This window comes from Pogona vitticeps, chromosome 5 (genome assembly GCF_051106095.1).
Source record: "Pogona vitticeps strain Pit_001003342236 chromosome 5, PviZW2.1, whole genome shotgun sequence".
NCBI classification, from domain to species: Eukaryota; Metazoa; Chordata; class Lepidosauria; order Squamata; family Agamidae; genus Pogona; species Pogona vitticeps.
In genome coordinates this window covers 29,913,157-30,026,795 of record NC_135787.1, presented here as the reverse complement: position 1 = coordinate 30,026,795, position 113,639 = coordinate 29,913,157, and the positions used below count along the sequence as shown (strand labels likewise).

General features: G+C 40.1%; 2 protein-coding genes and 3 long non-coding RNA genes across 5 annotated transcripts; 2 read left to right on the top strand and 3 right to left on the bottom strand.

Annotated features, from left to right (window-relative positions):
• Window positions 1-15,304: 15,304 nt before the first annotated feature.
• LOC140707783 (uncharacterized) lies at window positions 15,305-40,800 on the bottom strand. Its single transcript, XR_012087966.2, has 3 exons — window positions 38,078-40,800; window positions 22,352-22,551; window positions 15,305-21,448 (listed from the first exon to the last, which is right to left on the bottom strand). It is a non-coding gene; the product is annotated as an uncharacterized LOC140707783 (long non-coding RNA).
• A 5,919-nt stretch (window positions 40,801-46,719) lies between these two features.
• Window positions 46,720-57,134, top strand: FABP2 (fatty acid binding protein 2). The gene is made up of 4 exons (XM_020781551.3): window positions 46,720-48,425; window positions 51,007-51,179; window positions 51,321-51,428; window positions 52,037-57,134. Exons 1-4 carry the CDS (start codon window positions 48,359-48,361, stop codon window positions 52,085-52,087), a joined length of 399 nt encoding a protein of 132 aa, XP_020637210.1. The 5' UTR covers window positions 46,720-48,358; the 3' UTR covers window positions 52,088-57,134.
• Window positions 57,135-60,783: 3,649 nt separating this feature from the next.
• Window positions 60,784-68,312, top strand: LOC110072815 (uncharacterized). Its single transcript, XR_002299442.3, has 2 exons — window positions 60,784-60,927; window positions 67,815-68,312. It is a non-coding gene; the product is annotated as an uncharacterized LOC110072815 (long non-coding RNA).
• LOC144583206 (uncharacterized) lies at window positions 61,835-65,193 on the bottom strand. The gene is made up of 2 exons (XR_013536873.1): window positions 64,919-65,193; window positions 61,835-62,727 (listed from the first exon to the last, which is right to left on the bottom strand). It is a non-coding gene; the product is annotated as an uncharacterized LOC144583206 (long non-coding RNA).
• A 1,005-nt stretch (window positions 68,313-69,317) lies between the features above and the next one.
• Window positions 69,318-113,074, bottom strand: USP53 (ubiquitin specific peptidase 53). Its single transcript, XM_020781446.3, has 16 exons — window positions 112,932-113,074; window positions 92,469-93,115; window positions 88,854-88,946; window positions 87,777-87,911; window positions 87,086-87,199; window positions 86,914-86,996; window positions 86,170-86,275; window positions 85,176-85,322; window positions 84,222-84,371; window positions 83,255-83,426; window positions 82,645-82,794; window positions 81,643-81,789; window positions 80,593-81,319; window positions 78,710-78,783; window positions 75,475-75,571; window positions 69,318-73,600 (listed from the first exon to the last, which is right to left on the bottom strand). The coding sequence occupies exons 2-16, from the start codon at window positions 92,610-92,612 to the stop codon at window positions 72,598-72,600; spliced, it is 3,342 nt and encodes a 1,113-aa protein (XP_020637105.3). The 5' UTR covers window positions 92,613-93,115; window positions 112,932-113,074; the 3' UTR covers window positions 69,318-72,597.
• Window positions 113,075-113,639: the final 565 nt, after the last annotated feature.

Here is a 113,639-nt window from a genome sequence, read left to right as displayed (position 1 = left end):
ATTAGGAGGGACATTCCTCATCCTTGGGTGACATCTGAAATCTGTTGCCTCTGCAGCTCCATTTTGGAACATGCTATAAACAGAAGAAACTGGCACGTACTTCTAACCAGGTTTTTTGGAGCTTTAAAGTTTTTTCGGCATTACCCCACCCAGCTCTGTTATGTCCTGCCTGGCGAAGACCACTGCAGGAGTTGAAAGTTACTTTCTGTTTGTGATATTTAGTAGTCTAATAAAGTTATAATCCAACATTGCATTCAGATTCTATTCAAGGACAACACAACTTTCTCCTTTTTTGTTGAAATATTTTCAGGCAATCAGTGTCTGCCTTCACATAGTGGCATTTTGATTGAGGAGCATGTCACGATAAAATTCCCAGGATACTTTGGAGGTAGCCATAATATTTTAACTAGTACACGGTATTGGTCATATAAGTTTATAACAGGGACGTGACATCTCCCTATGTGTCATTTTTCTGTACCTATAAGCCATTTGCTGGCTATCACTGGGCTGCAGGTGTCCCCACTGCTAATCTCTAACCTGAAATTTAGCAAGATGATAACTCCAGAATTGCTATGGGACACATACTCAGAAGCCTCTGTTAGACCAAGAAAAAGAAAATCACATGCAACACCCACATTCTTAGCTAAAGAAATCAAATACATATTTAGATTTATCTGTAAATTGATTCGGCATGGAGAATCAACTCAAAGAGGGACTTCTTATGAATGGATCAAGAACTATTGTAACTGTTCCAAAATTGCAAATAAATCCAATAACACACAATATAATATTGCAATTAATAAATTGTTTTATTTTTCCAGGACACGGGATATTTCCCTTCATTCTGTATGGAATAACATCCTACCAGTCATCAACAAAATTTAGGCATATTTGGATCAGCTATTCATTTTTATTTGTATGTTTATTGGCTAAAAACAGAACTCAACAGATGGGTTCTGTACTCTGTCCTCAAAGTTCTGAAAAATACAAACAAAGCAAGTTGTGGTCCTTACACTGTATGAGAGCTGATATATTTAGTAGATCACTAAAAAAAAAACAAAAAAGAACCAAATGAAAAAGCCACCAAAGGATCAGCAAGCTTTCATAGGTTAGGTCCACTTCTTCAAGCAATATACGAAGATTGCACACACACACACACACACACACACACACACACACACACACCCCACCACCACCACCACCACCACCACCACCACCACCACCACCACCACCACCAAGAAGAGAGCATTAAGCAAGGAGGACTGCAAACTGAAGAAATATCTGGTTACATTCACTCGCAACACTATTTGTTTGGCTTTAACTTGACTCTAACTGGCTTCTCTTGCCTGATGGGTACACACGTTTGACCCCAGCTTTCCTATGGAGGCTGCCACATTTCTGTATTGTCTTTTCCCCAAACACCCAGCGAAAAAAGAACCTCGTGTTTCACAAGCAGGCAATGGGTGGTGGGGAGGTCCATGAAGATTGTTTGGTGGCTCTTTGTTTGAAGAGATGAATAGAACATACCAGCCAAATGTTACCAGGGTCTGCAACCATGAACAGATCCCAAGACTGTTTGCAGCCAGTGTTTTAACTCACATTAAGAAGCAATATCTGGCAGACTTTTGCCATGAACTTTTGGGATTCATATTTATAATTCTTCTGCAAAAAAAGAAGTTGGACTTGACCCACAAAATCTTGTTGATGGTTTGCTTTTTACAGGTTTGAATGATTGAGAAAGACAAAACACAAATGTAGTGTTTCATAACTTGATAAATCTCCTGCTCTAACTCTGTGTTTTGAAACTAATTTTCCATGTTCTTACCCCTCCTAATTTATACAGAAAACAAGCTAAACTTCATGTTTATAAAGTCCTACTTGCAAACAGAATCTCTTGTTACCTCTCAACAACCAATCCTAAAAGAAAGCAGGCTAATCTACACATTACAGGAAGTTGAAAAGCTCATGCCCATGAAATGCAGATGTTTTCAGCACAGGATAATATTAAAGTCAATATAAAACCAGTTGCAATGGGTATAGTGCATCACAAAAAACAAAACAAAAAACCAAAATAAAAATAGCAGCACCAGAATAAAAGTGCTAAAAATAAAACAATAATAATAAAAAGCCTACAACAGTTCGTTAAATGACTGGGAGAATTATATGGCCTTTCCTGGGGCAAAACCAACTTTTAAAAAAGTCATTTGCCCAGGCTCTTCAGAGAGATCATTCCACAGATATGTATGTTATTATAGGGGCATGTTGCCTACAGGTTTATGTGCACCAGCTGAGTTCAGTTGTAAGAGTAACAAAGCATAAAAGCCCAGATTTCCCCTTGGCAAAATTTTCAAAAATATAGCAAAGGTTATCCATTAAGATAACAATGTTATATGCAGCAAGCATAAAAGGAAGATGAAACAGCATCATTGTGTATAATATTACATTTCTCAAAGGTTATATACTGTATTTCTCAAAGCTTAACAAAACAATTCTAGAAGTATGACAGAAAGCATTTTTAAAAATTATCCAGTAAACTTTTTGAGCTTTTATTCCTATTTCATCCTTGCTTCATCTTCCATTTATACATGTCGTGTTCCTTGTATACGTGTTGTACATAACACTGTTACCTTAACCGATAAGCTCTATCATATTTTGATAAGGGTTGAAAACACTGTAAAAGATATCTTCCTTCCAGCTCCCAAAATCCATTCTTGGATATATTTGTGTGTCATTCACCACTAATTTGTATTATTTCATATGAAAAGGAGGAGTGCTAAGATCCACTTTCTCAAAAGCTCTGTTTAGGCATTAAAGAGTCCTGATTTGTCAGCATGCTATGAAGGGAATGTTTAGCCTTCCTGCCCCACTGTCCCTTTGCATCCACATTCACAACATGCCTGAAAAGTAGAGGGCTCCTGCTCACATGGAGAGAGAAAAGGACCCCAGATTTCCAAGGTTCTTGCTTGAGTGCAGAGTCTCCTCATAAGAAGGAATCTGTTCTATTTTGATTTGTCAATGAGCACATATGGGAAGTGAAGACAGTGGGGATGGGGCTAGGTGCTTCTTTGATAGACCAGGATTTTCTAAGGCCTAAATAGTGCTTGTGCACCTCTGTGAAAACACAAGCATCTCCCAGTCTGAAGTCCATCACGCTCAGCCTACCTGTGCCCTCCCACCCCCAGAATTGGAAGAAAGCTGCCATCATGGCCTATGGGAACTTTCCCCCCCATAGTATGGAAACTCGCTTTTTAAAATCAGCTGTTCCTATTGCTCACGATAATGTTTTTAAGCAGTTCGCTGTTGGCATGGCTTATCAGGCAAAATCCAAAGCAACAACACAAAACAAAACAAGAACCACCCTCCCCCCCCCAAAAAAAAAGTCTTTAAGGTGCCACATGTTTTTGTCTCTCTCTCTTTTTTTCCTTTGCTTTGATTTGTTTTGTTTCTTTGGATTTTGTCTGATTTGCTTGGCCAGACTCACATGGCTGCCTCTTCCAAAACTATAATGGTGTTGCTTATTGCTTTTCTATGCATGAAAGGGGGGGTGGAGGATGCTTAGGACTGATAAGAGAATGGCATACAATGTGAAAAAATAGGCTTCTGAAAATGGCCTATAAAAGTACCTAAGTTATTACTACACCAATATTACACTATTCCTACTAGATATGTTCTGAAATGTGATTTTGTTGTGCTCTCTTCATCAAGAAAATGAAGTCATAACAGAGAACTGCATTACTTGAGGGTCAATTCAATGGATAGCGATACCACTTAATTAGAACCTGATAATGATTTTATAAAAATTTGTGCATCAGCAATTAACTGTGCAAACAAACTCCATGTTTAACTCTCAGTAGCAAACCACAAAATGCTGGAGGTGAGAAAGCACTTGGTATGACAAACAGATGTCTTCCAGCACTTAGCACTCACAGCAACATGTATCTGGATCATATGCCTTAAGCCTTAAAGTCCTTAACTTCCAAGCACTGGGTAAGGGGAATTCCAATCATGCCTGAAATACTGGCAAAAGGATATGCCCCCCTCTCCTCTTTAGGTGTTGTTGTTTAGTCGTTTAGTCGTCCGACCCTTCGTGACCCCATGGACCAGAGCATGCCAGGCCCTCCTGTCTTCCATTGCCTCCCGGAGTTGTGTCAAATTCATGTTGGTAGCTTCAATGACACTGTCAAACCATCTCATCCTCTGTCGTCCCCTTCTCCTCTTGCCTTCGCACTTTGCCTTCACCTATCCCTCTAAGTAGTTTTGTTCAAACTTCCCCCACCCTTGTCACTCCTTGTCAAAGTAAAATAATCAGCCACACCTATGTAAATTATAGGACATATCATTTGGGCCTCTGCTTAAACATAACACTCACAGTTGATCACTTGTTTCCAATGGTTGTGGCTGACTTGATTTCTTCCGAGTTAGCCAAAGTAACAGAGCATAACTTTAAAATTTATTATGCTCTAAAACTGCATTCTTTTGGATCTATTTCATTCATCATTTATCTTTCAAGTGCCACTTCATTATTCGACTACCTTTAGTAATTAGTCTGTAAATGCACAATGTTATTTTTGATAGGTGTATGTGTGTATGTGTTTGTGTACACACACACATGCACACACATACACATATATGCCCTTAATTTATAGGGGAAATAAGAATGTAGAAAGATATGATTTTCCAAATTTAAGACCTCAGGAGGGCAGACAGGATTATATTCCTATTCCCTGGAAGAATTCAGAAAATGGATAGCCAGGCAACGGTTCTGATCTGACCTCTGCTTTTTGAATTTCTGTTTTTTACTATCTTAATGGGGCCTAAGTTTCTCTTTTTTATCGGATATACAGTTTACACATGTTCTTTAATGGGATTTGTATCTCTGCTTTTAGTATGTTCTTTTTTGGGACCTATATATTTGTATTTTGTGGATGTACTCTTATCAGCCCTACGTTTATATTTTTAATTTTTACATGGTTTGTATAGATTCAAAGTTTTACAGCAACAATTAATGCAAGTAGCTTGCCTACAGGGTAGATTTGCACAGATTCCATGTCACAGAACACATATCTCAGTTTTAAATGCCTACACAACTAAATTTTGACATCTCAAACACATGTATGGGAGAAGTCTTCTTATCTGATCTATCGATAGTAATAAAGCAATTGCTAAATTGCTTCTGTAGGGGCACTGCTACAGATGTGAAAGGAATTGCAACATGGCTGTATTAGTTCTTACTAATCTAAAAGTGTCCTTCATTGTGGATCTCTAAGCAGCCAGTGTAGTGTTTTTTTCTATATTCTAAGCCCCTATTCTACTTTATACCTAATCCCATTCTGTGCTTAGTCCTGTAGGCATTCTTCAGTCTCAAGAGACTATGGTAATGTGCCTTGGGACAACATCTAGTGTGGCTGAGAAGGCCAATTTGAGAATGACAATCCCTTACACACTGAAGACAAATACAATCTGTCCCCTGTCCAGCTCCCTGGTTTTGCGGGCTTCAGGACTGCTTCTTTGCCTCGGCCTGCTGGACAAGGGTCTCTTCAAATTGGTAGAGGCCATGATGCAATGCCTGCCTCCAGGCAGAACGCTCAGAGGTCAAGGTTTCCCATCTGTTGAGCTCCATTCCTAAGACCTTCAGATACGCTTGCAGATATCCTTGTATTGCAGCTGTGGTCTCCCTCTGGAGTGCTTTCCCTGCACTAATTCTCCATACAGGAGATCTTTTGGAGTCCGACCATCAGCCATTCTCACAACATGCCCGAGCCAACGTAGACGTGGCTGTGTCAGTAATATATACATGCTAAAAATTCCAGCTCATTCTAGGATTACTCTATTTGGAACTTTGTCCTGCCAAGTGACACCAAAATTGTGTTGGAGACAACACATATGTTCAGCTTCCTCTCCTGACATACATAAAGGGTCCAGGACTCACTGCAGTACAGGAGTGTACTCAGGACACAGGCTTTATAGACCTGGATCTTGGTATATGCTGTCAGCTTCTTATTGAGCCATACTCTCTTTGTGAGTCTAGAGAACATGGTAGCTGCTTTGCCAATGCGTTTATCCAGCTCAACATCTGAGATGGTTGAGCCAAGGTACACAAAGTCATGAACAACCTCCGAATCTTGTGTAGAGATGGTAATAGAGGGAGGTGAGTCCATGCCCAGTGGTTCTTAACTTTGGGTTACTCTGGTGTTTTTGGATTGCAACTCCCAGAAACCTTCACCACCAGCTGTGCTGGCTGGAGTTTCTGGGAGTTGCAGTTCAAAAACACCTGAGTAACCCAAGGTTAAGAACCACTGCCCTAGCCCATGACTTGTGTTTTCTTTAGGCTGATTGTTAATCCAAAGTCTTGGTAGGCCTTATTAAAACAATTCATAACAATTAGTCCTGAGGCTTTGTGAAATTTATACTTATCCTAAGTGTGCCTATATGTACTTATTCTTTGTGACTCATGGCCTATGTGTGCTTTTGTACACATATGTCTAAAAGCATAATTTTTAAAAAAAATGGGTCCCAAGCACTACATGCTGGACTCAGAAGCATATGAGGACTGAGTCATAAGAACACAATTAGATACTGAATGCCATTTAGTGAACAGAAAGACAGACCAGGACTCGGGAGAGCTGGGTTTGAATTGCCACTCAGTCACGGAAACTCATGGTGTGTCTCTGTTTGTGTAGAACTGGTAAAACCACTCCTCAAATATCTCACTGAGCTTTAACGTTTTATTAGGGGCCCTATAAGTGAGACATGACTGGGGAGCACATAACACACATAGAGAACAGGAGCAAAGCTCTACAGATACCATGGAGCCCAAAAAGGACAAATAAGTGAGCTTTAGATCCAATCAAGCCTAAACTCTCTCTAGAAGCAAAAATGACTAAACTGAGGCTGTAAACTATTTTGGATATACTGTGGGAAGTTGAGACTTAATGAAAAAGACAAGCATAATGGGCAACCTGGGAGGAGGACAAGAAGTGGAAAATTGCAAATGCGATGCACTGGCTCCCTAAAAGAAGCCACAGTCTTCACTCCACCAAGACCAGAGCAGAGTTGTCAATGATAGTACCTTTTGGAAGCCGTTCATTCATAGGGTCACCAGGATGTTGGTAAGTCTTTGGTACCAAGTCCTAAGTCTGAGTCTGAGTTTTTGATGCCAGGTCCTGAGTCCTAAACCTCAAGTCCAAATCTCTCTTATGAACAAGTTTTTCCCCCCTGAAAGAAAGGGAGGGAGTGGCTGGGTTCTGAGTCACAAGTTGCATCTGAGTCATTGAAAAATAAAACCCAAGTCAAGTGCGAGTTGAGTCACTGATGCGGCTTACATCCGACTTAACAAGGAGTCCCATGACTCAAGTCCCCATCCATGAGGGTCACCATAAATCAGAAATGGTTTGAGACATTTAACAACAACAGTGCAAGATATGTCAGTCAAAAGGGTAAAAAAAAAAAAGAGTAGACTCTGTAGATGGAATCTCTTGTGTATATTTTACAGTTAGCTTAACGATTTGCTAACTTAATTTCAACAGCCAGAAGAAACATGTGTTTGGTTATAACTGTTGAAGGAATCTTGAATGCTGTTCCTGTATTGCGAAGTTACATTCGATAATATGGCAAATGTATCACCTCCAAGTGTAAGTGCTCATATTGTAATTGCAGCAGATGCAGGATCGGGGGAGGGGGGAGGTGCCTGAATCCTCCCCCTTTTTTCCAGCCTCATGTGTATGGAGTGGGCAAATTTAGTTCAAAACCTGGGTAAGGAATCAGTCCAAGTCCCATTCTACTCAACTGTGTCCAATCAAGACCCCAGGTTTTTATACATGATTTAAAAAAAAAAATCTTATACAGCTGGACACTAAATTTCACACAGCCTGAACTCTAAATTTCACACAGCATCTACTTCACCTCTGTTCGTCTTATGTCCCTTCCCTGGTGTGTCCCTCTTCACATTTTTAAAACCTCAGAAATCAGACTTGACAAATGCACTGGGGGATTATAATAACACTGAATAAGGCATCATGTTTGGGCATTGACATCTCTCTGCTTAATGAAGAAGTCCACGGCTTATTCACACAGCTGAACTAGTAACCTTTTCAAGCCACCTTCCAGAAGTGTGAACTCAGATAATATTGGAATTCCACATTTCTGAGCCACAATGGCCCACATGTGCAAAAGCAAGAGGATTATTTAATTCTTATTTTTTTAAAAAAGCAAATAGATACTTCCGAGATACAGATTTCTGCTTTCAGATTTATTCAGAACAGTGGGAATCAGGGTGAAGAATTACAGCTTCTTGATTCAGTAATGAAAAAACACCCCCAATGTGTTGCATCATATAGTAAAGCCAACTTTCAGAACAATTTGAATGGACATTTGATTTCTTGAAGCACAAGTGAAGAACATTGTTTCCTTTCTGTTACCAAATCCAAGCTTCCAAACATTTGTTAGTCACTATTCTCTAAGTTTCTTCCTGATGAATTTTAGGGACTGGTTAATGGTAATGGATTCTGGGAACTGTAGCTCGGCAATACCTGGTGACCCAACTTTAGGAACCATTGCTTCACAGGAAAAAAGTGGGTGACTTCATTTTTTTGCTCCCATACATCTTCATCTCAGTTATCATTTGTATCATCAGCAGCATCTGAAGCATCATCATCTTCATAATCACTATGAGCATCATTAGCATCATCATAATATTGATACTCAGAATAATTACCTGCACCATAATCTTCAGCAACATCATCACTGTTATCATTATTTTCTGCATGTTTGTCTGAGTCAGTCTATATTGTTACCATCTTCACCATCTCTATCACTGTTTCCTTGAGTCAATATAATCTGCATCAACTATGTTACCATCGCCACTGTTTATGCAAAGGTCATAATATTATCCTGACTCATTTTCTGGGTTATCACCATGTTTATCATTGTTGTCATTTTAGTCATCGTCATCGTCATCATCATCGTCGTTGTCATCGTTGTCATTGTCGTCATTGTCATTGTCATCATCATTATCAAATGTATCTGAAAAATCATCTGTGACACTGTTGTCTCCATCACCTACACCAATGTCCACATCACTGTTATATGCTTCCCCATCATCTTCTATAGTGTGCTCATTTAAATAATTATCTGCATCATCACCACTGTTATAATAATTCTCATCTGCATTTGCTTCATGTTCCTGTAGAGCAACAACAGGGGTTAGTTCTTGTAGCGATTACCCTGCTTTGGCTCAGGTAGAAGATTAGTGGCATGTACCAATCAATGAGAGCTGTTTGGAAGAGAAGCCACAGAAACTAGAAGGGAGGGGTGAGTCAGAGTGTAGGGAGTTCAGCGAGAGACAGAGAAGAGAGAAAGAGAGTTTGGAGTTTGAGGCAGAGAGAGTGTTTAAGTAGTGATTAGTCAGAGTGTGACCTGTATTAATTAAGGTAGAAGAGGTTAAAGTAAAATACCGAAGCTTTGTGTAACTTTAAGAATGTGCTTAAGAACTATTCCTAAAACAACTTGTAATCAATAAACCGGTTTCTGTTTAAAAGTTCAGTACTGAATGGACCTCACCCTTTCATAGGAAATATAGATTGATGAAGAGATCAACTGGTGGCAGCATGTTAAAGGGTGTGTTGGGATACCTTCATGAGCTCTGTGTTTGGTGAAACAAGCAGGGGCCCCAGGGAAAACGTCCTGTCATCTTCTGTAGTGTGCTCATTTGAATAATTATCTGCATCATCACCACTGTTATAATAATTCTCATCTGCGTTTGCTTCATGTTCCTGTAGAGCAACAATAGAGGTTAGTTCTACATTCCCATTTTAAGCAGAAACAATGTAGTCCAAAACATCTAGAGCTTTCTGGGGGACCTCGGTCCCCACCTTATTAACTAATTTCATTATGTCAAATTTCATGCTATTTTCTTTGGCTCTAAATCTTCCTCAAAGTCTAAAGTTTAGAGAAATCTCCAGTATCACTGTTGGGCTGCTATTATTAAAATTCAGGGGAGAGCTAAGAGCCCTGTTCCAGCATCATATCAGAGAAGACTCACCATGCATTCAGAGTGAGTGTTCTAGACCTCCCCTCCTCTGTCCCCAGTTTTATTGCCCTGAATTCAAAGTAGGTGATGAGTCTAAACAGGAGAGCCTCCATTATCTGTGGAAGCTCTCCAGTTGAACAGAAGCTCATTTTTTTCCAGGCCTGCAATTCACAAGAAGTCCCATTGGTAGCGGAGATTACCCTGACCCATCAACCTCCATGTGATCAGAGTGACAGGATGTTGATAGAGCACTCTCCCTAAACACGTGGCAAGTCTTCCCCAGTATAAGATCTATGAATAGTGCTTATAGCTCAGTTGTAGAGCATAATATACAGAGCATAATATACAGAGCATTCTGACATTCAGTCTACCACATCTCTAAGGAGAGCTAGGAACTACTTATCTCTCAAATCCTGAAGAGTGGCTGCTGGGACTAAATGCTAACTGGAACAATCAGTCTGCAATACTTGCTATGTTAAAATTTGAAGAGAAAAAACAAAACTGAGAGCAAGAGAAAAGAGGACTACTTAAGCAAATTAATGAAACATCCAGTGGGTTGGATCCAGTCTTAATCATGATTAACATAAACCTACCAATTCAATGACTGAAATTTAATAGAATTTAGAATAAGATTACAATAAAGCTAATGATTTCAAAAATGGAATGAAAAAACACTGTAAAAGAATAGCTGTTAACGTAGGCTAACTGTTCCTTCCTCACCCCACAGGTTTATCAAGCTAATATTGTTAGAATTCTGTGGGATTTACACATACATGGATATGCTAAATTTGGAGAAATCAATTACTAGTCCACATGCAGCTAGTACCAAAAGATCAATGCCTGAAATTTTGCTGTTTTGTGTAGTAAATTGCAGCTAGTGTAGGTCCATTAAGTGGGGATCTGGTGAGACAACTCCTTCATAAATTGATTCAGTTGGTGTATTCTACTTCTGACTTACTACACTAAGCGACAGGATTTTAGCCATTGAATAAGTGACAGTGGAGCCACCAGTCTTATCCACAGTGATGGCCACAAATGCTTACCTCTCCCAGGTGTAAAGAGATGATTTTCTGGAAGAACAAATACAAAGTTGAATCTATATGTGTATCCAAGTGACTTAACTATCCCAAAGTAAGTAGGAATTTCCAAATAGGAATAGATGATTTCCCCCCTTTGTGTTGTAGCTACTAAGTCCACATTAAACCTTTTATGGCCCTTCTCTTGGTTCCACCACCTTCACAAGATAGTTATGAGACGCAGTCTTCTCAGCACCTGCTCCCAGGTTTTGGAATGCACTGCCATGAGAAGCCAGGTTTGCCCCCTCCTTTGTGTCCTTCCATCATCAGACAAAGATCTTCCTCTTCAGAGAGGCTTTTAATCAGTAAGTTGTCTCAGGAATGCTGATTTTGAACTTACAGGTTTTTAAATCTTTTTAATTTTTTAAAACCTTAATATACATTTAATTTTTCAATGTGGTATTTGTATTGTATTTTTAAATCTCTTGTTTTATCTGCTGTGAGATGCCTTGACAAGAAGTTGCCTATGAGAAGAAAAGTGGCATAGAAATCATATAAACATTACAAATATAAATTAAATTGCGGTATTGTATGCTCTTTTGCTTAATACTGTATCTTAATTGTTTATTATTGCATCTTAGTTTCTGTTGCTGATGCTTTTATTGCAAAGTGCCCAGATAGTGGCCTGGGCAGAAGTTGGGTGGGTAAAAATTGAACTGAAAGCAAGCAAGCAAGTATGAAACTCATGGTTTCCATTATCCTGTACAGGGAAATAAAATGGCTAGCCATTATCATTTTCAAAGAGAAACTAAAAGCAACATAAGCACTTTAAGTAGAAAGTGATCGCTTGATGTTCCTGTCTGAATTTCGTATTGGATAAAGTCTTTATGGTGTTCAGTACTGTATAAGATTTGCATAAATTGATACAGCTAATTGAAAAGATGCTGGCCTTGTCTTGGTTTCATACTTCATTAAGCACCTTATTTTGCAACTGAGAAGTGCTCCAGTAACTCATCAATTAGCCACAATTAGCCATGGCAGGTTATGCAGACTTTAACATGAACACCAGAAATAATCCATGAGATGCTGGATAGCTTGGGAGTTCAGTTCCCTACTGCGCCTCTGAGACAAGGGCAGGACTCAGTGATCCCTTCCTGCTCTGCAGTTCTAAGATTAGTAAGAAAACGAGCTTGGTGGTGGACAATATTGGCAATTATAGGCCTGTCACCGAGGTTTCCTTCCTTAACAAGGTTTTAGAGAGGGTGGTGACTCTCTTGGATGAAACCAATAATAAATAAAAAAATTAGATTATCATTATTATAATTATCAGATTAAAGATCGAAACAACAGGTTCCTAGGTAAAGAGTGTTAATGTTACTGCTTCAAAAAAGGATTTATTTATTTATTTATTTATTTATTTATTTAAAATATGCTTGCCCTGTCTTTCCCCTGCAAAAGCCCCAAGACAGCTTATATTAATAAAAAATATAATGAAACTAAAAACAGTAAATATACAAATATAAAAAAAGGATCAAGCCTTACCAGACTTAAAAAAAAACAGTAAACAAAAGCAATACCAAAACGCATTCAAAGCAGTGAGACACAACAAGCCATTTAAAAACTCTATCCAGGCAGCTAGTCACTGAGGGAAAGCTTGCCTGAAGAGAAAGGTCTTCACTTACTTGCAAAAGAACCGCAAAGATGGGGCCAGCCTGGCCTCACCTGGGAGGGAGTTCCAAAGTCTGGGAGCAGCAACAGAGAAGATCCTCTCCAATATCCCCAACAAACCCACCTGTGAAAGTGGTGGGACCTAGAGGAAGGCCTCTCTTGATGATCTTAATACTTGAGCAGGGTCATATAGTGAGACATGGTCCATGAGATATTATAGGTGTCCTACTGATTATCTTCTTTGTTTTCCATTGCAGAAAAATAACAATGAATTATTGCTATTTTGTGTGATGTTCCCCTGTGATTTCTAGCATAAGTAATTATCTCACACGTATTCGAGTAGAATGCTTGTTTGCAGTCCAGGTTCAAAGTTGTCTGGTGTTGAATTGATCATGTGAAGTGATATCTCTTTTTAGAATGTAGTCCAGGCATTAATGGGCATAGTTGGTAGAACTGTGATCTCAATTTAGAAAGAACAGCTTACATAACTAATTTCCAACAAACATAACTGGAACTTGGATTGACTGTTATACCTGGTTTCAGTACTAACACTTTAAAGTAGTCAGATTAAGAACAACAGTCAAAGCAACTAAGGAAAACATGTGCTATTACCACAGATAGTATCACTTTACCACTTGTCCAATTAGCAGTGATACTGACTTGCCAAGCACGGGGAAATGAAGAGTACTGATAGTCTAATTAGTTGCTATTACATAGAGAATTCTTGTGAATTTAAATACAGGTGAAGGAAAAGCAACAATCTGACAACACACAGGAGATAAACCAGAGAATCTGAGGCATGAGATAGGAAAGTTTTTGCAAAATGTTATCTTCACTAGACTTTTCTTAACATTTCAGCTGCCATTAATTGTAATCACTGCTTTGTAACATTTTATTATATTCTTATACTTCTATCCTCTTCTCTTTTATATGCCACCTGGGGAATGTTCTACCCTTTAAGGTGGCACAAAAACAACTGTGAATAAATAAATTGAATAAATAAGTTGTAGGTACCTGTAGAACTGAAATGCATCATGGGAAAGGAAGGGACACAATGATTCTTCCTTTTAGCAACAGAAAGAAGACTTCTATTCTGCTCTCTAGCTTCCATTTCATACCACAGATTACTCCACTTAACACCAAGATAATAAACACAACAGTGGGTTAGATTAAGCTCATATGTTAAGGTTTAACTCACCCCACTGCCTCCAGATATTTCAGGACCCTGTGGAAGTGGAAAAGGAGAGTAATTCTAAACACAAAATGAAAATTGGTAGAGGAGAGGTAACAGACTGAGTGCACGATTTCTTAAGAAAACATCTTTAATTCTCATGTTTATACCTAATATCTTTATCAAACTCTGTGTTTTTAAGCTGGAAGCTTGGTGACATTTTTCCTCACCTATGTTCTTAGTTAATGGAAACTACTGTTAATGGTAACAGACTGAGTGCACGATTTCTTAAGAAAACATCTTTAATTCTCATGTTTATACCTAATATCTTTATCAAACTCTGTGTTTTTAAGCTGGAAGCTTGGTGACATTTTTCCTCACCTATGTTCTTAGTTAATGGAAACTACAAACTTCTAAACTGGACCTTATGATCTGTTATTTTATATGAATAGTGTCTATCCCATTTCTTTTTAATCAGGATTAGCAATTACAAAAGATCCAGGGGGTTAAATATGTTACTTTATATCACTCTATTTTTCCCACTATATCTTTTTTCCACTATAAGACCAGAATGAAGTGCGGTTAATGCACATAGACCAAGATGAACAAAATTTCTGGATGTTGCTGCAACTTCTCCATATGTTTTCTGAGAAATTCACAGCCGGACTTCAGGTTTCACAGAAAGCTATACAAGGAAGGGTCACTAGCTCAGGCAGCAGCAGTGAGATCCAGTCGAAGTACACTACTGTTTCAGCCCATAATTATAAATTATGCCCACATAAATCATATTCAGTCATTATTAAGATACATGCACACCACACCACGAAATGAGAGGAATGCTCTAGACCAGCGATGGCGAACTCATGCACGTGTGCCAAAGCTGGCACACAGAGCCCTCTTTGCGGCACGCAAGCCATAAGTCACACTCCCCTCTGCTGGTGTAATGGTCCAGAGGAGGGGTGCAATTACAACCATTACAGGATTAAAAGAAAGTTAAAACCCAAATAATACATCATTATAATATTTTAAAAGCTTAATTAGGCATAAAAATAAAATTCATAATAAGAACAATATTAAAAACAGAAGTAAAACACAGAATAAAATAAAAGCAAGGATGGAGAAGGCACTGCTAACACACTTCCCTTTTCAGTATACAGACATAAATGATGATTGAAAAACTGTATACAATACATCATATGAAGGAAGTGAGGGCAACCTATGGCATGATGCCCCTCATGTGGGCATCTGCTCTAAAGAAAATTGAAAGTTCATGAGTGACCAATTGCAGCTTATTACTGGGCTCCCATTTAATGTCACCCTTCCTCCTTACCTCTGCATTTAATAGAAATGCTTCCGTTTTCTCTGAAAGAACCTGAAGGCAGAAGAAAACAATAGCCAAGGAGTGCAGCCTCATTGTGTTGAGATGTCTATAACAGGGCACTCTGGTTTAGGAAGACCCTACCGTGATGTTGCTCCATTCTGCATTTCCTATATATACCCAATGGAGAGCATCAAATACTTCCTTCTCTTAGGTTAACCCTCCCTTTCATTTGCTTATTAATGCTCATATTTCATCCCTCTGTTCCCCTCCTCTGCTCTTATCTCTTACCTCCCTTCTTAATCCGCCCCGCCCCCCACGTTCTTGGCATTTATGAAGCCAAGGATACAGTGTGCTATAATCTGTCATTCACTTTTCAGGAAGATCCTTTTTGTGTTCTTATTAATCACATGTGCTTGTTGCTTACAGATTTATCTGAGGTCAGTTGTGACAAGGCAAGACGCCCTGAAACACTCGAAACTAAATTGAATCCTACGAGCTTTCACTGAGAGGTTTTTTTTAAAAACAATTTACAAAATAAGGTGAACAGAATTAAAGCTTTAGCCATAGAGATAATGTGAGTGGGTTTTAGCCCAAGGGGGGTTGTTTCTATCTTGACATCCTTCAGGGCCCTCATAGGCCCATATCATGAACAAATAACAGGCCTAGGTGGATCCCTTGCCTGCTTCGTAGGAGAGAGGCATAATTGAATTTAAGAGGCAAGAAATGGCAGACCGTTGGGAAAATGCAGACAAAGGAAGTTTTCCCCAGTGGAAGAACTGAAAGCAGCAGAGGCAGCAAGCCGGGTGGTGGTAGGAGAGAGGAAGCTGCGGGAGCCAGTGGAGGAGAGATGAAGGGGAGGGCTGGGTGGATATGGCAGTATGGCAGGCAGCTGAGCCCATTGTTTTGTCTGTCTTGTCAATGTCTGAGGACAGTTCCCCTCTCTGGAACACCCTGCCCTATTCTCTCCTTTAAAATTTGGAAAATGAGGAGAGAGAACCACCTGGGACTCAGGAAACGTAGAGGTAGACCAAAGGCAATGTAGACAAGAACTGGGAGAGACCCAAGGACCCAAACTGATTCCCACCCAGCTATGCTGCTGGTACAGACAGAGACAGTTTAAGAGGCTGTGCCAGATAAACCAGCACATTACCAAGGGCAGCTAGTTTTTGTACAAGCCCTCTTTTTGAACCATGTTGGACATTAGGGTTGGTGAGCTTGACCTTCTCCGTTGCCTCTGTAAGAACTTGTATTTGAAGAATTCACCTTCTTTTCCTTGTTGTCACAGTCAAAGAAAGACTGCAGCTGAAATGACAACATTTTTGCAGCAATGTGTATATAGTGTTGTACTGAACATGCTTCTTTGTGGAGCTGTAAGTTGCCTCTGACTTTCCTTGGACAGAATGGATTACACAGTGTCTTCTGTGGTCCTCATCTCCACAGAAGAGATGCACCCCAGATAATAATAAATTAGATTATAGAGAGCTCTATAATCTTTACTCATGTTTGTGTCTGTATATGTGCACAACAGGCAATACTATGCATGTAGACATAGGTACATATTGCACTCAGAGACACTGAATCACATGCATTTCCAATCTGATTTTATCCAAATTCTGAACTTGTTACTGAATTTTGAACTATTTGCAGAATTGCAGACTGATTATCTAGTAATCCTTTTAGCCTTTATTGGGTTTAGGGAGTAATATAATGAGGAAGATATCCCAGTTCTTTTAAGGAGCCACAATACCAATGCTCATTTGGCAGGCAAGGAAATTTGGCAGTTTGAAGTATTTGCAGAAAAAAGTTCAAGGTCCTGTTGAAATCATCCATTAATCTGATGCAATAAGTACAAATGTCTTTGTTGCCAGGTAGGTTCATTTGCCCTGCTTGCAAGTTATGAGATCTGTTGGAAGATAGAGGTGAAGAGGATGTACTGAGCAGAAAGGACAAGAAGTTCAGTGACTTCTATAATACATGAGTCAGTGGCAGGTCTTTGGCATGTTTCCTTTCTCCTGTTTACTGCTATCTATTATTCCTTAAATACAAAATGCTTAAATATAATATATTTGAAATTGTATAAAAATAAAAATAAATACACAGAAATATACCTAATTTCAAAATAAACATATAAGAATTCACAGATGAATAAATCTTACATGTGCCAGAAAATATGACATTTGTGATTCTTGCAATAAGTCAAATATTTCTTTATGCTCTATTTTACTTTGATATTATACAGCTTAACTCATGTATTATTATGAAACTTAAAACAATGAAATTATTGACGTCTACAAAGATGAAGTTTCATTTGCACTGATTTCCATAAAGCAAATTCCCGGGGAGGGTGAGTAGTGAGCAAATTGTTCATAAGCTGAAGTATAATGGGAGAAAGGGTGCAACATTTCTGGAGACTTTGAAGCCAGGGGTGGGGTGAAAGGGACACTTTGCCTCTGGTTATTTAGAACAATCAGAATGTTGCAGAAATATTGAACTGTATGCAATATTTGTGTTGTTATGAAATTTAAACAAATTTTGTTTCCTGCAAAAGTTAGACCTGATGCTCCTGGAGTTCCATACCTATCCTTCACAGATCTGCAATACAAGTTTACAAAGAAATAATTGCATTTTATAAATTTGACACTTATAACTGCTCACTGCAATGAGTGCAAAATTTAAGACTTCTGCACCAGACCAAAGAGAATGTGATACTTTGGGGCTTGATATTAGTTAACTATTATGTACCATGCTGTGACATTCTCTGTATGTACAGATTATGTGCCATCAGGTCACTTTTCACTTCCTATGAATTAATGGGTGAAATCCTGTTGCCAGAAGTTACACCACATAAGGCTGATGACATCATTAATAGGTCTGCTCAGGTCTTCCAAACTCAAGGCCATGGTTAACTAACTGAGTAAATCCATCTCATATTAAAAGAGAAACTAGAAGTCATCTAGCACCTCTAAAACTAACCTTCATTAGCAATCATTTTTTGCCCATAATGTAGTGCCACCTGCATATCTTAAATGATTTCTGTGTTTTCTTTCAAACTTTCCCTTTTCCGTCTGAATCTAATCCATCTTGCTGTAAAAACTGCATAGAAATTGAACAGATAGGGAGACAGAATACCACATTGTCTGACACTTCTACCAACTGGAAGTGGCATTTTGTTTCTCCATATTCTGTCCACACTGTAGTTACTTATCCAGAGTAGAGATTGTGTATCAAGGCAGGTAGACCTTGCAGAACATCTGTTTCATTTTAATTATTCCATTGCTGATCTACACAGTCAAAGACATCATTTTCTAAGAAACTATGCCAAGTAAATCTGTGCAAGCTCAACCCCCCCCCCCAATCAAGAGACAAAAGCATTGCAGCACCTTAGAGACAACCTGCTGTATTTTAATGTGAGCTTTTTTGGATCAAGTCCACTTCCTCAGACATAAGATATCATATTTAAATATGGCATCATGACCTGGTTGGGATAAAGATAATGGACAAAGTAACAGTGGTTTGTTTGTGATGGAATTGGTCCTCAGGATATGAATAATGTCACTTATCAGTTTACAAGGTAACAATAGCATATTTGCAAACTATCCAGAGAGTGGCAGACTATGTGGATCAATGTAGCATTTCACACTTGGTAATGATTTAAGAGCCCTTGATTGATATTCAGTTCTTTTAAAGGGCTCTTCAAGTGTAATTTTGCAATGTTTTCCCCCAAAACTGTGATCTTCAATTAATTCTAAGTCCAGATAAATCTGAAATGTTCTGAAACAAGGGTTTATGCGTTGCCACTTCTTTTGGTTCAGAAGGGCATTGTTGGCACAGGATGGCAGAGAATGGCATAGATTACATTAGCAGAGTAACAAGTAAACAGGTCCTTGATGTTGTATGGGATACTGTTGGGGCCTGCTAGAGAAGATGTGTAGACAGAGCTGTCACCTGGGTTTGTAGCAGTGTTTAGTTCCCATTTCTGTATCAATCTATTGCTTGAGACCAGGGGACTATCTGTGAGCAGCTATGGACCTGCCACCAAGGGCTTGAGAGAGCGAACTATTCTTGTCAAGAATGGGCTGAAGATTCTTTATGATGCCTCTAAGTAGTCTTAGTTGTGACCTGGGTATTTGTCTGTAGTTAGTTTGTTCTTTAGCCATATTGGATGGATAATACAGTCTCAGAAATGCCTTAGATCTTTGAGAATCTACAAAGCACAAATTGATTTTCTTCTTGATGTTTTAGTCCCTTAGATCTACATTTGAATGCAGATTCACATTTTATTGCAAATTCACATTTCTTTTATAATTTTCTTAGTGTTTGATTACATTGTCATACTTTTTAACCTGATAAAAATGTGTCCCTATATGTTTATTGACACTGGGTAATATTTGCAAGTGGAATATATTTTCATTCAGCTATTTTAATGTATCAGGACAAAAAAGCCCTTTATGTTTATCTTATTAACTATAAATCAATTTAAAAATCAGGGTCAGCATGTACAACAGTAGCAGCAAGATTGCTGCATTTAAAACAAATAAAGCTACTCATTAACAGAAGAGTAAAGAAACATTTCTGTGAGAATTCACCTCTCAAACTAATAAAACCACATCCCAGATTCAATATACATCCTGTTTTTACCCCCTTCCTCCTCTCCCTCTCTCCTTTATTCCTTCATCATTGTTTGAATCCTTTATCTACCTGGGCCCAAATTGCCTTTTTTGATGGCCCCTCCTGAGTATAGCACATTATGACAAGGCTTTCCTACCCTTATTCAAGATATCTGGATCTCTCCATCATTCCCCTCTGTGGCTATGCACCTGGCTGAAAAATATGGCCTGGGCTCCTGCCTGCACACCTTTGTTTACTCAAGATTTGTCCTTCTCTCTAGCCCCAGTATGCTCATGTCCTCTAGCAGCATCTCTCCTTTACTAGCTGCCTGCCTGCGAATGCATTTAGGTGCCCCCGTCATCTTAAGATACCCTCCCACTCAGACTATGCTCTCCATAAGCTGCCTTCCTATGCTGGTCATGTGAAGAGGTTTCAGATGTTTAAAATAAATTTGCTGGATTTAGTCTCTTAGAGATCTCGCTGAAGGGCAGACTGTGTGCTGCAGAAGAAATGTACAGGCCTAGTTTGTGACTCAGGCCCTATCCTGAAGGCACCTAGATGTCAGGAACAGGGGGGTCAAAGGGGGGAAAATCAGGAAAGGGGGCAAGAAGATGGCTCAGGTGCAGGCCTGGCACCCATACAGGGCAGTCAACTCCAGTTGCTTGGAAAACAGAATACAAGGACAAATTTCATTGTACTTACAACGCTTCTTTGGTCCTGAACAAATGGGTTAGTATGGAAATGCATGCATAATAGGTTGGCCATTGGCAATGTATTACCCTATGACCCTGGGATGCTCCTTATACAAAGATATGGTGCCCGGAGTTATATGAATCCCTGAATGCAATAGAGAATTGTCCCCAGAGGTGCTGGCCCCAACGCGTTATTCACCAGTGCAGAGTCATCTTCTGGTGAGCAACTAGGGAAGAAGGAACCAGGGCCAGTTATCCAGCTGGCTGGATAGCTCAGTGAGATAGGTATCTGGCCAAGAAGCCAGAATTCGGGATTTTGATTTGGCACGGTTTCTCCCCGGAGAAAAGTCAACCAGTGTAGCCTAGGGCAAACTATATACTGTAGTCCCAAAGTGTCAGAACTGACCTCATGGCACTCAGTTTTTGTCTTTTTGTAAATATTTCCGTGGAGCGATATGAGAATTGGTCAGTAGAGGGAACCAGAGAGTATTTCTCTGTATTTTTCTGACAATGCAATGCATTAACAACAGGTAAAAACAACAGGCAGCACAACAAATTACTTCTGAATGATCATGACAACGTGTCTCCCAAAATCCAATAAAGCCACCCCATGATCTCAGGAAAAAAACACCAAGAATTCGTGTTATATAGAATGAGGCATAATATTCAAGTATTGTGAAATAACAGCAAATAAAGAACCAGATAAATTCCCTTTGCATATCTTTTTGCTATCAGGTTTAATCAGATGATCGGTAGATGCAACTGTTTAATTCAGTGACCATGAAGTATCCCTCATGTACCAAATCACAGAGCAACAACAATGCATAAATAAGCTAAATAAGCATTTGAATTCTGGTAGAGAATATCCCTTTTCTGTTATGAAATCCAGGTTTCCAAGGATTGGTTGGTCATCATTCTCCAAGCATCTTCCTGCTGATCTTCCTGCTAGAAATAAGAAAGTATACATGTCAGGAGATTAAAGGAAGCAGGCATAAGGCATATATACATATACTTTACAGACATAGATTATATAGTGAATTGGCATGTCATAACACTGCTTCTCCCTCCATGGGCAGGATTTAATTGTTTATCCCAAACAGAGAAGGCACAATGAATGAAAGGATCTTGTCAAGTCAACACTTATGTCAGGCTTACATATAAATCTACTCCAACTGGAACTATTTTGCTGTGTGCCAGCAATGTCAGTTGGAGTCCAAATGAGAGGGCCAGGTGGCTGACTTCATGCACTTCCTGGGGGCAAACAAGAGGCAGGGCTAGACGGGCCAAATGTCTGGTCCAGAGGGGCTCTTCTTAGATTTTCCTTTTGCAATGAATGGAACATGGTTGAGATCACTGAGCAGGTTGCTTTGTGGACCTAGATCACACCACTGCAAAAAAATTGTAAGTACTGTATTCGCGAAGGTTTCACGGCTGGGATCTAATGGTTGTTGTGGGTTTTTCGGGCTCTTTGGCTGTGTTCTGAAGGTTGTTCTTCCTAACGTTTTGCCAGTCTCTGTGGCTGGCATCTTCAGAGGACAGCATTCTGTGCTCTGAAGATACCGGCCACTCTGAGCACAGAGTGCTGTCCTCTGAAGATGCCAGCCACAGAGTTTGGCAAAACGTTAGGAAGAACAACCTTCAGAACACGGCCAAAGAGCCTGAAAAACCCACAACAACCAATGTAAATGCTGTCTACGAAGACTAATTTCTTTACAACCAGAATAAAGGATTTTTACAGTAACTTACATGGTCTTGTCCAAAATGTGACCAATTTGGAACTGAAACTGAAACGTCCAACACAATTTTTTTCCCCAAAATCAGAAAACTTCCTGAGAGGTTGAAACTCACCTCAGTGCCCCTCCCTGTTTATCTTCATCTCACTTATCCCTGTGATCATCATCATCATCACCTTCATCATTATCAGTTGCAGCACTGCGATCATCATCATCTTTGCCATCATTTTTATCATTGTTGTCATCATTGTCATTGTCACCACCACCATCATCATCATGATTATGTGGATCATTGTCTACATCTTCTTTACTGTCCTGTAGAAGGAAAGGGCATGTGTGTTACTTGTATGTATGTATAGCCCTATTTAGCAGCCAAATAAAATTAATTTGAAAAGGTAGAGCAGTGAGACAGTTCTGGCCTATCCCAGTCCCTGTCACAGTCTCCATGTGGAGACAGTTTGTTTGAAGTAAGAGGAAAACTCTTGCTACATCTGGAATTTCTCCCCATGACTGGAGACATTGAAAAGCATAAGAGCAGCCCAAGACAGAAGACCATGTCTGCAGTTTCTTGGTGTGCTGTGTATTTCGCGGTGTGCTGTGTATTTCCAGGCTTTGACTGCTTTCTTAAAACTCTTCAAATTCATATGAAGCCCTTTTCTTGTCTTTGTTTACTTCACATGTCCGTTCTGGTCAACATTGATTCATCACTGTTTATTTTTCCTATTAATTTTTACTTCTAATTTTTTATATAATTGGAGTAAATACACAGCAGAGTTGATTTTTTTCAAAGATTTAGCACAAAATTTACTGGTTATTTCAAAAGCCACCTTCAAAAAAGAATAAAATAAAATAATCATTAAATTTATTCAAACAAATGAATGAAATAAAATAATCAGTATGCTCAGGTGAATTGACCCTTCTTGAAACAACAAAAGTATGTCACACTCACTAGTACAGATGGAACATAGCAGAAGATTCACATATGCCCCCAAAGCTGGAAAGCTAGTCATAACTCCAAAGAAATCTTTCAATGGGGCATAGGCAGTAACTAGGACAGTACTGGGAACTACCACTCTGAAGCCTATACACATTCCGACATATAAATAAAAATAGCAAAACTACTTAATCTGTTTCTCAGTTCTTCTTTCTAAATGAATTTAAAGGAGAAACGAGTGACTACTTGGCTTCCAAAGGGGAATTTACAGGATAACAAGGAAGGGCAGGAGAAGTTCCTTGAAACTGTGAGTTCCATTCTTGTAACTGAAACCAGTTCAAGGAAATGTCTCTCTTTCATGGCAAAACAATAAATTAATATGGACAATCATTTTAAAATAAAATCATAAATTCCTGCAAATTACCATCCAAAGTTATCATAATACAAACCTTAGCTAGATTTGCCCTGGAGTTCTCCAGTGCCAGGAGGCAGAAGAAGACCACACAAGCCAGGAACTGCAGCTTCATTGTCTCTGAGTATCTGAATCTTCACAGAAGCTTCTGTGTTGTCAGAAATGTGATTTTGGGCTTTCCAGTTCAGGTGCTCATTCTTATACTAAGTGTAGAGCCATAAAGGCTGAAGAACTTATCAAACTGGTCTATCTTGCATGCCAACCCTGACATTTTTGCCTGTTATCTACATCTAGTCTCCTTCTGAAGCCCCATTGCTTGTAGGGTTTTTCCCATTGTTATCCTTATCTTTTCCAATTATAATGTCTTAAGAAATACTACTTAAAAGAAGAACTCCTGTACATACTGTGACCCACAAGTTTATCTTCTTAAATCTATCTAAGGTTCCGGGTTCAATTGTACTGCAAGTAACAAGACAAGAAGTCTTTACATGGGCTCTTCATGTGCAAAATGGTTAGTGAATAAAAATATAATAATCTTAGAACTGCAGAGCTGGAAGGGACCTTATAGATCATCAAGTCCAGCCCCTGACACAGTGGGAAATTGACCTCCCAACCTTTGGCTTCATAGCCAGAGACCTAAACCACTGAGCTATTCAGCAGTTCTTAAATATTGGGGGGAGTTTTAAATGAAATACTTCCCATTAAAACAAGCAGCTATTCTGGCACCTATGATAACTTTGTTATCAAACAACTAATCACAACAATGATTGTTCAGGTCCTGATATTACATGGGTATGGAAAATAAGAAGAAACACATCTTGATAGAAAGTCCGCCATGAAAACCATCCTGCTCTTCTTTCCACCCATAACACACAAACATTTTCCTCAAAGGAACCATAGTATCTTCCTCTCTGGTGCCTCTCAGAGTCCAATCTTTCAAGGACTTAACATCCACATACATGTGTATCTTGTTTAATACCATTTTTTAAATTTTTGTTTTATACTCGGACTGTAAGCTGACCAAAGTAGATTCGTTGAATCTAGATGGGCAGGGTAAAAGCCGGAAAATAAATAAATAAATAAATAAATAAATAAATAAATAAATAAATAAATAAATACACCAAACAAAGTCCTTACAAGAAGGATTTGAATCCTGTGAAGGTGTCGTGTACCTAATGCTCTTAACACAGTGTTTCGCCAAAGGCAGATGGACCATTCATGAACCATATTTCCAAAGTAAACTGTGGACAGCTTGGACAGCTCCTTGAACAAAAAAGCAGGGGGGGGGTCCTGTCCCTGTGTCCCACTATACCAAATTAGACCCCAATGCATCCTAAATGGATTGTGCTTGTTGGGAGATGTAGGGTGAGAGCACTATCCACTGCTTCAGGACTAGGCTACAGAGGTCACACCAAGAGAATTCTCTGTTAAACACCCTGTATAATAAATATAAAGTCTGTCTGAAAGCAGAACTTCTGTGATTCTGCAAGGAACCAGGCCACAATCTTGAAACAGCAATGGCAGCAGTAATTTTGGAAAGCCTTTGATTCCCGATAACAGTCATACATTACTAAAATATTATCCTTTTTTCCCTTATATTTTTCTTAACAACTTCAAGTCAAGGAATTGGGATTTAACAGCCAGCATCTTGTTGGTGTTTTTGTAAGGGTTCCATAAATTGTCATGGCTCACTGCAGGTAACTGACAAGGTGTCAGGACTCAATCACAGTTGCGTGCCGATTGCGCAACCAAGATGGTCCCTAGCAACTCACCCATTAATTGCAATGTTCCATGGCAAGTAATGCAAATACTAAGAAGAGTGGCCATGTTAGTTCATCTCAGCATGCTGGCAAAAATATTGGGTGGCGGTGGCGGTGGTGGTTATTATAGCTCTTAAAAGACTACTAGATTTATTTCCATGTGAAGATTTGCAGATCAAAATCCACAGAGGCTCACAATGAAATACATTGTGTCTGAATTTGTATCTGAAGAATTTGAAAAATGCAAGACAGTTAAAAAGAGTTTAGGGGGTCAACATAATCCAAAAGCAAGTTGGCATTACATTATTTATTTATCTATTCCATTCTATTCTATGCCACCTTTCTGCCCACAGGGGACCAAAGGCAGTTTATAACAAAACCATGTAGTCATAACAAGTTAAAACTACCATACAACATGATATTTTAAAAAACAATGAAACATTAGATAAGATTAAGAAATAAATTTGAAACATTAATTTAAAGAACTGTATCTAAATTTCATAAACAGGGCATCCCCTAGACAATTATCACTTAAAAGCATGCCTGAAAAAAGGTCTTCACCTGAGGACAGGGGGGCAAGATGGAGGGGGCCAATCTGGCTTCTCCAGATAAGCAAAAAAGTGCATTCCAAAGCCTGGGAATAGCCACTGAGAAATTGTATTGCCTACAGTCAGGAGAATCAGAAAGGCCAGAATTCAGGGGAACCCAAGACAAATATGCATAGAAAGGTCATTTGTGGGCTTAATGAGGGTAAAGGAGGCCCAATGACTTGAGAATAAGTCCCATTACATTTTGTAAAAATAACATCTGAAGGAATGTTGAACTGCATAAATAGTTTTGTGTGCTGCCAAAATGATAGGCAAAAAAGAGGTTCAGAAATGACTTTTTTACAAGTAAAATTGTATTTAAAATAAAACACAACAAAGCAGACAAAACAGGAAACACCAAACCACCAGCCACTACAAACAGACAACAAACAACAACAAAAAACACTATTTACTCCAGTTGGTTTCCAGTGAGCACTGAGTACATAGAATAGCGAATTTTGCCCTAAACTCCTGTCTTTTTCCATGCCCAAAAATATATTAATTTCCAGCTTTGTTTTACATAGTCCCTTGGTTGTTCCCGCAGTGCTTCTGAAAGTGTATCTAGTTCTGCTATGTCCCATAACTTCTTTAGCAACTCCTTTGTCATTGGTATTTCTTCACTTTTCCATTTCTGGGCCCAGAGTAGGCTGGCTGCTGTGAGTAGGTACAAAGTGCCTTGTGCATTTCCAAGTACAGTATTGCCCTATAGCTGCTATTTCACCAAAGGAACGCTAAGGCACAAGTTCTCTAAATGCAGTAAATGGGCAGGACTCTCCCATCCACCATCTCTAGCATTGGCCAGAAGATTCTGTGTGTCCTAGTCAAAAAAAGGTAACAATAAGGCCCTCTGAGAGCTCAGAGGAGACCCAAGCCATCTCACATTGTGAGGTCAGTTCACTGTTTGAGAACTGATCTCACAATGTGTAAACAAACCTTTTAATATAAACAATGGCATGTTTTGTTTTGTTTTGTTTTATTCATAAAATACACGACAATCTACACCTTTGGTTGAGGGGAGTCCCCACCCCCCATGAGTTGAGGCCCAGGTCAAAATTACAGAATCATAACGATTTTGAAAAGACTGCTGTTTCTTCTAAGAAAATAAAATGCATCAATGCCTATTCAAGTAGATTGGCCTTCATTGGTGTCTTTCTTCTTACGGTTGTTTGTATCTGTTCAGAGTTTTCATTATTAGGCAAGTCACTTCTTTCCACTCAGTTCTTAGTTTCAGCCTTAGCGCCATTTGTTTTAACTCCTTGTTTGCAAGCTGTGCAGTCAAGAAAGAGAGTGAGGATGAATATCTAAGTCTCCACTGCTTGCCATGCACAACGCCATGAACAGTGGAGGGTAACTATCTGGAAGGAAAGTCTTTATGTATGTGCGTGTGACAGAGGTGTTCAATACTTCAAGTAGGCCACCATCCTCATGTGGCTATAAAGAATGGTACATATCATATACACCATAGAAGAGAACGAGCAATCATAGTGTAGTAACCTATTAAACCAATATGAGACTATGTTTCAACAATAACAACAAATTAAACACAAGTTGTGTGGTCCATGTGCGAAATCAAAAAAATAGAGTAAGTTTTATTATTAAATAAATAATACTCGTCGAGTATGGCATGGTCTACGACAAATCATGGGGCAGAGTAACAAAAACAGTCTGTGTAGCAGCAGTGATTTTTTGGCTGAGCAGATAAATCAATTTTTCAGCCGTTTTGAGGTGGAAACAGGAACAACCATTATTCCAGCACCTACTGTCCATAATACATCATTAGAATCTACCATCGACAGACAACCACTAGTACTGCAGATTTCAGATGTGAGACGCGCTTTCCAGAATATTAATATTCGAAAGGCAGCTGGACCAGATGGAATCATGGGACGAGTTGTTAGGGGCTGTGCTGCAGAATTAGCTGGAGTTTTTACGGATATTTTCAATCTATCCTTGTTGCAGTGTTCTGTCCCCACTTGCCTGAAGACATCTATTATAGTGCCAGTCCCGAAGCAGTCAGCTGTGGTATCTCCCAATGATTATAGACCAGTAGCTTTAATATCTGTTATTATGAAATGTTTTGAGTGATTGGTGCTGGATTACATTAAGGCTAGTCTTCCACCTTCTTTGGACCCATGGCAGTTTGCATACAGGAGAAATAGATCTACTGATGATGCTGTGTCCATTGTACTCCATACTGTATTGAGCCACTTAGAACAACAGGGAACTTATGCGAGGCTGTTGTTTGTGGATTATAGCTCTGCTTTTAATACCATTCTACCAAATAGGTTGTTTTTTAAAATGATCAACCTGGGATTACCTCAGAAGATCTGCGTCTGGATAAAGGACTTTCTGACAGATAGGCCACAGTCAGTTAGGATGGGATCTCACCATTCTTCTACCCTGGTACTAAGTACAGGAGCTCCCCAGGGCTGTGTGCTAAGTCCCTTCCTCTATTCCCTGTACACACATGATTGCACCCCACTGTATAACACCATTATTAAATTTGCGGATGATACGACAGTGATGGGGCTCATAAATAAGAACAATGAGTCTGCTTATAGAAAAGAAGTACAAAGGTTGATACTTTGGTGTAAAGAAAATCATCTCACACTTAACATTAAAAAACTAAAGAACTCATAATTGATTTTAGGAGGAAGAGAAATGTACATTTACCGCTGTACATAAATGGCGAGGAAGTGGAGAGAGTTGGTAGTTTTAAATTTCTGGGCACTTACATCTCAGAGGACCTCTCATGGACTATAAATGGAAACATGCTAGTGAAGAAGGTACAGAAGAGGCTGTATTTCCTGAGAATGCTTGGCAAGTTAAATTTATCTCAGCATTTACTTCTGTCATACTATCGTAGCACCATTGAGAGTGTCCTAACCTATGGCATTCTGGCATGGTTTGGGAGTAGCTCTGTAGCAGACAAAAAAGCTCTACAGAGAACCATTAAAATTGCCCAGAATATCATCGGGCTCCAGCTACCAACCCTGGATGACATCTTCACTGCTTATAACTTTTTTGAACTGTTGCCATCTGGCAGAAGATATAGAACAATTAAGACTCGGACCACACGTTTTCTGAATAGTTTTTATCCCAGAGCTATAATTGCACTTAATAATGAGCTTAAAGACCACCAGTAGTGAATAGTTAGTTGGACTGTGTTACTTGGTCTGCGGTATAGATGTTTGTATTTTTAGTGGGGGACTTTTAGTGGGTGGGGAGTGTTGGGGGATTTTTTTTAGTGGGTGGGGAGTGTTGGGGGATTTTTTTTAGTGGGTGGGGAGTGTTTGGGGAATTTTACGTGTGTGCATGTGTCAGGTCTCTGGATGTCTGTGAATTTCATTGTACAGTACTGTGTATATACTTACAATGACAATAAATAAATAAATAAATAAATAAATAAATAAATAAATAAATAAATAAATAAATAAATAAATAAATAAATAAATAAATAAATAAATAAAATATCTTAGATATATATTTTTTAAACTTTGATTTTTCCTTTTTTTCTCTACTCCCCATTCTACTCTACCTCACCCTAAACTCTGGAATTTCAAGCCTGATGAAGAATCTGGTGGGACTCAAAAGTTTCCCCATTTGTGATCTTTTCATGTCCCAACAAAGATACCATGCATAACAGGATGTGGGGATTTTTTATTCCAGTGACCTGTTCAGAACATATCCTTCAAGTATCATTGTAAGAGAAGGAGGAAGGGAACAAAACCAGAATTATTTAGCTCCACCTGCTGCTGACTTTTGTCTCTTTCCACTGGCCTTCTTTTCATACCAGCCCTGATCGGAAACAAATACTTTCAGTTTCCTGGATTCATGGAGGCTCTCCTTAATATTTTAGGGCCCTAAGAAAGAAGAAATCTAAAAAAATCTAGGGAAGTGTCCAGTAATATCGTAGGTCTTTTTTCCCCATCTACTTACTCTTCATGTGGAGAATCCTAAAAAAACAAATACATCTAGCATTTTAATCTTAACTTCCCTCCTCACGTGCAAAGCTTACACATGAAAACATGAAAGATAAGCCTTTAATTTTGATGTTATTTGTAGATATGTATCTGACTGAATTGTCGTTGTTTAGTTGTTAAGTCGTATCCAACTCTTCGTGACCCCATGGATCAGAGCACGCCAGGCCCTCCTGTCTTCCGCTGCCTCCCGGAGTTGGGTCAAATTCCTGTTGGTAGCTTCGCTGACACTGTCCAACCATCTCCTCCTCTGTCGTCCCCTTCTCCTCTTGCCTTCACACTTTCCCAACATCAGGGGCTTTTCCAGGGAGTCTTCTCTTCTCATGAGATGGCCAAAGTATTGGAGCCTCAGCTTCAGGATTGATTTCCTTCAGAATGGATAGGTTTGTTCTCCTTGCAGTCCAGGGGACTCTCAAGAGTCTCCTCCAGCACCACAATTCAGAAGCATCAATTCTTTGGCGGTCAGGCTTCTTTATGGTCCAGCTCTCACTTCCATACATTGCTACTGGAAAAACCATAGCTTTGACTATGCGGACTTTTGTCGGCAAGGTGGCGTCTCTGCTTTTTAAGATGCTGTCTAGGTTTGTCATCGCTTTCCTCCGAGGAAGCAGGCATCTTTTAATTTCGTGGCCGCTGTCACCATCTGCAGTGATCATGGAGACCAAGAAAGTAAAATCTGTCACTGCCTCCATATCTCCCCCTTCTATTTGCCAGGAGGTGATGGGACCAATGGCCATGAGCTTAGTTTTATTGATGTTGAGCTTCAGACCATCTGTCCGTCCGTCCATCCATCCAGAGTGAGGTCAAGAATGTAGAAAAAGATCCTGGCAAATCTTGTGTTGCTTCTGGAAAAAATTCTTGTTCACATGAGATTTCCTGGATTATAAATTTGATTATAATGCTGTTTTCATCTGTTTTATTTCTTAATGTTATTTATAGAAAACGTTGTGGTTTGGCAGTATTTTGGTGTAAACCACTAAGAGGTAAATAACTGAAATTATATTGGCTGTAAAATTCATATTCCTCAACTCACTCTGAAGGTGGGGGAAAATTGTATTTGAATCAATAGGTTAGGGAGGTGGAATGAATACTGTAAATAGAATCATAGAATAGTGAAACTGGAAGGGCCTACAAGGCCATCATGTCCAACCCCCTGCTCAATGCGGGAATACAAATCAATACAAATCAAAGGATACCTGCCAGGTGGTTGTGTAAGTTTCTCTTGCATGCCTCAAGGTAGTTGTTTCCACTGTTGTAATGCTCTAACAGTTAGGAAGTTTTTCCTGATATTCAGTAAAAATCTGGCTTCTTGTAACTTTAGCCCATTGTTGCGTGTCCTGCACTCTGGGATGACTGAGAACAGACCTTGCCCCTCCTCTGGGCAAGTGTTTGAAAAGTGTTATCATATCACCTCTCTGTCTTCTTTTCTCAAGGCTAAACATGCCCAATTCTTTCAGTCTTTCCTCATAGGGATTGGTTTCCACCCCCCTGACCATCTTTGTTGCCCTTCCTTGAACTTGTCCCAATTTGCCAGCATATGTCTTGAATTGTGGTGTTCAGAATTGGACACAATACTCAAGGTGAGGCCTGACCAGTGCTGAATAGAGGGGGACTAGCACCTTGTGGGATTTGGAAATTATACCTCTGGTAATAATAATAATAATAATAATTTATTGTCATTGTAAGTATATACACATACAACGAAATTCACAGACACCCAGAGACCAGACACATGCACACACATAAAATTCCCCAAACACTCCCCACCCACTAAAAGTCCCCCACTAAAAATACAAACATCTACACCGCAGGCCAAGTTACACAGTCCAACTAATTATTCACTATTGGTGGTCTTTAAGCTCATTATTAATTGCAATTATAGCTCTGGGATAAAAACTATTGAGAAAACGTGTGGTCCGAGTCTTAATTGTTCTATATCTTCTGCCAGATGGTAACAGTTCAAAAAAGTTATAAGCAGGATGGGAAGAGTCTCTCAGGATGCTATGTGATTTCCTTAGACAGCGGGATGTGAAGATGTCATCCAGGGTTGGTAGCTGGAGCCCGATGATATTCTGGGCAATTTTAATGGTTCTCTGTAGAGCTTTTTTGTCCGCTACAGAGCTACTCCCAAACCATGCCAGAATGCCATAGGTTAGGACACTCTCAATGGTGCTACGATAGTATGACAGAAGCAAATGCTGAGATAAATTTAACTTGCCGAGCATTCTCAGGAAATACAGCCTCTTCTGTGCCTTCTTCATTAGCATGTTGGCATTTATAGTCCATGAGAGGTCCTCTGAGATGTAAGTACCCAGAAATTTAAAACTACCAACTCTCTCCACTTCCTCACCGTTTATGTACAGTGGTAAATGTACATATCTCTTCCTCCTAAAATCAATTATGAGTTCTTTAGTTTTTTTGATGTTAAGTGTGAGATGATTTTCTTTACACCAAAGTATCAACCTTTGTACTTCCTTTCTATAAGCAGACTCATTGTTCTTATTTATGAGCCCCACCACTGTCGTATCATCCGCAAATTTAATAATTGCATTGGTGTTATACAGTGGGGTGCAATCATGTGTGTACAGGGAATAGAGGAAGGGACTTAGCACGCAGCCCTGGGGAGCTCCTGTACTTAGTACCAGGGTAGAAGAATGGTGAGATCCCATCCTTACTGACTGTGGCCTATCTGTCAGAAAATCCTTTATCCACATGCAAATCTCCTGAGGTAATCCCAGGTTGATCATTTTAAAAAACAACCTATTTGGTAGAATGGTATTAAAAGCAGAGCTATAATCCACAAACAACAGCCTCGCATAAGTTCCCTGATGTTCTAAGTGGCTCAATACAGTATGGAGTACAATGGACACAGCATCATCAGTAGATCTATTTTTCCTGTATGCAAATTGACATGGGTCCAAAGAAGGTGGAAGACTAGCCTTAATGTAATCCAGCACCAATCTCTCAAAACATTTCATAACAACAGATGTTAAAGCTACTGGTCTGTAATCATTGAGAGATACCACAGCTGACTGCTTGGGGACTGGCACTATAATAGATGTCTTCAGGCAAGTGGGGACTGAACACTGCAACAAGGATAGATTGAAAATATCCGTAAAAACTCCAGCTAATTCTGCAGCACAGCCCCTAATAACTCGTCCCATGATTCCATCTGGTCCAGCTGCCTTTCGAACATTAATATTCTGGAAAGCGCGTCTCACATCTGAAATCTGCAGTACTAGTGGTTGTCTGTTGATGGTAGATTCTAGTGATGTATTATAGACAGGAGGTGCTGTAATAATGGTTGTTCCTGTTTCCACCTCAAAACGGCTGAAAAATTGATTTAACTGCTCAGCCAAAAAATCACTGCTGCTACACAGACTGTTTTTGTTACTCTGACCAGTGATTTGTCTTAGGCCGTGCCACACTCGGCGAGTGTCAGAACTTTCAAGGTGTTGTTCAATTCTCTGGCTGTACATAGCTTTGGCATCCTTAATGCCCCTTTTCAGTTTAGCTCTAGCCTCTCTGTACTGTAGTTCATCACCAGAATGAAAAGCAGCATTTCTGGCTTTTAATAAAAGGCGCACTTCTCTATTTAGCCAAGGCTTGTTATTAGAAAACACTCGTACTTGTCTGGTAGTAGTAACAGCATTGATGCAGCTTTTGATATAAAACAGTACTGTTGAGGCATAAGTATCAACATTGTCCTCCTCAAACAGTGCCCAATCAGTGCTCCTAAAGCAATCTTGAAGTTGCTCAGATGCATCCACTGGCCACACTTTTATTTCTCTAATTGATGGTCTGATTCTTTTAACAAGAGGTCTGTATGATGGAATCAAAAAAAGAGATATATGATCTGACTGTCCCAAGCTAGGCAATGGCTTCGTCTTATATCCATGTATGATGTTACTATATACCTGATCCAAGGTATTTTCCCCTCTAGTGGGACAGTCCACGTACTGATAAAAGTTAGGGAGGACGGTCTTTAAATTGGCTTGATTGAAATCACCTGCTACCACCAGCACTCCATCTGGGTAGGCCTGCTGCTGTTTGCTGATAGCAGTTAACAAACAACTCAAAGCTGTGGTTGTGTTAGCATCAGGAGGTATATATACTGCTGTTATTATAATAACATTAAACTCACGAGGCAGGTAAAAGGGGCGGCATTTCACTGCCAAATACTCCAAATCAGGAGAACAGTGAATATCCAGTATTTTAACATCTGTGCTCCAATTATCGTTTGTGTAAACACAAACCCCTCCACCTCTGCTCTTCCCAGATTCAACAGATCTGTCTGCTCGATGTACTCTGCGTCCTTGTAGTTCAATTACCTCCCCTGGGATGGAAGAATCAAGCCATGTCTCTGTAAAGATCATAACGCAACAGTCTCGAATATTTTTCTGTAGGGAGATAGTAAGTTCCAGCTCCTCAATCTTGTTGGGTAGAGATCTAACATTTGAGACAAAAAGACTTGGCAATGCAGGCTTGTGAGGATTTTTGCCTAACCTCACTCGTAGACCGGCCCTGCAACCTCTTTTCTGCTTGCGTTTTCTCCGTGCTCTTTTCTTCCTGACAGGGAGAGCAGGGGGAGTAACCCCTGGATATGCAGGCTGTCTTAAAAGCTCAGCTGGGATGTTGTAAGTTGAGACCGTCGATTCAAAGTTGTAACCTTCTCTGCCAATAGATAATAATTCTTGTCGACTGTAAATTACTTGTGCCTGAGCATGTAGAGTCCGTAATAAGGGCCGATCTCTGGAATGCCTAGCCGCTGCAAGTGCTTGCGCCGCCATCTTGCAGCCTAAAATAGCATTTGCCTTTTTTGTAACCACATCACACTGTTGGCTCATATTCAGCTTGTGATCTATGACTATTCCAAGATCCTTCTTGCATGTAGTATTGTTGAGCCAGGTATCCCCCATCTTTTAACTGTGCATTTGGTTTCTTTTTCCAAGATGCAGTACTTTGCACTTACCCTTATTCAATTTCATTCTGTTGTTTTCAGCCAGTGCTCCAGCCTATCAAGATCATTTTGAATTTTATTCCACCCAATTTTGTGTTATCTGAAGATTTGACAAGTATTCCCTGTGCTCCCTGATCCAGGTCATTAATATAAATGTTGAAGAGCATTAGACCCAGGACTTAGCCTTGGGGTACACGCTAGCCATGTGACAATGGAAACTGTCAGCGCTGGCTCTACGGTTTGAAATTGGGATGAGCACCGCCCCCTAGAGTCGGACACGACTGGACTAAAAATGTCACGGGGAACCTTTACCTTACCCCACTTGTTACCTCCTCCCAGTTGGAAAAGGAGCTGTTAATAATTACCCTCTTGAGTATGATATTGTAGCCAATTGTGTATCCGCCTGACACTTGATCTTTCCAACCCACACCTAGATAGCTTGCTAATCAGGATATCATCGGGCACTTTGTCAAAAGCTTTGCTGAAGTCAAGATATATTAGAGAGGGATATACTAAGAAATATGGTCTCATGATTTAAACCACACAAAGTCAGTTTGATCCATTGCGTTCAGCCATGTCAAGTTGGGATTCTTCTCTTGCAGCATGTTATAAGCTTTCAGGCCTTGAGAAAGAACCTGACTTCTGATCTTTGGAGTATCCTTTAATTTCTGTGGCAACATTCTGTTTTATGTTCTTGATTATCAGTGATGACTTGATTAGATGTCTTGCTTTAGTTAATTATTTCTTCCCATTTGCCTGAATTAAAAAGCAACAGGCATTTTTCCAACAAAAGCCATCCAAGAAAAGGAAAGGAAAGGAACATTTTGCATGAGAAGTTAGTTTTCTAAGTATAGAGCATTTCTTGTTGTGATGAACAACATGCAAAAATGTGGTTTCCCTCTAATTCTTCATGTGATGTAGACTAGAGTTCAAGAACAATGGGGCCATGTGTTTCTCCTGACTATATGCTTCAGTTTCTAGTGACAATATTTACAAATATGGTGTCACACACTTCCTGTGCAATTGTACATTGTCTGCCCTCTGAATACACCAAGGGTGGGAGTGGAGGTTTTTAATACTATAAATCAAAATATATTTTGCAGTGATTTGATGTTTCTCTTATCACTGAATTTTCTGCAGTAAGAAAAAGGACTGGACACATGTTAGAAAACAAGTAGTTTCAAGTGGGAGACAACATGGTCTGGACAATAGCTTGGGAGGTTTATTTTTTATTATTTTTTTAGGACGACGAATGTAATTTCAGCCAGCATGTGACCTCTCCTTTAACATGATGGCCAATGCAGACAAAATGCAGTTACAAAACATATGACCAGCAGCCATGACAACTGGGGGATTTTTTTTGGGGGGTGCAACTCCAAAAAAGTAGCTATTCTAAGCTCCACTCTGAAATAGTCTATGAAGGTGATTACAGCCAAGTTGAGACAAAGAGAAAAATAGCAGGAAGTTGGAGGAAAGCAGGGCTAGAAGTAGCCCAAAATAAAATAAAATCCTCAGAGGAGTTTCAGAACACATACCTGTGCCTTGGCAAGAGAAACTTGCCAAGGCACAGGTATGTGTTCTGAAACACATACCTGGAGTGATGGCCATTTGCCTGAAGAAGGATAAAATAGGTGGGAGTGGTTAAGCTCCATGAGAGCTGCAAGGGATTATGGGACTGGTAGTTTCTCTGCTCAATAGGCTCTGTACAGAGCGCCTGTAAAAAAAAGGTAGCAATGCTTCGATGGGCAAAAGCCTGACCTGTGTTAAGATTTGCACGTGGTGTTATCATTCACAAGACCTCTTTCTAGTGTGCCATTCATAACTGTTATACTGAGAATACATCTTTCCATGACCGTTGTTTGCACTGGTACTAAAGACCTGATCCAGAAGCACACTCTGGGGGTGGCGGGGGGAGGCAGTCCTGTGCCTGCTTACCCAGCAGCATGTTCCATGCAGCTCTGTTGGACTCTGAGGAGACATGTTTAGGTTTGCAAATGTCTAGCTACAAAGCAAGTTCTTCCAGCAAATAAGTCAAAAATGGTGAATTTACCTAAAATATAGGGCCGCAGGAACAAGACAGTTGGGCCACCTGCCTGCAAGATCAGCTTTAATGAAAATACAGGCATGCAAAGCACAGCCACTGGTATTAATTTATTGTCCAGACTCTTGTTATCCTTTATGTTGTAAGCCGCCTAGAGTGGTCGAAATGACTAGATAGGCAGGGTATAAATACAATAAATAAATAAAAATAAATAAAATATTAATCATTGGTAGGTTTTTCCTTACTTTCCAAACTTAATCATTGTGGCGATCCCCCTTTGTGGCCTCTGTTTCCTTGGGCTCCACACAGGTAAACACCCCCTTTTCGCTGCCACCAGGTATTCTCTTAATACCACCTCAAGACCCACACAGAAACTGCCACCCCAAAAAGGTCATATACTTTAGGAAGCAGGGTTTATGATTGCTTAAGTATTCTTTTATTATTCTTCAACAGGAAATCATATGTGAATTGGAACACGTATTAATACTTTTAAGATCATGAAGTCAATCACTTTACTATCAATGTTATATCTCTCCTGTTATGCTTATGTGTTCATTTCTGTTTGTTACATGTGTTTTACTTTCAATATTCTCTCCTAAACCTCTTTAACCTATTCCTAAACCCTAACACTCTCTGTACATCTTCAGGTCCCTGACTCTTTCTACCTCTCCCTAACTCCAACTGTCTCTAACTGTCCTTCAACTCCTTCTAACTGTCACTTTAACTCCGCCCCTTCTGCTCTATCCTTGGCTTCTCCCCCTTAGCTGCTGTGACGGACAGGCAGGAATGACATCAACTTTTTGGATTCCGCCAAAATCATGATCTACTAAGAGTCATAAATAGTAGTGATGTGTAGGGATTTAGCTCGTCCACTGGAAAGCTAGCATTGAGGGGAGAACAGGAGCACCCCTGCAACGCTTCCAATGGTTTCATGCCTCCTCCCCCACACCTTTGTCATCTTTAAAATATTTAGAATTAAGTATGATTTCCTCCTTTATCAGTTATTTTCTATTCTGCTCTCTTTTGTTTTTGTTTTTGTTGTTGTTGTTGCCTGCCTATTTCATTTTAATTCAAAACTAGCACCGGTGCTCCTCCTTGCATAATTTAGGAGCCCTCAAATCTCTTGTGCTTCCCACTGCTTCTTCCTTCTCCTCTACCGAGACATACCTGTTCTTGGCTTGTCCTCCCATGTACCCAGCCAGTGACCCAGTCTTCCTCCCCACTCAGCTGTCGTGATTCTTTTTTCCTCCTCTTGAATTCCCAACAATTACCCTTTCTCTTTCTCTCCTCTTTCTTCTCTCTCCCACCTCACTTTTTCCCCTTTGCCGGTCTATCCTGAGGCTAATTCAGATTTTCACTCTGCTCACTCATCTCCCACCAGGCTGCAAGGTGTTTTCTCTTTCAACATTTGGAAGAGTTCTGTTGCTGTCATGTCCGGGATTATGGTTTTTACTCACCCGAGGATGATCAGGGAACTGGAAACCAAGCCCCATGAGGAAATGCTGAAAGATCTGAAAATGTTTAGCCTTGAGAAAAGGGGACTGAGGGCAGACATGATAGCACTTTTTAAATACTTGAAAGGCAGTTGTACTGAGGAGAAGCAGGATCTGTTCTCACTCATTCCAGACTGCAATACACATGATAAAAGGACCATGTTATAGGAAGCCAGATTTAGGCTGAATATAGAGAAAAACTTCTTAACTGTTAGAACTGTATGACATTGGAACCAGTTACCTTGGCAGGTGGTGAGTGCACCCATGTAGGAGTCATTCAAGAGAAAATTGGTCAATCTTGTGTCAGATCTGCCTTGACTTGGATTACAGCATTGAGCAGGGGGTTGGACCCCATGGCCTTGTACGCTCCTTCCCACTCAATTACTGTATCATACTTTGATTCTATGAATTCCACAATCACATGTATCACATTTTGCAGTGACAGGAAGTACATCATTATTAATGTTTTATTCCAGAGGTGTTAATACTAAATACGCTTATATTATTAATAATATATTGGGAGGCTTTGGGAATACCAGCTCCTTAAGAACATAAGAACGTATAAGAAGAGCCCTAATGGATTAGGCCAAGGGCCCATCTAGTCCAGCTCCTTGTATCTCACAGTGACCCCACCAGATGCCTCTGGCAGCACACCAGACAACTAGATACGTGTCTCCTGATACCGTCCCCTGCAGTTGGTATTTGGAGGCACCTCCCTTTTAAAACAAAATTATACATCCCCATCATGGTTTGTAACCTACAATGGACTTTTCCTCCAGGAATCTGTCCAATCCCCTTTTAAAGGCATCTAGGCCAGATGCCATCACTACATCCTGTGGCATGGATGTTCTACAGACTAACAACACGCTGGGTCAAGAAATACTTTATTTTGTCTGTTTTCACTCTCCCAACACTCAATTGGAAAGGATGTCCTCTGGTTCTGGTATTGCGTGAGAGGGAAAAGAGCTTCCCTCTATCCACTTCATTTATCTTCTGCATAATTTTATAATGTATTCCCCTTCTTGTGTCTGCAAGTGTGTGAGTTCAGCTGGCTGTGACTTGATTTCAGCATTTTGGTAAGGAAGCAATTTGTACGGGTATGCATAGCACACTATGTATGTACAAATGTTGACACGGGGAGTGATTTTGGAACTAGAAAACACAGTTTCTGAATCAGAAAGCACAGCCGGAACCCCGTATCTGCGGGGAATTGGTTACAAGCCTCCCACGGAAGCTGAAAACTGTGGATAACAGTGAACACTATCATAATAACTAGCATGGTAAAAGAGCACTATCCAAGAATATGTATTTTCACCTGAATCACCAGAACTGGTCAACCAAGGGAGCCAGAGACCATGCTATGCATTCTTCAACAATAACAATACCTAGTATGGTCTCGGACTCCCTGTAGTGGCCAGTTCGGGTAAATACATTGTGAAAATACCTATTTCTAGTTTTTTTCTTTTTCTTTTAATCATTTTCAAAATTTCAGACTATGGATAAGTGAAACTGTGGATACTGATCCAGCGGATACAGGGTTCCTACTCTCAGGGTCCAGCCTGAGAGAAACGGATGTCTACCCAACTGTCTGCAGAACTTTTGCAGTAATGTGCTCAATGCTGAAAGGGAGACAGAAAGGAAGCACTTTCTACAGTATTTAGAGACATTTTAATTGGAATCCTATTGGCACTTGCATAAAATATGAGTAATTTGCCATGGCTACCTGCAGCTGATTGATGAAGTGCTGGGGTACATCCTGGTTTCACCAATCAGGCACATGACCAGGCATGTGACCCAGACACCCCTTGGCACCTTACTCAAACCTTATGCAAGCACCAGTATGCAAGCACTTACGTATAAAAGGTGGCAGGCATCCATAACCAAAGGCCACCTAAGGCTAATGGTGGCACCAGGAATGGAGAATGTGACGGGAGCAACTTAGTTCAGAGGCTGGCAGCAAGTCTGCATGCAGGAAGTTTCGGGTTCAGTCCCTGACAGCCACGCTTCAAAGGGTGCTGGAAAAAGGAATTTACAGGAACAAATACCCCACTAAAAATAGTAAACAAAAGCAACACCAAAAACGCATTCAAAGCAATAAGGCACAACCATCCATTCAAGATCCCAACCCAGGCAGCCAGTCCATAAGGGAAAGCTTTTGTGGGTGAATCACATGACCAGAGGGATTGTTGACATCATCTTCAGGACTCAGCCAATCCCGAGGGTGCTGCTGCTGCTGCCTTGGGAACCCAACCCCTTTACTCCTGGGTCTTTGTGACCTCACAGGGGCCCCACCTCTCTGCTAGCAGATAAAGGGGGCTTGTTGGGCAGGGCAGGAGACCATAAGGGAGGCCAGTGGCCAGAGGGCAGTCTGGCAGAGGGAGTGGCAGCAGTTGGAGGGGACCCAATCCTTCTGCCCAAGGCAAGTTCTCTCCCGAAAGCAGAGGAACTTGCTAAGTAGGCTTGTGAGTTAACAGCTCGAGGCTGGCGGAGATCCATGGCTTGAAGCTGGCAAGAATATTTCCTGGCACAGCAGCTCATTCTCTGAGACCTGGCGAGCCTCATCTTCATCATCTGCACCATGAGCACTCCATGGACAGCTCCTTGCAGAGTACAAGTGGGGAGAAAATTTGCCACTTCAAAGAAGCTTACAGTCTACCCTCTCACAAAAGTGCCACAACCAAGGAAATGGAGATAGGCAATGATTTGGAGATGAGCATACGTTAAAATTCACGAGGATCCATGCCATGGATAGATGGCAAAAATACACTGGTACTGCAAAATCTGCTGTTTGAGGGCAGTGGCTGCCTCTAGTCCTAATCCCTTGCACCTCTCATGGAGCTTAGTTACTCCTACCCATTACTGTACTCATTTCTTCAGACCAATGACTATCATTCCAACGAGAGACCTCTTTAGATTAATGGCCATCACTAAAGAGAGAGATTTCTTCTACTGCTTTATTTTTTAATATTATCCATAGAAAGCCTTAGGATTTTATGATATCTTCAAGTTGTATTCATTATAAAATCTCTGTTTCTCAACTAATTCTGAAGTGGGGGAAATCTGTATTTAAATGAATAGGTGAGAGAGGTGTAATGAATACTGTAAACAGTTATACTAAGGATATGGTCTCATGATACAAACAACACGTAAAGTCAGTTTGATCCACTCAGTTCAGCCATGTCAGGTTGGGGTTCTTCTTCTTCTTCGGCAGCATGTTATAAAGCTTCCAGGCCTTGAAAAAGAACCTAACTTCTGATCTTTGGAATATCCTTTAATTTCTGTGGCAACGTTCTGCAATATGTTCTTGATTATCAGTGATGACTTGATAAGATGTATTGTTGTTTTAGTTAATCATTTCTTCCTATTTGCCTGAGTTAAAAAGCAATAGTGGGCACTACAGGAAAACCTGTCTAACGTATTTCCCTTATTTAAAATTGTTTTAATTATATTGTTACATGTTGGTTGTAAGCCGCCTAGAGTGGTCCTGAGGGACTAGATAGGCGGGATATAAATAAAAAAATAAAAAAATAAAATAAAATTTCCCCTGCAAATTATTGTTTGGCAATCAGAGTAATAACAAATGATCATAGATAATGAGTTCTCAAGATGTTCCCTTAGAATTCAATAACCTTAGACAAAATCTTTCTGAGGACCAGAAAGGGGGCAGCTGACATATTGTATGTAAATACAGTGGCTAGTCCCAATAGCAAAGACTCACAGTGTAGATTAATAGTAGAACACCAGAGTATTAGAATAGATCCACTCAGCCAATGGGATTTGTATGTGTCAATTTATTATTCTGCAATTCATTCAATGGAATATTCTATGAGATGAAATTAATATTACATTTTAAAAATCAGAGTCTGGTCCTAGGCCTTCCCTCCTTGTTTGTGGGAGATAACTACAGTAGCATTTTTGCATGAAATATTTGATTGGCTGCATGATTGATAATTAGATTGAAAAGGAAGCTATTCATTCACTATTAAAATTAGGAAAATGGAATTGGAATATAGCTTTAATGGAAAATTTAGCATATTTGAGTGAGATAAGAAAAAGCACAGACAAATATTTATTTCGTGAGCACCTGGTTTCCATGTAAGGAGCTTGAGTTATAAACTAGGCTTCTTTGTTCATCAGTAAAACATGACTGAGGCATTTATATATGGCTTATGCTCCAAAAAATATAAAATAAATAAAATTAAAAGGGATCTATGCTAGTTTGAACTAAAAGAAGCAAGAACTGGTGTTCAGTGAAAGAATAGGCAGATATTGAAAAGGCACTGCATATCTAAAGCTAAGATTGCAAATCATTAAGCATGGGACTTTTGGACTCTTTTCACTACTGCTCCCGGAATTCACCAGGGACTCCCAAGCCAGAATTCGGAGAGCTGTAGCCAAAACCAAAAACAAGTTTTCAGAGGAGTTTCAGAACACACTTATGTGCCTTGTCAAATTTCTCTTTGGAGTGACTGATGGCCATTTGCCTGAAGAAGAAGGAAATAATTGGAAGTGGCTCAGTTCAATGAGAGCTGCAAGGGATTAGGGAACTGTTAGTTTTTTCTGTTCATTAGGATCTGCACAAAGTGCATACAAAGAAAAAGGGTTAGCAATAGCCTAATCCCTTGCAGCTATAGAGGTTGATGTCAAGTAAGTATCTCCGGAGATGAGCACGACTATATAGATCAGGAAGAGAACCAAAGCTGCATAAAATTCTCATAGACCTGTGTAGCTCATTATTAGGATCACCGACTGAAGACAGATGAGATAAGGAGCTTACTGAGATAGAGTACAGTCCATCAGGATATAGGATTGCAGAGGTCTTCACAAAGCCTTTTCCCAAAAACCATTTCCAGTTGTGCAAGAAGAGATGAACCCTGCAGACTTATACAAGCACTGCTGAAAAAGGGTATTAGAATCAGTGCACCAATTTTTTATTTAAAGCAACCAGTGGAGGGGCAGGAAGTTGATAGATAAGTAGGTGGGGTTGGGCATCATGGTCTTCTCTACAAGTGAACACTTGTAGATTGCTACCCTTAGGTCACTTCCTCCTAGATAACAAAGAAACTAATATATTAGGTTTCTTTGTTTTCGGTGGTGGACCATGTAGGTGCCTGCTTCTTGGCCTTTGGGATACTTGCACATAGAAGTCAGCTCTAGGGGCTTCTATGCCCCTAGATAGGTTTTATCATGCAAGGATTTCTTGGAAGAACAAAGAGTTTCCCTTTTCTCTTCTCCATAAGATTCTGAGTGATCACTCCCAAGTCATAGCCATGAACTGATTACTGTAACGATTAAAGTATCTTATGGTTGAAAATAATGGTGGACAATCAAAATTCCTGACCAGCAAGGTGCCACAAAGTGCACCGAGGAGGATAACTACATGAAGAGGCTGTTCCAAGAGAACAATCGATCATGGTTGGTGCCATGCTCCTAAAACTTATCTAATTGGCTGAAATACTGGGAAGTTCTTATCTTATCTCAGAAAATATGATCTGAGAATATCAGGTGAAATTAACCAAAGTTCAGTCTGGCAGTCTGCCTGCTAAGCACTCCTAGGGACAACATTCACCCAGTAAACTTAGCATAGCAACTTGCCATTACCTTCACAATCAATTAATGGAGTAATTTGACCCTATGCTTGAGGTAGAGAAGTGATATGGGAACAGAGGAAGTTGATTACAATATGAATTTGCTGTGATTCCAGATGAGGATTTTTAATGTAATTGCCCTGACTCATTCACGAAATTTTACAGGGGATCCAGACAACATGTATTCCACTGGCAACCCTCATATATTTCCCCACCACTTCTTCAGAGTTTTGTTCCTTTCCACAAAATCTGAGTTTGGACTAGATACTTTTTTGAACTACAGTTCCAAGGCGCTTAAAGAGATTTAGATGTCTGGGAGGTGTAGTTCAAAATCTAATTTTACTAAGCTTTGCACAAAGTAATCATCAGGGAGGAAAAGACAGAGCAGCTGGATACTGGATTTTGCTTTTTGACTGGTAAATCCTCTGCTCTGTCATTAAGCTCTCTGCTCAGAGCTGTTGCATTTCAACTACATTTCTTTATTTTGTTTCTGCTCTGTGCATTAGTTTGTGTCCTGTTGTCACAGACAATGTGTTATTTAATGATAAATAATGCTCAAATACTGCAACATGTTCACACATTCTTTCTGTGCATCTGATCTACAGAAAAATAGGTGGAGCTACAGAGTTAAGCAATGTTTGTGAAGTATTTGAAGTCCCAGAGTGGTGAGATTTTAGACAGAATTAGGGAAGAGGAGCAGGTCATGGCAATGTCTGTGTAGAAGATGGGTCTTGGAAAAATTGATCAGGAGTTGACTATGAAGCCAGGCTGGTCCAAGGTTGAAGGACAATATGGCACCCTCTCCCATTTCAAATACAGAAATTGACTAGAATGGTGATGGAATCTTAATTAAATATTGGATCACAGGACAGCTACTGTACGCTAACTTAACAAGAACCTACAGCTCTGTCCTTCAACAAAGATGGAGGGGTATCTCAGGGGGCTTGTCGAGGGCAAGAGTGTTCTGCTCCTCCTGTAATCATCTGCTTCATTCTGCCTAATATAAGGGATTACTTTACTATGAAGCCAAAAATTAGGTGGAGCAAAAAAAAATATCAGTATATATCCTACCAGTGGTAGATATTTTCCGTTACTGATCAGAAGAGTTACTCCTCAAAAAATCAGAATTTCTTTTGTAGATATATATAAAATAAAATTAGAGGCTTGTGGGGTAACAGTGCAAGCCCAACTTGTAGATGCACTAGCTACAGAGTGTTAGGAACAGAGAGAATCCCCTTATACTGATCGAAAGACTCTTCTGGTGGCTAGGATCTGCCAACAGAGGCATCTGCTTGAGAAAGGACAGAGCAAGGGTGGACCCATACCAGAACGAAACCTTCTCCAGCCCAGGGATATTGTAAATAGGCCAGCACAGAGTCACACCAAGATGAGGGTTTGTTATTACATGCTGTCAAATTGGAAACGACTTACAGAAATCCTTATAGGGCTTTCGAGGTAAGTTATAGGTGGTTACATTAGTGAAATAGTTTGGAATATATAGAAATGTTATTTTAAGTCAGATGGTAGTCACATGGTATTTGAATCACCATATATGTTCCTTGGGGCAGTGTTCCCCAACCTTGGGCCTCCAGATGTTCTTGGACTACAACTCCCAGAAACCTTCACTACCACCTCTGCTGGCCAGGATTTCTGGGAGTTGAAGTCCAAGAACATCTGGAGGCCCAAGGCTGGGGATTACTGCCTTAGGGCACACTTTAATTTTAATCTTTTTAAGAGCCAGCACTTGTTTACCTTGACGGACTTACCAGCCAGTAAGTGCTCAGCTAGCAGTAGAGTTTACCAGTTTTGCATTCTCAGTGAGCTTCCATGGCTGTGTGGGGATTCAAACTCAAGCACCCTGAATCCTAGTCTGTCACTCTGTCAACTATACCACACTGAATATCCCAATATGAGGGTAGTCCTATGTAATGATAAATTCCAACAGTCCTAGTTGTGAGGCACTTGCCTATTATAACTGCAGTACAATCGTATTTAGAAGTCAGTTTATTATTTATTTATTTATTTATTTATTTATTTATTTATTTATTTATTTATTTATTTATTTAACTTATATGCCGCCCACACTACCCGAAGGTCTCTGGGCGGCTTACGGCATTTAAAATACAATAAAAAGGCAAAATAAAAGAGCAAAATAATTAAAATGCAATTAAAATATATATTCTAAAAATTGCCATCAGACCTATAGCTGATATTATTTCAGTTAAAAGCCATTTGGAACAGGAAGGTTTTGACCTGGCGCCGAAATGTCATCAACGTCGGCGCCAGACGTATCTCAGTCGGGAGGGCATTCCATAGTCTAGGGGCAGCTGCTGAAAAGTCCCTTTGTCTACAAGCCCTCCCTCTTACCTCCTTAAGGGATGGCTCTTTCAAAAGCCCCCCCTGTTTAGATCTTAACTGCCGGGTAGGCTCATATGGAAGGAGGTGGTCCTTCAGGTATCCAGGGCCCAAGCCGTTTAAGGCTTTATATGTCAAAACAAGCACTTTGAATTGGGCCTGAGCAGCAACTGGTAGCCAATGTAACTTAAACAGAATTGGCTTGATGTGTTCCCTAGCGGCCCCACCCTCACCAGCCATGCAGCTCGATTCTGGACCAGTTGCAGTCACCGGACCGTCTTCAAAGGCAGCTGCACGTAGAGCGCATTGCAATAATCTATATGAGATGTTACCAGTGCGTGTGTAACTGTCATGAGACTCCGCTTGTCCAGGTAGGGCCGCAGCTGGTATAATTTCTGTAGCTGAAGGAAGGCGCCTCTGGCTACCGAGTCCACCTGGGCTTCCAGAGTTAGACTGGGATCCAGGAGCACCCCCAGGCTGCGGACCCTGTCCCTTAGGGGGAGTGTAACCCCATTCAGGGCAGGGAAATGGCCCTCCAACCGAAGGGAGGAGGTGGAGAGTTCTGGTAGAGCTCTGAAAAGGACTTCTAGGAAGACTGAACACGATGACATGCTCAAGCCAGCTATAACTTTAGTGGTCATTTGACCAGATAGGTGGGCATAAACAAACAAACAAACAAACAAACAAACAAACAAACAAATAAATAAGGGTCTTTTCCATGGATTCTTCTCTTCTCATGAAATGGCCAAAGTATTGGAGCCTCAGCTTCAAGATCTGTCCTTCCAGTGAGCACTCAGGGTTGATTTCCTTTAGAATTGATAGGTTTGTTCTCCTTGCAGTCCAGGGGACTCTCAAGAGCCTCCTTCATCACCACAATTCAAAAGCATTAATTCTTCGGTGGTCAGCCTTCCTTATGGTCCAGCTCTCACTTCCATACATTGCTACAGGAAAAATCATAGCTTTGACTATGCAGATATTTGTTGGCAAGGTGATGTCTCTGCTTTTTAAGATGCTGTCAAGGTTTGTCATCGCTTTCCTCCCAAGAAGCAGGTGTCTTTTAATTTTGGGGCTGCTGTCACCATCTGCAGTGATAACCAGCAGATGTTGGTTACAGGTCATAACCAGCATAAATCAGTCCATGCAAACACTATATGAATTCTAGGTTGCAGGCTGACAATGTTCAGGGGGAAAAATCAGCTCTGGTGCAACTTTATTTTATTCATTTAAAACAAGCCTACCTGAATATCTTAGTTCCTTTAATACATGTGCCACCAATTTAGGAAACATACTTATTATTATACTGCTCTTAAACTAGTCATCTGCTGATGCTCATTTTTGCCCTATCAACACAATGGAAACAAATGTTAGTAGCACACATTTTACTCCGCACCATTTGATTCTATTTGCTTTGCTTGATCTCCATCCAATCAGCTAGCTGCCCTCCACTTAGCAAATCAGAATTTTAAAACTGGAAAAGCAAGAGGCACCCACACCCAAAGAGTGGGTGGTTGCTAGAGTAAATATAGCAAAAAGTACGCCATCTCTCTTTTCTGCCTACGAGGAATAGCTTCCAAACACAACCCAGCCTTGCTGGTAGAATGAAGAAGGATTGTGCTCTTTCCTTGGGCAAATATTTATTTTCTCTCAGCAATAGAAAAGCACCACAAAAAAGAAAAACTTTGAAATATATTTACTTGTTAAAACACACAAACTTTCATTTAGACCAAGGCACACCCACGGGCCTATCTTTCTTTTTCAGCAGCAAGCAACTCTGTTATTTTAAAGTACCTTAGAGAGAGATCAATTCAAGCAAGAGCAGAGGTCATAATTTCATCAGCTACATTACTAATGAAGTAGAGGCATACTTGATGCTGTATAAAGTCATGTGCTTAAGTGCACTTTAGTCAACCACACCAGTGTGTGAATTGCTTTCAAGATAAGAGAAGGCATAAATCTCCCTCAGAAAGTTGAAGTATACCTCAATCTGGGCAGAAAGTCCATACTTGAAAATCATGGCATTTGATGGTACCTGGAAGGTGGAGAAGAATGAAAATTATGAGAAGTTCATGGAAGTAATGGGTAAGTTTTGCATTTATATTATAATCTTAGAACTGTGGAGCTGGAAGGACCCTATGGATCATCAAGTGGGAATCAAACTCTTAACCCAGCCAGATACCTTAACCAGTGAGCTATCTAGCAGTTCATTTCTTGGCTTTCTCCAGGAACATCCTTTATTCAAAACCTTGTTACTTGATGCAGGTTGTTTGCTTCTTTGTTTTGAAACACTACATAGTCCTAGAAGCTTGACAGAAACTTTACCTGCTGTGGCCACCACCTACATAATATTGGGTTCTGTAGTTTAGTGAAGTACTTAATTCTCTACTTTCATTCAAGGGAAAGCCCTAGAATTAATTCCATAGCAGGGAATCCTTTCATTCCCTGCCAAATTTCAAATCCTAGAGGATGGAGTTTTAATGGCAATTAAAGTAGTACCAAATGTCAATAACTGTGTAGTATAGACAAACTCTATGCCCTTCTTGTCATGATGTTAGTTCCTCATATTCTGTTGCACTTTCCTCTAACTACTACCATTTAATCTCAATTTTTCTCTGTTTTGTTCTCCAAATGAACAAAATTTCCATGGTTTCCATTTCCAGAATTTCCTCAGAATTCCCATGACAGTGAATTTAGGTTTCTCCCATTTTCTTCTTCTATGATGGCCTCTGCTAGAGTTACTTCTGTGTTAACAAGCTTCTTCCGCAATGCTGTGGACATGGTTTGCACAGGGTTGAGCTACTGTGACCCTCTTGATGATTTGGAACAGCAATTCTCATAATGCCTCAGCATTGGTTATAGTAACTAGAGCTGATGGAAGTTATAGGCCAAAAACTTCTGGAGGGCTACAGTTTCCCACACCAGATATTAAGAGTTGAATTTTTTGTCTCCACATATTTAAAAAGGACTGGAGTTGGATCCAAACATAACAAAGTTTACAGTAGACTCAGTGAAATCAATGGGATGAGTTGGTCTTGACTAATTTGATTTTTTTCATCTAAATGTGACTTAAGCTTGGCCCAATGATATAAAGCTATAAAGACCTTTTCATATCCAGCTGTATAGGCTTATAATGAAAAGCAAGCAAGCAAACCGAAACACCAACCTTTATTCTTTTCACATTTATCCTCCCCTTCCATCAAGGAACACAGGGTGATATGCATGATTCAACCCCATACTCCATGCATTCCCTTTGTCATACCCCCAACCATCCAGTGAAGAGAAGTCTGAAGCAGTTAGTCCAGTTACTGTGTGAGCTTCACAAAAATGCAAGTCTGCATCTACCAACAGTTAGCCTGGCACTTTCTCTAGCCACTGTGCACCTTATTTTCTCTTGCATGCTAGTGTTACATCAAGCCTTACACAGATGACTTTCTGTTCCCACATGCATACTTTCTTAACTTTATTCAGATATTTGATATCTTCCTGAATATGATATGAAAATTTACATATCCACTCAGCAATGCTTCTGTTAGCGAAATTCTTGGGCCATAAATTTTTCTTCTTTCCTCTGTATTTTAGACTAGATTTTCATCCTGCTGTTACATTCCTTCCCCAATCCACAGAGCCATTCCATGCAAAACTAAAATGTTATCCAAGCCCTGTAGTTATTGCACCCTTCTAACTTTTCAGAAGAATTTATACTATTTGTATTAAGACATTTGTGCAATAGGACACAAGCTACGTGTCTTGTTGCTGCCACTAGTTGATTACATCAACATTATGTATTATTAATAATAGAGGTCCAGGCAATGTGTCATTTTAAATGGAACTAAATAGAAGCTGTTTATTATTACATGTGAGAAAAGAACAATCAATGTCATTCACTCTCAACAAAACATCCTACTTCATTCACTTTCAACCGCCCACACTCTCTCTCTTTCTTTCTCACTTTCTCTCTCTCTCCAAATTCCAAAACCTCCCTTCTCCTCTCCCCCTCCTGCAGAGACTGTTATATCTGGTGACTCCGCCTCTCCAACACTCTCATTGGTGCATGCAAATAGCTTATTAATATTCATGAACTGGGGTGGATGCCACAGTCACCAACATGCCCACTCCTGCATAAGAGGTATGGGAAATTATCCAACCAAAGTACTGTAACATGAAGATTACAGAGAGGAAAAAGAAATGCCACACAATAAAGATAGGGTCATAACACCATCAATATCCTTACTTTCATTCTGTTGGAAAGTACACATCATATACTATATAATTAGCTTCATGCTTCTGTAACAAGCCAACACCAGGATATTAATATATCCATATAAATTGCATGAGTTCACACCAAATAAACAAAGCTGAAAACTTGCAGAAGATCAAAAGCAACGAAGGATAATGGTCATCCGAGACAACTCTTGTTCTTTAGTAGACTCTAAAATATGTTTACTCTAAAGGAGTGGTTCCCAGCCATGGATCCCCAGATGTTCCTGGACTAAAACTCCCAGAAGTCTTCATCGTTATCTGTACTGGCCAGGATTTCTAGGAGTTGCAATCCAAGAATGTCTGGGGACCCAAGGTTGGGAACCACTGCTCCAAAGAACACATTTTTGGGGGGAAAGAATCCTTCTTTTGGATAGATTACTTACCAATCTTCTTGCCTCCTTAGGTGTCGGTTTGGTGAAGAGAAAGCTAGGGGGCCATGACAACCTGAAGATCACAATCCACCAAGAAGGAAACAAGTTCACAGTCAAAGAATCCAGCAATTTTCGCTCCATAGAAATTGTTTTCATTCTAGGAGAAAATTTTGACTACAGCTTGGCTGATGGAACAGAACTCAATGTATGAGAACTGCTCTTCTATTACCTTTTGCTCTTGCTTGATGAGGTTGCTGAGATGAATTCTTGCGGGCTGGGATATCTTCTAAAATAAGTTAAGCACAACCATTAAAAAAATGTCTGCATTTTTGTCTTTATCTTGTAGGGTAATTGGAATTTGGAAGGAAATAAGATGGTAGGCAGTTTCACCCGGAAAGATAATGGGAAGGAACTTAAGGCGCTGAGAGAAATTGTAGGAGATGAATTGGTCCAGGTAGGTTCATCAGTGATAATTATGGCTCCTTTCATTATTGCTGCATTTCATTATGTTACCAGCATGAATTTGACCCGACTCCAGGAGGCAGTGGAAGACAGGAGGGCCTGGCGTGCTCTGGTCCATGGGGTCACGAAGAGTTGGACATGACTAAATGACTAAACAACAACAACGTTATGTTATATTTCATTACATTGTATTAGTCATTTATTTATTATAGTACAGTACTTAATTTATTTTTCATTAAAAATTCTGTTCATCTGTTGACAAGGATCAAAGGACATATTCTTAACCCCTGATCCTTATGAAAAGAGAAAAACAGCTGTTTCCCTTGATCTGTTTTTACCTCTGTCTTGTGCATGAACGGTGCCATTTTGGCTCTAAGTGAAACTAAGAATCCAAACTTGGAAAATGAATTTGTTTTGGTATATACAAGCATCCTCCAGCCTAACTCCATTTAGATATGGGAACAATTTTAGCCTATTTATATCACCATAGAAAGATCCACCTCTCACTAAATTTGGATTGAAACAATCCCTGAGAAATGCAATATTGGAAATCCTTCTAAAGCTCAGTGACATTCTCACATTGTTATTTATTAATTTCAGACTTATATCTACGAAGGAGTTACTGCTAAGAGGATCTTCAAGAAAGCATGAACAGTCCAGAACTATTATCAGATGGAAGATTAACATATCTTGTTTTTATGAACTGTACTTCCATACCAAGGATAAAGCAACTCAAATCAGAGCTTGGAAGCATTATGTTTTTAGACTACAATTCCCAGCCAGCACAGTCCAGAAAAGTAGTATTTCCAACTTCTGACTCAGATATCCTTGTCATTGTTCCGTAACTAAAATGCAATTAAGATTTATTTATCTTGCATCCCTACATTAAGATTACAATGTTGCCAAAGCTGTGGGGAAAAAATAAACATTGTTTTTGCTCTGTTTTTCAGGAAACACATTTGTCTTTCATAAGCATACTGTGGAAGTGCTGAATAAAATACATTGCAATGAAAATCTTACGAGAATTTATTAGCTTGATTCACAGGTTATGGAAATAAGGTTAAACTAATTTAAAAACTAAGGGTATTATCTAATCCAAAGGTAAATACATTTAGATACATTTAAGCCAATTTGAGAGTAAAATATGCTCTCAATACTCCATTTGAAGGCAATGAGATTTAAAGGTGCTTCATTTTGATTGTGTCATGGCTGCTATTATTCTCCTCTAAAAAAAAAATTCTTACACATTCGAATCTTAACTCAATTTATTATGCTTCCACCCTGACTTTACCATCTTTCTAGAGCAGTGCTCAAGGAAACGTACCTGCATTATAAAAGAGAATAAAACAATTGATAAAAACAGATGTGACCATGAAAACATTGAAATCATCTTCATCTAAAAACAGTTTACCCAGGCAGTTTACCCAGCCTTTCCTCCATATTATTTTACCCAGGCTTTGTGCTCTGCATCAAAACAACACGGGAGGTAGCAGTTACCACTTATAAGTCTTTGCTCGATTGGCATAGAGCATGATGCCGGGGGCTACTTCCAGTGGGAGAGGTCATTGCACTTCACTAGGTAGCTCCCATCTGCCTTAAGCTGGCCAGCCACCAGCCAGTAAGGTGCTGCCTTGCCACCATCTGTTAACTTCATGGGGTGCATGGCGTTTAGGGTGAAAGTCAACAAGCAGATTGATAACCCTGCACCATGCAACAATCATAAGAAAATTTCTGCCCTAAAGTTGGGCACCTGGAATGTTCAGACAATGACCCCTGGCTTTTCTGACAACCTGCAGGAAATAGATGATGTGCGCAAAACAGCTGTCATTGACAAGGAACTGAGTAGGTTGCAGATGGAAATTGTTGCCCTGCAAGAGACAAGACTGCCAGACTTAGGATCTATTAAAGAAAAAAAATCTCATTCTTCTGGCATGGAAGACCATTGAACGAGACCAGGGAATATGGCGTTGGCTTTGCAGTTAGAAATACTTAGCTGAGATCCATTGTTCCACCTACTGTGAGGAGTGAAAGAATCTTGTATCTGCAGCTCCATTCATCACCTTATTAGTGCATATGCATCTACACTGTCATCTACAGCTGAAGTCAAAGACAAATTCTACGACGGTCTGGCAGCTACTATCAAAAAATCCCTGAGAGAGAGCTGCTGTTCATCTTTGGAGACTTTATCGCTAGAGCTGGTGCTGATCACAATTCTTGGCCCACTTGTCTAGGCCATTTTGGCATTGGGAAGATGAACTAAAATGGCCAACGCTTGCTGGAGTTTTGCTGTTACTGTGGTCATTGTGCCAGCAACACGTTCTTTAATACGAAGCTTCGACACAGAGTCTCTTGAAGACATTCAAATTTGAAGCATTGGCATCAGCTTGATTTGATCCTCTCTGGACACTCTAGCCTTCCTAGAATTACGATCACACACAGTTATCAAGGTGCTGATTGTGATACTGATCACTCTCTGGTGAGTAAAACTGTGAATAAAGAGATTGTATCACACGAAAAAGAAGGAAGACCACATCTTGTTGATGTATTGACATCAACAAGACTTGTGATCAGAGAAAAATGGAGGAATATGCCCAAGTGCTTGAGGAAACTCTTCCAGGCCCGGCTGTTGCAAATGCACCTGAACGACGGGAACATTTCAAGAATGCTGTTTATAACACCGCCTTGTCCACACTTGGCAAGAAGACCAAAAAGACAGCAGACGGCAGATTGGTTTGAAGCCCATTTGGAGGAGTTGATGCCAGCCATCAAGGAAAAGAGGAGAGCTCTAGAAGCATAAAAATTGTCCTAGTGAGTACAAGTTGCAGCTTCTTCGAGTTGCTCATAGCAAAGTCCAACAGACTGCCAGGATATGTTCTAATGATTACTGGCTTCAGCTCTGCTCTCAGATACAGATACCAGCGGACACAGGTAACATCAAAGGAATGTATGATGGTATCAAGCAGACCTTAGGTCCAATGCAGAAGAAATCTGCTCCCTTGCAGTCTGGTACAGGTGTGATCATCCAGGACTGAGCACAGCAGATGGAGCGCTGGGTGCAGCACTACTCTGAGCTATATTCCAGAGAGAATATAGTAACCGAAGAGGCATTAAATAACATTGAGTGCCTGCCTGTCTTGGAAGAGTTGGACAGCGAACCAACTTTAGCAGAAATAAAAGCGGCCTTGGATTCCCTCACCTCTGGCAAGGCACCTGGGAAGGATAACATCCCTGTTGAAGTGCTGTAAAGAGGCCATCACCACTGAGCTGTATGAAATCTTTTGTCTTTGCTGGAGGGAAGGTGCAGTACCACAGGACATGAAGGATGCAAACATTATCACATAGTATAAGAACAAAGGAGAGAGAGGCAACTGTAATAACTACTGTGACATCTCTCTTCTCAGTGTTGTAGGGAGCTGCTTGTCCATGTGCTGAAGAGGATCCTGGTGCTTGCAGAGTCTATCCAGAATCACAGTGTGGATTTCAAGCTATTAGATCCATCACTGACATAGTATTTTCCCTCAGTTGGAGGAGAAATGTAGGAAACAATGACAGCCACTCTTTGTGGCCTTCATAGATCAAAGGCCTTTGATTTGGTTATCAGGAATGGCCTTTTTAAAATATTTCCCAAGGTTGAATGTCCACCTCAACTCCTTAACATCATCAGGTTCTTTTTTATGAGAAAATGAAGAGCACTGTAGTTTTTGATGGTGCAACATCAGATCCCTTTGACGTCCAAAATGGAGTAAAATAGGGCTGTGTCCTCGTGTGGACTCTGTTTGGGAACTTTTTTGCTGTCATGCTGAAGCACGCTTTTGGAACTGCAACAAAATGTATCTATCTCTGGACTAGATCAGATGGAAAGCTCTTTTATCTCTCTAGATTGAGAGTGGAGATCAAAGTCTAGCTGAAATGCAGGTGGGACTTCCTCTTCGCCGATGATGCAGCTGTTGTTGCCCATTCTGCTGAAGATTTCCAACAACTTATGAATTGTTTTAGTAAGGCCTGCCAAGATTTTGGACTAAAAATCAGCCTGAAGAAAACACAAGTCATGAGCCACGGCGTGGACTCACCTACCTCTATTACCATCTCTACATGAGAACTGGAGGTTGTTCATGATTTTGTGTACCTTGCTTTAACGATTTCTGACACCCTCTCTCTAGATGTTGAGCTGGATAAACACATTGGCAAAGAAGCTACCATGTTCTCTAAACACACAAAGAGAGTACAGCTTAATAAGAAGCAGACAGCATATACCAAGATCCAGGCCTATAGAGCCTATGTTCTGAGTACAGTTGTGCCCCGCTGGATGATTACCCTGCTTTACGATGAATCCGCTTTACATTGACAATGTTTTAAATGCGGTGTGTTTTTTTTGCTGTGCGATGATTGGTTCCCTGCTTCGTCAAGTTTCAAAATGGCCCCCGGCTGAAGAAAATTCCCCCCGCTGTTTTCTAGGATGGATTCCTCACTTTACAGGCACAGAAAATGGCCGCTGTATGGAGGATCTTTGCTGGACGAGCAGGTATTCAGCCCATTGGAACGCATTGAACAGTTTTCAATGCGTTTCAATGGGTTATTTAAATTTCGTTTGACAACGATTTCGCTGGAATGAATTAACGCCGTCAAGCAAGGCACCACTGTACACTCCTGTACTGCAGTGAGTCCTGGACGCTTTGTGCACATCAGGAGAGGAAGCTGAAGAAATTCCATACGTGTTGTCTCTGATGCATTTTTGGTACAGTATCACCTGGCAGGACGAAGTTCCAAATAGAGTAGTCCTAGAATTTTTAGCATGTATACATTACTGAAATAGCAATGTCTACATTGGCTCAGGCATGTCATGAGAATGGCTGTTGGTTGGATTCCAAAAAGATCTCCTGTATGGAGAATTACTGCAGGGAAATTGCCCCAGAGGGAGACCACAGCTGCGATACAAGAATATCTGCAAGCGAATCTGAAGGCCTTAGGAAAGGACCTCAACAGATGGGAAACCTTGACATTTGAGCATTCAGCCGGGAGGCAGGTGGTGCAGCATGGCATCTCCCAATTTGAAGAGACACTTGTCCAACAGGCCGAGGCAAAGAGGCAATCATGAAAGCAGCAAAATCAGGGAGCTGGACAAGGGACAGATGGTATTTTTCTTCAGTGTGGAAGGGATTGTCACTCTCATATTGGCCTTCTCAGCCATACTAAATGCTGTTCCAAGACCTCTATTCATAGCACATTACCATAGTCTCTCAAGACTGAAGGATGCCTACTCACAAAAGCAGTTTAAATCCTCACAATAAATATTAAACTGTTTTAAAAGCTGGCTTTAAAAGCTGAGTCTTCACATTCTTTCTAGATCGCAGAAGAATGGGAATTGCTCTCAGCAATGCAAGGGATGCATTTCCCAGGTTTAAAGCCAACACCTTGAATTTGGCCAGTAAGCATTTGGCAATCAACACTGGCGTTTCAATCCTGAGGTAATATGATTTAAATACTGTACATGAGTTAGCAGCTTAATTAGTACATATTGTCTATACTAAAGATCCCAGACCCTCTTCAAAGGTGGCCCCACATAATGCTGTCAAGACACCATGTAACTAAAGGTACTAAAGGTGTCAGTCCAATTGCATTGGAAAGAGTCACTTTGCACAGAGTACTCTTCCTTAAATCAACCCTTCCATCTGTTGGGGAATTGCTCCATACCAGCTCCCCCCCCTCCAAAAAAAAAAACCCTGCAGCTGGACCAAAACATGCAGCTTGGGCACAGATCAGGGCCTGGCTGGAGTGCAATTCCATGTACATAATGTGTTTGCCAGGAAATTGATCACACCAGACTTGCCCATAAGTGGTCCAAAATGTGCTTTGTTTCCTTATGTGATCACGCCATAAGGCAGTGGTTCCAAACCTTGGGAAAACCAGGTGTTCTTGGACTGCAACTCACAGAAACCTTCACCACTAGCTGTCATGGCTTGGGATTCTGGGAGATGCAGTCCAAGAACACTTGGGTTACCAAGGTTTAGGAACCACTGCCGTAAGGAATGGAGTACTGTTCTCAAGCCAAGTAATGTAGACTCAGGAAAGGGTTCTTTGTTGTTGGTTTTTTTTTTTTGTCTAATCTGCTGTTTGGGATAGCACAGAGCCAAGGATTATTTTCAGATGATGAATTTTCTGACCCCTTTCTGCACAGGTTGTATCTCAATGCCTCAGCCTGACTTTCTGCTGATGTCCAGTCGTGCTAGGATTCAGTTTCAGCTTGTTCATCATCATCCACCCCATTACCAGGCAGTGCTCACAGGTGTCAAATGCTTCCTAGATGTTGGGTGACAAGAAGCAATCGTCATCAGCATTGGTGGCACCTCACTCTGCAGCTTTTAATGACCTCTCTCTGAGACTTCCTACAGTTGTTGAATCAAGATGGGCCTGAACCTGAAAACTGGTGGTTCGTGATGGTTTGTGGTTACCCATGACCCACCATGAACCAACTGGAAAACAAAACTGTTTCATGGTTCAGTTTTTGGTTCATGCCAAAGTGGGTGGGTGGCCCACCTACTCCTGTCATGCCGCCATTGCGCCACTGCTGCCTTTCTGTGCAAATGTGGTGGTGGGTCACAGGTTATTTGACTATGGGGGTTGTGACTTGAAAAAGATTGGGAAACATTGCCCTAAGAAGACTAAAGAAGTATCTTCCCAATTTTGTTCCCAGAAGCCTGACTGAAATGGCTCCTGATCATCATGACTGCATGCTCAATTACAATTATTTTCAGTTCATTTGTGTCTCTGAATGTAAATACTATAACGCTAATATAAAAAATACAGCTGTTACAGTCACCAACCTTTCCAAATGGTGAAACATTACAGGAATAAAGTACTTCCTTTTGGAGTGGTTTCTTCTGAGAGAAGATTACTGGGGGGTTATTGATGTTTCATAAATACTGGATTTATTTGCAAGTACTATAGAGTGTGTTGTAGCAAACATCAGTCTTAATACACTGCCCCTTCAGATGCAGACAGGGTGCCTTTTTTAAACCCCCCCTATCAAAAAACATATTGAGGATTTAGTAAAATTGTGATTTTCCCCCCCTTGAAGAATCCTATGAACATCTTTCACTTTTGCAGGAAGGAAATGCCAGGCTTGGAAATCAAGGAGTCTTTCTCCTTCTCAATTAGAACAATGAAAAGTCTTGTGGCACTTTAAAACTAATGGATTTATTATGCCACAAATTTCCTTGAATTGCACAAGGCAACAGAAGAAGGAGACTCTGCCAATAGGGATATCATATGCTTGGACCCAAGTGAGCATCTCCATTCCTCCATCTGTTCTCTGCCTATGACAGTCTCACATGATTCAGCGTAAATGACAGGTTAGTAAAGATGACAAAATTGCTAGTTAGAATTCTGTTTAAAATACACCCCATGACATTTAATTTAAACTTAAATGTACGCACACAAGATAAACCTTCACACAGCAGTAAACAATCACCTTTAGCATTAATCAGTAGATTCCCAATTACACCGGGATAAGAAATTCTGTTCAGATTGACTTAACAGAACTGAAACTTCTGAAAAATAACCTGTAGTCCAACAGTTTTACAGTGGACCTTCTCTGGAAAGCAGGACTAGACCAATTATTATACAGAGCAGAGGAGCTGCACATGTGGGCATCTAGAAATTTCTGGATTGTGGTTCCCATGCTGATTCATCATTGCCTGTCACAGCTAGTGGGAATTGAAGCAGAGCACCTGGAGGGTCACCCATTTCCCACCTTGATGTACAGTGAGTGCTCTATGATCCTGCAGATGTTTCCATGTGTTATTCAGTTTCAGGATGTATAACAAAAACAAGGTGAAACCAAACATTTTGTGGTAATTTTAAGACTACCAGATTTATTTCAGTGTGACTTTGTGAATCACAGGTAACTCCCTCTGACACACTGTTCTTCATTGTTGCACATTCAGAGTTGTAGCTGCATTAGTCAGTGAGCAAAACAAAACAACCAGCAGCTGGCATCTTTCGAGAACAACACATTTAGTTCAGTGCAAGCTTTGAGGATTACAATCTACTTCTTAATGGACCATAAAATAGCCAAATAAATGGACCATAACCAAAGAGAGCTCTCAATGAAATAAATGTGCTAACTTTAAATGGTACTATAATCCTTTAGTTTCTGTTATACTTCCATACTTGTTAGACTCCATCTCTCAGTAACCCCAAACACATGGCCCATGATCATGAATGATGGGAGTTATAGTCCAGCAGCATCCAAATATTAAACTAGAAGAGACTAAGTTAAACTGATGGAGAACGAAGGCAACACACCTTGCTGAATGGATGAATGCTGAAGAGTGTCTCCTTCCAGGACAAGACTTTAACTGGACCATCTGGAAGTCACTTAATAGACTTCGAAGCAAAGTAGGAAGACCAAAGACTAATCATGGAAATTGGGGTTACTTGGATAGGGCACAAATTTCTGTAACTGTGGAGGAATTCAATCCATGAAGCACTTATATGCATGCAAGTTATGCCCAACCACATGTACAAAAGAGGATCAAGCAAATAGCCAACATAGTGCTATTGAAGCTGCCCACTTCTGGTAAAAAAAAATAGTGTAATTATCTTAACATTTTAATTTGTTTTTAATCTTACCTACATTTCATATACATCCATGATTTTAAATTGTGCAATGCTCTGATATGTAAAAAGAAAGAATCTGGAGACTGATATGTTCCTCTCATGCTGATGCTATACAGTACATACAGTACTCCGGTGACTAGTTCAACCCTCAGACTGTTGCATTTGATGTGTGAGAAGAGGGGGTGGTGGAAATTACCAGTCATTTATTTTATTTGTTTTCAAAATACCTAGTTTACATCTCCAGGTTCTGTTTCATGCAGTTACACATAGGAAGCCGAGGCAGTGAGACGAAAAAGAATAAACTACATATAGTCTACAGTCATTTTGGGCCTATTTAGGCCTATTTCCCACTCTTGTTAGTGTTCTTTACTACCACGGCAAAAGTGCACACTTTGCTTTTTCCACCGACACCATCCTGCTTGCAAGAAGAATCATGGCACTTCTGCTTTTTATTTCAACGCAATCTTTCCAATTTTGTCCCGGAAGTTGTAGCCCACGTGTCACTCTACAACCGGGTAATTTTGCTTCCTGTTTTCTATCTCTATGGGTGTCACCGGCACGGACGTGCGCTCGGCCTCGCACTCCTTCTTTGCGCAGGCGCACAGAGAGGCGCTCTCTTTCCTGGGTGGCGAAGGGAGCGAGGATGGAGGCGAAGGCGGAGGGGGACCCGGGGCGAGAGCGCCGAAGGTGGGAGCCGGCCGCGGATCGGAGCGCGGCCCCAGCGGCCGGGGAAGGAGGGGAAGTGGCGTGCGGGCCCCCGCTCTCCGGGACCTCCTACTGGCTGGACTTCTGGTTCATGATCCTCCTCGACCTGGCGCTCTTCATCTTCGTCTACCTGCTGCCGTGAAGCCGGACGCCGCCCCTGGGGAGGGGTGAGTGATTGTTTTGGGGGGATCGGGGCCGTGGAGTGGGATTAGGCAGGAGGAGCAGCAGCGGGAAGGAAGGAACCGAGATCCCCTCTCAGGCTTAAGTGACCTGCCTCTGAGTAATCGACAAAGGCCAAAGAAGGCGCGCGTTGCTCCGTTTTTTTTAAAGCCCAGGATTCGTGGAGTGGTTTTTTCCTTATGACCCACACAAAATGGCACAAACTCACGCTTTTGAGCACTTCACAACTTTTTCTCAGGCGGCAGGAAACCCTTGTGTGTTTGTGTAAGTGTTAGGGGCCATCCTGTCGGAGCCGACTTTACAGCGACCTTTCGAAAAGGAAGAGGGGGTCCTGATCGCGTTGCAGATACCCGTTTGGCTACTGGAGAGCACCAGATAATTCCAGGAGAAGATCCGCCTATGCTTTATAGAAGTTACAACGAGGCCCTCTCATGTGGATCATGAACTGGGTGTGCCTCAGCACTTGATCGCCCTGAAGCCAAATCTGTACAGTATTGTGGACAAGAAGCTACCATGAGGACAGAGTCTGGAGAAACAGAATGGTTTCTGACAAAGGTGTCAGACAAGGGCGCATTTTATCACCTATCTGTACAGAGAAGGTATCATATGGAAAGCTGGAGTAGATTGGGGTGCCAAAGTGAAAGCTGATGGAAGAAACATCAGTGATTTAAAATATGCAGATGACCCGATCTTACTGTCGGTGCAAGCAGTGATTTGAAACAACTGTTATAGAAAGTGAAAGAAGAAAGTGCCAAAGCAGGGCTGCAGTTGAATGTTAAGAAGACAAAAATCATGACTACAAAGTACACAACCTTAACATTGTGTGCTCAGAACTCCAACTGGTGGCTGCTCAGTTCAAACAGAGCTGCAATAGGTATACGAGCAGAGCCATGCGTACATATGCCCAGGCCTTATTTAAAGTGCATGGTAAAATGGATCAGCTGTCACTCTGATGTCTTGCTCCATCAGAGGCCTTTCCCAACTTTTCTGTGGCAGTTTCAGAGAAGGTGACGAGAATGGACAGACCAACAGTCCTGACCATCACTGATGTCAAAGCAGGTGGAATGGCTGTTACTGCTTTCACACAACATCCTTTATCCTTAGTTTGCATTCTTAACCAGGGATAGGGAAATCTAGATGTTGCTGAATGCTTCAGATCTTGACTGTGACTGATGGGTGTTGAAATTCACCAATATCTGTAGGGCCACAGCATTCCCCCTGACCTTTCTCCAAACAACTGGGTCCCATGGGAACAAGTGTAACATTTTGTCAAATGTTGACTAGTCTGTCTTTGGAACTTAGTAGGGGAAACATGTAGTTGTGTTCAGTTTGTCTGGGATTTTAATAGGGACATTTCTTCATGATATGGGGTGGTTTATACTACTCTATCCTGTGTGCTCAGAGTAGTTGAGTCTGGAGATGCATGGGTACCACCTGTTCACGATTCTCTAAGCTCTGTGTTTAAGGCCCATTGGATAGCAGCTCGTTTATTCTGTTGCTAATCTTCACTATGGATAGAGATATTGATGTGCTAACTTGAATAATCAGACTCTAATCCTGAAGATCAGAGCATTTAAGTCTCAATAAATGCAGTGAGCAGCCACCTGCATAGTGACTTCAGAATTAAAACCTTATTTGGATACTGGAGTTATAGCATGTTATCATCTTACCTTCGCTGGACTTAGGAGGTAGATAGGACTAGCTTGATTTACAATCAGCTCCTCCCCAATAAGGGAGGTCACAGCCTTTTTGTTTTTTGCAAGCCCTAAACAGGCTTTTGGAGGTCACTAATCATAGGGCAGTCAGCAAAAACAAGACCTGGAGCTGACTGCGGTTCTGATCATCAGCTTCTCATAGCAACATTCAAGCTTAGACTGAAGAGATTAGGAAAAACCACTGGGCCACTCAGGTATAATCTAAACCAAATCCCTTATGAATACACAGTGGAAGTAAAGAACAGATTTAAGGAACTAGATTTGGTGGACAGAGTGCCTGAAGAACTTTGGATAGAGGCTCGTAACATTGTCCAGGAGGCAGCAACGAAAACCATCCCAAAGAAAAGGAAATGCAAGAAAGCAAAGTGGCTGTCCAACGAGGCCTTAGAAATAGCAGAGAGGAGAAGGGAAGCAAAATGCAAGGGAGATAGGGAAAGTTACAGAAACTTGAATGCAGACTTCCAAAGAATAGCAAGGAGAGACAAGAGGGCCTTCTTAAACGAACAATGCAAAGAAATAGAGGAAGATAACAGAAAAGGAAAGACCAGAGATCTGTTCAGGAAAATTGGACATATTAGAGGAACATTTTGCGCAAAGATGAACATGATAAAAGACAAAAATGGGAAGGACCTAACAGAAGCAGAAGACGTCAAGACGAGGTGGCAAGAATACACAGAGGAATTATATCAGAAAGATTTGGATATGCCGGACAACCCAGACAATGTAGTTGCTGACCTTGAGCCAGACATCCTGGAGAGCGAAGTCAAGTGGGCCTTAGAAAGCCTGGCTAACAACAAGGCCAGTGGAGGTGATGGCATTCCAGTTGAACTATTTAAAATCTTGAAAGATGATGCTGTTAAGGTGCTACATTCAATATGCCAGCAAGTTTGGAAAACTCAACAGTGGCCAGAGGATTGGAAAAGATCAGTCTACATCCCAGTCCCAAAGAAAGGCAGTGCCAAAGAATGCTCCAACTACCGTACAATTGCACTCATTTCGCACGCTAGCAAGGTTATGCTCAAAATCCTACAAGGTAGGCTTCAGCAGTATGTGGACCGAGAACTCCCAGAAGTACAAGCTGGATTCCGAAGAGGCAGAGGAACTCGAGACCAAATTGCTAACTTGCGCTGGATTATGGAGAAAGCCAGAGAGTTCCAGAAAAATATCTACTTCTGCTTCATTGACTATGCGAAAGCCTTTGACTGTGTGGACCACAGCAAACTATGGCAAGTTCTTAAAGAAATGGGAGTGCCTGACCACTTTATCTGTCTCCTGAGAAACCTATATGTGGGACAGGAAGCAACAGTTAGAACTGGTCATGGAACAACTGAGTGGTTCAAAATTGGGAAAGGAGTACGACAAGGCTGTATATTGTCCCCCAGCTTATTTAACTTATATGCAGAATACATCATGCGGAAGGCTGGACTGGAAGAAACCCAAGCCGGAATTAAGATTGCCGGAAGAAATATCAACAACCTCCGATATGCAGATGATACCACTCTGATGGCAGAAAGTGAGGAGGAATTAAAGAACCTTGTAATGAGAGTGAAAGAGGAGAGTGCAAAAAACGGTCTGAAACTCAACATCAAAAAAACTAAGATTATGGCCACTGGTCCCATCACCTCCTGGGAAATAGAAGGGGAAGATATGGAGGCAGTGTCAAATTTTATCTTCCTGGGCTCCATGATCACTGCAGATGGAGACAGCAGCCCTGAAATTAAAAGGCGCCTTCTTCTTGGGAGGAAAGCAATGACAAATCTTGATAGCATCTTGAAAAGCAGAGACATCACCTTGCCAACAAAAGTCCGAATAGTCAAAGCTATGGTTTTTCCTGTCGTGATGTATGGAAGTGAGAGCTGGACCATAAAGAAAGCAGACCGCCGAAGAATTGATGCCTTTGAATTGTGGTGCTGGAGGAGGCTCTTGAGAATCCCCTGGACTGCAAGGAGAACAAACCTATCAGTTCTAAAGGAAATCAACCCTGAATGCTCACTTGAAGGACAGATCCTGAAGCTGAGGCTCCAGTACTTTGGCCATCTCATGAGAAGAAAAGAGTCCTTGGAAAAAACCTTGATGTTAGGAAGGTGTGATGGCAAGAGGAGAAGGGGACGACCGAGGATGAGATGGCTGGACAGTGTCTGCGAAGCAACCAACATGAACCTGACACAACTCCGGGAGGCAGTAGAAGACAGGAGGGCCTGGCGTGCTCTGGTCCATGGGGTCACGAAGAGTCGGACACGACTAAACGACTAAACACACACACACAATCATAGGGCTGTTGTTCAAGGTTTTGACATTCCCATACAAAGCCCTCCATGGTTTGGGCCCATGTTACTTGTCGGAGCATCTTTCCTTAATGCTATCTGCCTGATCCACAAGAACATCCCAGTCAAAGCTGCTCTGGGTGGCTGCCCTGAGGGAGGCCCATAAGCTTTCTAAAAGAGGTAGGGTGTTCTTCACAGTGGCTCCAACTTTATGGAACCATGTTCTGAAGCAGCACCACCTACCCCCCTCCCTGCTGACTCTCAGGAAGCTATTGCTTTTCAGGGAGGCTTTCCACACTGGCCCCAGCTAACGGCCCCTCCCCACCCTTTCTTTCCCCTCCTTTCCCTCCATCTGCTCGGTGCAATATTTTTTTTAGGGTTATTGTTACTGGTTTTACTGTTTCTATTTTTATTTTTGTTTTCTATTATATGTGTTGTAATCCACCCAGAATAGTGCTGTGCCACTAATTAGAGTGGGATACAAGCTAAGTACAGTGGGGTCTTGACTTGAGAACTTAATCCGTATTGGAAGGTGGTTCTCAAGTCAAAAAGTCTGTAGGTCAAGTCTCCATTGACCTACAGTGCATTGAAAACCGATTAATCCCGTAACAGGCCGTTTTTGTTCCATTTTGGTTTTTTTCTGGTCTGTAAGTCAAATCTCAGTCTGCAAGTCAAACCTAATTTTTGCGGCCAGAGAAGTCTGTAACTCAAAAAGTCTGTAAGTCAAGCCGTCTGTAAGTCAAGGGTCCACTGTAGATAAAGCTGTCACAAACAGCTTTATGTCAGATAACAACAAACACTATCCCCAAACAGAAGAAATGCGGTCCCTGCAAGGGTCATAATCTTGATGGCTTGGGGAAACAAATACATTTGACAGAGTTCTTTGCACAGCTTTAGCACCATGCAGATTTGCAGCAATTTCTGGCAAAAATCAGAGCTTTCAGCAGGAATGTGGATTGCCATATACAGTATCACTACAAGTGCAGCATTTCTTGGATCAGGCACTTAATTTGAACAATATTGGCTGCTCTTGCTGATAAGGGTTTGGTTTCTTACAGTGGAATGTTTTCCATTGGTACTGCCAAAATTAATTTAAATTATGTACCCTCCAGTCAGTTCTTATGATAACTCTTGCCGATTTTCTAGGTATAAAGTACTCAAGTGATTTATCAGTTCTTATTCCGGTGTTGCTCTAGGTCTATGCATTTGCTCAAGACTGCACAGCTGGTTCTTCTGGGAAGCACATATAGAACCTAGCTACTAGTAGGAGTTTTAGAAAGGACAAATTAAATAACCTCTCATGTCACACATACTTTATTTTTGGAGTTTATGGCTACTATGTGTGAGAGCCACTAGCATGGATGGCTTTAAAACAGCGGTCAGGGAACAGGGGTAAATTACCCCAAATGGAGTAAAGATGAAAATCCTGGGGGTAATGACGATGCAACCCTAACCCCTTTCCCTCCTCCTCCTTCTCTTCTGCCCAGAGAGGGGTGTCCCTGGCAGCCCAATCGTCCCTTCCCACCCCCTTCTCAGGCCCAGCTGCAACCGAGCCATGGCGGCTGGGGTGGTGTACAGCAGCCGAGGTGGTGGTGGGGCCGGCCATGGCAAAGGGCAAGGCTGGGGCAAGTGGCTGGAGCACCCCAGCCGAGAGGAGCCTCTTCTTCCAGCGCCTCGAGTGGTGGATCGTGGCAGAGGGTGCGGCCATGACGGTGGCCTGGGCAGGCTCAGCCTCCTGGTGCTGGGCTGCCACCCCATCCCCGGAGGAGCCCGTCAAGTGGCAACGGTGCTTGCCCTCCGTGCGGCAGCTGTTGTGGTGCTTCAATGCGGGGCCCCTAGCCGCCCCAACGAGCTGCCACCAGAGCCGGTGCCAGAGTGGGAGGCGGTGTTGGGTGCCCCTGGAGGCCGAGCCACCTGCTGCTCTTCTACAGCCACCCAGGAGCCGCCCACCGGTGGAGAAAGGGAGCCGCCCCTGCGGGGCCAAAGACTGAGCGCGGCCTCACCAGGCGGCAGCGGGGCTTCGGCGAGGAGGCGGTGGCAGCCCGGGCAGCGGTGCTCAACTGGCTGCGTGTGACTGAGAGCCATCCTTTCAAATCAAGGGGGTAATGTCAGCGTATATAAATTTTTTAGGGGGTAAAAGGTAAAAAAGTTCCCTGACCCCTGCCTTAAAATGAAACTGGACAAATTCATCAGTGCTATACAGCCATTATTACTAAAGCCATCAGTGGCTAGTAGAAATGGGCACAAATCACTTTATGCCAGGTCCTTAAAAGTCATTGGCACATCACAGGTGCTGCATATTCCCTTCCCCCACCCCCTTGCTAGGCTACACCACTCAACTCTTTCCCTCCTTTTGGCTCAATCTTCTAGTCCTGACAGGAGCATGGATTTCCCTGCTCTGCCTTCTCTGACAGCTGCCCACTTAAAGGCTGTGCTGCAGGAATCCCTGCACCGCCTCCTTGTCTGAGTGGGCAGCTGCTGGGGGACCTGGAGGCAGAGCAGGGAAATCCATGCTCCTGTCAGGACTGGAAGATTGAGCAAAGAGGAGGGAAGAGTAGGGCATGACAGATGTTGAGTGGTGTAGCCTAGCAAGGGGGTGGGGGAAGGGAACACAACTTTTTATAACATGGTATTAAATGATACATGCTCATCTTTAGTGGCTACTAGTTGTAAGGGCTATATAGTACCCACAGATGTTCAAAGGCAGTATCTCTGAATTAACAGCTGCTGATGTGCAGTTAAAGAAGGTTGTAGCCTAATGTCCTGCTTGGTCACTATGGGAAGCAGGATTCTGGACTAGTCTGACCTTTAGCTTAAACTAGTACTGTTTGAAACTAAACTGGCACTGGCTATATTGAATATGCCTGATTTCCTTTTTTTTTTTTTTTAATCCAGCAGGGCAACCAGATTCTAATACAGAAAACCTATCATTGTCACACCTTCAGCAGCAGCTCGGATGAGAATAGAAATAAGAATATTGGAACATGGTATACGCCCACAGATCAATAAGAGATGGTTGTGATAACTGTATTGGGACTTTGTGGCTTTAACATGCTGGATGTGATCTTCCATTAATGAACCTGGAACAGAAATGTTGTCTGACATTTATTCTTCACTACGAAGCGCAAATAGTGCCTTAAGAAGTTACTGAAGTGGTTGAAGCTTTTCAATTGTGTTGAAGTTTTGTTTCCTGTAATTATGAATCTGTTTAATAAAGCGTAATTTAAAATAGGTAGCTGAATACATATTTTGTGATATTAACACTCCAAGAATGTTATGGTTATGTCCCAGGTGTGATAAAACTGTAGATTATACTGTGGGACCCTCTTCACTTGAGAAATGTGGGTGCACATGTGTACAGTTTCTGTAATAAAATGGGATAATTTAACTCTCTCTTAAGTTCAATGTATTGTTGCTTAAGAACACTTTACTTGCAGACTAGCTCCTATCAGTTTGCTTTAAGAAAATGCTTGCAGTATCTCCCCAAACAATATCAAGAGGACAACTAAGCTAGTTTGCCAGTCTAAATCCAGAGCCACTGTGCACTGGTTTGTGCCTGTGTTAAAGATAGCCACAGCTGGATTGTAGAGGCAAAGGGACACTTTGAAACCTAAGAGCTTTCAGAGTGATGCTGAACAGTGTGTATATAAAGCAGAACTAAGTCCTTTTTGTAAAATAAAGTGTTCTTTCTTGCCATGTGCCAATTCTATGTCCTGCCTACCTAATCTCAATATCTTCATGCAGGAGAGATTAGCAATGTATTGTTTTTAAGTTCCACACTGGTACAAAGCTAGTCACTCTATTTCCTTTAACCTTTTTTGAGGCAAGCTTCCTTAAAAGGTACTATGAACTTTATAAACTGGGTTTTCTATTAATCCTAGATTAATATTATGAAAACTAAAGTACAGAACTCAGCTAATAATGAGCATAGGGCTCTAACCAGCCTTTCTGACATACAACTAATAGTCTCCAGATCTTGGACAAAAACTAGTCTTTTTAAGTGTTAAAAGGTACAATCCTATGTGCGCGCTTTCCTGCCTTTTGACTACATCATCACTGCTGATGGGAACTGTATTTTTAACACCTAGAATGGATAAGGTAAGGCTGCCATATGCAGTAACCCAGAATACAGCAGGGCTTAATTCTCAATTTGACAAATTTTTAATCTATCACCATTAAGCTACATTATGCAAATGTCACCTGTATAATTCAAAGATGCAATACTGAACATGTAAGTCAGTAAATAATTTTTTCCTCAGATATTTGGTCATTATTTTATGGCAATCCTAAAACAAGGAGTGATTTCATTGTTCCACATAACATTAATCATAGACACTGGGCTGCTCCTGCTTGCTTGAAAAACAAGAACAACAGCAGTAAAATAACAGGAGATAAACATCAGAGGTTAATTTCCATTTTATCTGACAGTTTGAACAAGCAGAAAATGCACCTTTGGATTAAAATTTTCTAAAGACAAAATATTCTTTACAAGACATGTTCAAGTGCATTAAGCAATACAAAAATCATACAAATCTATAATCTGAAGGGATCGTTATAAAAATAGGCACCCCAGAGAAGTCAAAAATCAATCTCTGTGTATTTGCTAGTTAATATTAATCTATGTAAGAGTGCAAGGTCAGTTATAAAAATTAACCATAAATTAGGATGAAATGAGCATTACCTGATAGCCACAGGTCTGTACAAAAGAGTGAAAGACAGATGAACATGTACAGGGATATTGTATGATTTTGAAAGAGCTTTCTCATAAGCAGAGTACATTTACTAATTGTGCTCACAAATCTACAAGTTAGAGACTTATTTGTATAGATGTGAACATTTGCTATGCACATTTTTAAAATGTAGTAATGCTCTTACAGCAGATTACTCACACTTGTTAGTGTTTACATAAATACTGCAAATTTCAAATACATAATTTCAGTAAGAGTTTTCAAATGTATTTACAGATTCCAGTAGTTATGGCAATTCAACTTCTACCTATGAAGGCTTTAAACTATTACACATTACCTGTGTAAGAATAATGAAATGAGATTTAAAAGTTCCACTTAAAAAGTAATAACAAACAGTAACATTACACAGCTGCTTTTGAATAAACTTCCTTCTGTCCAATGCTAAAAGGATAGATTCAGTTTTACTTGCAATCAAAAAAATCTTATAGATGCATGCTTAAAATAAAACTTTTCTGCTGAAGTATTCTTAAGTACTACAGACAGGAAGGAGAAAAGAGGCAACAAGATTTAAAGCAACTGCTGTTCAGATATTTGGTCTGCTGCAAGCCTAAAAAAAATCTTAGATTACATATGGTTAAGACTCCAGCAATATAAATACAAGAGGTCTTGTTCAAATGAAGCGTTTTTACAAGGCTGCAACTGAGAATGTCAGAAAGATGTGACATACCACAATGCAATAGTTGCCTTCTCTCCAGGAGTATGGAAATACTCCCTAGCATACCAGGTGGAATCATGGAACTGATTATTATCTTTAATGAACCAACAATCTCTACTAGCCTTGGGAGATTATGCTATCATTCTTGCCATTTGGTTAAAAGCACAAGCTTGCATTCTGTACACAATCCAGCAGTGCAAGTATTTGATCTTTGTAGGCCTACAGTCAAAATGCTTATCAAAAGTAATTTTTAAAAGAGTGCCATACAATTTATTTTTTATTATATAGTAAAGTAGATGGGAATTCCACTGAAATCTTCAAAAAAGAACTGCTTTAAGACCAGTTTTCTGATCATGACAGGAGTTTCTAAGAAATATTTTTCCATGCCCTTGCTGGAAGTTTTAAATTAAGACATTAGGAAAACCAAACAGCATTTTCCATGCATGCAGAGATTTAAATACTATTTTCCACAGCAAATTTTATATAAAAATATTTATATTTATACAACTCATGATATGAAAATCTTTTCTGCAGCACAAAGAACAGCTCTAAAAGAACTCTAGTACACATAGATGCTATGCAAGATTTGCAGTATTTAACTCTGTGGAACATCCAAGTATTGCTATTTAAAATTCTAGTTATTACTATATATATTAAAATAAAATCTAAATCACTCATTAAGGCATCTCAAATACTAGGAAATTTCTGGACAGACAAATGTTAAAGATATCTAGAACAACAGAAACAACTGACTCAACTCAGATAAGTGGCGGATTACTGATAACTATAAAATCTATTTCCATAGTTCAGTTTTTTGGGTTTTTTTCTGATTATTAATACCATTCAGTGCATAGTTCTGGTCTATCAGCATCTCTCTCCAGCATTTAATAGATTCCAGATGAGACCAAAATAGAAGTTCTAAAGCAAGCCTACAACAGCAAGGAAAACTTCCATCTTAGTAGTTAAAGAAGGCAACACAGTAGTATTAGTACTACTGTAACTTTTTAGGAGTACTGAAAAATGAGGGAAGATCAAAGTAACACTCCCATTTAATGCACTTCATTTTTCACAATCGTCCAAGGATTTCTAAACAGGATTCTTAGGCAGGGCTTGTACCCTAAGGTACCTTAAGGAATACTTTTTCCATTTCATTCTCATAACTGAGAATGATCTCCTTAGAGAGCTGGTCCCTCCCTAGGGAAGCCTATCATGAGACAGACAATGACAGCAGTGTATCTTATATTGTTGTTTCTTATATTGCTTGTGAGGATTTTTCCCATGGAAGTGACCAGCTCACAAAGCTACAAAAAGCCTGGAAAACAAATGTGGAGTATGAGATGCAGCATACAGTCCACATTAGTCCACCTCTACCTGAAATAAAATATTCATCTTTGTTCATATGTACCAGGAATGGAATGACACATGCCATAGTGAGATAGTCCAGTTCACACAGGACTATAACCTTTCCATTTTTACGAGGTCTTTTACACAACATCATAATTTCCATGTACAAGCAAAAACCTAAATTTTTCAAAATGGTAGCATAGATAGCTATGAGGACTGTACATCGTTACTGCATGTATCCTTTGGCTCTAAGTTTGTTGATACAGAAACAAAATGAATAGTCTCCATAATATTTCAACCATGGTTAATTTAGTTAGAGCAATAAAAGTTAAAGGATGGGTCTCCTGCATCTCATTTTAAAACTACAGAATATTAAATTATTCAGCAATCTGAGAAAATACAAAGTTTTAATATTTTCTACAGTTTTAACCAACATGGCAGTTGAAGATTAAAAGGGCAAATGACTTGTATAATGGAATCTAAGGAAAGTGTATAACGTAATCTATGGAAAATATAGATTTGTAACTATCCAAGTTATTATAGAACCAGAATCAAAACATGACATTTCATATCAATTTACACAATTTGTTTTGAGAAGGTATTTTTAACCAAGTCATGTAAAAAGGAGCAGCATTCATTAGTTGTACAAAGCAAGCTATTCCTATTTATCAAGTTAAATAAAATGTAAAAGGGACTTTTTGTAACAATTCTGGCTGCATTCTAAGTTAGCTTATAATGGGCACACCTTTTAAAGCAGAAAAGACAGATCCATGAGTACGTAACAAAAAGTCTTTGCATCTGTCTTGATCACTCACACATGTGCAAAAATTCATCTCATTAACTGTAACTGTGACGTTTAGGTGAGGTACAGACACCCAATCCATCATACTGGAGTTCAAAGGATTTCTCTTTTTTTCATAACATTCTTTCTTTACCTATTGCAATACACATTTCCAATGGAAGGTCTATGCCTTTGCTCAGTTGTGGAATAATTAGATTCAGATGTATTGTGGTGTGAAGCATTCGTCTGCATTCCAGTTGGTGGTAAAGATGCATCTTTGCTCAACATACTGCAGTCAGCAAAGTACAGCTTGGGTCTCTGGTGATATTTCATCCTATATGTATCAGTCATACAGTTATCAACTGAAAAATAAGTGGTAAGGGATACAATATCATTTGCATTCGCATCTAGTGAGCTATTATTTGGTCCTGTAAAACAAGCCTCTTTATTTGCACTATTGCTTGACACAGCCCACAAATTATTTACTGATGAACTTGATGGAAAATCCATTTTCGAGGATTCATTCCCATGAAATGATGCCTTAAGCCTTTCTTCATCTGCAAATGGACTTGTTTCAGGTGTAGTTTTTGAAGTAATACTTGTAACATGCCTTCCACTATTTGAAGGATTTGTGCACAATACATCTGTTACTCTTGAATCTACAGTGGATTCATGTTCTAATCCATGCAAAGAGGTCAGAGCATATTTCTTTGGTGGTAAAGGAGGAGGAAGATTTTGGTAAATTGCTTCTTGCGTATCATCAGTCTTGCATCCATACAAAGGAATTTTAGGCTCAGCAAATGGAATTGATTCAGAACAGGAGGGCTTGGATGTATTCTGCTGTAAGAAAAATGCAAGTGCTGGCCTGGACCTTGCTATCTGTGCGGCAGGCATACGCAAATGGGGAGAGAAAGAATCATTGTTCTGAACTCTTTCAGATCCTATTGCATTCTCACCATTGTAGGAACAAGCTGAATTGTCAGCATTATGTACTGGTATATTTGCGTCACCAAAGGTAGCATCATTAGACCACTGTGAGGAGCTTTGCTCGCTTAATGCACTGTTCTTCATTTCCCTGTCAGTACAGTTCTTTAAAGTGGTCTGCAGTGTTAATGAAGGGAAAAACTTCTTATTGCAATCAGGTACATCAATTCTATAAAATAAAATATCATAAGTTAAAATATTAAAAAGCTAGAAATCTAAAATAATACCCTGTTTCCCCATAAATAAGACCTAACCTGAAAATAAGCCCTAGTGTGATTTTTAGGATGCTCATAATATAAGCCTTACCCCCAAAATAAGCCCGTTAAATGCAACCCCACCGTCCACCATCGTGCAGCAGCCAGAATAAGATGACATGACTGTATTTGAATAAATGTACATGGCTGTACATGAAAAAAATAAAACATCCCCTGAAAACAAGCCCTAATGTGTTTTTGGAGCAAAATTTAATATAAGACCCTGTCTTATTTTCAGGGAAACATAGTAGTTAAGCTACAGACCACTTCTAGTTCACAATGACAAAAGTTCCATTTTATTTCAGCTGATTAAGAACCAAGACCAGTAAGAGAAGTCCCTTCTCAATATAATTCTAGAATGCAACAAGCCATCTTATTAGATCCGTTCATGCTTAAGGGGAAAGCAACAGAAAGCAGTATCTTCGGAGACATTGCTGTGGTAAAGGAAAAGCCCTACACCCCCACCCCACTAATGGTATGCCTGGTTCTCACAAACAGGGATCCTGTGGGGAGTGTGATGTGTTGGCATTTTCATCTTCAAAGTTTCTTGCAATATATACCTTCTACACAAAGAGGGATCCTGTGGGGAGTGTGATGTGTTGGCATTTTCATCTCCAAAGTTTCTTGCAATATATACCTTCTACCAACACAACCAGCATATCAGGATGATAGGCATACTAATAGTTTAATATCCTTTACTCCACAAATCAGTGGGTGTCTTGGGCACCCCTGAGTTAGTGGCAATAATCTCTTCTAAATATATAAGAACTGCAGACATATCATCTGGCTGATCAACTACATTTGTTTCTGGAAAGGCTTCTTTCAAAAGCAGGTTTTCAAAATATTCAAGTAACAAGCTTGGTTACCTAGTACAGTGGTTCTTAACCTTTGTTACTCGGATGCTTTTGAACTGCAACTCCCAGAAACCTCAGCCAGCAGAGCTGATGGTGAAGGCTTCTGGGAGTTGCAGTCCAAAACTCCTGAGTAACCCAAGGTTAGGAACCAGTGACCTAGTATAACCATTTCACATGACATCTGCAAAATCTGCAGTCCGGGGGGAGGGTCATTTCATTTGTACTCAACCAACATCCACAGTCTCAAAATTCACCCCCCCTCCTTGCTGTAGTTTTCCCTTCCCTCATGGGAAACATGGGATATGGGGCACCTTAACTGTTCTCTTACTGTCTGCCAACTTTCCTATGTCAACTCTGCTTCACCTAACCCAAAACAGCTGCTTGGTAGACTGGGAAGAGTGATTTGCACTAGGAGAGTTGTTCAATGCTTGACCACAGAGCACACTGGAAATTCTCCCATGATTGACTATAAACTATATTATGAGACTGCCAAGTAGATACTCTCTGATATGCTCCACAGTTGGCCTTCTGAAAAATAGGTGCCGGAAGCTGCACTTACAGGCCCAACCAGCAAGTCAAACAGTCATTCTACTTCACCTGCTTAGTATGCCCTGATACCAGGCACTGAAGCCTTCCCAACATAGTTGTGCTTCCTCTATTCCAAAAAAAAGCTGCTTGGCAAAATAGAAGCATGGTATATAGAAACAGACATCACCACTTTGGATCTTTTCCTAGGAAATCACAGCTAGTTTATAAGAAGAAATAAGTGTATGTGTCTGTGGAGAGAAGGATAAGTAGTACTGATCTATTGCTGGCCTTGACTCTGCACACTATCAGGCCTGCCCATCAACATGGCCCTCAAAGGATTCCCTAGCACGCCACCCAAAAAAAGAGACCATATTTTAGACCATATAGACACAATAAAAATAAATTACCTTTTCAGTGGTGGACTGCACACTTGATGATGAGATGTAGAAGATATATTATGAGGTCTGTAGTTAATATGAGTATTAACATCTTCTTTCTTCAAACCTGAAAGAAAGTGTTCACGTTTACCATCAAACTACTACAACACTTCTTTGAACCATAAGTTCTTTAGGACCAATTGTATAGTTGTGCAAAACAGTACCTTACATTTTAACTCTTTCTAAAGAATGCAGGGGGAAAGGATGAGATAGCCTATCAAGAAAAAACTATGAAATACCACAATTAAATGTGAAAAGTGTGCAAGGCATGTATTCTTAGGATATACGTTTGTACATATCAATAAACAAATCGCAATTTTATTATGCACTTAACAACGTACGTGAAACTAAAATGTGAAGACGAGAGCCATATTGATAGCATTATTGTAAATCTGGCAAATGCACAGATAAATGGTTAGAAAGGGGCATACTGCTAACTGTTTAGCCAAGAAAGAACAACACTAAAGCCAGAAACACCTGAACAAGTACCGTGGTGCCTCGCTTAACGGGCGCCCCGTTTAACAACGAATCCGCATAGTGATTAAGTTTTTGCGATCGTTTTTGCGATCACATTACGATGTTTTTAATGGGAAAATATTGCTTTGCGATAATCGGTAAGCTGTTTCGCTTAACAATTTTCGCATAGCGATGATTTTCCAACAGCTGATCGGTGGTTCCAAAATGGCCACCAGGTTAAAAAATGGCCGCCTGCTGTTTTCACCAGGATTCCTTGCTTACCGGGCAGCGAAAATGGCCGCCGTATGGAGGAGTTTCGCTTAAAGGTGAGTTTTTTGCCCATAGGAACGCATTAAACGGGTTTTAATCCATTCCTATGGGCTTTTTATTTTCGCATAGCGAAGAATCCATATAGCGACGATTTTTGCTGCACGGATTATCGTCGCTATGCGGGGCACCACTGTATTTGGCATAAAGGTAGCAAAAGACGAACAAATCACTCTGCAAGATACTACTTTGAAAACATTTCCTGCATAGATTTGCATGTAACTGTTCTGAAGTTTCAAAGCATGCCACTGACATAAGGTGGCCATATTCTCCATGCTGAGCATTCAGTGGTGACTTTCTTCAACTAATGTATGTTCCTATGCAGTTACATGCACTCAACAGGAGGAGGCAGCAGATGGTTACAAGATGTAATATGGCAAGCATTCAATCAAAGCTGCTTACTGATACCAAGAGCCTTCTGCCTTCAGAATTCCAGCTAATTTAAAAATAGATGTGTTATTTTTCTCTTCTGCTGACATGAAGATCCATGCATGGTTAAAACCAGAGACAGTTCGGAAGGAATTTTGGCTCTAAGTTATAGTCAAACTAAATATGGCAGACCTTAGGCCTATATAACAGAGGCTTCACAATTATCCATGAAGCATTACCAGTAAGAAAATGAAATCTGGCTTCTGATAAATTTAGTTTTCATTTGGAGAACTGTCTGACTACCTGAACACTCTAAAACCTTCTCTGATCGGAAAAGGAAATTGCTTCTCTGTCCAGCTCTGAGCTGACATTTGGAAAACAATTCCAAATACAGTGGTGCCCCGCATAGCGAGGTTAATCCGTTCCGGATTAACCCTCGCTATGCGAAATTGTCGCTAAACGGAACGTAAAAGCCCATTGAAACGCATTAAACATAGTTTAATGCGTTCCAATGGGCCCTAAACTTACCGTTCAGCGAAGTTTCCTCCATAGCAGCAGCCATTTTCGCGCCCTCGGTAAGCGAGGGGAGGGCGCGAAAACGCTGCGCTGGCGTCCGTCGGCCATTTTACAACCGCCGAACAGCTGATCGCCCGACTCAGTGGGAGGCTTGGGGGGGCCGCGGCAAGAGGAAAAGAGGGAATGTGGGGGGGAGGATGCGCGAGCGTGCGGCTTCCCTGCCTTCGCCTGCCTGCCTTGCCACCTTCCTTCCTTCCCAGGGCGTCAGGAAAAGGACGAGGAGGAAGAGGGAAGGGGGGAGAGGAGGACGCGCGAGCGAGCGACCGGCAGGCTTCCCTGCCTTCGCCTGCCTGCCTCGCCGCCTTCCTTCCTTCCCGGGGGCTTCAGGAGAAGGATGAGGAGGAAGAGGGAAAGTGGGGGGGGGAGGACGCGTGAGAGAGTGACCGGCAGGCTTCCCTGCCTTCGCCTGCCTGCCTCGCCACCTTCCTTCCTTCCCAGGGGCGTCAGGAGAAGGATGAGGAGGAAGAGGGAAAGTGGGTGTGGGGGGGGAGGACGCGTGAGAGAGTGACCGGCAGGCTTCCCTGCCTTCGCCTGCCTGCCTCGCCACCTTCCTTCCTTCCCAGGGGCGTCAGGAGAAGGATGAGGAGGAAGAGGGAAAGTGGGTGTGGGGGGGGAGGACGCGTGAGCGAGCGACCAGCAGGCTTCCCTGCCTTCGCCTGCCTGCCTTGCCGCCTTCCTTCCCTCCCGGGGGCGTCAGGAGAAGGATGAGGAGGAAGAGGGAAAGTGGAGGGGGGAGGACGCGCGAGCGAGCGCGCGCGCGCGCGGCTTCCCTGCCTTCATCTGCCTGCTTCGCCGCCTTCCTTCCCAGCCAGCGTGGCCCCGCATCACTCTCGCGGCGGCGGCGGCGGCTCCTTCCTGGCACCCGTCGGCCCGTCTTCGGTAAGCGAGTTTTTCCCATAGGGACCGACACGATGCCTTCGCATTAGCGATCCCAGAGAAGGGATCGCTATGCGAATTCTTCGTTATACGGTGCGCTCGTTATACGAGGCACCACTGTACAAATGACATATATGTGAAGCAAGTTTATGTCCCATGTTAGGAAGGCAAAAGCATGTCAGGCTTTCTGAATAGAAGTGGTAAGACATAAATTAGATTTTTTTTTTCTGTTTTGTAATATAGTAATCACTAGAGAGAGATGTTTGCATTTAAAAACAAATAAAGCCTAATGTTTCATCGTTTATGATGAACAAACTCCTACTGATTACATTGCTATAAGTGCAGTGGCATAAACCACAGAAGAAAATCGCCACCGATTAGCAAGTTCCCCTGTTGTCATTTACCTATTCACACTACTAACATGCAGCAACTCTAATTAATTAATTAATTAATTAATTAATTAATTAATTAAGATAAAGAAAACAAACAAACCCTCACCCTCCCCATAAAATCACCCTTGGCAATATACCCCACTGTACTTATGCTGGTGTAACTAACCAACATGATTCTGGCAATTGAGGTAACACAACTGATTTCTTACCATCACAGTTTTTATTCTGCTGGGAGGTAGTCTGCAAAACACACCCAGGATATCTGGCAGACAGATTCTGATCACTATGAAACAAGAAGCAGTACCATGTCAGAACACCGAGATTCCTCCTGAAGTACATGTTTCACAAAGCCTAAAGTATCACACACCATTCCATCAAAATATTCACTAAGTACCTGGATTATCATGTCACAAATTTTAAAACATAAAGCCATTATGTAAGAGGGCATATTTAAAAGAGCTCACTCTAATTCCAATCTTGCAAGAAGGGGCTATTTCCTTCCAGTCCAGGGGGAGGGTATTTAAGTGGACCTATCATACTGTTTAACCTCCATCCTCAGCTGTTTTCCCCCAACCACTATCTTCTGGGACCTTTTCATCTAGCTTGCTAGAGATCTATGTCAGGTGCCACCTTTCTAATGCTGGGAAAGAATATTACACTATGCACCAAACTGATTGCAAGCTTATAGGATATTTGCCTTCCTTGTAGCAATATAGGTTTATTTTTTCATTGGATCAGCTATTAATGCATTGTGGGCAGTGTGTAGTACTACACACCAGCTTTAATCAAAGTTGTGATCATTTCCATCCCAAGTCTGCTCTTCTGTGTATATCTGTTATCCTTCTCCTGGTTTACCTGTACCCTTTGCCACTGTGGATGTAATAGATCTTTGTAACTGAGTACATCAGAGTTGCAATTTTCAAAGTAGCAGATGTGTTAGTCTGTGAAAGCAGTTAGACAAAACCAAACCAAAACAAAAAACACAACACAACAACATGGTGACACTTTTATATTCCAATATAAACTTTCATGGATAAATCCACTTCATCAGACATATTAGTACCTGGATCAGACTTTTGCCACATAAAGGTGATGGTAACTGAGATTTTAAAAATCAACTACTACTGCAATTCACTCTAAAAGGAACCTTCAGCTCCTTCCCCCTTAAAAAGGATTCTTAAATCATTATGAAATGTGAGCTCCTACATTAATTCCCAGTTCACTGATGGTGTCAACAAGGCTATTATTATTTTGTACAGTGATAACCGAAATTATTCACAGCCTGGTGACCCATTTATTTACTAATTAACCATAACAACTTTGTCCATTATCGGCATCCCTAACTGCTTGTGGGGCCACATATAAATAACATATAATTTCATTCTTATGTCTGAGGAAGTGGACTTGATGTATCAAGATAAAGGTAAAGGTTCCCCTTGACAATTTTTGTCCAGTCGTGTTCGACTCTAGAGGGCGGTGCTCATCCTCGTTTCCAAGCCATAGAGCCAGCGTTTTGTCTGAAGACAATCTTCCATGGTCACATGGCCAGTGCGACTTAGACACGGAACGCTGTTACCTTCCCACCGAGGTGGTCCCTATTTATCTACTCGCATTTGCATGCTTTCGAACCGCTAGGTTGGCGGGAGCTGGGACAAGCGACGGGAACTCACTCCGTCGCGTGGATTCAATCTTACGACTGCTGGTCTTCTGACCCTGCAGCACAGGCTTCTGCGGTTTAGCCCGCAGCGCCACCACATCCCTGATGTATCAAACCTCACATTAAAATATAGTAATTCATTTTTAAGGTGCCAAAGTATTTTAGTATTTTATTATGTGATATTCTTATATAGACTAAAATTACCACTTCCTTGAAAACTACAACTTGTGTCAGTAATCCCATTGTATTTAAGGTGCCACCATGTTCTTGTCTTTTTTTAAAATTTTGTTTTCATTTTGTCACCCTGTACATCAGAACGTTTTTTAAGGGAAGACTTTTTTTTCAAGGGAGAATGGTTCTGAGTATGACAGACACACTGCAACATAGGATTTCTTTTAAATGTCATATACCGTATTTCATTTTTTTCAGTGTTACCTGCACGAAGCTGTCTCTTTGGTAACAGTGGTATCAACTGGGCTGCTTCCCTCGATGACAGGTGAATCCAGATTGGCAGATGCATTGCTGATATGATCACTGCTTTCATAACCAGACTCAGTTCTCTGCATCTGCCAAGTGTCGTTATGACCTTTTCTTTCTATAAATCCTTTGCCTTTTTCTGCATTTCCCTTCTCTTCTGAATCCAAGGAGCTTCGGCTCCCCATCTGCTTTGTGTCATCTTCATAAATAGTCATCAAGGCTTTTTGACTTGGATTTTCTTTTGGCCAGTTGTTTGAACTCTGCTCCTTTTCATGTTTAGGTTTGCTACTTGCATTTAGTTTGGGCTTTGAACTATGCTCTTTTTTCTCAGGTTCACTAAAGATGCTATCTACATTCAGTGTTTCTCGCATGGGCTTCCAACCTCTACTTCGACTTCTGCTGCTACTGACACTTCCTTTGTCTTTAGAGTCTTGGCTGCTGTCTGTATCATAACCGGTGATGCCATCAGCTTTCATGCGACTCGCCTTCTCTCCATCAGAAAGGCCATCTGTTTTATTTGAACTCAATACCTGCACATTGGATCTGATTTGGTTGTGTATTTTTTCATGTTTGTAAGGTCCTCTCCCTTGACTACTATACATACGTTCATTAGAATGTTGCCTAAATCCATTTCCAGAAGGTGGTGATCCTGGCTTAAAGTTAGTGCGAACGTCACCAGACAGGTCTTAGAAAACAAACAAAAAAGAGAGAATATTTTAACATGTCTCTAGTTATAACAAATTCCTATTTAAACTTCAAAACAATTTATTCTTGCTAGCACATGTTGGTTGAAATCCAGCAGTAAGCCACAACCAGAGTAGGTCCACTGAATCATCAAGGATTTGGTAAATAAACTCCACTATGAGTTCCACTTATTCATTGAGCCTGCTCTAGTTGTGACTTACTGCTGGATTTCACACAGCATTTTAAAACACAGCATTCTTTAATCAGAATATGTAGGAGTAATTGATCCACACAATGTTTCCCTTTCACAAAGAAGGTTGTTACCTTTTTGTTTTCCAGATTCTCTCTTTGATCCTCTGTCTACATCCTTTCTTAAAGAAGATGATAAACCTTTCATTTCGGCAACCTTCTGAGCACACTCTCTTGAAATGTCCTTTGCCTTTTCTTTTTGCTCATTATGTCCTATTTTTCCTGAAACAGTAAATATTAGTACTTAGTTATTTGGCCTCCTAGGAAGTTACGGTACATTTTCAGTATGTTGTCTTACATTTGCTGTTAATCTGAATCTATGAACTCCTTTTTATCAAGGTAAAATTAGCTTTTTAAACCAGGTAACTGGGAAATGTGCATACTTCAGGCCAGGATACCCCATCCTCTCTTTCATCATCACAGAGTTCAGCAATTCTTCCACTTACCTCAGAGATGGAAAGGGAAGAGGGGCTAATCCTGTTAATATTATGGTGATTTAGAAGGACTCTTAAGGCGAAAACCAATCATGAGGATCATTCCTCCATCCTACAAAATGTTCCAAAGTTGGTAGGAAGGGCTCAGGGTCATTTTGTTACTGGACTTCAAACATCATAAGTAGAAATCACAGTGGAGGCTTGGTTGTTTGCTGCTATACTCTGAAGTCCATGTGAACATTTCAAAAATATAGCAGCAAAGAAAATCAGTTTTTTTTCACTAATCAATTTATTCTTCTCTTGTGTGTCAAACACTAACTTTCTTCATTTTTGATGCGTGAAAGGTCAGGAAGAGGACTCTATCCCCTAGGGAAGGAACAGCATCTGGGTGAAAATTATTTTTAGTTGTTAACCAATGATGCCAGTCAGACTGAATGGAAGTCTTATTTCAGTCAGTACTATTTAGATGTTGAGATTGTAAATATTCTGTGTAATTAGGTAAAGAATTACATATTACACAGATACATAGCATACAATTGCATAATTATTTCGAATGAATACTAATTTTAGCAACCAAACAAAAAATGGTGCATGGAAAGACTAACACTTACAAAAATAGTTCAAAAATTTGTAAAATACATACCTGACCCTCTGATACCATTAGGCTGAACATGGTTTCGATTAAAGGCTGAGCTTTCAGGCTGAAATTTTTTAGTGCTTTTTTGAGTAATAGATTCTCCAAATCCATTCTCTCTGGTACGATCTGACTTAGGAAAAGCAGACTTTTCAAATCCTATGAAGGAATATGGAATGTTAAAACCATCTAGAAGAAAAATCTTAACTCATTTCTAATTCTGGTCAGTTTTTTAGCCCTGACTAGTGTAAAATAATTCCTGTTATGATATGATGATCTAAAAATCATGCAGTTAGCACAGTCAGAGGTTAATGCTAAATGCAGAAAGGAAGAACAGTAGGAATCCACATCAGTAAGCAATTCTACAGCTGCCAACTACTTTATCTCACAAATGCCTTCACCAAACTCATCTTTCTGTAGCAAGAAGACTGCAGGTAATTTGAACAGGGTGGAATGATTTCAGTCAAAGTAACTGAAGTCAGCAAGAGCAAAAGAACCACTGATTTTAATTTTGTTTCTCATTCATGTGTCCTCCTATTCATTAACAGATTATATACATGTTCATGCACTGTGTGTTATTAAATAATGCTCAATTTGTGAAAACCCAAGTCTTTATTACCAATTTCTTCTCCAGTTCCTGCAGCAGCTTTGTAATGTGACCAGTGAATTATCTGTCGAGGTGCATCTTCTGTTGATACAGGCGTACCATCTGGATTTACATAAAATAGCAGCAACGGCTGAAAATGACACCGAATACACTTGGACATCACATCTTTCCATTTTGTTCCAACCTAAAAAAGTTATGTTTTCATCAAATAAATTCAAATATATATAAGAATATACTGTATTTTTCCATCTATAAGATGCTACTTTTTCCTAAAATCATTACCCTAAAAATTGAGGTGCATCTTTTACATGGAAGTAAGCTGAGATAGTTGACGAGAGAACAAAACAGCACGTACCTTGCCTCTCTAAACAGTCTTGCTTCAGCCACGAGGCTTAGTTTCCTACAGTCAGGAGACTTAGCTACCTCCAATCATGAGCCTTATGGAACTGATCTCAGCTGATCCTGAACAAACCAATTGGAATACACCTCCTTGGAGGTGGAGTATGTAGGCTCACAATTCAACAGAGACAAAATGTCTGACATTCTGAGCTTGAAGGCTGAATCCTCAAGCTAAGTTTTCTTAATTTTGGGGTTAGAAAATTGGGGTGGGGGCATCTTATAAATAGGGTTGAGTTATAAATGGAAAAATACGGTAGTTCAGTTAAAATGGAAATGATGTATACATATATTCAATGAATTTCAAGATCTCACTAAGGAGATTGTTGAGACACATGAAGAGAAAAAGACTACAGTACCTTTTACGCCAGTGTTTATGCTGTGAAAATAAGTGAGGTTACAAATGCTCACAACACAGAACATTTCTTTCATTTAAGTGCCACCCAGTCAGAAAGGGTATATGTTTATAAAAATTGTTTGGTTTGGTATCAAGTTTTAATCTTATCAGAAAGTTATATAAACCTCTCATCAATTCTGTGAGACATGCAGATACTTATACACGAAATACATTAATATATATTACCTCTTTCACATTAGCATCGTCAAACAACACCCACTTGCAACTCTTGGTATGAAAGGCAAAGGCACAGTAATGTTTGCTTGCATAGCAAATCATCCCCACAAGAAAAAGCTCACTATTTTTGGCATGTTCATCTGTAACCCTGTAGAACAACTGTAAAAATGATTTGTCGATCAGCAAGAAATACAGTACAGGCTGAAGAGCATGACATTTATGTAGTGAAGGTTGAAATTTTTTATATAGTTTATTTCAGTTAGCCAAATTAAAGTATTTAAATTATTTTTAAACATGTTAATATATGAGAAGCAAACAGCACCCTTTCACTAATGTCCTCCCTAGAAATGTTCCCTGGAGTCACCATTGATATAATTTTGGCAACAGAAAACATCTTCGACCTGGACATAGCAGAATGTAATGCAAGCTAACCCTGGTTACAGTTTTAACTATTCTTTTGAATTTTATGAATCTCTTTCACTGCTGTTTCTGCTTATTTAATTGTCTAATATTTATATATTTATAGCGTTCTTTAACTGAACAGCCCAGAAGTTTTCATTAACCATCTGCACGATCAAAATGGAAAAATATTGTATCTTGCCTTATCTACAAAGCCAATTGAAAAAAATATCTTGAATATTAGGAATGAATATTTTTTACCTCATAATTACAGATTCAGAGATCAGTGAAAGAAATGGTTTTTCATTAAAAAGAATGAATATAAAAATTATGTTAGCAATTTTTAAAACTAAAAACTAAATTGTGAGATTGTAATCCTACACAAACCTAGCTGTGAATAACTGAACCAAAAGAGGATTTATTTCTGAGAACAGATTTGAATTGTTGGGCAAGAGGGAGTGCTTCTCAAACCTACAAAGATCTCAAGCAATTCAGAAGTTGCTTTAAAAATTGAAATAGGTACAATTCAGGAAGTGACAATATTACATGAATTTGTCAAAATACCCCTGGAAGATAAAGTTGCGTTGCCAAGTTCCGGATGACGTCTTCTGTTAGGTCAGAATGTTCTGAATCCCAGACTAAACCAATTGTGACAATTTCTGGGCAATTCATTAGAACACGACGGATTTTTATTTTTTGTCCACAGTTACTCTACAAAGGAGAGGAAACAGTTAAATTATACATAGTTTAGACTCTTATTTTTTTTAACATTATAAGAACTCATTGTGAATAAGTTGTTATTGACAATTCTGTTTACTCACATTGTTATTTTATTTTTCACCTAAATAACAGCAGAGTTCTGACCTATTAGCAATCATGCTGCTATTCGTCTGACTTCAGTATAATATTTCTACAATAGATTTCTGAAGAGACAGAGGTAAGGACTGGACTGAGGAGCAATAATTATCAGATACTGAAGCCCCCACCCTCCAAAGTTTCAACCAAAGTGAAAGTGATCCTTAGAAACATCAAAACCGGGGGGTGGGGCTAGATAGGAAACTTTACAGATTACTGTATGTGGCTGATAGCATCATTAACCTTACAACCATAGAGTTGAACAACAGGATTTCAGCCAATATATTTTTAGGAATACAACCAAATTAAGCTCTGGTTACAACCAGAAACACTCTTAATATGAACACTACTGATACACAGTGCTTAAGAAACTATATTAATTAATTATAATAAAAATTGCATATTTAGCGCTTCCATCTTACAGAAACATCTGTCTTGCTCCATTTAAGACCAAGAAAAAAACAACAGTTATTTTCTATCAACTCTCAGGCCTTTCCCACAGCTTACTCATACCCCAGTGCACTCATCAAAACTCGATATAAGGTTCTGAGGGCAGATTATGGGATAATTTATAGATCTGAAATTCCCATTGGAAGCAACGACATTCAGTTATAAAATTCCTTGTCAATTTTAAACTTTTAAGCTTTGTCACTATTAAAGTAAGTTCCTCAAATGAAAATCATTATCCCTTTAGTCAACTTACAGGACAGTTCCTGAAGTCATCAGTAGTGTTTGCAGCCTGAAGCAGTTCTGCAAACATTTCAGGCTTCAGCCGCTCATGTCGTTCCAACATTCTATCAACTTCATTGCTGTGAAGAGGGATTTGCAACATTTTAACTTACTGTAAACTATTACAACAGAAAACAGAATTTTCAACAAGTGATTTGATATTTTGTATAGTATCTAAAATAGATATGACTTTTGAGTTCAGCATAGCATGTATCACTAGTAACAAGGTATCCCAGGAAGGCTGGTTGCAATATGTGATAATAAGAACAAATGTAATGGGAATATTTACAGTATAAACAACTACCTTTTAGGATTTAATGATACTTCTAGTTTTATTTTCCCCCAGCTTTGAGCTGTTCTTTATCAACATATAGTCACATAATCTGCCTAACAAGGCTTCTTCTACATCCAGTGTCAGGCTGGCTTCAGATACAGTACAGTATGATGAAATTTCAATCCTCTCTCTCCTCCTGTTTGTATTCATCCATACTCTGTTTAAACATGGAAGCCTAACTGGTCTTCCAGAAAAGGTTTATGGAGTGCTGTACTGACTGTTGGAAACTCATGGTATGGAAAGTTGTCCCCATCCCTTTTATCCTGATGGAACCATTTCTGTCAGAAGAAAACCTTTGTTGGATTCTGGCCATACATCTAAGTTATGACATTCTGGGGAGGAAAACGAATTACAACCCAAAATGGAGAAAATAAATTTTCTTACCACAGTGCTGTTGTTGAAATGTAACGCACAAATTCTGTGAAAGGCAAGGGATCAGAAGATGCCCCACAACTACGACACACACACTGTAAATTAAAAAAATCTGCTGTCACTGTTTCAAAAACCATCAAAATAATATCATTATATAATTTTGTAATATCAATGAAAATGTAACCTGTTCATATAAGGTCATAGCAAACTTTTGATGAGTAATGCAGGACTTAGATGTGCACATATCCGTTTCACTGCTTGGAACTATGTGATAGTGGATTCTCTCAAGGATATTTTCCTAAAACAAAAATGCTGTAATTTAGAAGACTTATATTGTGAGCTCCCTTATTTAGGTTATCAAAATAGTTTACAAGTATGATTAAACAAATATGTTTTTAGTATTAGTAAGAGGAAAGCTTTCACCAGATAATTTTCCATTCTGGAATAATCCAACAGACTCCTCTACTCTACATAGGATGTCCTTGCGGGAAAATTAGTAGCTTCTACCTCATGCTGTCAGGTATCAAGGCAGATGGTGGAAGAGCTAAGGGCAAGCTGTCTGGAATGCTCTATACATAAGTGATTGTAATCTTTACAACAAATAAAATAAGATAACTGCACTTAACGTCAGATATTTGGCAGTTTGCAATGAATTACACAATCACTGTTGTACATTAGTGGGCTTTTCTTTTTAAAGAGACTATAGCACATGTAAAAATCCAGAAGACTTACTGATTCTATTGAAACAGAATAGCCCAGTGAAATAGGTTAAGCAATCTACCTCTAATCCTCTCCTAGTTCTATTCAAACTACCACACGAGCCATAAAGAATAAAAAATGAATTTGAAATATAAATACTGTATAAAGATGCTTACAAAACATTCTGCTGCATCATCCATAAAGCCAAGTTGAAATCGTTGTTCATCTTTAAAGCTTTCAGCTAAGGCATGCCTCATATTATTTGATGGGAGAGCTTTTTCCCGACTGTGCTGGAACTGTGTAAATATTGTCTGAAAATCAACATTATCATCTATTAAGATATTTACATGCCCGTTGTTTGAACAGGATAGTATATTCCAATATTTCTTTATCCAGAAGAAAAGTGGCACAGGATACACTGAACCCAGTACATTTATTTAATACTTAATATCACTTTTCTCCACCTCATTTGACAAATCACGTAACTTAATTGTTTTTCTATCCCCCTCAGCATAACTTTGTTTTCCAGATACTAAACCTTGATTTGAAATAGAAAAAGTTGCCATGAAACTTCAGAGAAATTAGATTATAGGGAGTAAAATCTGCTGCACTGGTGAAGAGGTAAAAAAATCTCAATTAATTAGAAAAACTCCATCCTGTCTTTCATCCTCCTTCACATAATAACTTATCAGGTGCCTCCAGAAAGCACACAAGCAGATCATAAAAGCTCCACTTACACTCCACAGCAACAGAACACTTTCTGCAAGCACAGAGCTTGTATATAGTCATCTAAACTGCAACAAAATGTTGCAGTCTATTCTCACCCTCTAATACGATTTCTCCTTTTACATGGCCATGCTTTCCTCTAGAATACTACAACTGCTAACAGCAAAGTAAATTTCTCCCTCATTCTCTATTTTGCTTTTTTGATCTTTATCCCATTGCTCAGTGGCAACTGTTTTATATTCTGCGTAAAAAATACTTAAAACCCCAGAAACTGCCAAGCCACCAACAAATGCTACCTCTGAAAATGAACAAGACTTTAAACCAATCTAAATTTCACTTTACATTCAAAATGTTTATTAGATTTGTACCTTCCATTCAATATTGTTATAGTAAGATGGCAAAGGCATCAACTATGTAAAAACAAAATGTGCTGATTTTATATTCATCACATATTGGAAATGACTATTAAGAACTTTAAGTTACCAAAATTAGCCTATATGAAATGGATAATACAATCCTAAATTTACCTTTAAAGCACAGAAAATACAGGCATCACCCTGACAAACATGTCCTGTTAATCCTCTTAAACTTCGTCGGAATATGTCAAGTTGCCATAAAACCTACAAAAAGAAAATGAGGAAGTGGAACATAATGAGGACATCAGTTTGTTCTGTATCTTACAGTATCAACAAGGCCTAAAACATATGTAGTTTTAAATGGACTAATAGATAAATTAGTTGGTTTAGAGAAAGGATGATTTGACTTAGCATTTTAGCAAATTATTGTAAAATATGATACCAAACAAAAGCTAAACAAATGATTATCAACATTTACATTTTATCTCTTCACTTTTATCCAGCCCAGTATTGCTCAAATCAACAGACAATTATTTAACTAATGTTTTACTTAATAGTTGTTTTGGACTCTTACATATGTGTATTTAATCAGGGTAAGATGCACCTAAACCAATGTGGATAACAGACACGATTCATTTTAATGAATGGCAGAAAGTTGCCATCAGATTCAGTGTGTATACAAATTAAGTCATGCATTGAAAATTCCTACAACTATTGTTAGAGGAGAGACAACTAGGTGCTGTTTAGTCAGCATTTGATCAGAATGAACAAAACTCAGATTTAAAAGATTAGAATTCTCACTGAAAAAGAAACCTAATGTTTTCTCATGAAAGTCAAGTCTAAGAACGGTTAATATATTTATGTGCAAACACCTCTTTTGGAAGAAACAAATGAGATGAATGTGGGGCAAAATTAGCAGAATCTAAGAGAGCAGTAATAAGCAAGAAAATTTAGCTGAGGACTAAAGTCTTTAACATGCAGAATTGATTCAGCGGCTGAGACAAGCTAGAATTCAGTGTAAACAACATTTTGTCTCGAATGCAAACAAAAAAAGGGAAGTAATCTATTTGAATGACTATAAAGCAAAGTAATCATATTTCTAACTATGTCCATTACGTATTTCATCAATGTAAATGTTACAGAATCTTCTGTAACTGGATCTTAATAGATGTGTAAAATAAATCTAGTGAAATCTTTCAAAACAGCACCCACAAGCAAGACTTGATACCACCCAGCACAAAACTCTGATCCCACTGAAGACATAGAAGTTTAGAGATCATCAAAACATCATCTTCTTGATCCAAAGCACAATGCTTGTTTATTATTAAATTACATTACAGTAATTTGTTGAAGATAATAGTAATACTGGATTAATCACTGGAAATATTATGACTTTGTTGTAAGAAAAGTGTATTCTTTGTTGTAAGAAAAGTGTATCAAAAATGTGAACACAACTATAAAAGCCTAAAAATGAACTATATTTAACCATATGTACTAAAAAGTATTAAATTAATATTCGAACTCAAGTGTGCAAAACTAAAACAAACACCAATTCTAATTTAATATATGTCTTTCAAGGTACAAAAAAGACAGCCAAGATACTATGGAGCTTTATAAATGTAACATTAATAGAGTAAGGGTCAGAGTTCACACTAACTAGGAGCAACTTTCACTAAATAATCCAAAAGATACCTGCATGAATAACTTTTCGTTCACACTGACTATATTAAAAAAGAAGACCAATGCTCATTTCAATTTGCAGCACTTCAACACTGGAAGCCACACATAAAGAAATGGCTGCAGCCACTTTGTATACGCTCTCAGTAGCGATTTCACAAACGCTTGTGTGAATCTGCCAGTTTTTTTAAAAAAGCATTTTATATTACAGTTATCTGGTAGCCTGAACTGCAATGCTCAGCAAGTAAAATGCTAACTAAAAAGAAGCATTAACTAAAAACTAATTCTAAAATCAATAGATTGAAAAGACATTTTTCTTTAGTTGTTAGAACCCATTTTAATAGTGTTACCAATTGTTAGCATTCTCCATTAATAAGAACAACATCTTAAGATGGCAACATTGTGACTCAAACAGAAAGTTTAATTGGTCTATTGCTGGCAGAGCGTTTATAGATTACTGAGTATCTCACTCACTCTGAAAGCCCAATTAGCTTTGCACAGAACTACCGTAACTAAACTTTATTATTACCTCCACCATGAAGGACAGGACAATAAAAGCAGTTATCAGTGTGCTCACAGTATTTTATACTGCATTATTTATATCTGGTAGGAGTTGATAAAAATATCAGTTAAATTCATGTACATGTTCCCAAGGGCTCAGTTTGTTCCCCAGCATCATGCTGACAATCTGGATGATATCACAGGAAGACCAAAACACCCTCTTCCTCTGAAACAAATACCCCCCAGAGGAGCTGTGTTTCTCTCATGCATGTCATCTCACTATATAAAAAAGAATGCAAGTGGAGCTGGAAAGCCTGCTGTTATCTTTGACCTTTCACAGTAAGTAACATCATGATTCTTCCAACCGCAGCCTATCTTCCTAAATGGGAATTCTTCTGCAATAGAAGAGTCTGTCATACAAACAGTTGAGCTCCAAAGAGAAGAGCGCTCCCAAATCCCTAGTAGGCCAATTTTGATCCTTTGTGGACTAGAGAGGCACAAATTTTTAAAGACTGTTCTGTCCTCAATTTATTATGTACAGTATTTAAAGTATTTTTTACCCCATCTTACTCCTTAAAAGGACCCAAGGTGGCTCAAAACAATCTTTAAAAATTCCATAGCATCTCCTGAATTAACTGTCACTAATTAATTTTGCAAACCCCCCACCCCGGTGCAAGCTGCTCTTAGTCCCTTTCCACCCAACCCTGCCTCAATTACAATGCCAAGTTACTTGCACTCAGTATCTGGAACCAATCCGCCCCAAAGAGCAGGCAAAGAAAATGGAGGGTACTTCTCTTGGAAGAAGAGAACAGGAAGTGCGGGGGGGGGAGCCAAGATTTCTGAGGTTAGCAGTCAACTCCTGTGCTCTAGTATTCTACTCCAGAGGTTGAGCAAGGATACCAATTCCTGGTGCTGGGGGCCCTGCTTGCACTTAATGGATAGGATATAGGGCTACTAGAACATTCATGGTTTGCATTATTTTAGACCTTTGTTGTCTACACATGATGATTAAATCGTGATTTAAAATTTTCCCTCTTTGAACCTCAGTATTACAATACTGCACATTCCAAACTAATTCACTGACTTTGTTTTAACTCAGTTTAAATGAGTGGATGAGATGTGTGCATTTCACCCATCAATGGGATTTCATTAAATTCACATTTCACAGTACTAAAATGGCAAGTATGTATTTTTAATCTATTAATTTTTATCAAAGGTAATCTTTAATATTGATGCACTGTCTGCGGGCATTCCAAAAGCAGAAACAGGAAAGAAAAAAAGGATGCTACATTCAGCAGAAATTTGGTCTGTCAAACAAGACTCTTACACTTTTGTTTGTTTTATTTTTCGTGATAATATAGTTTCTTTGTTTTTCCTGAATATTGATAGCTTGTGTTGTCTTTGTAATCTCTATCCCTATCATACCATTGTTGTTTCTATTACAAAGGATAGTAACATGATGAAAGCTGCTCAATGGAAACATCTTGGCACATTTCTAACAAGCCCATCAAAGTAACTATTAAAACAGCCCTCCAACATCTGTATGTAATTAAATTACAATAATCTTTTGCACTGAATACAAAGATCTCTATACTCTTCCTTTCTTACCTGTACAGCACTGTTAAGAAAACAACTGTTTTGTCCTGGTTCATTTAACAAGCCTTTGGTTGGAGCCAGAGACATCACACTTCCAGGTTGATATACCTTCCCAAGATTTCCTCCTGGTTTTCTCAGGAACTTTACCCATGCCATTATTTAGGAAACAAGTATGTGTTTATAAATCAAGATTTCAGAATTCTGAGCAAGGTGGGGAAAATATGTTCTGACGATTGCTTTTAACAAGTCACAGTACTATATTCAGACTTCCAATACTTCAGATTGAATTAAGCCAATATCACGTCTGCTGTTTATTTGAGAATAGTTTTTTTTAAAAAAATAAAACATTTGGAGACAAAAATAGAATATGAAAACTTGAAAATTTATGTGAATAAAATAAATTACAATGTACTAAAAGAGACACAACATTAATATTGACAAATGTTGTATCATTTTCCTTCTGCTTTTATGTTAATATTAGTGCAAATCACTCTTTGAAAGAGGACTTTTTTTGGAAACACCCATTACAAAACAGGAGTTCTTAGTGTTATTCTCAGTCTCTATGTCAATTCCTCTTCTTCAGCTTAAAAAATAAATTAATCTTTGCTTTGCAGATGTAAATCCATCATGTGCACTTTGTATGTTTCTTTTTTTGAAGTCTGTAAGGAGAGAAAAAGAAAAGTTTTCAAAGTTATTTTAACATCAACTATAGAATCAAATGAACAAAGATGAATAATAATAATCTAAGAACACAATAATAATAATCTAAAAGGATTTTGCCACTGTAATTATTTAGATTAGCTCCTAGATAGTTATTGACAACATAGCGTGAGGAAGAAGCAAGCTAAAAATGTATTAAGGTCTAAATCTGTGAGCGTGAATCCAAAAAAAAGTAGACCCACTGAATCAATAGAACTTTCATAAGTGTTGACTTTCCATGTTCCCACCAATTCAATGGGTCTATTCCAATTGGGACTATCATTGGATTTAGCACTAACAATTTCCAAAATGTTAGCATTTAGAACATGTAATCCAGGATTAGATATGAGAACACTGTTATATGCAATTTTGTTTCCTCTTTTGACTCTATATATATAATCCAAGATTTGCTCAAGAAAATGATGTACACTGCATGTACCAAATAACAATTTAAAAACCATTCTAGTATCTTCCGTTTAATCAATGTCAAACACAATTACAGTGGTGCCTCGCTTAACGATTGCCTCACTTAACGAAGAATTCGCTTACCAATGGGTTTCTTTTAGGAATTTTCTGCATCGTTTAACGATGTTCTCTATGGGGGATTTTCACTTAACGATGTCCGTTTTTGCTCATGTAACAGTGCCTTAAAATGTTTGAAACCTGTCCGTCCAATGCTTTTCAATGAGAGAGAAAAAAATTCACCAAAAATTAACGAAGACTCAGAACAACACCAAATTAAGTTTGCATACATTACACAAGGTGGACTAACGATTGCAAGCATTTAAAACAGGTTTCAAACAGTTTAAGACACTTTTACATGAGCGAAAACAGACATTGCAAAGCCATTCAAATGCACTGAGTCGGCTTCAATGCATTTCAATTGGGGAACCGCGTTTCGCTCAACGATGTTTCCTATGGCGATTTTCGCTTAAGGACGGCAATCCGTTCCAATTGGAACGGATTAACCGGTTTTCAATGCATTCCTATGGGAAATGGTGTTTCGCTTAACGATGTTTTCACATAACGATTTTTAATGGAACCAATTAACATTGTTAAGTGAGGCACCACTGTATAAAGCAAAACTGCCTAGTCATGCTTGCATTTGTTACATTCATGCATATTTTACAGTATAAAATTTACAGTAACTGTACTGAGTGCTACAATTCACTACAGTGAACTGTTCTCACAGGGAGATTTTAACCACCATAGTTCAAGACTATTTCCAGTGAGATGCTCTCCTTTAAGATATCATGAAATTTCCAAAAAAATCTATAGAAAACAGTTTTCATCTCAGTCCCGAAATATGTTTTATTTTATAATTATTAAATACAAACTACATTAACCGAAGTGTTTATTCATATTATAAATGATACGCCACCTTTACAATGTGAGTAACAACCAAATGGCTGCAATCCTGTTGTAAAGTTATGCAAACAGTGTAACTTTTAGGTATACATAGACATGCATTAAGAAATCTCCATAGATTTTATTTGTTACATGCATGCGCATGCGACTCAGCATTCAACTGATAATATGTTAATGTACGGAAATCCATATTTAAAAGTTAGATGATTTGTGTAATTGCACAACAGGATTTCATCCTTTGTGCTGAGGTAAATAGCACACAGGTCACTCGAAGCAGTTTTAATCCACAGGTTAATACTCCCACATGAATAGGCCATGAAACATTAGGCAAAATCCTGCTGTGTTAAATTACACTGATGTAAATCAGGTCCCACACCAGAAATAATTACTGTACTTAAAACTAATTTAAATGTTTCTATCCCTCCCTCTCCCCACTTTCCTTTCTGTCTCCATTTTGCTGTGGAGAAGCCTCTAGGAGCCTTAACAAGAAAAAATAACCATCGGATCACTGCCATTAGTGGTCTGGTGGCAGTTTTTGACTATTAAAGGCATTCCCCTCCCCCGAGGTTCTCAATGGCTTTCCCAGTGCAAAAGGGGCCATTGGGCCCTTTCAGTTAAAGGTGACACATGTTTTTGTCTTTTTTGTTTTGTTTCTCTGGATTTTCCCTAATATGCTTGCACATACTAGCACAGACAACAGATCTGTTTTGTGTCAGTGTAACTTTAGGCAAAAAACAGTCTGAAGCTCAACATCAAAAAAACCTAAGATCATGGCCACTGGTCCCATCACCTCCTGGCAAATAGAAGGGGAAGATATGGAGGCAGTGACCAATTTCACTTTCTTCGCCTCCATGATCACTGCAGATGGTGACAGCAGCCCCAAAATTAAAAGACACCTGCTTCTTGGGAGGAAAGTAATGACAAACCTCGATAGCATCTTAAAAAGCAGAGACATCACCTTGGCGACAAATGTCTGCATAGTCAAAGCTATGGTTTTCCCTGTAGTGATGTACGGAAGTGAGAGCTGGACCATAAAGAAAGCTGACCGCCAAAAAATTGATGCTTTTGAATTGTGGTATTGGAGGAGGCTCTTGAGAGTCCCTGGACTGCAAGGAGAACAAACCTATCCATTCTAAAGGAATGGAAGGACAGATCCTGAAGCTGAGGCTCCAATACTTTGGAGAAGAGAAGACTCCCTGGGAAAGACCCTGATGTTGGGAAGTGTGAAGGCAGGAGGAGAAGGGGATGACAGAGGACGAGACAGTTGGACAGTGTCATCGAAGCGACCAACATGAATTTAACCCAACTCCGGGAGGCAGTGGAAGACAGGAGGCCTGGCGTGCTCTGGTCCATGGGTCATGAAGAGTCAGGCACGACTAAAAGACTGAACAACAACAACTTTAGGCAAGAAGATTTTGTCCATTGTAATCTAGTCACTGTCAGTGTGTTGTAGTTTTGTCTTTACAGTTCGGGATTTACTGTGAATTTTATTATCTGTTTATCGGCTACCAGGAATGGCAAAACAAGAAAGTTGCAGAACACCTGCTTCCCATGTACTCTTTCCTATATACAGGTGGATATATTTCTGTCTCTTTATCAGTACCTAAGAAGAAATGCTGCCTGCAGTTTGAATACTGCCGGTATGTATTATTTTTAAATATCTCCTGAAGCTACCATATAATTTATATTTTTCTTCAAAAAAATTCTTCATTGTTTTATTAGGAATCTAATTGCTCTATGCATTTTGTGTAATTCTCTCCTCAAAGACTTAACAGAGTTGAATAAAGCAAGCTCTAAAAGGTAAAGGTTCCCCTTGACAATTTTTGTCCAGTCGTGTCCGACTTTAGGGGGCGGCGCTCATCCCGCTCTTCAAGCCATAGAGCCAGCGTTTTGTCCGAAGACAATCTTTCCGTGGTCACATGGCCAGTGTGATTTAGACACGGAACGCTGTTTACCTTCCCACCGAGATGGTACCTATTTATATACTCGCATTTGCATGCTTTCGAACCGCTAGGTTGGCGGGAAAAGCAAGCTCTACTAGGAACTATTCTACTTGTCGATCTGAATCCTGACTGTTCCCCAGCTCCATGATGTACAAGAACAAGTGAATGTTTATCTGATATGGGGGTGCTCACCACTTTGGTCCATGTGCTCATAGTCTCAAGATTAGACTACTGTAATGCGCTCTATATAGGGCTGCCTTTGTGATTGACGCGGAAACTTCAGATGGTACAAAATGCCATGGCCAGACTTCTAACTGGGGTGAAGAGGCACCCACATATTTCCGTCACACTGGCCGCCCTGCATTGGTTGCCCATTCGTTTCCGCGTTGATTTCAAAGTTTTTATGATTACTTAAAAAGCCCTAAACAATTTAGGACCTCGATATCTGGCAGAGCGCCTTCTCCCACCCACTGCAAGAGACATTCATTCTAGCTAGGTCGGGTAACTGAGGGGCCTAATGCTGAGAGAGGCTCGGAAGGAAAGAACGAGGAACCTGGCCTTTTCAGCAGTGGCCCCTTGCCTCTGGAAAAACATGCCTGTAGAGATCCACCTGGCTCCCTTTCTGGGTGTCTTTAGAAATAAACTTAAGACATGGTTATTCAGGCAGGCTTTCCCTCCTGCTGCATCTTAACATTTACATTTTTACATCTTGGATTTTTACGTATTTATTGGTTCTATTGTTTTTAAATTTTGTAATGCTGCCCAGACTAGACCCAATCTGGTGTATAAATCTAATAAAATTTTTAAAATTCTTAAATTAAAAACAAAAAAAAATCACTAATATTTTGTTGATGAATCCATACAAGTTTTATTTTCTATTTGTCATTAACCACTGGTACCCTTGTCTTTGTTCTTTCCACAAGTTTGGTGTTTATATTGTCATCTTTTTCTAAAGGGAAAAATTAATTTGGGAAGGTCAGGCAATTGAAACACATTTGGCATTTAGAAATAAATTATATGTAATAGCCAAATAGTGGTGGCTTTCCTCTTTCTTCTATTACTGCATATATTTCTGAGGGGCTGACATACTCTTTGCTGTTTAACAGCTACAAGAAAAGTGTCAAAAGTAGTGTGTCAATCTATGCACAACATTCATAAATGTGACTAAAGCTTCTGAAATGGTGAACACAGGACTATGGAAAAATCATGAAGAAACCTCATGTCACTCATATTGTTCATGAATTCTTTGACTGTATGCAAGCTCATGCTATTGACAATGGTATCTTCTCTGATCCATTCTGAATCAAATCAACCCTGAGTGCTCACTGGAAGGACAGATCCTGAAGCTGAGGCTCCAGTACTTTGGCCATCTCATTAGAAGAGAAGACTCCCTGGAAAAGACCCTGATGTTGGGAAAGTGTGAAGGCAAGAGGAGAAGGGGATGACAGAGGACAAGATGGATGGACAGTGCCATCGAAGCTACCAACATAAATTTCACCAAACTCTGGCAGTGGAAGACAGGAGGGCCTGGCGTGCTCTGGTCCATGGGGTCACAAAGAGTCAGACATGACTCGACTAAACAACAAAAAATACCTGCAAAATAATGTATCTTATCTACAGGCACTGATTTTAATAATCAAATTGATTTAAATTAGGATGGATTTCATATAATTCAAATTGATTTAATGACAATGTATATCATGATTTAAAACAAAGAAAAGTATTTTTAAAATTTAAATCATGATTTACACGGTGATTTAAATCAATCTGTCTTTTTAAAAAATTACTAATTATTTTACACCCTGATTTAAATAATTTAAATTTAAAAAATCATTTTAACATTTAAAGCAAATCCAGTTTTTAAATGTAAATCATGAGTTTAAATAAATATGATTTAAATCAAATCCACCCCATTTACAGGGGTTGATTTCATACACCCGCATATAGTGCTATATCTACATGTTTGTCATGTGCAGATTTGTACCACAAGCATATTCAGCAGCAGGAAACATAGGGCAAAAGCTGACATTCACCTAGTTTGGGACTGACTCCCCACAGCCAGTTCCAGAAATTTTTAATAGGTTATTCCTGGCAGTCACTTTATGCTTGATGTTTTTAACATGTAAATGTCTGGTCCAATGCAATACCTAAATATTTAGAGAGTAACAATACTCTAGCTGTGCATTCATACCCACAGGTTTCTTGTACTTTACTTGCAGTTTCTCTGTTTCTTAGGTGAAAAGCACAATCATAGGTTTTTAAGAGATAAGGTTTTAGTACAGTTTCTATAGTATGTTATCCAAGCTTCTAATGCAGTGGTAAGTTGGCATTCCACATTTTTGAAATTATCACTCTGAGCAGATACAGTTAGGTCATTAGCATTATTTTTTTTCTGTATTTGTAATTACAGGTTGATTATTTGTGCATATGGCAAAAAGCAGAAACAATACACTACTCAGAAGTAGGCCATTCAACAACTTTGTCTTCATTGAAATTCAACAAAAAATCTATACTTCTAAAGGAGGGTAGTGACAATCTTTACAGTCTACAATCATGAGTAATATGGTACAGTTTATTATGGTACAGTATATTGTAAGCAGATGTTATGACCAAGGTTCCCTCTAAGCTGTGCATGTGTGACTCTGCCTCCCTCCGTGCAGCTCTCTTTCTTCGTGCAGCGATCACGTTCAAACCCTTTGATTCCAGTCACAATGGAACCCTGAGTGTGGGGGGTGGAGTTGAACATGCATGCAGGGGTGAAGTCACATGAGAGAGAGGCGGAGCCCTGCCCAGAAGGGCTGAAAATTAAAGGGTACATTGGTTATGTCAATAAAGGTCGCTACTATAAACCATCCTCTTTATGCTGAACTATATTTAGGACCTGAGCTGTACAATTCTTACAAGATCTAAAGCCTACTGACGAGGAATAGGAAAGAGTTCAACTTGGTATTAAATGATTCAATATCAGTCTTTCAAACACTTCACATAAATGACAGATTATATGTCTGTAAGTTCTTTTTCTGGGTTAATATAGCAGTAACATGGGTCTTCTGCCATATGTCTGAGATCTGACTATTCTTAAGACTTTTATTTTTTTAAAAAGCCAATCTTTCACTTTTGGTCCAAGTTCCTTATCTGCTTTATTCAAAAGTCATTTAGTCTCGCAGCTTTACCATTTTTGCATTTCCTAACTGCTTCTTTCAACTCTATTAATTCATTTGACTAATATTACTCCTCTTACTGGATTTTTTTTTTCTTATTCACTTGTTGACCAGGTTTACCATGAAGGAGGAGCTAATATAGTATCTGGTTGAGGGAGGCACTGACATATGTTGGATTATTATTAAGGCAGTTACCGTAAGAAGGCTCCATGTTTTCTTGCTGCTTGTGGACATAATCAAGCTCTTCTAGAATATTTAATCAATGATTTGCCTTATTTTGATTGGGGTGCTAATAACTTCACATACAGCTTAAAACAAATCTTCAGTAAAAGGACCTTTCAAGACACAGGAGTACTTCTGAATTGCGGCCACAAACTTATCATAACTTCCTGGCAGAGGACTGATCTCTGTTACAGCATTATCAAAAATTACTGGACATATTTTCCAGTCAGCCTTTTAAAAATTATATCTTGTGCAAAATGGCACTGTTTTAGGATGAGCTCCTGAAAAGATCTGGCAGACATCTATACTGGGTGTTTAGTACTGGGGCAGTCATGTTCTTAATACACTGATGGTGCTATGTTCTCACTAGCTATTATCAGGTCGGGAGAATAACCAATTTACCATCTACCACTGCTAAACAAAGGAAGTAATCTGGGGTCATGTATAAGAGTCAAACAGTTATTCTTCTCATTCAACCACAGCTTCACCATTTTTGCATTCATTTTCATACCCCCTGTATGATCACTATATCATAAATATAGTGATTGTGAGAATGGCTGATGGTCGGATTCCAAAAGATCTCCTGTATGGAGAATTAGTGAAGGATAAGTTACCCAGAGAGAGACAACAGCTGCGATACAAGGATATCTGTAAGTGGTATCTGAAGGCCTTAGGAATGGACCTCAACAGATGGGAAATCTTGACATCTGAGTGTTCAGCCTGGAGGCAGGTGGTATTATTGTTGTTCCTTAGTCATTAAGTTGTGTCCAACTCTTCGTGACTCCATGGACCAAAGCACGCCAGGCTCTCCTGTCTCCCACTGCCTCCCAGAGTTAGGTCAAATTCATGTTAGTAGCTTTGATGACACTGTTCAACCATCTGATCCTCTGTCATCCCCTTCTCCTGCCTTCACACTTTCCCAAATTCAGGGTCTTTTCCAGGGAGTCTTCTCTTCTCATGAAATGGCCAAAGTATTGGAGCCTCAGCTTTAGAATCTGTCCTTTCAGTGAGCACTCAGGGTTGATTTCCTTCAAAATGGATACCGTGTTTCCCCGATAATAAGACACTGTCTTATTATTTTTTGGAGACAGAAAAACACCAGAGGGCTTATTTTCAAGGGAGGGCTTATTTTAATGAACATTGACAGCCATTTCGGCTGTTCCGGTGGCCATTTAAACCCAAAAATGGTGGGGGAGGAGGAGGAGCCACCGCCGCCGCCAGAGTGATGCGGGGCGCGCTGGCCGGGCAGGCGGGCAGGCAGTCGGGAGGGAAGAGGCACACGCGCACTCGCCCGGCCACCCCCCTTTCCCTCTTCCTCCCTCCCGACTGCCTGCCCGCCTGCTTTCCTCCCGGCGGCGGCAGGAGGAGGAAGAGGAGGAGGGAATGCGGGGGTGAAGGTTGGCCGGGCGAGTGCGCGACCGCCGCTTCCCTCCCTCCCAACCGCCGCCGGGAGAAACGCTCGCTCGACGGGCCACCCCCCTTTTCCCTCCTCCTCCTGCTGCCGCCCCCCCAAAGCCTCTTCCCGGGGCCCCATCTTATACGGCCGGTCGTGTTATATGCCGGCATATACGGTAGGGCTTATTTGCTGGGGAGGGCTTATTTTAGAGGAATGTTACACAGGAAGGGGAGGGCTTATTTTCGGGATAGGTCTTATTATCGGGGAAACACGGTAGGTTTGTTCTCCTTGCAGTCCAGGGGACTCTCAAGAGCCTCTTCCAGCACCACAATTCAAAGGCATCAATTCTTCGGCGGTCAGCCTTCTTTATGGTCCAGCTCTCCCTTCCATACATTGCTACTGGAAAAACCATAGCTTTGACTATGCAGACCTTTCTTGGCAAGGTGATGTCTATGCTTTTTGTTATGCTATCTACGTTTGTCATCACTTTCCTCCCAAGAAGCAGGTGTCTTTTAATTTTGAGGCTGCTGTCCCCATCTGCAGTGATCATGGAGCCCAAGAAAGTGAACTCGGTCACTGCCTCCATATCTTGCCCTTCTATTTGCCAGGAGGTGATGGGACCAGTGACCATGATCTCAGTTTTTTTATGTTGAGCTTCAGATCATTTTTTGCACTCTCCTCTTTCACCCTCATTAAGAGGTTCTTTAATTCCTCCTCACTTTCTGCCATCAGAGTGGAATTGTCTGCATATCTGAGGTTATTGATATTTCTTCCAGCAACCTTATTTCCAGCTTGGGATTCATCCAGTCCAGCCTTTCGCATGATGTACAGTGGGGTCTTGACTTAAGAACAGCTTGAGTTAAGAACATTTTGACTTAAGAACCGCTGTCAGAGGAAAATATTGACTTGACTTAAGTACTTAGATTTGAGTTAAGAACTAAAAAAAAACCACGTGGGAGACAGGGAAAGTGCAAAATGTGAACTTTCAGTTAACGGTTGGCCAGTGAAAAGGGTGCCTGTCCGCTTCCTCACTCCTCCCAGCGTTTAGAGAGTGGATTGGGAGTCTTCAGACTGCCTGGTACTGCCTGGACTGTATTTTCCCTGCCTTCCCTGAACCTTTCTTGACCTAAGAAAAAAAGAAACAAAATATCCCCCTCTAGTGGTCGAAGGCAGAATAGCAGCTTCCCATTAGTTTCTATGGACAGAAAAGAACAGATACGGATCAAATGGTTTTCAATGCATTCCTATGGGAAACACAGATTTGACTTGAGAACTTTTTGACTTGAGAACTGCCTTCCAATACGGATTAAGTTCTCAAGTCAAGACCCCACTGTATTCTGCATATAAGTTAAATAAGCAGGGAGACAATATACAGCTGTGTCGTACTCCTTTCCCAATTTTGAACCAATCAGTTGTTCCATATCCAGTTCTAACTGTTGCTTCCTGTCCCATGTATAGGCTTCTCAGGAGATAGATAAGGTGGTCAGGCGCTCCCAGTTCTTTAAGGACTTGCCATAGTTTGCTGTGGTCCACACAGTCAAAGGCTTTTGCATAGTCAATGAAACAAAAGTAGATGTTTTTCTGGAACTCTCTGGCTTTCTCCATAATCCAGCAGATGTTAGCAATTCGGTCTCTAGTTCCTCTGCCCCTTCGAAATCCAGCTTGTTCTCAGTTCACATACTGCTGAAACTTACCTTGGAGGATTTGGGGCATAACCTTGCTAGCCTGTGAAACGAGTGCAACTGTATGGTAGTTGGAGCATTCTTTGGCACTGCCCTTCTTTGGGATTAGACTGATCTTTTCCAATCCTCTCGCCACTGCTGAGTTTTCAAAACTTGCTGGCATAGAGTGTAGCACCTTAACAGTGTCATCTTTTAAGATTTTAAATAGTTCCACTGGAATGCCATCACCTCCACTGGCCTTGTTAGCCATGCTTTCTAAGGCCCACTTGACTTCACTCTCCAGGATGTCTGGCTCAAGGTCAGCAAGCACACTATCTGAGTTGTCTGGGATATCCAAATCTTTCTAGTATAATTCCTCTGTGTATTCTTGCCACCTCTTCTTGATGTCTTCTGCTTCTGTTAGGTCCCTCCCATTTTTGTCCTTTATCATGTCCATCTTTGCACAAACAGTTCCTTTAATATCTCCAATTTTCTTAAACAGATCTCTGGTTTTCCCCTTTCTATTATTTTCATCTACAGTATTTATTTGCACTGTTCGTTTAAGAAGGCCCTCTTGTCTCTCCTTGCTATTCTTTGGAAGTCTGCATTCCAGTTTATGTAACTTTCCCTATCTCCCTTGCATTTTGTTTCCATTCTCCTCTCTGCTATTTCTAGTTGGACAGCCACTTTGCTTTCTTGCATTTCCTTTTCTTTGGGATGGTTTTTCTTGCTGTCTCCTGTACAATGTCACGAGCCTCTATCCAAAGTTCTTCAGGCACTCTGTCCACCAAATCTAGTTCCTTAAATCTGTTCTTCACTTCCACTGTGTATTCATAAGGGATTTGGTTTAGATTATACCTGACTAGCCCAGCGGTTTTTCCTACTTTTTTTCAGTTTAAGCTTGCATTTTGCTATAAGAAGCTGATGATCAGAGCCACAGTCAGCTCCAGGTCTTATTTTTGTTGACTGAATAGAGCTTCTCCGTCTTTGGGTGCAGAGAATATAATCAATCTGTTCTCAGTATTGCCCGTCTGGTGATGTCCATGTGTAGAGTCGCCTCTTGTGTTGTTGGAAAAGAGTGTTTGTGATGACCAGCTTGTTCTCTCGACAACACTCTATTAGCCTTTGCCCTCCTTCATTTTGAACTCCAAGGCCAAACGTACCTGTTGTTCCTTTTATCTCTTGACTTCCTAGATTAGCATTCGAATCTCCTATAATGAGAAGAACATCTTTCTTTGGTGTCAGTTCTAGAAGGTTTTGTAAGTCTTCATAGAACTGGTCAATTTCAGCCTCTTCAGCACTGGTGGTTGGTGCATAAACCAGGATTACTGTGATGTTGAAAGGTCTCCCTTGGATTCATATTGAAATCATTTATCATTTTTGAGATTATATCCCAGTACAGCTTTTCCCACTCTTTTATTGATTATGAGGGCTACTCCTGTCCTTCTATGGGCTTCTTGCCCACAATAGTAATCAGGATAATCGTCTGAATTGAATTTGCCCATTCCTGTCCATTTTAGTTCACTCACGCCCAGGATGTCAATGTTTATTCTTGCCATCTCCTGTTTGACCACATCCAGTTTAACAAGGTTCATAGATCTTACATTCCGGGTTCCCATGCAGTATTTTTCTTTGTAGCATCAGACTTTCCTTTCACTTCCACGCTTCCCTGCAGCTGAGTATTCTTTTGGCCAGCCGCTTCATTAGCTCTGGAGCTACTTGTCCTTATCTTCTGCTCTTCCTCAGTAGCATGTTGGACACCTTCCGACCTGAGGGGCTCATGTTCCAGAGTCGTATGTTTTAGCCTTTTGTTTCTGTCCATGGAGTTTTCTTGGCAAAGATTTTTAAGAGGCACTTGTTCAGGACGCAGAGGCAAAGAGGCCGTTCCGAAACCAGCAAAATCAGGTAACTAGACAGGGGACAGATTGTACAGTGGTGCCTCGCATAGTGACGATAATCGGTGCAGCAAAAATCACTGCAAAGCGATTTTGTCGCTATGTGATATTAAAAAGTCCACAGGAATGCATTGAAACCCCTTCAATGCGTTCCCATGGGCTTCAGACTCACCTTTAAGCGAAAATCCTCCATACGGCGGCCATTTTCGCTGCCCGGTAAGCGAGGAATCCGTCCCAGAAAACAACGGGCGGCCATTTTTTTACCCAGTGGCCATTTTGGAACTGCCAATCAGCTGTTGAAAAATCATCGCTTCGTGATGATTGGTAAGTGAAACAGGGTACCGATCATCGCAAAGTGATTTTTCCCCATAGGGAACATCAGAAAGCGATAGCAAAAAGTTAATCGCTATGCAATTTTGTCGTTAAACGGGGCACCCGTTAAGCGAGGCATCACTGTATTTGTCTTCAGTGTGGAAGGGATTGTCACTCTCGTCTTGGCCTTCTCAGCCACACTAGATGCTGTTCCAAGACCTCTATTCAGAGCATGTTACCATACTCTCTTGAGACTGAAGCCTACTAAAAATTAATTAATATAAATAATTATCATTCATTATTATACATCTTATTTCTCAGCATTGCTGGTGCTTGGGGTGGACCAAAGGTTCAAATCTAAACACTGAGTCAAGCCCTAAAATTTTGCAGGTGACATGTTTGCAAAATTACTGATTTCTGGATTTCAGGAAGCAAATTAGCAGATATTGGCAACTGTTTTGAATGGGTAAGCAAATATTTTGGTATGACTTGGACTGCTGAAATTACTATGGAGATGAGGGCAGGCTGATCTTGTTTCCATATTCTTTTAATTTCTTGCCTTAACGCTTGGTACTTCACAATTTTTCTACTTTCCATACTTTTGGGGTTACTTGTTGAAACTCCAAATTGTAAAAGGTATATTTTATTTTGTTCTTTACCCAAAAGTATAATATTCAGCTTATTAAACCAACTATTTTATTAGTGATAACTTACTTGTTAGCTGCATTTATTTCTCTGAATATCAGGTCATTCCCAAGGACCATTCCTTACAATGTGTGCTGTTCTAAATAAGATAAGTCTTCTACAATTGCTGTTTAATGATTTCATTTATGTCTAATACGAAGACGGTTTTCTAGGTAATTTTCATTTCACCTAAAACACCAGTTACAGTTGGGACAATTTTAGTTTTCTTTTGCCACAATTACTTGATCGCAACTGGAAAGTCTTTTCAAATTGGAAAGCAATCTTTTCAAATTCCCTTTCTATTCTAATATCCTAAGGTACTGCCACATCTACTTTCCAGAACAGCTTCCTTTCCATAATTATAAAATAAGGTGTGTTGTGAGCCAAATGTTTATCACTTTGAATCTGAACCTTCCATAATATTTGGACTTCTCTGTTTCTAACAACTTTCTCAGTTTTGTGGTCCCATCAGTTTTTGGTCACAGAATATTGTATTTCTTACAGACATTCCAATGCACCATTGCGGCAACTTTATCACATATTTCCAAATAATCTGTTTGCAGATTCTTTTTGTGATCACAGATGATGATGATGGTGATATTAAAAAAGGGAACAAATAAGTTGTCAGAATGGAAAATGGTTATAATTTTGAAAATTGACAGAATCTAATGTAAATCCTACTAAAATAGACATGTATGGAACTTGTTAGGCCCAACTGACATACATCTGATGGGTCTACTCTAGCCAGGACCAATGTTCAGAATTATTCTTATTTTATTCTGCTAGCATTCAAAGCAGTTCAGTATATTTGACAGACAGTTGATTCTGGATTGTTAAAAGGAAACAGTGCACAAAATGAATAAACAAAGAATTTCCTGCTACATTATATAAATGGCTTAGACATATATGCTTATAATAACTGAATGGAATAGCCATATTCCAGAAGCTAGACAGCTGTAAATACCAATAATCGAGAAGGAAATAACATGGAAGAATTACTATCTTCATGCATGTTTGTATGCTTCCAGGAAACACCTGGCAGACTTCAGAAAACAGGATGTCAAACTAGACAAATGCTTCTTCTAATTCTTCGGTCTCATATTCTTAGCTAATAATGACAAACTCATTGCAACATCAGGTGATTACAACTGGGATCATCACAAGGTCAGCCATCATCACTATCACCACTACTCCACAAAACGGCAAAGATCTTATGAGATCACCTGACTCAATGCTCCCAGTTATAAGATTTACAAAGAAGAGTTGCTATTTTTGGTTACCCATTCAAAACAATTGCCAATAGCTGGTGATTTGCTTCCTGAAATCTAGAAGAGTTCTATTACAAAGAGACTGAAACAGCCATGTTCAACCAAAACTCAGTGTTATATTTTGAAGTAGACTGGCTTGCCATCTCTCTGTCCCTCCCATATTCCTCAATGTAAAAAGTCATACTTGGGAATGTTCTGGTATTTTCTTAAATTTCCTTTTAAAGTTTCAATTTTTCAACCACATTTTAATTAGTTAAAGTCTATAGCACTGATGCCTTCTAAACTCTGACATCTATAAAATTTAGTTTATAAGATTTTGAAGACATTGATCTTTCTAAATGAGCGAAGCTGGCACACTGAGCAGGATGATTTACGCATGCTAAATTAAAAATATTATTTATGATTGAGTATTATATATTATTCCCATATTTAGTGTCTTACTTTACTTCGCTGAACAAATATGGATGCAAAGTGTCAAGAATAAGTGATCACTTAAGTTGTATTACAGCTATAACCTCAAAGTAATATATTTTAAATGCAATATGATAATGACAATGCTGTTAAGATTTTAAGCTTAACAAATATTTATGGGAATTCCATGGTTCAAAAACACTTGGAATGTTTGCTTTCATATTTCAGAAATGAATTAGGTTTATTATATCATTAATAACTCTACACTAGTAGATAGTAAACCTAAAAACATTTTGAAGCCCCTTGTAATAAGATGTAGGCATTTAAGATCAAAATACTGGTATTCTTTTTACATAATATACAGAGCTAGAAATAGTCAGCACTCTTAGTTTGTCATTTTCAAGTATGTGTATCAAGGTTGGTATAATTAGGCAGAATGAGGCAGCCACCTAAAGTAACTAATTTGAAGAGTGAGGCGAAGGCAGTAAATGGTTGCTTATTGTTATTACTGCATTGTATTTTTTTTGAGGAGTAAGGATTCATAGTACCAGACAGCTTGACTCAAGAGTAAAAACTGGCATTCCCTTGATTGGCAATAAGAAGAATGCACTGAGTCAGTCCTGCTGTGAATTTTTCTTGCCTGAACAATCCTAAACATCTAATTCAAAGTGGACTGTTTGAAAAGTATAAAATACTCCAGCTGTTCTAAATAACTCATGAAACGTCTGTCAACCTTTTCTTTCTCTTCAGTACTGAAATTAACTTGTTTTAATAGCTTAGAAAATAAAGCTAACACCATCTACCCTGTTTCCCCGAAAATAAGACCTAACCTGAAAATAAGCCCTAGTATGATTTTTCAGCATGCTCGTAATATAAACCCTACCCCAAAAATAAGCCCCAGTTAAGTGAAACCCTGCTCTCCACCACTGTGCAGCAACCAGATGACATGACCGTATTTGAATAAATGTAGATTGTTGTACTTGAAAAAAACAAAACATCCCTAGCCGTAATCCTAGCACTAACGTGTTTTTGGAGCAAAAATTAATATAAGACCCTGTCTTATTTTCAGGAAAACATGGTACAAATCATCTAACACAGTGGTTCTTAACGTGGGCAATAATGCCCCCCAGGGGGCGATTTCATTTTTCAGGGGGGCGATAGAACGAAAAGGGGCAGTGTGGGGGCGCTGGAGCAGAAGGGGGGCGGTAGGGGGGCCCTGGAGCAAGCCAAACCTGTTAAGATGGCTGCAGCCTTTTTACAGTGTGCATGAATATATATTTTCCTCCAATCTTAATTTAGTTTCAGAGTTTTTGTCTTGAAATTTTTAGTTCCTGCATTGTGGTTTGTTTTTATGCCCTTTTTATATTTCTTTTTGCGTCTTAAAATTCACTTGCAACTAAATCATTAAATGTTTTTGGGGCATTTCATTTTCTTAGAATTGAATTTTGTTTTCAGGGGTCACTGGATTTAAGTGTAATAAATAAATAAATAAATAAATAAATAAATAAATAAGAAAGATATCACCGCGGGGAGGGGGGCGATGATAACTTCCTCAATGGCTCAAGGGGGCGTTTCTTTCAAAAAGGTTAAAAACCACTGATCTAACATTCTCAAATTCATGAACTACATTCAGTACAATAGATTTGAAATCTATTAAAGACACCACAAATTTCCATAACTTTCTGTTTTGGGGGTAAGAATGGCATGTTCGTTGCTGGAGAGACCAATAAACAAGGAGCTGTAAATAGTTTTTATATATTCACAAAAGTCAGCTGTTACAAACTGAAAATACTGAACATCTAAGTTAACAGTAACTTACATTTGTTTTTTCAAGGCGAATGTGATGGTTACTGTACATGCAACAATCCTGATATTCAATACCAACTGGAAAAAATCCAGTTGGCACAGAAATTAGAAGCTCATTTCTATGGATATGTGTACGAAACCTATGATTCTAGTCTCCAAGATTGCTATATAAATGGGAATATTCCGAACATCCTTCAGAATTATAAGTACAGTAAAGAGTTTCTACTTCTTACACCATTAATAGTCCAAAGATTTCCCAAAACACTGATTATATCAAGTGTTTTCCTTTCTAATTTGCAAATGCGTCCATGCTGCACAGACCAAGGGGCACTGCTGTCAACTTGCTTAAGCTACTTTATTTAATGCAGGATATGAACTATTTTGACTTAGAAAACCAATTGCTATAACACATTTTTTCAACTGACATTATAGATTGTCAAGTGAAAAATCTACGGTAATAAGTTACACTGAAATCTATTTATTTATTTAACAAAAATTTCCATTCTGTTCCTATGTGAACAAGCTTGACACAATGACCAACTACACTCACAGGAAGAACTCCCACTGAACTCAAAGGGCTAATTTCCAAATAATTAGGTATAGGTCCAAGATATAATCTTGGCATGTTGACAAGGAAGCAATCATTCTAAGCCCACTGACCAGAATCCAACTGTTAGTCCCTGACAGAACTGACTCTTTGAAATATTTGAATATACAAAGTGTTTACACTATCATCCAAAACTGATTCAAGAGATCTCCTCTAGTTGAGATAGTTAACTAGATTTAGTCCAGTGAGACTAATAACTAAAAGTATACCTAATTGTCCTTTATAAGGCATTCTTAGTCTCACTTCTGAAAACGCCTTCATGCCCCAGTAGTTCTTAAGTACGCAATAATTCAAGTAAACTTGCATAAATCTGGAGCAGAAAGCAAAGCATTATACTACTCATACTGTCAATTTCTGGTCAAACCTTCCAGAAGAAAAAAATTTGCTTAAGAGAAGCAAAAATTTCATTGCAACAACTTATTTGTAAAAAGAGTTTTAAAAATAGTGAAAGTGGAGTAATTTAAGCACAGAATACAAAGTTTAAAATAATGGTTTATGTCCAGAACTTGAGCAAAAGGCACAGCCCTTCACTAGGAGAAGGCCTCTCTAAATTGTGCCAAGTTCCTCTCTCGCAGTGGTAGTCACCTGTGCAGTGGTAGTCACCTACATCATATTTTGGAAAGGGTGACTTTTAGCAAGTAGTGGAGAGGAACAGAAGAAGGCATGGCTCTTTGGACAGAAACTGATATTTATTCTCTATCTTACGTAACAGATCAGTCAAATTTTGAAGTATTTATTCTCAAGGCAGAGGCTTCACCATTCAAAAATTCCTTCTACCCACCCACCCAACTATGAAAATAAGCAATATTTCAAACTAAGAAAAATGTAATGCAAATGTGTATTTGTTTGGCATATATTTTCTCTGATTCTCAAAAATATGTAGGTTCAGAAGTAGTTTCACAACATAATTTTAAATACAAAGGGTAACATCTAACAGTTATCTACCTTTTGTTTCACAAAAATAAGAAAACAACTATCAACCTATACACATAATGTATATAATGTCAACTGCATTCTTAAACTATGCAAAGCAGGCAGTTTTTTTACTAGTTACTTAAAACAGTTCTAAGGCACAATGGATCTAATTTTCCTAAATGCACTTGGAAGAAAACACTTCAGTGTACTTATATACACCTCCTATCAGTGAGATTAGTAAAAATTCACTTCCATTATGATTTTATACAGTTAACTCTATGCATTCGCTACAGCCCCCTCATGTATTATATTTGCACAGTACTTCAGTTCTTAAGCTATTCTAGCCTTTTCGTTTCCTTCTCCCTAGATCCTGCATCTTAGCCTATACAGTATTGTAGCCAGTAACATTTCAAGCAGTAGAAATCTTATCACCACATACTAGTACTAACACTTTGTGTTCTGAAACAATGTTTAGAATAGGGTTCATATACAGTACTTCCCCTGAACATGCATGCAATGCCTAAGTTAATTTTTAACTTTATAGCTCAACACTTATGCTACTAGCCAAATATATAAAACAAAGTTTAGATGATTTAACATTACAGAATTTAGTACACCTCACTGGAATATCAAAACGAACTAACACAAGGCAAAGAATTAAACCAGTGGTATAAATCGACTGAAATATCTCCCACACATCCACATGCACAAATGGAAAATCAATCACTGGAAATTCTGCAGTATCTATACAATACCTCAACAGTCTTGAATGTTTTGAAAAACCTGTCTAATGTAGAAACTGGCAAGAAAACCGGACAACAACACTAACAACCCCCTCTGCCTTTGCAGACCTCTCAAACCTGGACTGTTCTTCACCCTAGGCGTGTTCTGTGAAAATCAGCAGTTAGATTACACTGAGTTCCTGCGTTTCCCCCCATTCAATGAACTGCCTTATAATAAAATAACCGGTTAATTAGGAATTGGACTTTCAGGAGAGGAGGGGGAAAGAATAATAAATAAATAAAACCCAAGAAATCCTGTGCTGGATTGGTGTAAGAGCCACTAGGCACCATGTCTACACTTCAAGAAGGCTGCAGATTAAAGAGCCGGAGATTGGGCAGCAGGGAGGAGGAAAAAGCTTTGTTATTGGATGTTTTATTTACTATTCTTGGGTTTTTATTGTTTTTATGTCATGTTGTAAGCCGCCTAGAGTGGTCGAATAGACCAGATGGGTCTATTCAAATAAATAAATCAAATAAATAAATAAAATAAGCGAGTTGTCATTTTGCCGAAACCTTTCTACAGCCAATAAACTGACCCAGAGCAGGAGGGGGAGAAAGCCTAAAGAAGTAAACGGGGGGGGGGGGGAGAATAAGACAGAACGGCTGCAGAAGGAATAGCTCGACAGAAGACCGGGCGCTAGGGTGGGATGGGTGTGTGTGTGTTTGTGTGTAAAAACAAAACGCCATGCCACCACACGCCTCCTTTCCTTCTATAGTCAACCCTCGCCCCCCTCCCGGAGGGCCCACAAGGCTCGGGTGAGAAGGGTGGATGCTTGTGTGTGTTTTGGGGTGGCTACCGCTTTGACCCACCACCCCGCCAAACACAAAACACACACACACACACACACACACTCGCCAGGCGGCCTCCAATAAAGAAGGGAAACGAGATTTTAGCCGGCACGACCGAGAGTCTTCTCTCAACCTCACCCCACCGAGTTTTAACCCTCAGGCACCTGCCGCCCTGAGGAAAAACATGCCGCGCCGGGAACTTCCTGGCTGAAGGGTGTGTGTGTGTGTTTGTGTGTATGTGCGGGCAGACGCAAGGAGGCCCCTTTCCCTCTCACTCGGGCTCTTCACCGACGGCTTTTCTGAAGCCCCAGGCGCTGTTGGGGCTCCCTTCCTCCGTCCCACAAGACCACACCAAGCCGCCGCTGCCTCCTTCTCCTCCAGCCCCTTCCTTCGCTGGCTCCTGCTGCCTCCATCGCTTCTCTCTTTACTTCAGGAGAAACAACGGCGCTTCGGGTCCAACGTGGAAAGTACACACCTCGCCGGCCAGGCAACCCACCTCAGTACGAGCCCTCCCTCCCTTCCTTCCCTCACCCCATTCCCCTTGAAGGGAACTTACCTCCGGTCCGACACTGCTGCGGTTGCTGCCACGCCAGCTGCTTTTACCCCATCCCGACCGCAACTCCGTCCCTCCGTCCGGCAAGCAAGCAGACTGTGCCTCCGGCAGGCAGGCAGGCAAGCGAGCTCCTTCCCCCGCCCACCGCCGCCGCCGCCGCCGTGCCATAGCCCCGCCCCCTCTCCCCGGAGTAACTTTCTTCCTGCCGCTCCGAGCGGCGCTCGCGCACCCTTTGCTCCTGGGGGGGGAGGAAAGGGGAGGGGTAAGGAGCGATGCAGCAGGAGGACAACAAACCCGGACAGTTCTCGCGCGGGTTGAGCGCGAGCCCGCGCCGGGGGGAGAGAGAGAGTGTGTCAGCTGACTGATGTGGGCGGGGGCAAACTCGTCTATCTGGAGCAAGCTCTTGCTAATTCGGATGACTTCAGAAGGCGAAGGAGAAGATGGGCTCCGATTGGAGGGAGAGGGAGGCCGTAGGGAACGTACGCTGAAAAGGATTGGAAGAGACGGGTTGTGATGTCATCGCAGGAGGAACCAATCCAAAAGCGAGTTTTTGCCCTCCTCCTCCTCCTCCTCCTCCTGGGTCTTATCATCCCGCAAGAGCCGTGCCCAAGGCTGGATTGGAATGTTGCCGGTGCTCGAGATGATGCAAAAGGAAACTACTTAAAAGGGGATGAAATCAACAGTCTCTTGGGCTGAGGATCTATTTTCCTT

Coding starts and splice junctions, on each gene's coding strand:
- USP53 (XM_020781446.3), bottom strand. CDS start 92,612: ATGGCATGGGTAAAGTTCCTGAGAAAACCAGGAGGAAATCTTGGGAAG. Junction 87,200..87,776: donor ATGATGCAGCAGAATGTTTT/GTAAGCATCTTT, acceptor TTTTTGTTTTAG/GAAAATATCCTTGAGAGAAT. Junction 78,784..80,592: donor AAAGAGACAGCTTCGTGCAG/GTAACACTGAAA, acceptor CTTGTTTCATAG/TGATCAGAATCTGTCTGCCA.
- FABP2 (XM_020781551.3), top strand. CDS start 48,359: ATGGCATTTGATGGTACCTGGAAGGTGGAGAAGAATGAAAATTATGAG. Junction 51,180..51,320: donor CTGATGGAACAGAACTCAAT/GTATGAGAACTG, acceptor TTTATCTTGTAG/GGTAATTGGAATTTGGAAGG. Junction 51,429..52,036: donor TAGGAGATGAATTGGTCCAG/GTAGGTTCATCA, acceptor TATTAATTTCAG/ACTTATATCTACGAAGGAGT.